This window comes from Leptosomus discolor, chromosome 3 (assembly GCF_034619465.1).
Source record: "Leptosomus discolor isolate bLepDis1 chromosome 3, bLepDis1.hap2, whole genome shotgun sequence".
In the NCBI taxonomy this organism is placed as follows: Eukaryota; Metazoa; Chordata; class Aves; order Leptosomiformes; family Leptosomidae; genus Leptosomus; species Leptosomus discolor.
Window position 1 is genome coordinate 80,555,422 of NC_141393.1, and position 144,179 is coordinate 80,699,600.

The 144,179-nt window shown below is 42.0% G+C and overlaps 1 protein-coding gene across 1 annotated transcript; it reads left to right on the top strand.

Moving 5' to 3' along the window:
* The first annotated feature begins 12,155 nt into the window (after nucleotides 1-12,155).
* TGFBR3 (transforming growth factor beta receptor 3) lies at nucleotides 12,156-117,140 on the top strand. Its single transcript, XM_086463175.1, has 16 exons — nucleotides 12,156-12,216; nucleotides 47,290-47,474; nucleotides 68,433-68,570; nucleotides 81,876-82,059; nucleotides 87,303-87,471; nucleotides 89,835-89,982; nucleotides 94,623-94,812; nucleotides 96,034-96,359; nucleotides 97,030-97,179; nucleotides 98,986-99,117; nucleotides 99,384-99,551; nucleotides 102,156-102,455; nucleotides 103,273-103,393; nucleotides 107,452-107,487; nucleotides 110,448-110,555; nucleotides 117,022-117,140. Exons 1-16 carry the CDS (start codon nucleotides 12,156-12,158, stop codon nucleotides 117,138-117,140), a joined length of 2,535 nt encoding a protein of 844 aa, XP_086319301.1.
* The last annotated feature ends 27,039 nt before the right edge of the window (nucleotides 117,141-144,179 follow it).

Below are 144,179 nucleotides of genomic sequence, written 5' to 3' on the forward strand. Positions count from 1 at the left end.
TCTGAATGCTTGTTTATTAGTTTGCTCTAGCAGGCATGTCTCCCACTCTTCTGAATGGAATTTTTGTCATGTTAGCCAGAACTGAACTTGAAAAAACACTAGAGATTTATTTAAGTGAAATTTCTCCTTGAAGATGTTTGAGGTGAATTAATTAAACCCAAGAAATGATATTTTGAGTAATCCTGTAAGGTTCTAGATAATGAGCTAGACAAAATATTTTTGCAGTAAAACCCGTATCGCATTTAAGATTCTATACAGAAATCTTGAGAGCTACAGTTGAGTTGCAAAAAAGTTGTATTCTCACAAGAAACTATTCCTACTATTTAGGGTTTCCATAAGAGAGAATATTTTTAGATATTCTCTTAGGTTTTTAAGAAGTCATTACTATTTTTGTAAAGGTCAACTGACGCTCCCAGCAGAGATCAATAATGGCTTTTCTTTTTGATTTGTGTTGGTGTAACAATTGATTACGTCTTTTGTGCCGCGAATACAGAACGTAAAGGCTGTTGCCAGAGAAGGTTCTCTGGATGACTTGCATTGACCCGTGTTGCTTTCCAGTCTGCGAAGTCTGGTGCAGCCAAGTGGCAAATACTTCAGTTTCGGGCACACAAACAGATGGCTGAACGCTAAGTGAAGAGTGGGAATTTGCAGCATGTCAGCTATTCCCCAGGAAGAGCCAGGGCACGGGCTCTTACCCCGCAGTAAGTGCGAGCTCTCTTGCTGCTTACGCTTGGGGTTGAGCTGTCTTTCACCGAGGGTGGGGTAAAAACGTGCTGGGGAGCGTTCGCCACGGAGGAGCCGATGTGCTGCTTGTGAGGGATAACAATTGTATATTCTGCCAGCACCAGGTCTTAGAGCAAGTGGAGACAAAACAGAGTTCAACTGAACTTAACGGTCCCAGGTCAGGTGTAAAGGAAGAGATGTAAACTCCTCTGGTTGGGGAATGGCACTGCCTGCGTACCGAGGTATTGAATGAATATGAATTTTCTCCCCGTTGTTTCGGTGCGCAGGTATACGTGTATTCCAGTGGCCACACGTTCATCTCCAAGAGCGTTATCTGACGTTGCCAGACACTGCAGGTACAAAAAGAAGCACGTTAAGTTCCATTGAGGATCCCTCTCTTCCATCATTTTTGTGCAATCGCGGAACTTTCTCCCCTATACAGCTCTCTGAGATGCTGAAGTACGCAGCTTGTAAAGTCAAAGTGAGATTTCTGTTTTAATGTTATTTGAAAAAAGCTTTGCCTAATTTATCTTACAATTCTTTTGTTTGATACATTCAATAATATTCTGTTAACATTTGAGACATGAATTACCAAGTCCTGGGCAATTTATGGAGATCTCAGAAGATACTCTGTGGGATAGATACAGATTGCAAATATCTTTGCAATCGTATTACTTTTGATCTAGTTCCACAAAATATTTGTGTATTATAAATAGGCATTACTTCTATAGCAGTAATATTTATGGTGATTAACAGTGGTATGCTAGTTTCTAGCCACTTCATGGGTAGAAGCATGTTTTGCCATAAAAACGTACTAGGAAAGAAGTAGTGCAGTTGGAATTGCTTTATCCATAACTGTGGATTCGCATTTTTATGTGTTGGCAGTCATCCAATAGAGCAGCATTTCTTGTGCTGTTGCAAAGACAATTAACTCTATGGTAGCCAAAATGAAACGGATTTACACATCTCTGGAAATCACTGAAAGAGGGACTGTAAAGCTGCTACTTAGTGTATATCCCATATTTTTTATTTCCACTCTGGCAAAATAAGTTATTTTTTAAAAGAACATCCTTTATGACCTTGAGTATCTAAATAGTCAGATTTGTCAAGTTCATCAGAGAACATTTTATATATTGCATTGCAAGTGTTATATTGTTGAATTGTACTGCTTACAAATAATTACATCTGGCAAAAAAAAAGTTTATTATGTATTCATAATGAAATAAATGACTTTATTGAGGAAAATGTGAAAATAATTATTTCATATTCATTCTGTGAATAGTACTTTAAGATGAGCAGTATCTGTTTATTATTAACAAATTTAATTCCATTATATTTAGCGCTTGTCTTTAGTTGTCTGTCTAATTTCAATGCACTAGTTGTCTACATTCAGATTTTTTTTTTTTTTTTTTCTGTTGTTGTTTTTGCAACATGTTGTGAGATTTTTAGGAGTCAGCTGGACAGGGCTCCTCTTTTAAATAAGTTTAGTTGTGACCTTGCAGGAGATCTGTTTCGATTGCAGGAGAGTAGCTTATCTAGAGGTCATGGGTCTGAAACAGGTTAATTATAGAGTTAACGTGTGTAGGTTGTTCTTCTGCACAGAAGGCAATAGGGGCTGTGATGTGCAAGGTGTCATTAATGGTTCTGAAAAAGGATGGCGATTCACTTATACTCTGATTTCCTTGGAAACCACAGGCATTTTCTGTGGGAAGTCAGTGTAGGCTCATTGTGTGAGTGAGGGATAATAACAAAATCCCAAAGTATCCCGTGCTCTTGCCATGTAGTATAGATCTGCCGAACACGCGTGTTGCTCTGCCAAGAAGCTGGAGGTGGATTGAAGACCCATAGGTCCTCTTTTGTCTTCGGTTCGTAGAAGTGATTTATTCGACTATAGCCACATGTGACACAACATATATGAGAACTATGGTAGCATTTTATCACCAATGCAAGACTCTGGTTTTGACAATGATTTGAGTGAAGCAAAATTCTGTTTTGATTTACAAAACAGCTGTTGTGGTGTCTGAAAAGATGGGCCTTTTCTTATATTAAGGCTATTACGTTAATAGACCAAGTCACTCCTCCAGTATGTACAGCTGGTGTTATGTGATGGATTAGTTCCTCCCTCCAGTGTTTTAAATGACCAGTGTTTCTGAATACTGGTAGATCCGGTGGTTTGGTTCACTCCAGTGATGAGGTGTAGTGATTTCCTTCTGGCATACGAGATGCACGAGTTAGTTATGTGAATACAGGAATTTATTGTGGCCTTCCGTCTCCCTCAAGTTGTGTTCAAACCTTTTTACAGTCTTCATGTGCACATTTAATATAAAATAATAAAAAGCAGGAAATTCTGTATGGCGAAAATTGTATGGGAGTGTATCTCCATTCTGGGTAGAACAGGCCAGTGATGCGTGTCCTGATTGAAATAAATCGCAGTGCTTATAAGCGATACTTTTTATGAAAAAGATTTTGCCTCGACCTGAATGTGTTTCTCTGCCCAGCAAATTAAATTACACAGGTTATTTGGCAGACAATTAGGGAGAGGGTAGATTGCTCCTACACAAAGGGAAGCTCCTTTTGACTCATTCTTTTAGCTGTGTGGCACCTGAAGGTCTTCCCTATTTGTGTGGGAGAAGTTTCCTATCTTACAGAGGCGCATCTGAAAATTTCGTGGCTAACAGCTAATTTTTGACAAGTGTGTCTATCTTGTGTTCTTGTTTAGCAACCTGAAGAAATAATCTATTAATCTACCTGCTTTCTAGAGTATGTCTGATTCCAGAGAGCAAAATTCAATACACGCTTCTCTTCTTGTTGTTGGTTTGGTTTTTTTTTTTTCCCTCCAAAATGCGGTTTTGATAATGCATGCAGTTAACTCTGAAATGCCTAGTAGTTAATATTTTAGCCTGTTAATTTACATCTTGTATTATCTTATGGCCAGTGGCAGGGGGGAGGGCTGATTTGTATCACCTTGTCCAATTCCACTGTAATGGGAAACGGTGGTTTTCGACAATCCTCAATCCTGTTCAATTTGCTGACCACCTTCCCCCCCCCCCCCCCCCAAGAGGATTGCATCCTTATATAGCAAATTTATGCTTAATGCCATAGTCTTGCTTTTCATTATTACCCCTTGTGGATTTCTCACAATTAACCCAGAGAATTTCGGGTATTTGTAGGCCGTGGTTTCAAAACCGCTTTTCTAATTATATAGAGGTTGTTCTAAGATTTTAAATCCAATAGAGATTGATCTAGCTTATCTCCTGGTAGGAAGGGTCCAGCTAGAATATTTCTAGATACAGTTCTAAGGGTTTGCAGTTTAGTCTTGGAAAAAACTAACAGCATCAAGCATTCATTGACAGAATAATTTGCTGAAATCTTTCACCCTGAGTGGAATACGCCTTGCTGAGTTGTTGGTAACTTTCCATCCTGCTGTGGCTCCTTCCCCACAGAGATGCCTTCCCTAGGGCTATATCGGTCTTGATAGGTACATTAGAGCTGTTATCTGTTTAATTTAGGTGTGCAATTAGAAACTGAGCCAAGTAAAACTTAAGATAAGTGAAATTTGTGTGAGGTTGTTGGCTGCTACTGTGTTTGTGAAAAGTAAGATAGTCCAGTGCCAGGAAACCTATTCTGTTTCCAATTAGAAACCATAAAAAAGTAAAGTAATTAGGCCAAAGAAATTTAACTATGAGGAGGAAAGATTGTAGAGATTTGTTTCGTGTGATTTACGGTCTTCTTGTTTTGCCTGAAGATTCCTGTACACTAGAAATATTTTTGTTTCAGGGTAAACTTTTCAGAAGCACCAAGTCCCATTTAAAAAACATGGTCCTGGTTCTTGTTAGTTGTGATGAGATATTACTGGTGAGTTCATTTGGAAGCTGGGTTTTATTTAGATGTTGCTTTGAGACTCGTAGGTTTTTTTGGGCTGCCATGAAAACTTTAACCCAGTCTTTCTGTGTGTACGTTTCTAGAGGTCTCTGTTTTTTTCCTCCACTTGCTTCCTGAACCTTCATCAGGAAGATGGCACATACTTGTGCCGCTGGTATTCCCTGGTAAGGCCGGTGAGTTTTCTCATCCATTTTCTAACTAGAAGACAGAAGCAGAACTGCCTCCAGTAGTGTTGTCCTCCTCGGTGGGTGTTACGGAGAGGCCGCTGTGGCCATGTCGAGGTCCTGTTACGACTTTTTTACTTTGTGAAAAAAATAGACTAACTGTGAGTTGCACAGAGAATACATGGCTGAAGCTGGTATTAGGTTGCAGATTGCTCGAGCCATTATAGCGTAAGAACCATACAGCATCCCAACAACTTGTTTTCTCCACTCCCTTTAGAGGTGCTCTGATGTAGGGTGTCCCCGAGGGCTTTATGTTAAAGTAGAAAAGTTCTGATTTGGTTCTTAAGTTACATGTAGAGTGTTGGTCTCGTTAAACTCTTGTCTTCAGTGCCGTGTGCGCTCACTTCTGTAGAGATTTGGTAACCTCTAGGAATTTCTGCTGTTGTCAGAAAGGAATCTGTTCCAGCCTCCTTCTCGTGGAAGTGTCTTGTGTACTCCTTCCACTAAAAGACTCCTGAATGCACTTCCTTCCCTTCCACCTATTGAAACCCTCCTACATCCTGATCCTGCAAGAGCTATTCTCTTGTTTACACTTGATAAGCAAAACCTTGCCCCTCAGCCCGTGAAGATTCAGCTGCGTACCTCCCTGTGTTTGGGGGAAGGGAAGTCCTGGGAACACACAACGGAATGATTTTTTTTTTTATCCTGTTTCTGTAAACTGCCTCTTACATTTTGTGCTATATTGTGCAATGATTATTCAGCTGAAACTTCCACAGTGTCTGGTGTCATGACTTTATTTTTCTAATTTAAACTCACAGCAATTCAAGTCAGGTGATTAAAAGAAAAATAAAAAATCTGGAAAGCTGAAGGATAAGTTGGTCATGAAATGATACTGAGAATAGACATCCTCATCCAAACTGGAGCTTCATGCCAGCTGTGGGTGCAATACGTACCAGGTAACAAAACCAACCTCGGTGAACCGTTACTAAGAAGGTGGAATGGTTTCACGTCTTTTATGGACTCATTTGTGTATATTTTGTGGTTTCCTGTAATTTGGCAGGCTACATTGTTATACATTAATAAGGAAATAAATAAACAAAATGTTAAAACAAAAGTCACGTGGAATAGAGGGGCACAATTGCTAAATGGCATAAAACATCTTCCCTTGGCACTTGTCCAGTTCCCATAGCCTTTAACTGTGACTTGTTGAAATGTCCCGTTACAAGCACAGCAGCATGTGAACTGCAGGACATCAGAGTTACTTTTTCCCTGGGCTTTTGATATGTCAGGATTTTTAGTTTTATTACTATTCATGTATTCCCTGAAAGCGAAACCACTTTGTTGTTTCTAAAACAGAATCCGCCTCCTCAATAGTTCATGAATAAGTTACTGTTCTGAGTTCTGAATGGTGGAACTTCGTGTATATGCCTTGGACATCGGCATTAAAAAAAAATACATACAAATTTTCAATTCCACGTTAGTCAGCTTTCCAACCTGTGCGTGTGCAGATCACGCAGAATTGACAGAGAATAAATGTCATCTAATAAAAAAGAAATCTGCGAAAATGTGTATTTAATAGGAGCAGGGTTATAAATAAACTCTTTCAAAAACTGTTCCATTCCTAGGTTTATAGAACCGCTCGCGTAGTTAACCGTTTGTGATATTTTTTTTTTTAATTGACCTTGAGTGCACTTGATTACAAATTATTGCCTTTTTTCCTTACGCGTGGAATGCATGTATTCATTGCGCTTGCAGAGGAAACCAACATGGAGAAACGGGAGAAAAACTGGTTAAATAAGTTAAATGGTTGCCATGCGTAAAACAAACAAACAAAAAGTGAAAAAGCTTTGGCTGTGAAGGCCGCCTTGGATGGCCTGAAACTTGGGTCCACGTTGCTATGGCAAAACAACACAGAGGGACAGATCCTGCTGGCTTCGCTCGAGTATCCCCATTCACTTCGGTGGGACTTGTGATGTGACTTAGAGGAGGAGGATTTTTGGCTCGCTTTGGTAGAGAAGTGTTTGTTAGCAGTGTGTAGAGAGCTCTGCAGCCTCTGGCACCATGCATGGAAAGAGGAGGGGATTACCAGAGTCCATGTCGATAAGGAGGAGAGGAAGTGGAAGTTATTCTTCAAGCAGTAAAGGAAAAGGTTAGACAACGAGGAGGATAGAGTTAAGGCAAGGGAAGAACTTGTATGGGAAAGGTAGGTGGTGATTCAAGAAACAGATGGTGACTATTGGGGAAAAGGCTTAAGGGAACAGAAAGAAAAGGGGAAAATAAAGCAATAAGAACCCAATTCGGCAATAAATGTGGCAAATTCCGATGCTATAGAAGCCTTTAATAGGAAACAGAACCTCCCCCCCCCTCAAATCTGTGGCTGTGACCACCTGCAGGCTTATGTATTGCTGGGTTGGACTGTGCAGAGAAGCTTTGAAAAAGTAGGCAAAAATGAATTTACCAGGAGAAGAAAAGTGGGTCGAAATTGAAGCTAAGGAGACCACTGATCTCAAGAAGAGTAATATGTAATAGATATTTTGCTGGAAGTCCAGAAACAGGCTAAGTAGAAAGGTGCTCAAATGTTCTGAAGGCAGAGCTTAATCCTAGGGCTTATACTTGGTCCTTTTCCTTTGTAGTTCTTCAAGCACTTTAGAGCAGGGTCCTGTTCCCTTTTTGGAGAGCAGTAAGCAGGTGTGGGGATGGATACCTTTCTGCTGGTGGCAGAACAGCACAGAATGTGATTTATTAGTAACAAGCCATCTCTGTAGACCACAGAGCCTTACACCCTCATAGCTCCTGGCAGTAAGGGCTGGGAAATCCTTAGTGGAAAGGTCTTTTTTTTTAAGAATAAGCAGTATGCTTCTGACTTCTAAATTCTTTGATCATGTTGTAGTATTAAAGGTGACTTTTTAGTTCAAAGGATAGCTTTAAAAAAATCCACAAAAGACTGGAATTCTGAGGAAGACAAGTAGCAGATTTTTACAAAGAAAGAAATATTTCAATTAATGAAAGGCAGAGAGATAACTAGTGTACTGAAGTGATTTGTGTTTTGTGCTTAACTGCTGCTGGCTCTAACAAAGGCACATTCTCTTTAATACCATTGAGTTAAGGAGCTTTTGTTGTCCTCTGGCTTAGAGTAGCAGTGAGATCTGTCCTCCTGTGGCTGGCCATGCTCACAGGCCAGTCAGCGTGTCCCAGCATCCTCCAAAAGCGTCGTATTTTTCACTGGTTTCTGGCCAAGCTTTATGCATTAAAATTCTCGTGGACATTATGGGCTCCTACATTAAACCAAATTAAAACCTCATACTTCCTCCTTTTCTTGTCCTCACGTACTTCAAAACGTGTTTCCCCTTTCCACTCCCCCAGTCTTCTCGCAAACCTGATAAAATCTAGTAGTGGTAAACTTCGTCCTGATGTTCCCAGTAGCACTCATTCCTGATTGCATCTGCAAAATGATACTTCTCAATGAAACAGGCTCTTTTGTGACTTTTAGACCCTCACTTTTATCAGGACTAGTGGCCTTTACGACAGCAAACTCCAGTGAAAATGATGCCGGCAGACTCTGCCTCTCGGTCAGAGTCTTTGGTGGCTCTGGCTGCAGATGCCCTCTCTTGCCTGCCTTTCTTGCAGCTTGTAGTAGTATAAAGCATTGGCATGAAAACAGCATGTTTAGTAAACCCAAAGCTCTCATGTCGTTTTTCTCTTCCTCTTCGGGATTTTTTGGTTATACTTTTAATATGCCCTTTTGTGACCTCAGTTACAAAAATAGCTACTCAGATATACCCCAAAGGAAAAGATTATTCTCTCGGAAATTTCTTTTGAATCTCAAATTGACAGGCAGTTGTGTTTACTTCTTGGATAAATAGTTTAGGTTCCCGATCCTTTGCACAGCTTTCTTCTCTTATTTCAAAGGAAATGTCCTCCCTGTTCTGCGGACTGCCTCAACTTTTTCTGCTTGGCAGGTTTCACATATTCTTCTAGTGACAGCAGGTTTCACACTGAAGCAAAATCTGGCATGTTTTGCACCACAGCTGAATTTCTCTCACTTGTTTTCTTATTTGTTTCTCTTTGGTACTGTCAGATGGTCACATATTAGCAGCTTCATAGCTGACTTCTGTCACAGATGAGGGTGATCACGTTTTCCAAAACACTGACAAATTGCCTGCTTAGTAAGTTTATTCTTAAATGAATTATTAGTAGCATTTTCGCTGTGCTTTTTGACTTGAATTGCTGCTGTGTAGCTGGCAGTTTGGGTATCATCCGTCCTAAATTCATGAAACTCGCTGTCAGGTTGTTGCATCTTCACATTGTCTTTCAAGGTTTGAAATTTGCCCTCCTCCTTAAGTTTGTGAATGCGTATCTTCAAGCAAGTGAGCCACTTCTTTAGAAAGCTTTTCCTAATTTTCATTTAAGTCTCCATTATTCACCCATCGTGAGCTGTCAGAGTAGAAGCCTAGGGCTTTTCAGTCACGTACTGCCTGCTCTGAGTTACACCTTGTATATGTTGATGGTCAGTGGATTGTGGTAGGAGTCAAATCACTCTTTTGTTTTCATGTACAGAAGGAAGAGTGTATGTATTCTCTCTCCCTTTTAAATCATCTTTCCCGAATCAAAGTTGAATTGAAATTTGGCCTTTTAACATAGTTAGATGGTCGGCACAGAATGAGTTTCTTGGCTGCTCTCGGAAGCATCGCTTCATCTCCAGTTCATTCCCTGTGCTTCCTATTTCTGCACAACTGTGTGCCGTATAAAAATGCTACTGAAGAATGAGAGGTTTGTGCTGATGGAGGAGTCATCTAAGCAATGTCTTGTGTTTTCCTATTTAGTATCTTAATGAGCGTATGTGCTCTAGTTGCTCTTTTTCTGGTTTCTCTTTTGTTCATTGTTGTTGATGAAATGGCTATACATCAGTAACTCAACTTTCAGAATGCTTATTTGTTGCCTGTTCGCACATGTGACTTCTTGCAGGACATTATGATGGTCTATTATAGCTAACACTGGCTAGAAACCTCACGATGTACTGAATTTGATCATTTTTCTTTATGGCAGCATTTAAAAATTGAGTTAGCAACCAGATACTCTCACTGAGTAGATTTAGGTTTCTTTTCATCTAGAGGAGTAGCAAGAAATGATTCCAGCTTATGTTTGACTTCCCAAATGATGTTCTCTCATCAATTCCTTATGGCTCGCCATTTTGGCATGAAACCTGTTCAATTTCTGAACCTGTTCAGAAAGTTCTGTGTTAAAGGATTGTCCAACACTCTTGTCGACAGTTTATTATTTCTGTTTAATAAAGGTTGGCCTTAATTTACCACAAAGTCCAGTATCCCTCATGGATTTGAGTGTTTAGCTGTATAACCTTACACTCTAGGGGAAGATGAGAGGTATCTAAGAACTCACTGAATGCTTCCAGTAGGTTCAGGATGATCAGTTTTTATAAGCCTTGTAAACTGCCCAAGGAAGCCATCACTTTCTGAGGTTTTCCTGTTTTGAGCTGTCTCTAGCATTGGTTTTGTGTGTATGTGTGTGTTCATCCTTCTCCAGAACTTTTTTTTCTTGAAGATGAACCCATCTTCTACAAAATGTCGTGGAAGAAATCTTTAGGTAAATCATGCTTGTTGGGGGTTTTAGGGTAGGCTGTTGCTGCTTTATGAGGCTCTTTTGTTTGTCTTGTTATTTATGATAGAAATTCATTGCAGTGTATTCTGTGGCAGTCTTGTAGTCTCACCTAACGTTTTTTTTTTTAAATTTATTGATCCTAGTAAGCACTGGAAGGAATAGTTTGTGCCAGAGAACCTGTAAGTGATGAAACATTCAACCTCAGTAACAATGGTGTGTGTTAAGATGGAATAAGCAAAATTATACAGAACTGATGTTGTTACATGAATGATATGTAAGAAGGTATTGGTTTACTTCTTGAAACGTTTTTTTCTCTTGGATTAATTACTGTCTGTTTCTAAGTTCAGGGCAGTTTTAAAAATGATGATGCATGGAAGACAAATAAAATGCAGTTTGGTTTTCTTTCTTTTTTTCTTTTTTCTTTTCTTTTTTTTCTTTTGAGTGAAGGATCTGTTCAAAGGCTGTAGCTCTGGCTTTGGGCACTGGCAGTCCTTTCTTGGAGGCAGCTGCAGCTCCCTCTGCACAGAGCAGTGCCTTCTCTGCCAAATAACCCCCTGGAGGAGTTTCTGGTGTTTTCCTCGTAGCCGTAGGAGTGCTGTCAGCAGGTATCTTGAAGTGCTGGTCTAGGGGTATTTTAAATGGTATTCGTGTTGTCACGGTTTGGATTTTGGTCCTGACTCAGTGTTTTGCTATCACTTAGCCCGGTGGTGGTTGTTTGTAATTGCTCGCGTTGCTTGGTGGTGAGTGTTAGTGGTTGCTGAGGCACCATCTGTCATCTGGCTGGTAGTGAAGTAAAGTAGATAAGATTTTTATTTGATTGAATACGATACCAACATTGTGCTTCCTGAGCTACTTGGTCTATAGTCTCATTCTAGACATCTAGATAACTGAGAATAGATTTTTTTTTTTTTTTTTTTTTTAAAAAAAAGTGAAAGAGAATATTGTGCATCTAGTAAGTGTTTCCCCTCAAAAATCTGCAGTGTGCATTCTGGGGTCAGAATTTTGGATGTTTTTAATGCCTGCAGGCGTCAGCTCTGTCGTCATTTATTTGCACAGCACATTTGTTTTACTGACCTGGTAGATCATGTCTTGGAATCTATTTAAAATAAAGACTCTGAACAGCTTCGTATTTACATTTAGTGTCAAGTGGCCTTGAAAAGTTTTCAGAATTGGTGATATGGACAAATGATGAGTTTAAATTTATCATGTTACCCGTAAACCAGCTAGAGCACATGTGAAACATTTCTCCGTGGTATAATAAAGGTAGCAGCAGATAAATAAACAAACAAATGTTTATATGTCCCAGAGAAAGTCTGAACACTTTAAAATAAACATGTCTGAGGCTATGAGTACCGTTGGCAGGCTTCAGCAGGACTTCAGTATTACTTGGAAATCTGGGATTTCACTTCCAAGCAGATCACAACTTGCACAATGTATAATATGAAAGAGCAACAGCTGTGAAGAGGCGCTGAAATACAGGGGGGAAGAGTGCTAAGCTATCACTGCCTCGGGTATCTGGCAATATAAAATGCACTCCTCTAGTGGTCCTTTAAGGAAGAATTGCTTCTCTTGTTACAAGAGAGACTGTTTTAAATACCTAGTAACATTTCTGTAAGTTGTATTTGTATTAAAGTATTTTTACTTCTTTCTGTAGGCAATTAAAAGTCTGGAAGATTTGATTTCAAAACATACCACAGATTTTCAAAGGAGGTGAAGCTACATGAAGAGCTACAAAGGGATTTGAGTTGAGAAGATACAGCGTTTGCAAAAATGTCTTCAAGTTGTGTGACTTCAGTGTTTGCTTTGATGATCTTGTGCTTTGCCGCTGCAGGTAGGTGGCATTATGTAAATCATGCATTCAGTATAACTTATTGTACATATTCAGAATTATTGATCAAAAATACTTTTCCATGCTCATAAAATGTAGGTCAGGTAAAGTTTGTATTTACGTCTAGGTTTTATATAAAACTGTTGTGATCATAACTGCCGGTGTGGTGATGTGAGAATCAATACTGTTCCTTTAAAACCGTTTTCTTGCCCCAATGTTCACCCTTAAAATCATTAAAGAACCGCAGTAATAATGTAAATTATTCTGGTAATTTATTTATTTTAAAAAAAGGAATTGCATGGTGCACATATATTATGAAGGGGAAAGTTGCTATGGAAGCCTTTGTGAGTGGAAGCAGGGTAGCTCTGCCAGCGTGGTGCTGAGGCCGAACTATTAGCTCTGTCAAGAGGCTGGATTTGTTACCCTGGGTGCAGGGTTGTGCTGGCGGAGCTGAGCTAGGCTCAGAGCTGGGCTGAAAGGGTGTACCAGCTCAGCTCAGTGCTGCCTTCAAGGTCTGTCATCTGGAATTAAGTTCCAGTTATTCTAGTTCATAAAAAGAAATTTCTTTAAAAAATCCCAGAAAGGTTCGTAACAGGTCACCGAGTCTGTCCGTCCTTCCTGCCCTATTGGGATAAGCCTCACCTTGGTTGTTGCTGACGGTGGTCTGATCTGTTTGAAAGTTAACTGTCAGTGGTGATGGCAAAGACCTTCTAATAACAGTTGTCAGTGTTACTGGAGGTCTTACAGATTAGGAAGATGCATTGCCGTGTATGAGGATTGTTCCTGTCCCATGTTTTGTCCTAGATAGGGATTTTTAAAACCGTGTGTTGCAATACTTGTGACAGGGAAAGGAAAGCTCTGTAGAGTTCAAGTACCTAGCCTATCCTGTAGTTTCTTCAAGTGCTGAAGTGATTCTTCTTAGCATGTTTGTTTGTCCGAGTTCTTCCTGTAGTTGCAAGGGGAAGCCTCTTATGTGTCCAGCTTGCATACAGCATGGGTCGTTGGAGAAGAGGCCAAGTGGATATACAGTCAGTCAAAATGAGGTAGTAGGAAAAGTGGACAGTGGACAGATGGCCTGCTTAAATCCGAGATGTCCTCACTGTGGAAAAGATGACCAGCTTTGGAAGAGACAGGGCTGAGCAATTAAATGTGTTACAATTTGGCTTCGTTTCATCGTCAGCATGGAAAATTATGTTGTTTCAAGCCCTCAAGCCTTGTGGGACTTTCTCTGGGGTTGACCTCCTGAAGGCATCCATCCAGCATTAGTAACTTCGATTTTTTTAATGGTACGTGATACTGAGATTTTGCAATAGCTTCATTACAGATGAACTTTCAGCAATACAGGGTGTGTCTGAGTGTGTCTGCGGCTGGAGCTGGGGATATGAATGCTGGTCTTGGCCGAGGCGAGCGATTACTTGGAGCAAATCCGAATCATTATAGATGCGTGAAAATCTACTGAAGTGCCAGTGTAGAAAATATGAACTCTGTTTTAATTAATTGCAACCACAATTCCATTTCACTGCTGAGGAGATTGCTTGCCTAAGAAGTCAGCCTACCTCTTAATGCCAGCTTTAGTTAAAAAACACTAATTTAAAAGTGTTATCAAATGTTGTTCTGCTATTAAAAAGTTATTCAGTGTTCAGAAACCTTAGCATATCTGTCCTGAAGTTTATTGTGGTTTTTTTGGTTTTACTCCCCAATTCTGTGTTTTCCTCTGGCAGCTGTTCTTGAAACAAACTTTTAAAAAGCACTGTGGCCTTGGGTTTGATCAGATGCTTATTCATAAGTAGAGTTACAGAATGATTTTGGCTGGAAGGGGCCTCTGGAAGTCTAGTCCAGCCACCTGCTCAGAGCAGGGATAGCTTCAAAGTTATTTCTTTCTTGGAGACTGATTCTTCTCACTATCTGCATAGGAAGCAGATAGCTGAAGGGTCACAGTTTGTTAAGGGGGAGATGAGGAAGCACTATCATTGTGGTTTCTAGCTGTGCCAGTCCTGTGGGTTTTGGTTTCTTCCATGCTTTTTGTTTATTGCAATAAACCCTCAATGAGAACAACTAGTTAATGTGCTTTACAGAGCATCATGAGTACAGAAAGATAAGAGCGATAAAGAACTCACGGACTCTGGTGAAGGACAGAGAGAGAGAGATCTTGGGCAGATATAATTACAACTGAGGACTAACAGCTCTCTGAAGTTATTTAGATAGAGCTTTTGCAACATTTTTCTGTTAGTGGTCATTGAGTCCTGCTAACAATTACAATTTAAATGCAGGGAGTTTGTGGCTGTAGGTGAGATAAGGGTGGGAGCCAGCAATGTGTTCTGGTTGTGTGCAGAAAAAGCTGTGGCAGATGCCCATGAGCTATTGTTGGCGTGATGGCCAGGGCACCGCAGGCTTGGCTCTTACTTGCCAGTGTACAGAACCCACACTTTTTCAGGCTTGAACCATAACATACTAGTATAAATAAAACCGAGAAGTATAAATAAAATCCCTGCATGCCTGTGGTGAAGCCAGGGGGAGGCAGGGGGCAGCATGCCACCTCCCTAGGGTGTTGTTTTTATATATGGAGCCTTTTTGCAGCTCACTCTTTGTTTCTGAAGTAGTGAGGCTGCTGCAGGAGAGCACACCTTTCTTTTGTTTGCCAGTCCTACGCTGACACTGCTATTACTGGGCTAGGTTTTGTTGCTGACTTGCCAATATCTTCAGCATCCTTATCTTTTCAGATATAGGTGATCTTCTAGACAGAATCTGTGTCTTGTTTTTCTTTCCATTCTTGCTTTTTAGGGTACTAATGTGTTAAATATATTTAAAAAAAAGCCTAAGTAAGATGACATGATGCACAGAGATGCATATTCACACCTGAGCCACAAAACTGCATGTTGTTCATCCTATTAACTTAAAGAATACACCTTACTAACTTTGTGTTGAAAATGGTCTGTATAAATATTCAAAGAATATTTGTCTTGTTTCTCTACCTGCTCTTTCTGCCCGGATGTATGTAGCTAAATGCTTATCTGAATCTGATTTACTTCTAGCTTGTACACAGATGTCTTGTAAGCCTCATATTTATACAGCTTCAATTTTGTAGAAGTAGTCTACAAAGAAAACCTTGATTACTGTGAGATTTTTCTTCCCCATGGAAAGTCCGAGGCAGGATGGAGAGGAGAACTGCTGGCAAACTACCTGCCTGCCTGAAGGAATTATGGTTTTGAAGTGGGCTTAAACTAAGGTCTGGCAACCTGCAGTAGGAACTCCACACAAACACTCAGAACTGCACACGCGACAGCCTTGGATAACCTCATAAGCAAGTCTGGCTTTGTAGTCTTGGGAGTAAAAATATTCTGTCCTAATGTGGCTTAAATCAAAGGCTGAAATATATTTATTTTAGTTGCTGGCAAATTTGTGCTGTTGGGTGCATGATGTGTGTCTTGATAAAATGTCTTGGAGGACAGCTGAAACGCCTACCTGCCCTAGACCCTGAGGGCCAAACCTTCAAGGAGATAGGTTCTTCCATGAAGAAATGGGATTTTTTTTTTTTTTTTTACTTGAAATTCTTGTTTTCTTGTTTCTTTCCTGTTCACCTGGAAAGAAGATAGAAGGGTGATATAGGCTGTGGATCTGCACTGGCCAAGGGTCTCGATTCCAGCCTGCTGGGGTAGATCCTCTGGTGGTGCAAATCTTTCCTGCTGCCAACAAAGCAGCGCAGCCGTGGCATCTGATACCAACCAGAATTTGCCAAGGCAGCTGTGTTCTCTTTCCTTCAACCCCCCCCTGGCATTTGGTGTTGCCTGTGCTTGACTTGTAGACTCCTCTCTCCTTGTGACAGTTTCATGGCTGTGGTTGGGCTGATGGAGAGACTGTGAAAACTGGATATATTGAAGAATTTACCCATTTTTGGTAATACCGAGCTTACTGCACACGTTAGGTCTGTCACTATGGTTTTCTTTCAACAGCACTTTATTCCCTGGTTCTCTACTGTGTTGCTGTCCTAGCTTTTTTTCTTCTTCCTTTCTACATACTTGTTCTTATAAGTAATCTGACATTGTTCAGAGCATGTGTGCTTCATTTACAATAAGGCTGTTTGCTTGTAAGCCTACGTATCTTTGGATCTGTGCCCCGCAGATATGGTGGTGATGGGTGCCATGTTACTAACCGTAACAACAGGAAGAAACAGGCCCTCTCATGGCATCTTTTTTTTTCCTTTTTTTTTAAAGAGGAACTTCTCCTGACCTTGAACACTGTTTCCAAAAGCAATATAGGATCTGTCAAAGTATAATAGAAAGTCCTCCCGCTGGAAGGTGAAGGATGTGATTTTAAAAAAAAAAAAAAAAAAAAAAATGCTGGGAGTCACACACATTTCCTTCCGTTTTAAACAGAGTTTGGTGGGTATTTCCCAGATGTAATTAAATTGTAAGTTTTGTTTTTCCTCAAAACATGAGTTGCCAGAGGTGTGGGATTTTTTTCCCTTTGTTTAAATTGTGGTTAGAGGATGAGAACCAAGGGACAGATCTTGGCTCTTGAATTATTAGGACTGAAGTAAAGCACAGACTGGTTGCAACTTTTGAAGGGATAGAGATTTCAGCCTCCATCTCTCTCTTTTCCTTCAGTTCTTTCTCATAATCAGCCAACTTCTGCCTTCCTTGAACAACCACCCAGTCCTATCGCTTTATGGTCTGGATAGCCAGTCTTTTAGAGGATGAGATTAATGAGTGCTCAAAGCATTTAAGGACTTGCAAGCTCAGAGAAGAGTTAGAGGAGCGGAGGGCTGGTTAATATTTAAGATAATTAGTCTTAATTTCACACAAAACGAAGTAATACCTTTCAAGTAATAAAAGATATTTTTAAGTGAGCAATTTAAAACAAAGGCTGATCAAAATGGGAAATTAGACTGAATTAGCATATCTTCAGCACTGACGTTTGGTGATCTATTCCTGTGTAAATCAGGTTTTTCATCTGGTCTTATGTCTGTCTCTCAACCAGCTCAATTGAGTCAGATCCTGTGCCGTTTCTGTGTGGTTTATGCATAAGTAGTGTTTTTATCTTCCAAAACCACACAAAAATTCTGAAGAACTTTTGAGTGTCAGGATACAGAGAAAGGTTATGTATTTTAGAAGAGGTAATTGTATCACAGATTTGGAATGGCTCGAACTCAGCAGACTGCATTTTTCCTGTATCAGCAAGGCTCTGAAGCTAAAACCGGTTGAATTTCGGCAGAGTTCTGCACCCACGTGGAGCAGTAGGATGTGGGTCTGTGGGTCCTGATTCAGCAAAACAACTGAGCGTGTGTCTAAGTGCTTTGCTGAACCAGAGCATTTATCAGTAAACATGAAGGCCTGGTTCTTTGATTAAAGCTGACTCTGGATGGTGCCAAAGGAATTCTAAGAAATATCAGTTCCATGATGCAGTACTTGAATTGTGTAGATGCAGGCAAATGGCAGCATTACTGAGTGTCTCTGGAGGGAAGCACTCCACTGATGAAAAGTAGTTTTGCGGAAAACTTTATGGCATGGAATGGTGAATGGCCTTAATCCTTGTCTTTCTAAGGAAATTTATTGAAGTTTTTTTTAAAGAGCAACTTGTCTTTAACAAGTTCTAAGCACCACATAATTATTTTATAAATACTGCACTAAAAATAATTCTTTTGTTTTCTGAAGGGAATTGGGATTTGGGATTTTGCTTGTAGATCTTTTAATATCCTTTCTTTACTCTAGGCCTTTATTAACTCTTTCTTAGCTTCTCCATTTGTCATTTATCTTAAAAATAACACAAATCCTTGATCTCTTTTTAATAAAAAAGTGAAAAGGGCATCTTTGGTTAACTAAAGATGGTATTTTTGTCTTGACTAATGTCAAGAAGAGGTACAGAAGTTTTCTGAACTCAAGAGTCTACAGAGTAAAGTGGTAGGTACTCTGGGACATACCTAAAAACTTTGTCTTCGAACTAATATGTATTTGCCCATTAATTTTTTTGTCTGTTTTAAAATTATTCTCCCATCAAAATGACCTCAGCTGTTGATATGTTGAGCCTGCTTACTTTGCCTCTACAGAATGATAACTTTATTTTCCGCTTGCTTGTTTCTTTTGCTGCAAAATATTATGAATTCTGTCATCTGGACTAAGCAGGGCATATGCAGCCCTCAAACAGCACAGTTTTATCGGTTGCCACAGGAAGAATTAGGCACCAAGGGCTGTAGCACCCTAAGCCCAGCATTCCCAAATGTTATCTTAGGGTGTCTCAACAAGAAATGGAACATCTGCTATTAGAAAAACAGTTGTTACTTTCACATGAAAAATGTATTGAGTTTCTGCTAGTCTTTTTCTTTTGTAAGCTTTTTCCACTGAAATATATTTGCATGAATCAACGCTGTTGTTTTACTACTGTTTATGTTTTTGCATAGAGAGAATATAGGGACCAGATATCTTCCTTTTCGAAGAAGGGAAATAATTTCATCCTCTGTAGCTAATGAAAATAAAAGAAACCAAGTCCCTCAGGCTGTAAGTCATAGGAGAGATGATTTTGGAGTGAAAAAAAATATATTTAGCACAAAGACTCTGTGCCATGTTTCATAACCTGAAGGCATTGAGTTGGATTCCTCTTTGGTGTAAACTTGTTTTAAGTCAATGGAATCTCACCAAGGATAAATTTTGACCCCAGGTGACAAAAGCAGAGGTTTTTAATCATTCCATAAAGTGCAGCTGCTTCAAGCGTAGTATGCTTTTCTTCATGTTTTTAAGTGTACTTTAGAAAAGATGGAGCTGTTTTCCCTTATTTGGCAGCTACTACACTGTGAGACTTACTAATAGGCAGTTAATAAAAAAGGGATTTTACCTGTCAGGGATGGAAAGAACTAAACTGAAAATGTCATTACTGTCATTATTGGAAGCAGTGAACAGAAGTGACAAATAAAGGAATTCAGGATTAGGCCACGGAAACATTTGTACGGTTTGTTGCTGTTTTACCTCTTCAGCAAAAAGTTTACATTCCTCTGGAACGTGTTTGATGCTTTCGTGTTGTTTTTTTGACGTCGTTGTGTTGTTTTTAAATTTTTAATGAATTTACTTAACACTTGGAGCCAAGCATGAGTGAAGAATTGGTTTTGTGGTTATCTTCACTTTTTTGTCCTCTTTTCTTTTTCTTCACTTTCTAGATCACCGAATTTGCCTTCTGTCTGGAAAGGATGGTTGATACAATTTGGTTTGGAATGAATAAAACTTTCCTTTATATTATTAATTTACATTTAAATGGAGCAGTAAAACATGTGTCCTACTGGAGATTCTCCTCAAGCTGTTTCCATTCAAGCTATGAAGTCAAGCTGACATTTTTTTCCTTCACAAGGCTGTGTACCTTTCATTAATGTGTAAAAATCAGTGGGGGTAAATGGCCAGTTAGCATCACAATGTCATGGCGGTTCTTTAGGCTTTAGCCATGGTATGGAAGTGAGTAAAGGTGAAAAGGTTACTTGAAAATGTAGTTATTGCTGAAGTAGCTTATCGTAGTTCAGTTTGCACGTTTGTCTGAAGGACCCTCGGGAGAAGGGGGAGTGAGTTACAGGCTGTCAAAGCGATTCTTCCCAGCCTGTCCTCGGCCATGAGCAGAGACTCCTGGAGAAGAGCGCAGCGATGGCTGGGCTGCCGGCTGGATCAGTTCTTCTTGTGGAGCCTTTGTGGCATGATGGCCATAGCTGTATTAAATGCATAGGACTAACCTATGAGCCTCAGCTTTTGAGTGAAAGATGAGTGACTTTCTCTGTGATCTGGCCACAAGTTATTTCATCTCTTGATCTTGGTCTCTTGACATGTAAAACAGATGCGTTCTGCCTGGTGGTCTTCCATGCAGGACTGTTTGATGGGCCAACATAATAGCTTTAAAGTACTTGGATCACATTGGTGCTAACTGCTGTTATCTCATTAAGTCTTCTAAAACTCCCTCCTGCCCTTTTTTGGAGGCATGAAAATGGCAAAGGTTTTATTTAAAGGTCTGTCAGACTTTTTGCCTGCCTTGCTTGTGTTTACACGAGTGGATGCTGAACTGCAGAAGTTCTTTGTGATCTCGGATAAGGAACAGGCTGGTTGAAGTTTTGGCAAGTCGTAAATTAGTTACGATATCCTGAGGAGTGTCGTAACTGATGGAGCTCCTTCTCTCTTCTCTTTCTTCTCCTGCCATGCCAACACTTATATTTTAAAAAAAAGAAATCACTATTTGTACAGGAAATAGAATCAGTCATACTCGAAGCAAGGGAGTAAGAAATATGAGAACTCTTACTCTGCTGTAGGCAAAAGGATTTGCAGGTGAAATGTGACTCTTTTCTTGCATCGTTAGAAGAAAACTTACAACAGCAGGTAGTAAGTACTACATTACATCCCATGCATAGTTTGAGCAACGTGTTAGAAGTTTAATAAGTTTCTTGCATTAGGGCAGACTTTGTCTTTGGAGATGATTTGTTAAACTATGTCATTTGTAAAAGTTGCCAGTTTTCTGTATTTTCTGCTTTGAAATGTTAGACCAGTCTGGCAAAATTTCTTTTTATAGCACTAATGAATTCAAAGCAGTAATTAATTGTTCTACGGGATATTTTCACCTTCAAGCTGAAAAAGTAATGGGTATTTGAGAAAATTGGCAAGAAAACTGTTCAGAGATTACCTTGGATATTACTTGCCTCAGTTGCTTTTTGGAGTTAGGCCAATAGTAGTTGTTTTTCTTGCTGAAATAGTGCTTGTGGCCATATTGTTCTCTGTATTCACTTTCATTCTCCCAGTGCTAATGTGTGATCTCTGTGATAACATGTATCATCAGAGATGGAAGTAAGAGAACTAAAATATGCATCACAAGAAGGACTTTTTGAGAGTTTTAAAAATATTACAATCGTCTAAACTGAAACACCTAGGCAAATGCTTCTCCAGTGTCTCTTGTTAAAAGGCCAGCTAACTTACTTATAATTATAGTTCCTATAACAAAAGAAAAAATACTCATGTAACTAAAGTGCTCAGAATAAAGAATACTTCATGCCAGTAGCAGAAAAATAAAATAAAAGTAATCCTCAAAAAGATCCTGTTCTGTTGCTTGTGAAATATCTTGAAATCTTTATTCTCTTTTATTTTTTGAAATTAGCAAAGCTAGGGGTTTTTTAAGCAATTTCATGCTCAAAGTAAAACAATGCTTAAGGGACTCTGTGGTGGTTGATTTTGAACAAAGGGATTTTAAAACTCAAGTTCTGAATTCTAGGTCTCTTTACATTTACTGGATCTCAAAAGTACATTTTCAGCAAGAAGCCTGTAAGTCAGCTCTTATGAATACCAGACTGAACTTCAACTTTATTGATATGATTCAGGAGAAAAGAATTCTAGTGAAACAGTTCTGAGTATTGAGCTGCTTAATGGTGTTGTTAAAATCTTCCTGTATGAGGAGAAAAGCTAACTAGCTAATTCTTCTGCTTGTTTCAACGTCACACAGGCACTACGCGAGTGTTCAGCAAAAAAAGTGTCCAAGATGTTTTAACTAAAGCTTGATAGCAAAGAACCTTTTTTTTTTCTATTTTTGGTTCCTCAAGGAGTCCTAGAATGTAGCTTCCCTCTTCCTCCAGAGAAGTAATAATGCATTTAACGTGATTCTATAGGTCAAGCATTCAAATATCTGTCTATGATTTGACAAGATCGCTCAAAGAAAAAGTAGAGTGAAATCAGGATTTATTAAGGAGGATTTCTGAGCAATGAATCAATGCTTTTTGGCCTAGTGGACTGGATTAATTTAATTGGAGCAATAAACATTGTTTGTTCTAGTTGACTGAACTAATTAAGTTGATTCAGTTCTGATACCTGTGTTGTCTTCTTGTTCCAGTTGGCTTCATTAAATTTTTGAAAGGGGCAATAGTCTGTTCCAGTAGAAGGGATATCATTTTTCGCTAGTGCTCCTCGGTGCCAGCCTGTATGCTGGTGTCCCTGGTGGGGTCCCTTGCTGGAATGCTGCTCTGGGGATTCAGTTTGCCACTTTGTGGGTTACAAGCCCCTGCAACTGGAAAGGGTTCATGTTTAGACCATAACTTTGTGCACAGAGTCACGACAGCTTCTGCCTTTTAATCCCATTCTAAACCAGTCCGTAGGTGTCTGATCCTGATACGGTCGTATAACGTTACATCTCTAAGTCAATTTTATGGCAGAAATGTTGGAGCAGTGTCACACAGCTCCTTCTTCCTTAATGGAATTAATCCTAGGGTTCATGTCCTGAAGTGGTAACAACACAGTTGTCCTGGTCTGAAGTCTTTTGATATTCCTCCTCCGCTTGTGATACATGGGTTTGTTTGCTTTGTCTTCCCATCCACTTCTTGTTAGGTCCTCCACACTATTTTGTTAATTGGGCCATGACTGGCACAGCTAGAGAGAGATTTAGTGGGAACCTGCTGTGTGAGGGCTGTAGGGCCAATGAAGGGACTCATGCTGTTACTGACTTGCAGTGGGACCCTGCAATCATAGAATCATAGTGTGTATTGGGTTGGAAGGGACCTCTAAAGGCCGTCTAGTCCAACCCCCCTACAATAAGCAGGGACATCTCTAACTAGGTCAGGTTGCTCAGAACCCCATCAAGCCTGACCTTGAATGTCTCCGGGATGGGGCTTCCACTACCTCTCTGGGAAACCTGTTCCAGGGATCCACCACCCTCATATTAAAGAACTTTTTCCTAATGTCCGACCTAAATCTACCCTTTTCTAGCTTAAAATGAATGTGATGCTCTCAGCTCTGCTCGTTCTCTGGGGGGAGTGTTCTTCCTCCTGTGTCTAATACCTCACTGTAACTGTCTGTATCCAAGTTGTGTATTGGTATGTTTTCTTAGTTAGGGTGATCTCATCACTAATGACTATTTGATGCCTTTGTAATGCTCCTAATGTACACACAGAGCAGCTGGCACAGACTTTTTAAACAACCATCCTTGTAATCTCCTGGATAATCTCAAAGAACATTTAAATACAACAGTGCCAGTTACATTGGAAGTTTTTAATATAAACCTTTATTTTTTATCATCCAATGGCTTAACAATGTGTTGTGGGTTATGTGTGGCGTCTGTCTTTGCATTTATGGTGACTGAAAACTGCAGTTGACTGTCCTAGGTGGTTAACTAAACTGTTAGATTAAGGGCAGTTAAAGAATTGGTGAATGAGAGTACGCTTCCATACTTCATTTCTGAATATAGTTGATTTGTTACTGTAGCCTTGTTATCCAGAGAAAAGGACATTTGTGCTCAACAAGAACTTTGTTCTTCTCCAGCCAAGCTTGTGGCAGTAGGGCTGAAAGCGGTGGGTCTGCTGAACTGATCTGCCTCGTTTCTCTCCTATGATGAGCCAGGTCTGCGTTGACTTCGGGGAGGGGGTGTGCGTCTCTGTTCAGTTGTTTGTATCCCATTAGGAAATGCTGGTACCACTCTTCAGTCCATCAGTAGGGGTGGCTTTTTTAAAGCAGGGATAGTCAGGCTTACGCTTGACTAAGTAATTTCCCTTGCAGTATAACGTTAAGACTGACACTGCATTGTACAGCCAGTAAATTATCACGGATCTCTTGAGATGTCAGTAAAATAGTGGGTGTTAACTTCATTGAAGGGAATGGAACTTTAACCACTGGTCCACTGACAGGAAGAGCAAGTTCCAGCCAGGCTCCTGTGTGCTTACATGAGAGCTCTTGAAGTCCTAGAAGAGCAGTTGTTTTTCCCTGCGCCTTCATGATTGCTAGAGCGAACACGGGGACCCTTGAAGGTGGGTGGCAGGGGTAGCAGAGCCTCCCTTTTTTTGCAGCAGCTCATGTTTGTACTAGATCAAAACTGAATTTCTTCTTGCAGAAGTAGAGTATCCAAGTATTGTTCAAGTATTTTGAGTAGCTTGGTATGTGGTTCAGCTGGTGGCACAGTTAGACAGCAACCACCAAGTAAAACATATCCCATCAGATTTGGAGCATATGGCAACAAAATAGTTTGATTTACTGGCCTAGCTACACCTCCTTACCCAAAAGTACACGAAAAGCTGACAGAGATGCTTTTTTGTTCATGTAACTGATGTAACTGTACCCATAAGAAGGGTTTGCCTACTTAGCAGAGTTTCCAACAGTGATATACCATACCTTATGGAAAGGAAATGCACCCTTGCGTAGTGCAGTGTTGAAGCTTGCATGCTTTTCCTATTAAAATCGTTAAATAAATGGGAGGCAGCAATCCTTGGCTGGACTCTTGGAACCCTTCACATTTGGTGCATTATGCTATAGTGTTAGCAAGCGAAACCCTGAAACATCTGAGCTTATCTACCAAACAATTTGAAAAAAAAACCATACAGTGGCTTAACTGGGCCCTGTATTAGGTTCTTTGTCTGCTCTGTTTTTGTTTGTATTAAAATGCCATTTGTTTAATATCCAACTTTTGTTGCCTGGAAATGTCCCTAGCTCTTGTTTTTTTCCCCCAAGTCAAAACTTGATGTTACCCCCTAAGTATGGATACATTGGAATGGGTAGTTTGAATGTTATTTTCTTCTACAAAAATAATAGTAATAATTAAAAATATATATCTCTAGGCATGTGAGATGCGTAGCACTGGCAACCTTCAGACTGTTACAAATTCCAGCAAAACAGATTTTACTGTAGGAACTGCCACCACCAAATACTGACTCAGTGAGAGCTTTTACATGTACCTCTAGTGTTTAGCAGGAAGAGATATTACTGATTTTACTTAATGCCCTTTCTGGAGGACTGTTTCAAAGCTTGCAAAGCGTGTATGAGGCCCCACAGACTGCTGACTCCAGTGCAAAGTTACTTTACATCTAGTAAGTTCCAGGATGTTGTGACTGTTTTCTAAATAACACAACCCTTTACTGACTGTACTTGAAAACAAAGTGATGCTCTTCTAAGTGTTGCCAAGTCACTTTGAAAGTCTCACTGTAAGGTTTCTCACTGCTCACCCCGTACGTAGGGCTGGGCCGTGGTTTGTCTTTTTGTTGGAAGGGGAAAGCCACCCTGCTTGCTTACTGAGTATCTGCTTCCAGTTAAGTCATGTGGCAAGAAAACTTCTGTGATCTTCGTGAACATCCTCAGGCTTTTACATTTAGTTAATATTTTGTGTTTAGTTTTTACAGAATCTACCTGCATTGTTTTTTTTCCTGAAGTCTTGTTTGTTTGATTGTTCAGGAAGGAGCATCTCTAGTTTTTGTGTGCTGGAAAAGACAAATGAATTGTGCTCCATCGCTGGCAGATGATTGCCCTGTGTGAGTCCCTGCTGTCTGTAGTGTCAAGGGGCTCTTGCCTTCTTCAGGCAAGCCCTTAAATGGGAGTTGAACCCTTGCCATACAGGGAGATGGATTTCAGCACCTGTGGGGTCTCTGCAAGGGAAGTAATTCACGTGTGTGTGAAAATTTTGTATTTTTTGAAACCTGAATTGGCTCTGAGGTTCCCTGAGACTTTTTTCCAGGCAGCAGTGATACTGAGATACGTGCCTTGTAAAGGCTGCGTTAGCATTGGGCACAAATGACTTATTTCCTGAGTTAAAACTCCTTTCCCCAACTTCCCTTTAAAAAAAAAAAGGGGTGTGTGTGTGTGCAAAAGTCAATAAAAGATAATTTGAGGAGAAGAGCTATTGTGATTTCATATGGAGGCCATCTCAATTCTCCTTTTATATCTGATGCTCGCCTGGGAGTATATGCTGTACTCGTGTCCTGGGCTTGAATTGTTTTCAACTTATTAATAGTTTTGAAAATGTGTTTAACAGTTAACTGCCAGTGTGCATGCTCTTTTTGGTTATAGCTAACAAGCAGCTGGTCAGTACATTAACAAAATTTGGACTCGATTAACTCTTGTAGAACCACATCTCTGCATTTCTTCAAATGCCCTTGTCAGGACTACATGGGGAGAAATCCAGGAGGATAAAACAAATGGGATGTGCTTAATAAGGGAAGAAGTGAGTGGTAGGAAGTCAAGGAGGAGAAATTCTTTTTGTATTTTGGAAGGGAAGAAGGATGCAATGAGCAGGGCATGAGTTGTTTCCTAGATAGAAAGAAGATGAGTGAGTGGTAGCATTTTAGTAAGAAACTCCTTAAACAGAACTTTACCTCAAAGGAAATGGAAAGAGAGTCGTTAGTTAGTAATTCATTGAAGAGCTCTGGCTGATATTACAGATAGCCTTTTGCGAGATATTTCTGAAGTGAGCAGTTTCACTTGTTCGTTGAGAATGATTTTGTTTTGGTGTTGGGGTTTGTTTAATTTCTGGTGGGGGTCTGGAGGGCAGAGAAGACCCTCAAGGGTACTAGTTAGCAAGTGTTTTATTTTACAATGGAATTTATATTCTTTTATGGTTACTTTAACAGTTTTGAAAATCTCATTACTGGACTCATTCTGTCAAAATTTACATTTTAAATAATCAAAATCGTGCCTGTCCAGTGATGAGCCTTTCTCTCTTCAATGAAGAAGAGGCGCAAGTATAGGATATATACGGCCAAATCTTTTTGCATGTGGCTGCCATCTGCGTGAGCTAAATGACTCCCTATGAATCAGGAGTACAATATGCATGCTCTCTGTTCTGTATAAAGATCTGCTCCCAAGTTGTTTAGAGTCATCCTTTCTCACTCTCCATTTAGTCCTTTCTCTGGCAAATCTCCCATGGACCTCATCTGGATTCTTGCCTGATTAAGGACTAAGAGCTTGACCCTGTGAGATAATAAAAACCCAGCATCCCCACAAGAACCTACAGATTTCAATGGGAGCTGAAGGCGGTATGTGCTGCTAAAGTGTTCAGCATGTATGCTGGATTTAAGGTAATGATTTCAGGACTTGGCTGTGTTACAGTATACATACTTGCTGGCCCTAACTTGATTAAGCTGCAAGTATATTACCATGATTTGAATCCTCTATGGAAAGGAAAACACATGGTCTCTCTGTGGATTTTGTGGCTTCCTAGAATGAATTTTCATTTTCTGAATGTGTACATTGAGATGTTCCTCACCAGAAAATTCCGGTTTATTGGTACTCGTATTCTTTTGGAGCTGTTTTCCTAAAAGCAGGGATCCAAGAACAGATTCCTTTGGGAAGCAGAGGCCATGAAATTACAAGATCTAGGAAGGGTTGTAACTTTGACTCTTTCTGCACGCAGTCTTCCAAAATGATTCACCGTTTCCTTAAAAGATTCCGGTATCTCCAAGTTTTTGTTAAAAACAAAGAACACAAAGCTAATTATCACATCCCGGAAGAAAACACATTACAGAATTAGGCCATATAATGAGATAATGTGCACAGTTGGGTAGTGACCTTCAGCTCTTTGTGTGGATAATGCCCTTTAGACTTTATTTTAACAGAGCAGGCTACCGAAACCCAAGGCTTCTTATTTAAAAGGAAAAACGGAACTCTCACAGGATCTCACAGTTTAGAACGGGGAAAGAAGTATTGAAATTCTCACACAATCCCTAAAGTAGCTTTTAATTAAAAAACAGGTAAGTGTATAATGCAGTTTAACTTGCAAATAATTCCTGACATAAGAAAAAAGAATTATCTTTAATGTTGTAATACTGCTTATAGGTTTCTCTCCGAATGCTAGTGTGGCTAGGCATAAGGAGGGGCCTGAAACAAATTTAGGGTGAAAGGATAATGCTTAAAAGACAAGAGTTTCCTGAGTTAAAGGCTACAGCATGGCTACAGGATGCCTACCAAGAAAATCACTTTGTATTGAAAAGCAAACCACAAGCATAGGTAGTATTTGATTAAAGCAACATCTGTTGAAAACATAGATATATTTGTCACCTAAAGAACTAGGTAGCTTTTTGGTGGTAAAGCTCTTTGTCTTGCAAGAGTAGCATTTCTGGTTTTTATAAAAACGTTTTTTTGGTGCATCTAACTTTTTTTTTTTTTTTTTCCTCCTGTAATTGGCTTCATATAAGGTTCATGGGGCTGGGTTACACTGTGATTGGACACGTGGTAGTATCTGGTCAAACAAGATAACACTTGTGTGCTAAAACACGTCACGCTTGTTATCTTCCTGCAGCATGGACTTCTGTTGTGATGACCTAGTGACACGCAGTGTTTAGGCAGATAGGTAATAGCAGAGCTTGGGTGCTTGTAAGTCAAGCAGAATGGATATCCTTTTGCTGAGGCCCAAGTGATGGCTCCCTCAAAAAGATTATCATGGAAAGAGCTATGAAACAAAGACTGGCAAAGGTGTTCTTGAACATGCAGCAAGGTGTAGAAGATGGTGATATCAACCAATCAATTTGTGGTCATTTAACTTTTATTGTAGAGGCATAATAAAGTAGATACGGGGTTTGACTGAAAAGTGAGAAGCTGTGAGAAGGAAGAGTAGAAGGCAAAGACTGTGAAGAAAAGAATTGGAGGAAATAAAGCATAATTTCTGTTACCAAATCTGTATCCTACAGTTCATGGGTATCACTGATACATGGAGGAGAGCAGGAAGGAAGAGACATAAGGGCTTCCCTCTCACTTGTAAAGGCCTTTGGCTGGCTTCGGCTGGGGAAGTCCTCTGTGTCCCCTGGCCCATGTGGAAAGGAGCTGGTAGGGTGCAATGCCTGGAAGAGGAGGGAGTATGTGCCTTCGTGCCCTGCTTCTCCTGGCGACTGGTACAAAATAATCTTCCAGCTCCCAACTTCCCTTAAATAAGTCTGAGATTTTTTTATTTCAGTAGAGGTTGTGAGTCTCTGTCATTTGCCTTTGATGGCTGGCATTGTGTTTCATGGCTAGGCTAGTATGTTTAGGGGGATGGAAGGCCAGGAGGGCATCGGACATACGCTGTAGTGGCACTCTGGCCACGTGTTGTATCGTTACATACTCCCACCATCAGCTTCTCTTCCACTAAGTGTGTTTAACAATTTGCCTTTTTTTTTTTTTTAAATGTTTTTCACACCTTCCTGTTTTGGTTTTTTTAAGTGGTGTTTTTCAAGTAAGACATTGAAAGAGAACTTGCTGTGTTAGGGAAATAGAGTTAATTTGAAGTCTTATTTAAAAGCCACCAAGTTATTTGCCTAAGGACAAGCTCACTTTTTCAACTGCTAAATTTCTTTTGCCCTATAAATTAGTGGTAGTAATGTTAACAGGTTATAAAAGGGGAAAATACAGCCATGGAGTCACGTTAGTGCAAACCATTTATCTTAAGTGCTAAGTTGCCCTTTAGATGATAGTTAGGTATTTATGAAACCTGCATCTGTTTGCTGAGTCCAAGCATTTCAAAAGTCTCAGATCCTCGACTCTTTGAAAATACTCTGAAAAATATTTGTCTAGGCTTATAGATGGACCTGACATTTGTGGTTTAGGTCATCTTGCTTTGAGATAACTTCACTGCGATGATGGCAACACTGAGCTGTGGTGGAATGGCCCGTGGACTAGTGGAGGGTTGGTTGGTTGTTTTTCACATTTCAGTATTAGCTTAACAGCTGAGTTTGATGTGTAACATCACACTTTAAACAGAGCCTGTTTTCAGGGTGTGGTGTAAGCACTGAGCTTGTTAATGTTTAGGTATTGTTTCTGTTGCTTCTGGTCAGCCTTTTTGCGTGGAGGTTCAAAACAGGGATTTCTTAGACCACTTGACCTCTGCACTTGTATTCCACTCATCCTGTTGAGTCAGCTTTATTAAGAGGACAAAGTTCAATTTCTTCCAGTTTTGGGAGGAAAAAACAGAGACGTTTTCAGCTTTTTGTAGCTATAATCCAAAAGCAGTCAGCTTGAAGAGCAGATCTATTTATTTAATGGCCTGAATATTGACAGATATTGAATATTCATAGAAGCAGCAGCAGAAGATGAGAAAAAACACGCACTTGATCTGGACAGATACTGTGCCCGGCAAACGTACCTCTGGGTGTTACTGATGAGAAGATGATTTTTAAAAAATTTTCTTTTTTAAAGCCTTTTTCTGGTTAAAGACCATAGATACAGCTGTTTATGATTAGATGGTTTCAGAGCTGGTCTGAATCAGTGGTGCTTTTCCTCCTATAGAAAGCTTTCTCCTCCTTTGAGGCAACAAACTGTGTATCGAATCATCCCGCACAATAATTCAAAGGGGTTTGAATTTTGCCGTTCAGTTTCTGTGCTGATGATTCAGACTTTCTGTTTCCCAGCTCCGTGTGTGGTGGGTATGACTGATCATCTGTCTGTACTGGAGAGGCTGGTGTCTTTAATACAGGTAACTGGCAGCAGATGGTCATTTTGGCATGACCTCAGCAGCTAGTTGGGTGGAATGGATGCAGACACTGAAATAGGTGCCATTCCCAGAAACAAATGTTTTAATCCTACTTTGATTTAATCCTTCATCTGTATTTAAGATTCAGTCTCTGTAATTGTAGCTGGCCTCTTGGGTTAGATGTTACCTGCCTGCAGCAGGCTGCCTAAGACTATCACAAAGTAGTCTGCTCTGCCCTTTTTCACCATGTCTTCTTTTTTCTGCTGGAAGCTTCTTCTGGACAGAATAACAGGAGTTTGGCTGTTTATTCAGGACTTTCTGGGATCTAGGAGCTTGGTTAAGTCTACTGTTACTGGTGTGGAGTTGCTTCCAGGTGTTTGGAAGTCCTGGACAAATGGCCACAGTGTGTGGACATGCTGGATGCTGGTGCTGCATTGCTGTATAGTCACCCAGGGTTTCCCCATGGGAACCCTGATTTGGAATGAAAATCCTTCTGCTTTTGAAGGAAAGGGTTGGACATTGCAGATCATGATTTTCTTTTTTGGTTGGTTGGGTGTTTTTGGCATTTTGTTTTGTGTTACTAGCTGACAAATGGTCACTCCTCTTTGTATTGGAAAAAGTTCAGTGAGTGCAGGGCAAGACAGCAGTTCACACTGATCCAACAAGAATTTATCCCAGGCTCCTTTGCTGCAGGGCATTTGTGTACAAGTAACCTCTTCTGCTACAGTCAGAAGATTTAACTTTTAATATTGACCCTTCCTGTATCATTGTAAGTGTCTCCCTGGGCATACTGTGGTGTTTTAGCAAACCACTGTGTTTCATTAGTTATGTAGGTGAAGCTGTGTGTGGTGTGATAGTTATTTTAGGCCTTCAGATACTATGGTGGTCTTGCAAGGTGGATGCATAGAGAAACTGTCTGCAAAATAAGAGTTGTGCAATAGTTTTCAAATCTGTACCACCTTGTAAACATACATTTTGTCCCATAAAAAGATGCTATAACAGTAACTTGGGATAGTTATAAGAATCCGTAAACCAAATGGGGTTTACTCAGGGTTTGTTTAATCAGAATGGTAAGTAAAACTTCCTGATCCTTACTTCCAGCTTTCTTTTTAATAGCATTTCCCCCCTGCTTTCCCCCTCACTTGAAAGCTAGAGGTAAGTCTAACTTGGACTGAGAGCTGATCTGCTGAAAGCATTTGACAGCTCCTGCAGTCTGCTTGAGAAAATGATTCGGTCTGGGTAAAAAGCATTAGGTTAATTCAACAAGAGTAAGTAACTTTATGGCATCTGAAGGACTGTGCCGTGGCGTCCCAAATATGTAAGTGAATCGAGGCTAGAGTGTTTAATAAATTGTTAAAACCATTCAAACTTCAGACTTCTCCCACATCAGGTCTAATACTGCTACAACTAAAATGATCTTCACAGCGTAGCTGTAAATGCAGTTTCCAGGAGCTTAACACAGAAAGTGAAGATGAGGAGGAGAGGGGTGTGCTGAAATGCACCACTTCAAAAGGAGATAGCCCCAGTCTTGCCTTCCATCTGAGGCACTAATAGTGGGCTTACGGGAGCACTGGTTAGGGAAGCAATTTTAAGAGACCTTGTATCATGACTGCAATGACCTGTCCTTGTAAATGGTGACTTTACTAATGCTGAGGAAAGTAAACAAAATTGCTTCAGGAAAAGCTTTTATGTTCAAAACCAACAGCGTCCTGTGTGCTCTTCAAAAGTGGAACAAATACCTTTATGTGACTTAAGTGTGATTGATGGTTCTCATTTCCACTGAATTTTTTGTCAACATACAAGTCAAATAGCTTTAGAGAATATGCGTGTGTATCTATACATCTATTTACACAGGCACATGGAACTTAGAGCGGTATTGCATGAAGTCTTTTTGGTAATCAGAGCTAAGCTGTGATTATTTGTGTTCTCCACTGTGGAAAAAATTACTTAAGGTGAAAATGCATGAGGGGCTTTTGGAAGTGGTATTTGTGTCGCTGTAGTGCTGATCATGGACTAGAAGGAAAATGGATTTGCCCAGTCAGCAAATTTTCTAAAAGCAACAATATATCTCTTTCTAGGAAGGTCTTTTCACATTCAGTGGGGACAAGGGTGTAGGTTACCCCACTGCCCTTGGTGGGAGCCAGGCTAGGTGCTCCTCAAGCCTTCCTCCCTGCCATTCAGTGCCCCAAAGACCAATGGAAACCTGCTCAGTCTCTTTATCGCTGGGTTAGTTTCCTGTCGCGTTAGTGAGTTGAATCAGCTCCTGGGGAAGGCAGGTTTGAGCATCAAAATAGGCATAAGGTAGCTGGGAAGTGTTGATGGGAAGAAGAAGAGAGGTGGAGGGAATGAGACACCCGGGTTTTGGCTGCGGTGAGATGTTGGATGATTCATCCTGTCTCGTAAACCTGCAGCATTAGGTTTCAGTGGTTTTTCATTCCTCTGCCTGTAGAACTAGCTATGTATGTATATGTCTGTCAAACCTGCCATCCCATGAGAGACTTGCTCATTCGAGTCCATCCGCATGGTCCCACGCGGATGGCACGGCACCCCCTGGACGTGAAGCGCAGGGCCGTGCCCTAGATGCCAGGCACAGCATTTGCCACCTGCCAACCAGCCATCTGGGGCTTCCTAGCCAGCTTCCCAGAACAACCAGGCACCAAGTCACGGTGCCCAGCTGCTGCCTCGGCTGGGGGCTTCACCCCAGTGTGTGGCCAAACTGCTGCACATCCCCACTCGTCTGCCCGGACCATTCCCTGGCGTAAGGGCTCCCATCTCCTGGGCGTGAAGCAGCGTTGCAGTTTCTGCAGAGGGAGTTTTATTTACTTGATTGTCTGTCTTCTGATTCTTCACCTCGCAGGCAGGTCCAGTCTAATAGACTGAGTTTATTGAATCTCGAGTGCAAATTGAGAGTAGATGTAAAGGAAGGAGATTGTAATTGTGCAGCGTGTGCAGAGACTAAATTCCCTGATTTTTCACTACTAAAACTATGCGAGGGGCATCCTTTAAGAGGATTTCTTATGTTTGGGGTTTTTTTTTGCATGCTTTTGAATACACTGAGCCAGGTCCTTGCTGGCTGATGACTTTAGGAATATTAATGGTTTTGCTGAACTACATGAGCCGTCGTGGCTACAGTCAGCCAATGCTGGTGGTGCTCAGGTGGCTTGAAAATGATGACTATGGGGATTAACTCGCATGGGTAAGGCCTATTGCCATGATAACTTAAATGCAGTTTGTGTCTCTGCTCTCATGACACTTCTATTTTAAACAGAAAATGCAGCTGCCAGTTTTGGTAGGCCTTGCTTTTTCATTTTTGTAATTATTTGCCTGTCTTGAGGGTTAAAGTGATTTTGTAGCTGACCTTGTCACACAGCAGGGAACTGAGTATTTGGTAATGAGTATTTTAAAGAACATTTTAAAGATCCTAGCGTGGGGACTTTAGAAAGCTCTTGTCTTGTTCTGCAAGATGTCATTTGACCCTGTTTATAAAACATAGGCAGATGCCTGTGGATCTGTGTTGACATTTTATATAAGCTTATTATTTAGCTTAAGATAATCAGGTCTATATGGGATTTATAGCATAATGTATATCTTTTCCAAGGAGCTTGAAAACTAACACGGATTTTTTATTATTTTAAACAAAAATGTCACCATGGGAGAGATTTTTGAGGAATAATTGGTATATTTGGAAATAGTGAAGATAAATGCTTCTAAAAGCCAAAATTAGGTCAGCTGCTCACTTTACTCCAGAATATGTCTGCATGTGTTTTCTTTGCTCCCCAAGTTTTTCCTGTATTATTGGATTTTTGGTGTACTATTTAAATGAAATTGAGGGGAAATTTTGAGCCAGAATAAAGAGTGACTTTGGGTGGTCATTTTGTGTTTAAAGAAAAAGCGGGGGGAAAGCTACTCAAGTAAAAATTTGTCAAGTTACATTATTGAAAAACTTGATGGCAGGTGGAATGTGGTGTATTTGGGCTATCCGTGGCCTGCTAGACATTGTGCCAACTTCTGTCCCTTTGCTTAACACTAAATGTGCGTAGAGCTCTCCAAATATTTTATCTTTGCTTACTTGGGGAAACTTTTTTTTAGTTGTTGGTGCTTACTGAGGGCTGTTCTGATTGACTCCTGTTCATAATGACTCAGAAATACAAGGGGTTTTTGTCTTCTGCAGCAATATCTAGGTGCACAGTCAACCCTCAGAATCTTGCAAGGACCACCACGCACTTACCCATCAGACTTTTGAATTGAATTTGGTATGAAGAAAATGTGGTTACACAGACAACTTAGGAGCAGCTGAGCCATCAGTGACCTGTGGACCAGTTCTGGGACCACGGCTCTGTTGTGTTTGTAGCCCTTGTTGGAGATATAGCTGTGGCTTGAGCTATCTCCAGCACCAGCCTGGTCCAGGAACTTGTCTGAGGTCCCTTGATGAACTTGGAAAAAACATTTGCCAGCAAGTATTTAGCTTTATGGCTTTCAAATAGGGGAGTGTGGACACTGTTCCTCTCTCCTAGGGGACGCCGTCCTTGAGTTCAGGACAGAGCAAGGACTTTGTAAGCATTCCTCAGCACCGGGGCTGACCTGGTGTTTCCTCCTCTCCATTAGGCACAGAGCCTTGAACAATTTTGAGCACAAGGTCTTCCCTAGTTAAAAACAAACCAGATCATAAAGTTCACAAGTCTGAAGAGAAAACCTGTAGCAGGGTGTGTTCTAGAATTGATTTCCTTGCTGATCCTACAGCAGAGGCTTGGTTAACTGAGTGGAGGCTGGGGAAGAGTACAGTAGTTTTTGCCTTTTTTTTTTCTTTTTTTTTTTTTTTTGTATAATTTTTTTTTTTTCATTTTTCAAGACAAGCCTGAACTTTAAGTGTTTTGAAGAGAGAATATTTATTTTCCTTAAGCTCTTGACACAGATCAGTTTTCAAGGTTTGTGCAGTGAGACATTTAGTGATAGTGAACTCATCCTTAAAGGGTCACTTACAGGAATGCAGCCTTCAATTGAACTTGTAATCTTGTTATTTTTTAATTAGGAAAGGGCCGGTACTCTTTCAGTTATGAAGCCATCTTCCCCCAAGACTGTTTCCTTCCCTTTGGCTTTTGCTGCTTCTGAGGTCCACTGCATCTGATGGGACTGAGGCAAGCAGTTGCCAACTGCCTCAGCTGGAAGCCCGAGTAACAGAGCAACACTTCTTCATTTTAGGAAGGGGCCTGTCCACTGATGAGCATCCTCAGTCCGCTTGCAGAGGTGGGAAAGGCAGCCCCAGCGCGTCCGCTCCGGCTGGCAGCGTGCGAATCGCGTGTTTTGGAGCTGCCGCTCTCATTCCAACTCCCCGTGTTTATCAGATTGTCCTGAAATTCAGCACTGAGCAGACGTTCCCTTTTTTAGTATAAAGTGATGTTCCTGACATGCTGGCTGAGATTAGGAAGGGGAAGGCTTATAAATTTTCTCGCTGGAGTGAAGCACCTATGCGTCAGCACAGAAGGGCTTCTGACAGGCAAAACCAAGGGGGGGGGGGGGGAAGGGGACCAAACCCCAAACCAAAGAGCCCTCTCCATCTGCTTCTCACTGAGCGCCTGGTGTTGCAAGCGGGGCCCATGTGCTTCAGTACTGGCCAAAGATTAGAGGCGGTGAATGCTAGCCTGTTCTTCAGATGGGTTAGGCACAAATGACAAGTCTCTCATGTGCCCCCGGGGGTAGTGGAGAAGTTAAAGCAGAAGAAGGTTGCACGCAAGTTGCTGTTGAGCTGGAAGCTGCACCGTCTGGTGCTCTGCATCTCTGCGGCTGTCAAAAAGAAGATGACTTTGAAAGAAAATCACCCCTCTCTCTCCAGATGTGCGTGCATCCCTATGCACCAACATCCAGAATTCTTTATTTCCTCTCTGAAGACCAAAAAATGACCTGCCAATAATCCAACTGACAGATAAAAGTAAGACATCTTATTGAAAGAAGAGCCCTTTGTATGCAGGTGCAGTGAATGACAAACGCTGGTGAAGCTGAGCAGACTGCGTAGGAACTGTTTAAGGGAATGATAAGGGTTGGATAGAAAAGAAAATAAATTACAGGGAAGTTTTGGAGAGCTGTGGAAATGAGTGCATAGAGGGGGAAAAAAGGCACAGACAGAACCCCTGTAAGTTCAGTGTGTCCACGTATATGAAGAAAAGGAAGCTATTTGGGCCCAAATAAAAGAAATGAAATACAAAGGAAAGCTTTGGCTATGCTTTTATTTTGGAGCTTGGATGACCTATCAAAAATGATGCTAATGTTATGAATTAAAGGAAAATCTGTTAATGGTTTGTAGAAGTCTGTAATACTGTAATTGTTTAGAAATGTTTGTTGAATGTGTAATAGTTTCAGTAACAGCAATTATAAAATTGGAAGAGTAGCTATCAACTCTGTGGTTGGTGTGCACCCTGAATCAGTTAACACCAGACACCTTTAATCTCTCCTGATCTCCTTGAGGTTGCTGTCATTAGCCATCAGAGAAGACTTTGGATATAAACGCTTTTCACCACATGGCAGCGCCCTTTGGATAACCAGTATAGCACCATGTATTTTTGGGCAGAAGGTGGCTGCGTATGTAGCTCCAAATGGAAGTCAGTGGGGATCAAGCATGTGATAGCTGCTTGTGTTCCTGAAAAACTGCCGTAGGAATTTTTTATTTTCAAATAGTTCTGAACTAACTTTAAGAAAAAAAAAACAAACAAACAAACACCAAAACCCAAAAAAACAAGCAGCAACAAAATCCACCTAAACCAAAGTCCTACCCCTGCCCCCAGTCTAGTGAATATGTTCTATAATCTCACTGTGTATTTTGGTACATTTATCTGTACCCATAGATGCTGCCCGAGCTTGGACACCAACTCTTCCTGTGTTGGTTCGAAAATGATTAGAACTTTTACTAGCGCTTTCAAGAGCACCCATGAGTACACAAAGAACTGAAGCATGCATTTGCGATTTAAATAGGTAACATTTTGCTGAGACTGACTCAGAAGACTTGTTTTCTTAGATAAGCATAGATTGCTGAGGTCTGATCGATGTTTACATGTGTGTTTTTGTGCATGCTCTTTGATGATGCATGAATTCCTGTGTGGCTGATCATGAAAGTAAGTATGGTTCTCTCTCTTCACCTCCTGAAACTGGTTTTACGAAGCCTGGATTTTCCTTCTCTGTCGTCTTTAATGTACTCATTTTCAGGTTTCAATACTGATTTATTAAAAATACAATGGTTTTGAAACTTGTTTTAGTTTTTTTTTTTTTGCTCTAAGCAGCATTTAATTTTTATAGGCTTTTTTTTTTTTTTCCCTTTGGCCCCAATACAGAGCTTTCATGTAAACCAAGCAGAATGCTTCCTGTCGTTGTCTGATAAAAAGTGCACTTCCATTCATTGTTTCCATGCAACTTCCTATCCTTTCTACGGTAAAGGGGGATAAATCTCAGACAATTTATGGGCTATCTCTGGGGAAAAGAGACTTTCACAACAAGAAGTTGGAATGTTGTTTGGAGTAACGAACAAGGAATGTTAGAAATAGTTTGTGACTGTTCATTTCTTCCTCTTTGTACAATCACGGTGCAGAAGACGACCTCATCCATTAACAGTGATGAAAACAGAATGCTACGTTTGGGTCTTCCATTAAGGCCGTTAAGGCACAAGGATTACTTGCATTTTAGGTACTGCTTGTTACCTGAAATAATTCTGGATTTTTATAGTCTTGATACAAATTTGTGATGGAAGTCAGCTATTTCTGAAATACAACCATGTCTGAGGGCGGGGGGGGAGGTCCTCAGTCTGAGTGGTGTTGGCCACTGCTTAAAAAGGGGTAGGTGCTCCATGGGACCTGAGATTTGGGCAGGAGGGTCACCTACATTTGAATTTTTAGAGCAGTTGCTGGAAACTTGTCTGTTTTCTACTACTTGAGGATAACAATGGGAAAAACTCAATAACCCTTTCTGAAACATTGGTGGACGACTTTGTTTTCAGTTCTTTGGCACAGAAAAGAGTTGTGCTTTCTGGGTGTATTTAAATGGAAGTTAACACGTTCATGCTGTTCTGTTTATACAGATTAAAAAGATGCTCTTATGTTCCTGGAGTGTTTTCCAAATGCTTGCTTGGGAGAAGGGATAGGGAGAGAAAGAGCTTGTGTGGATGAATGTGCACGTTTAGGCGTGGAAAAATACTAGAGAAGAGTTCCCGTAGGCAGTGCTTTGCTGCCAACCTCACGAGAAGGTAGGGCTCTGACAGTACTTCTGGTCAGAAAGAAGTGCAGCAGAGGTTACCTAAAATGTAGCTCTGTGGTACAGTACATCTGCTTTGAAAGACTTCTTTGTTTTCCAGGTACAGATGTTTGTTTTCTAAGATTATGCCTCGTGTGTAGCAATGGCTTAAAGTTGTGCTCACTGGATGTTAAACCAAACAGGTTTTTCATTCATTCCCTATTCTGTTTAATTAGCTCAATTGTTGTATAAACAAGGCAGCTGGAGTTTCTTTTGTTAAACAAAACACCGACTGATTGACATTGCCTGGCTTTGCCTTGCTTGCTCAGGTATCAAAATGAGTTTTGCTGTGTAATGGATGAATTGGACTTTGTCATTTACATTTTTTTTCATCAAATGAATAGTTTAGGCATAATTCATCACTTCTAAGTAGCAGTACATTGCTACAGAAGTTGAGTTTTATTTGATGGTTAGCTTTTCTGGTTGAACTTACATCAGTTTTGCGTCCTGGTAAGTACAAAATATCAGTAGAAGCTTGTTTTTAAGAAAGTGGAAGAAAGCATTTCTGCTTTCAGAATGTAATTTGATTTTTTTTTTTTTTTCCCCACATGGAAAAAACTGTGAGATCTGTGCAGGCAACACTTGAGGTTAGATCATCTCTGCTAAGATGAGATAAACCTCGTGCTTTTACCAGTGGCTAGGAGCAGTGGGAATGGATGTTTTGCAACACATCCTCCAGAGAGGCATAAAAGATTATTTTGCTTAGAAGGAGAAACCGGCATCAGGAGTTTGTACCAAACATAACAGCAACCCTAAAAAGGTATGGGACTTGTCATCTGTAGGCCTGAGTGATTCCCAGTGGGCAGGCAGAAAGTGCTAGATGGACTTTAGTATGCATAACAGAAATGTCTAGAAAGACTGCAGAAAATAGAGGCTCAAAATACATTGCAGATTAAGTGTAATCTAATATATTGAAACATCTGAATAGTTTGGCCCATATGTGGAATAAATATGGGCAGAGTTGATGATAGTGGAATTAATTGGGGGTTGATAGTTGGGGATTGAGAGCACATAGAGCAGAGTCTGACTGCACGTAGCCTTACAGTACAAATCAGTGTAAAGCCGAAGTATGTAGGTTAATGCATAATTCCAGAGGATAGTGGTTTTGGTTTTTATTTGGATTTTGTTTTTGTTCTTCCCCCCCCCCCCCCCCCCCCCAGGAGAAAGGGGGGAGCAGTAGGAATGGTGTCGTGAAGTGGAGTTGCTGAAGATTAGTGGACTTCGAGCACTGGAATGGGGAACTTCTGCTGTGTTTTTGCATGAGCACATGTTTTTAGTTAGTACAGCTTGTATGTTTTAACTCCTACAACGAAATCTTGCCTGCTGTACTGAGTATTTCTTGAGGATGTATTTTTTTTCTTCTCAGTTAAGTTTTATGGCTCACTGATTTCAGATAGGTATACGTGGAGTCTGAGATTTTGGGTTTTCTCTTTGTTTTGTTTGTTGTGGGTTTTGTTTTTGGTTTTGCTTTCTTTTCAAAATAGCCAAAATCAGTCCGTGGCCATGAATCTTTTCCCCTATAATTTTAAACCTCTCCACCTTGCCCCTATGGGGATTCGGTCAAAAGTAGTTCCACCATGAAAAATACTCTTTCTGGCTGACAAGAAGCCTGTGATTGATGTGGTGGTAAAAGAACTGCCTGAAAATTAAGGACATGAAGGGAAACTTACCCAGGCCTGTGTACAACAGTGTTTGTGTTTTCAGTGCAATACTTCTGTCACCTTTTCTTCACATGCCCCCATCTGATTTTCTGTGCATATTGATTTCTCATGGACTTTTTTGCTCCTTCTTGCCCTTTTCTGATGAAGCCCTAAAATGCATTCAAGGCCTTTTATGAATATTTACTCAACTTCAGTCCTGCTTCAGTCGCAGTTCATGAGGGGTCTGATGTTCCTTCTGCTGAGGTAGAATCTGCTCTAAATTCATTGATAACCAGCCAGTGTGTTATGGTGCAGTGATTGAACAAACTCTCATCAGAGTTATTCAACAAATGTGGAAAATGTGAGCTTTTAAGAGGTTTTAAAATACTTTTCCTGGGGAATTCCTAGTTTATGTAAATAGTTGTATTGAAGGGAGATACCCGATGCCTTTCAATGCAGTCCATGGTTGCATGAAGAAAGGCTTTTAAGAGCTAATACCTAGTAGCAATAATAAAATAAGTACATAAGTAAGTGTTGGGACACACTATAAAAATGCTAAACTAATTTTTTTTTCTGGTATCAGGTGAACACATAAAAATGACAAAGAGGAGAGAATATCCAAATTAGAATGGAATTTATTCAGTACTGTAAGCTTATTTGTTTTTTTTTTCCTCATTCTCCAGCCTTCTAAAATATCAAAGCTTTTATTGCAATATTGAGCATATCCTATTGTAACTGCTAGTTTTTTGAAACTGAAGGTTGAATTACCAGGTGCACAGTGTAAATAAAAACTAACTAAAAAAAAATCCACCCCACAGTTTAAAATTTATTTCTTAAAGTATCCAGGAATTGCTTTTTTTTTTTTTTTTTTTTTTTTTTTTGGTCATAACAGATCTACAACCTTTGTTACTCCCATGCATTTCTGACTATGTACTAAGGCCGGAAAGTGATACTGAAGCACACCAAAATTTTGTTTGTCACTGAATTTCTTTTCCTCCTCCTTTCAGAAATCATGGCAGATTAGCAGCAGTATCATTCTGCGTTACATGTGCAGTGTTTCATCAGAGCTGGAACTGCTGCCATGGGCTGCTTAGAACAAGAGAACCATAATGCTTTCCTCCTCTCCCCAGCCAAACAATCTGGAAGACACAAAAAGAGATCAGCAGTAGATTTATATAGATACAAAATGCTTTGGACAGTAATCTTCTACTTTAGTCTTCCTACTGGCCAGTATGAAGGTTCAATGTACAAATCTTCCTTTCAATATCTTCTTTCTCTCCCCTGCATCTTTCTTGTGGTGGTCACAGTTATGCAGAGGGGAAAATAGCATAATCCAGGAAGAGTCTTGGACAGTCCAGCTCCTTGTTGTTGGTGATCGTGGTGGAAACGCTTCTCCTTTTTCACGAGGAGAAATGCTGCAGTTTCCTCTGTGTTGCTGCCTCTCATCACAAAGCAGCCGTGACATTTCCTACCATCTCATCTTGTCTTTTCCATCTCTCAGGTCTTAAGGCTGCTTGCCAGAATTGACTGATCCTGAGCAGGGATGATTTACCCAGGTGCTTACTTTGGAGCGTGAAGCTGTTTCTTCATGGTCACCTGTAGTAGAAGCTGGGTTTTTTTAGTGGTGGAGGTTGTCCATTATCCTCTACACCATTTGAATCACCAGGAATTTGGCTCCCCAGGTGGTCTTCTGTGAAGGGATGTGCAGGAGGGAATTTAGTCGTTGTTATTACAGAGCCACCCACACTACATAAGTAGTAATGACTTATATTTTCTCTTTGAGTGACAGACATCATTTCTCTCTGTAGATTCTTATTTGCCTCAATCCTTGAGTATAATTTTTTGGTATAAATGCTTCCTTTAGTGCGAAACCCTTTATGAGAAGAAGATTGTGTAGGTGCTTACAATTACTCCACGTGGAACAGTGGCCCTTTGCCCATGCGCTTGTATCTTTAGAAATGAGTTGTGAAGGTTATAGGAAGAAGTTATTACTAAGTCTGCTGAAGTGCTCTGCAGTGAATCTTAAACTTTTCAGTTCAGGAGAAAATGGCTTCCCCTCCTCTTGTTTTTACAGAACCCTGTTGTCACTCAAAAGTAGGTTTGAGGATCCTGTCTCTTTTCTTCCTGCATGTTCTAGTCACCATTGTCACTAGCTGATGTTAAAAAATGCCCTTAAATTAACCTTCTCCAAAAGAACTTTTTGTGAACGTCTGTCACTGGGGCATACTGAATCTCTGCTTGGATAGTTGGCCTCCTCTAAGACTTGCTTTTCAGCTTATGAGGTGATGAATTCTAGCAGGATCTGCGGTAATTTATATTACTTTGTACCTGAGAGCACAGAGATCCCTGGTGTTCCTCAAGTCTAGATTTTGAATTTTTTGTGTTTATGTATAATGACTAGATTTGTGTCATTCCCTCATTCAAAAATCAATTAGAATAAATCTGTCCTCCTTCTAAGGAGTGTTATATCCCATTGGTGTGGCTTCTATCCTCTGGCGTGGCATATGGGAATCACGCTAACGTGCTGTGGAGCCCCCAGCACAAATTCACGCAATTTGCAGGAGCTGGTTGCATTTTTCAGCTGACAACACTGTAGAAATCTCCACGGAAATACAACAGAAATTATATTAGCCTTTACTATTTGAATAAAATCCATCAGAGTTATGAGTTGGTCTTGGGTTGTTCTATTATCCCATTTAGTGTCTTACTCCTATTTCTACTTCTTTCTTACAGCAGAACACATGTTACTCATTAGTAGCATAGATGATATGGGAAACAAGAATGTTGAAATTGTGTTGAATATGTTCCAGATGTTAGCATCGAATAAGGTTGGGTCTGCATTAAGATTTCCTTTAAAATATTCTTATTAATTGGAAGTGGAAAATAATTCAATACTAAATGGTTCTCTAGAATTCTAAATTCGCTGAACATTTGCCATCGTAAAACACATACGTAATACGCGGTTCTTATAAAACTGCCTAACCTGCTTTCCATCTTCAAAAGGCTCCGCAGGCATTAAGCGATTCAAATTTGATTGTGGTAAGATCCAGGATTTGCTAACAAGGTTAAATGGATACATGCTCCGAAGTTAAGCAAAAGCCCAACGGCGGCCGTGCGTGCACACTCACATTCTCAGCAGAGAAGGGACTAAAGGCTTGTAGCTGCACCAGGATGGATAAACTGGGAGGTACTTTTGACTCTGGAAGTGCCAGTTTGACGGGGATGAGATGCAGGAGAGTATCTTTAAGTGTTTGGAGCTAATGAGGCAGCCTTGATGATTAATTAGATGAACTGGCCCTTAGGCAGTGATGATAGTGAGTTTTGGCAGGATGTCGGTGTCGCTGGTGCAGGTGAGGTCGGCGGGAACAGGCTGTGGGGCTGCAGTGGGAAGCTGGCGGAGCCCGGTCCTGGTGTTTGTGCAGGGCAGAGCAGCAGACCAGTAAAGCCCAGGCAGGATGAGGCTGTGGTTTCATGTGGGCTTTCAAATACAAGCAAGGGGCGTGGAGGTGATAAACAATCAGATTAGTGGTGTCACAGAAGGGACTTTCAGTTTGTTTTTTCAGAGTGGTTTTACAAATACAAAAATTATGCATTTTGTAGGGCTTAAACTACCTAGAAGTAAATAGCTTTCCAGTCAGAGGAAGATGGCAGGAAGGAAGGAAGATAAGCAGGAGGGGTCTGTGAGGGAGCCAAAAGAAGAGTGAGAGCAGCTAATTTGGAAAGAGGAGAGAGCTCTTGCTGTTCCCACTGGAGTGGCGGTGCCTCAGAGTGGCACCTGCCTGTCTGCGACTGGGACAGATCTGCAGGTGCAGTAGGAAGTGCTGGAGAGAAGCGTTAATGACTGCTTAGCGAATAGCTCAGGCAGCGCTGGGGTGCGTGCAGTGTAAGAAGAGACTAAAATACAGCATAAATGGAGAGAAGGTGGCGGAAAGAGCTGTCTTGTACCATGTACAGGCTGAGCATCAGTGGACTTTGCGATCTACAACTGAGTTTTCCTTTCGCTTGGCGTGACCTCCAGGCAGGCAGGCATACGCTGGGCATGGCTCTACCCGCAGTTTAGGGGTGAGGCAAATGTACACAGGCATCTACGTGAAGCTCGGCAAAACCACAGAAGTAACCCCTCTGTTATTTACCCCTCCGCTGTTCCATGTTTGTGGGCAGTCTCGCAGCACATGTGGTCTGAGTGCAGTGGAGCCAGCCTCCAGTAGATAGTCCGGTCTTCAGTTCAGATTTCATGGGCTGTATCTTGGTCACTCATGAGGCTGGTACAAAAGCACCTCCACTGAATGACTCCCCCAAAACATGGGCTTCTTATACTGAGCGTCTTAGAGCAACTCTGTGCACCCCTTCCTTCAAAACAAAGCTGACAGAAGTGGCGTGCCCCAGGCTGGCGGGGCGCACGCTGTACTGGTGTAAGAGTGGACCTACACCAGTAAACCTGGCTTAAGAAGCCTTGCTTAAGACTGGTGTAGCCGGGTGGGCTCGCTGCCAGCAGGACGATGGGGTTTCTGCAGGAGATCTGTCCCGTGTCCAGCTGGGATGGAGCGCAGGCAGAGCAGGCGTGCCAGCGGCTGCCCTTCGCTGTGCGGACCAGCTCAGCTGTGTGTGGCTCTCCAGGAGGTGAAGTTCTGGTCCCTCCGGGAGGATTTCCCTCTTGCCCATCGAGCAGAACAGAGGGCCTTGAAAGAAGGACTTTCTTAATGTGCTCGTGAGGTGCCGGTAGCTACAGACAGCCTGAAGGTACCAGTCACTGTCTTCGTCGTGTGGATGAGTCCCTGTAGGAAGTGAGGGGAAAATGCAGACATCTTCTCCTCTGATGTGGCAAATTCGTACGGAATAAAGACCAGATGAAGGCTGGAGTGGAGGACTGATACATGTCCTGCATGGAAGTAGGTGTTCACAAGGGAATCAATTTGCTGAGAGGGACGTATTAGCTCTTTCTTCTGAACCTTTGCTAAGGAAAGTGCATGTTTTTGTCAGCAACTCCGTTTCTGCCTTGTTTCCAAGTCTCGTACCTTGTTCTTCGTGTGTGCGTGCTAGGATAGAAGCATCTTAACAAATGTCAGCTCCATTCTGGTCTGCAAGAAACAACTCCATGAACAAGCGCTCCTCAGCTCTCGGTTTGTTCCCCAGCCCGAGAAACGCTGGCGGAGTTTAGAAATGCATTTTGTGTAGATTGCGTAACACGGTCTGCTGCCGGGCTTACACATCAGTGACCGGGCTAATTGATAGTAGGTTCTCTGGTCTGCACTTGTACACCAGGAAAATGAGGCCTCTCTGCTGATTGTGTTATTGTAACAAATTCTAAATATTTCTTCAACTGTTACAAAGGGCAACTTTTTCATAGGTTTTTTTTTTTTTTTTTTTAAACCGACTGGTCCCATTTTGTATGCATATTCTTAAAAAGGGATTAAAAAAACCCAAATAAACCTCAAATCCTCCAAGTTGGTGGTCAGTGCTACTACCAAGCTCCTCATATGGAGAGCAGAAAGTTTGTTTATCCACTGTACCCCAAGCACAGGCACGCGTAATTTATGCCTTGAGCATTGCCTTTAACAAATATTCCTGTTCCGTGGGAGCTGGCAGGATATGTACTATGCACCGGTGGGTTTCAGGAACGGCCCCTTTGGCAGGACAAGGCATGCATGGCCCGAGGCACTGCGGAAATCTCGCTGTGCTCAGGGGCTTTGCTTTTTTCCAGATAAAGTCTGTTTTAAGATGGACTCTGTCTTCCGAACGGCCGGCTGCTAACTGTATCTTCAATCAACTGTCTCTTTGACCAGCGAAGTGTAGGTCAGTGCTAATATAATTAAACATATGTGCACACCAAAGTCAGATGATCCCTCGTGCTACAATAGCTGGATGTAGACCGCAAAACCAGAGAGAGCTCTGCCATTTGATCAGTTGAGGATTTTCTTTCATTTTGACCTTTTTTCAAAAGCAGCATTTTACTTGCAATTGCAGATGTACACTATCTGGAAGAAAAAAATAATCATGCTCCTAGTTTATATTTCTATGCTATGCCTTGCAGCCTCTGAACTCACTGGTTCATGTGAGTCTAATTCTTATCTGAGTGACTTCGGTGCAAATTAGGGGTTAAGTCAATTACGTTCTCCTGTGACCTTCTGAATCAAAAACATACTGTATCTGTTACTGTCAGGGGTGGGTTCGAGCCGTTTTGGAAAAGCAGGGCTGCTTTTCATAAATATTTGTCTTGCTTTAGTTTCCTGAGATATAGTTTAAATGTAAACTGCTCCGTATGTTTCAGCTTTTGGGCTATCTTGCTATATCACATCACGCTGTCTCACGTGCTATATAAGAGCATGGCACTGCATCATGCTGTGGTGATTATTTGAAAGGGCGTACACTCTGTTTTGGACTAGATATCTGTTATCAGTGTAGATAATTGCTGTCAGACACAAAATAGACTCAGTAAACAAACATTTCATTCCATCATGTGACAAATGCCTGCTGTTTTGTACAATGTATTTGAACGACGTTCACTATAAATCAGCACTGCTTCAAAAGCAACAAATCCAACTCACCCAAATCCTTCCTGATGTAATTGCCTTTGTACTAGAGATTAACTTTTCATTGTTATATATACATGATTGCATTTTTCAGTGTTTGGAGATAACAAGGTTTGACATAAACAAATAATTCACATCTAAGATGAACCAATTCCTCCTACCACTATCACTGCTTTGTTTTTCCTCCTTTGGGTTTGGTTGGGGTTTTTTTGGCTTTTTTTTCTCTTTTATACTTGATTTCCTTCCTGGAAAGACAAGACTGCCTTCAATTTTGGAATTCATACTTTAAATTTAGATTTTTCAGAGAGAAATAAGAGTTAGCCTATTCAGGAGGACTTAAAAGGGCCATGGAAATAAATATCTTAATTTTGTGGATAATGAACGTGAAGCCTCTGCTTGTGTTCCCATGGGTTTTGTGACCAAAAGGATGATCGTTGTTTGACAGGTGTCATCTATGTATTGGTTTTTTTTCTCCAAATGATCTGCATCTGTGTCTTCCTCTGCAGGTCCTGTGCCTAGCAGTGAATGTGTCTTATCGCCTGTGAACAACTCGCACCCAGTCCATGCCTTGCTGGAGAGTTTTACAGTCTTATCTGGCTGTGCGAGCCGAGGCACAACAATCCTGCCGCAAGAGGTGCACATCCTCAATCTCAGAAAACCCGATGAGGGTCTTGACCATCATGAAAGAGAGGTAAAGGGGAAGTTACTTTTCGTCCAGATCCCTGGCTACAAGTGTGTCTGCAAGTGGGATTGTTCTACATTAATTGGCTGAATAAAGTTATTTCTGAGTTGTGACCAGAAAGACTACAAAGAAGCATGGCGCAATTTGTGTGGATACTGTCCACCTATGCTTTGTGTGTCAGATGAGTAAACCTCTCCCATACCCAGCCACTCTCTCCATCACTTTTCACAACCACAAAGTATACTTTAAAAAGGTGGTGGGGTGGGCAAAGGAAATAAGAAACAGATTGAGATCTACAAGAGGCTTTTACAGAATTGGCTGTCTTCAAAGGCGGATCGTTTACCTAAATGTGTTGTAAATTAACATGAATACCTTTGGATCCCTGCCATGACCGCTATAAACAAATATTTAAGTTCACATTCTTTTACCCTTGTATACACCCTTAATGCTTCACTGAGGGGGGACTGCTGTACAGAAAGCAAGTGTTGCTGACTATGGTAGTACCCAAGTACAGTCCAGTTACTTATTTATGTACGTTGCACTCGGAGGGACTGGCAAGAGCTTTAGCTGCTCTGACAGCAACAGCAGAAGAAGAAAATTTTTGATGTTAAGCTGTGCAGTACTGTTGTTTACACTCAAAACACATCAAACCAGAATGCTGCAGTGAAAAGAAAACATTGCATGCCATGACAGCTGAGCGTCTTAGTTCATGTTCTTACAGCATTACACACACAAATCCTTAGTACTGTGTCCTGTGAGAGCAATGCATGTGTATACAATTAACAGAACTCGTAATGAGAGAACAAAGATGATGATCTACCAGGCGGAAGCGTAGAAAAAGAGGGTCTAAATCTGTGCTGAAAGAACTTTTAAGTGGAGTCTTTTATAGTGATTTAAATAAAGGCAGATACTATTGGCCATAATCAAAGTCTTTCCACTGACTTCAATAGCAGCCTTGTTGGGTTTGTGGTTGTGTTCAGCTCAATGTGTATTGTATGCATCCATGAAACTTCAGCTGTTGTGTTCATTTTCAGTACATACACTGTCTGAAATGTCTAGTGTATGGTGAAAGAGTTATTTACTATTTTCTCAGCAGGTATCTTATTGGCTGCCCTTAATAAAAGATGTCAAGTCTTCTTCAGTTCAACTGTAGGAAGAAATTCTTCCCTGTGAGGGCAGTGAGGCGCTGGCAGGGGTTGCCCAGAGAAGCTGTGGCTGCCCCCTCCCTGGCAGTGCTCAAGGCCAGGTTGGATGGGGCTGGGAGCAACCTGGTCTGGTGAAAGGTGTCCCTGCCCACGGCAGGGGGGTTGGAACCAAATCATCTTTAAGATCCCTTCCAACCCAAACCGTTGTATGATTCCATGTCACTAAATAAATAGAAAAATTGCCCTTTTCTGTGGGGCTGGGAATGAGGAGCAGAGGATTTTATATTTGGTTTGGTTTGGTTTTTTGTCTTTTAAAGCCTTTCTTAGTTTGCCAGCCACTGAGTTATCAGCCTGGTGAGTGCACTGTGAATGCCTGAAGAAAGTGTAGGTACAATCAGTTCTCTGCATGTGAAAACCAAATTGTAGTTGGAATCTCTATTATTTTTTTAAATTTTTTTTTTTTTTGGTAACATAGTTTCTTGTGAAAACTAAACAGCCTTATGTGATTCTGCTGTGTATTTGTCAGTGCCTCTCTCATCACCCAGAAACCTTTAAATCCATTGGCAATTCATGGACAGATTTGGTATGAGGGGTAGATCTCACAAGGTAATCACAAATTTAGTTGAAAACGAGCACAAGAGTGCCCTTGCTGTGGGGACATGCTACAGGGGGAACTTCTGAGTTACTAGCGGGTGCCCGGGGGTGGGATGAAGCGGGCTACAGCTGGAGTTGTACCTCCCAAGAGACCAGAATGAATCAACGGCAAAGCAGGCATTTGCATAAAACCGAATTTCCCTCTGGTTCGATGCTCCTGGCCCTGCTTGCGTAACGGCGCAGCTCCTGCAGTTGTGTCCGCACGCAACGTGCGCTACAGTCACGCATGCACCAGGCTGCAGGCTGTGCCGCTGCTGGCTAATCGTCTTGACAGGACGGCAGAAGATTTAAGTATTTGGCTTTGAATAAAAATAGTTGCCATCTAGCAGAAAGAGGCCGCTTGTGCCTCCCTTAATGTGCTTACGGTAAGAAAGCAGTTTGCCCCAAGCTGTCCTTTCTGTGTACTTCTGCGGTGTACCGAAGCGCGGGGCACAATATATTTCACAATTTGTAGCCCTTAGCCGCCTCCTCCCATCTCCCAACCGGTTTCCAGTCACAGCCCTTGGAGATGGCTGCTCTGAAACTGCACAGGAAGCTGGAGCAGGGCTTGCTGGCGACAGTGTCGAGCAAAAGAGTGTAAACAACCTGGGAAGATTGGATTTTACTTATAGGATCAGACTCAGAAAACAAAGCAGAGCAAATGTTATCTTTTCCATTATTGTGAAAATCAACTCCAAGTGGCCTTTTGTCTTAAAGTAGAATGTACCCATCACCTCAAGTTACACTGGTTTGATTTACCAGCTGAGGTATTTCCTGCTCCCTTCAAATGCTGATAGCAAAGGTAGAGATTTGTCATACAGTATTTCCAGCATACTCCAGAATAAAACCAGTATTTTTGTTTGACAGCACGCTAGTTAAATTCAGCAGCATCGAAAGCGTGTTTAAAATAAATCGCGCGTTCGTTCAGGGGTTGGCTGAAGTTCTGATAACATGGAATGCAAGATCTGCAAATCTTTAAGTGAAGGTTTGCTCTGGGGGAGGAGATCGGGTTTTGTTTTGTTTTTAACCTGCCCCGTGCTAGATGCTGCTAAATTACACATTCCTTACTTGCTGGGAGGAGTGTAAACTTCCCCTAGCAAATTCCTTGGAGGGCTCATGCATTAAACATGCTTGTGCAGTTATCCTGGTTCTCATAAATATGCAGCATACATGTATGCCTTAATTTAACTCACTTTGACGCTTGTGTAGAATATACAGACAGCATGTGTTTGCAAATTTAAGCATAGGAGGGGTGGCTGATGTGGAGAGAGGGCATGGCAGGGGCTTGTGTTCCTCCTGTAACACATGCAGGCTTTTCTGTGAAGACGAGTAAGGTTTGGGTGCTTTTTCTTCCCTGGCAAAAAAAATAGGTGGACTGGAAATGTATGGGATTATAAATTCTGAACAAACTTGGCAAAACTAAATCAGTAATTTTGTACTTTCATGTTAAGGCTGAAGTCTGGTAAGTATAAGGTCATGCCGTGAAATGCTGTAATTGTATTTGTGATCTTCAAGGAATTTGTTTGTAGTCATTAATCCCTGTTGGGGTGAAATCTCACTTGTTGAGACTCTGAAGACGCTTTCTTCAAGAAAGAACCCCAAAAGTTCTAATATTTTTCAAGTATTTCTTAGAAATGTCTTTTATCACAATTCATATTGGCCATGCTTTATCATAGGAAATAGAATACGGGTGCATGTAATAGCCACAAGTGTTTATATTGAACTTGGCATGAGAAACGCAAGCCTTTTTTGTTTGTTTTATTTGATCAAATATTCCTGGGGAAGTGAGTGCATGTGTGCATTTCTGTACTGATCTGGGTCTCAGCTGAAAGCCAGGAACTACTGAACTCTTAAAATAACTTTCTCTTCGACTTTGGGTATCTTCACTGCTTCAGTTGCTCAGTTTTTCGAAAGGAGATAGTTTCTTTCTCATGGAGCTGCTTGTTCTGTGGTGTTTGTGGGGGCAGTTCGAAGCTCTGGAGACTTGCACCAGAAAAATGTGTATAGAAAAATGTAAAAATTATTTTAAGATGAAAATCACTCCTTAGATAGGTATACTATCCAGTCCTAAAATAATGGAGGGTTCTTTTATGATACCTGTCAGTTGAATTTCCCTGAGCTGCTTCAGGCACGCCGCCACAATTGAAATAGCTAAAGGGGGAGCATGGGCATATAAAATTAATCTCATGTGAATACTTAGGATTGAATACATATGAATACATGGAATCAGAGTTCCTGGCAATGGATTCACTATTGTTTTCGTTGACATCCTCATCCTCAATAGCTTTAAGATGTTAGGCCTGATACAGATGTTTAACATGTGTTATGTGAAACGAAGGCAGGAAAATCAAGGACTCGTCTTTATTTTTGTAATTCTGAGTAATGCCACTGAGGCTGTAATAATTCGATAGGCTTTTCCCTCACTGTTTAATCAGTGTTGCTTGGCAACAATTTCATAATAAAATAATATTTTCCTTTGAGAGCAAACCTGATATTAAAATGCCTGTTAGTTCCTGTGGAGCAGGCTAATGATAATAGCCAGGTACTTACTAGGGGGTGTATGTCAGGTTCCTGAGCCGACCCGCTTAAAAGTCATAAAATGATGGGCAAAATTATTGAAGCCCAGTATTTAAGTACCTCCTGAAGAGATCCTCCAAGTTGTAAAAATGGGACAGGAAAAGACTCTGAAACAGTCACCTGGTAATGTATTTCTGCATCTGAGCTTTGCAGTGCATCCTGAATTCAGGATAATTCTTCTGTGGCACAATGTTTTTGATGAAGGACTGGACAATGAGGGTGATGAAAACCTGATTCATTTTGCCTATTTTTCTACATATTCATGGTATTTCCCAGTGTGTTAATTTTAACTGTTTTCAGAAGTTTAACACCACAACAGCCTTACCCAAGGCTATGTCAGGGAAAAATTGTTTTGTTCCGTGCTCAGGCATCCAGAGATCTGGGGACAGCCTTGAGATTCAGCTGTGATAACGGGGCCGCTTTCTGGGCATGGTTTAAACACCCTGACCTGCTGCACCAGAGCTGTGGTCGGAGGGGGCCTGGAGGTCTTGGGCTGACAGCGGGCAGGAAGGGAATTCAAGATTTATTTGACGGCTGGAGTTTGGTTTTTGTTACCCAGTCGTTTGTTTCATTCTATTTTGTGTATTTCTTCCTCTCAAAATGCATTTGTTAAAACAAGTTTTCATTTAGTACCAATCAAATTAGGCTGTTTTCTGAGACTTCAGGATCTCACATACAGTAAAAATAAGGACAGCTTCTTTTTCTACTGTGGCTTTTTAGCGCTGAGCTCCCGGTGTCAGCTTGACCAGCTGCTCTAAATCTGACAAGGCAGGCTAGTTTGACTGGAATTTTTGAAGCACCCTGCAGCTTGGGCTTAATAATCCAAATTAAAATAATTGGATCATTATCTTATGCAGTCCTAAGCTCATACTAAAATAAGAGGCTCAAGAATAAAGAGTTTGTTACTTCCGTGAGATTAAATTTTTGAGTAAGACCACAGACTTCACTAACATTAATATTGGATCTGTGCACTGCCAGATCACTTGGCTGCACTAATTTGATGTTTCTGGTGAGCTGACCAGGATATGTGGTGCAGAACTAGGCTGGGAAATGAAGGACATGTTACTTGGTTTGCCAGGCTGCATTGCATCTGCCCTCTGCTCGGTTGCTGTGGTGCGGTGGGAAGGCTTCGTGGCTGCACATGGGTATGTTTGGTACTTCTGGTAGGCCAAACGCCTTTGTTCCAAAGAAAAATAGTTGCTGCTGTAGAAGAAGCTTTGAAAGGTAAAACAAAGCACTGTGCCTCTGCAAGGATCTGAACATCCCAAGGGTATTTTGCTGTTCTTACCTCTTCACTTTCTGACCACCTTTGCTTGGCAGCAGTAGTAGATATCTAGCAGCAGACGTACAAGTGGCAATGCAAGTACATGCAGGGTTTTTGAATCAGGAGTGTCACGAACTACCTATAGTGAGATGGCTTGAGAGAAGGGTGGTGGAGGTGGCTACATTGCTGCCCTATCTGTCTGGGGATGAAGAAAAGGGGGTGGAAGTAATGGAGTTGCTTAGTCTTTCTGCGGATGGAGAAGTCTGAAGTCTCACTTTCAGATGAGGGGACTGGCAACTTGGAGGCAAAGGATCTTGTTCCAAATGTGAGAGGGTAAACCCTAAAAAGAAGACTACAATGTGGGAGAGGTTTGGTGAAAGTCTGGGCTGATCTCATCCAGCTTCATGAGTCGAGCAACAAGAGAGTGTCTTTCAGGAAAGATTATCACTTGGAATCTGACATCCTAAGTCACGTAGCCAGCAAGTTCGGTACTGGGAGCTCACGGACTCCAAAGCAGTTTGGGAAGCGACTTTTGCCATTTGGGAAGTGACTTTTGCCATTTGGGAAGTTCTTGCCCCGTGCTTCCTCTGCTCGCCTTCGCAGTTTGGCTGGGACACAAATGCTATGCTTTGCTTGCACTGGCTTCTGCAGCTGTCAGGGTTTCAGTGGGGCTGTAGGTCCTTCCTGGTCTTACATTACCAAGAAGTTTACTTTTGTACTGCGTGTTTCTGTGGGCCACTGTGGACATTTTAAGATACCATCTCTGGGTCTGAGTGGATGCGTAATAGTAAAATTTTCCACTATTCTTGGTTGGTTTCAACCTCATATATGCCTCTCCTGTTAAGCTGAGCCCGTTAAGAACAACTTGATCACTTTCACCCTGTTGCTGCTCGTTCCTTTATGATCTGTGGCTCACAAAGTCATGCAGAGGCAACGTTATCAGTCCAACCAGGACCTCCACGACAGCACTGGAAAATTAATTTGGCCACCTGCAAACCTCTCTGTCAAACCTGACGTTGACTGCTGCTTTTTATCACCAGTTTTTTTTCATGATGTTTGGCATACTGCTTGTAAGAGTGAGGGAAGGGACCCACATCAGAAGAGCGAGAACGGGAAGCCCAGATGAATTACTGCTTCCACCAGTGCTCTTTGCCAGTGAGGTCTCGGAGTCAAGTTGTGAGTGACGCTGTGGCAGATGTACACCAGGAATACCCTATATTTGTTGCTTGGAAAGCAGTAGTCCCTCATCACGTGCATCTCTTGATCCTGGGTATTTTCCAAAGCTTGCCCCCAGCCTGTGGTAGCTCCACTGGCTCACCAGGGTGGTTTCACAGGCTCCTGTTACTCCTTTTCCCCACAGCCTTGCCCAAAGAGCCCTTTCTGGGCTGCCAGAGTACTGGACTGAATGAGAAGTGAAGCACACAATAGGCCTTATAAAGCCTTAAAGGTACTGGCAGTGTGCTGCACAGAAATTGTGATTGTTCAATGTCTGTCTCAGATGATGCCATGTCTACTGAAAGCTGCAACTCCCGTGCAGCTAATACACTAGAATGACACTGATGTCTTAATTGCCTCGATTGATGGACACTACGTTGCCATGTCTGTAAAAAAAAACAAACCACAGCCACCCCAGCTTTCATTTCTTAAAGAGCCTTTACAACCCTCTTCCCTTTCTTCTCTTCGTTAGCAGTTTGAAGCAATTTATACTTGCATAAAATCCGGAGTTTTTTAATGTGGCTTTTTCATCTTGTTTGCTCTGGACTGCAGTCTTTGTGGGTTGTTTTTAGCCAGCTCAGGATTTGCTGGTCATTGGATTTGGCAATCTTTTCAAGTTCTGCCCACCAGAACTGCCAGAGGAAGTCATGTGTCGGCCAGAGGAGCCTGTTTGTGCGGAGCCTGCTGTCCTGCAGGAGCATGGCTTGATGCATGTCTAGCCTTAAAGAGGCAGCAGTGACTTCTCATGACTTGGAAAGTGTCGTGCAAACCCTCGCTGTTTTCCGGTTTTAGAAACGGGACTGTCTGCTGTGTGCAGAAAGCGAGACTTGCTCTCAGTTTCAGAGGGCTGCGTGGAACGGTGTCTGAAGCCATGCCAAGGCCCACCACAGAAGGCTAGAGGGTTCAAAAGGAAAAATGTCAGCGTGACTTTTCTGATCACTCAAATTTTTCAGTTTTGCTGACGGCTATTTAAAATGACCTGCCGGAAGCTGAAAATTGGACTCTTGTTTTCCTCGGCTGCGAGTGCCTGCAGGTACTGATGTGCTGTTGCAGAATTATAGAGAGAAATGGGGCTGCTGCTGCTGCTGTCTCTACTAGATGGACTCTTCTTCCTCCTTCTTCGTTGCTCATGTGTGTGTAAGCACACTGTGCACATGCGCTCACACGTCCTTTCAGGCAGATGCATGTGTTTTGATTTTGATCATAAACTGTGATTCACATTCTTGGTCTCCAGTTCCTTCCTCAGAGCTTCTATCTGACATGCCTTGGAATGTTTATAAATTACTGCTTTCTCTGTAGTTACTTTCCCCAAGAAAAGATAATTAAGGAAGTGATGACATTTCCAGGAGTCCGTTTGTATCACAGATTCAATGGGCAGGTTCCAGTCTAGCTTTGGGCTCGTGTGTGTGAGATGTTGGAGCAACACTTGTCATGAGTGGTCGTGTTTATGTTGTTCTCTGGAGTGTCTGTTTGAACCAAAAGCTGGAATTGATGAAGTTGTTCTCCTTCAACCCCCCAGCATCGGGGAAGATTTCCAACATAAATACTGTGCCTGACAGCCGTGCTCCTATGTCAGCTGAAAAAGTAAAACCTTGCAGTGGCAAGATAGGAGAGATGAACAAATGTTTTAATTTTTTTTCTATGTAGATTATGCTTTTGATAACACTTATATACTCAAGTTTGTGTTTCTCTAGAAGAGTCTCTTATTTTCCCTGTGAAACATAAACAGAGTACTTCTACGGTAGTAAATCTTGTTATTTAAAGGAGAAGATACGAAAATAGCACCACCGTGAGGTACAAACATCTGAAACTTAAATTGCTTGAAAAAATGTGAAGGAATTGTAGGAATTAACAATTTGTCATGGCAATTTATAATGCAGAAATATTTTCATTATGATTGGAGCTCATATCATATGCGATAAACGTGGTGGCAGCAGTTAGTGTTTCTAGATGAGAGGTAATATTTCATGATGACGCAAATCTCATCATAGAATCATAGAATGGTTTGGGTCAAAATCTCTCACCTTTCCGGAGATAACCGACATTCTCTATGCCTGAAGACTGGTTGAAGTCTGGCTCACTCTTCTGTCACCCAGGGAAGCAAAGTCTTTATTTCTTCGGCGTGGACATAGTCCAGTGGTGCATGCAAATACATAAATGAAGCTTTGAGACTTGTTGGGCAAGGTGATTTCTGTATGGCGTTAGTTTTGCAGAGGAGCACAGCGGCACTTGCTTTGTAGGTATCTTTTCAGAATAAACCATTGGAACATGCCTTCTTTCCTCCACTGATTGGGTTTCAAGGGGTACTTGCAATGAGGTAAACTGGACACTGAAAATGTACCTGAAGCTACACGGAAAAATACTGCCCACAAGGAGCAGCACTCCATTCTTACACTGTTAGCTGGAAAGCAAGCCAGTGTTTTCTTTAGTAAATCTGGTTTTGAGCAAAAATCAGCAAGATGGCGCAGATAAGAATTGCATGGAACAGCATCACTGTGCAAGAAAATACTTGCATGACAGCCTCAATAATGTCTTCTGGAGGATTTTGTCAGTTTTCATGGCTTTGATTCTGCAAGTATATACAGATCTGAGTAGTCTTACTTATATGGGTAAGCCTGATTAAATAGGAAATCTGTTTCCTTAGGGGTTTGGTGTTTTGGGTTTTTTTTTCCATGTGGTCAGTATTATAAATTCAGTCTTTGAAATATTCCCAAAATACAGTTTTGTTTGTACAGAGAGTAAAAGTTCTTACTATTTTTTGAAGTTTGAAAATACAAAAATTTGGGAAGAATGAAGACCTGCCCTGGGAGAGTAGAGAGAGTACTGGTTATAGTTATTTATAATCTTCTGAAAGCAGTTTCCTTTATATTTAATTTCTAATACTGTTTGTGGCTGTATGTATTGCAGACACCAACTCTTAGTCAGGCTGATGGGTTAGTGACAATAAAGTAAACAAAGCTGTTTCCTAAATCTGGTGCTGCTGCTTAGAATTTCAGTTTTTTATGACTCATGCACACATGCTGTTCTTTACCCTGGCTTGGAAAGCAAGAATTTGGTTCTACATGTCCAATAAAAACGTGAACTCCACATTTTACACTTCCCGATGTGACTGTGCCTCTCTAAAAGACACCTGTAGAGTGATGTTTCTTTTTTCCCAGTCATCTGGATCTATGTGTGGTCTGGCTGCAAAGCCTTTGAGGAGCAAATTGTTTTATATGTGGGGGCTTTCAAATGGCATGACCCTTTGTCCTGCAGTCTTTCCAGCATCTATTTCATGTTTGTTTGTAATCTTTTCTTGCTTTGTGTAGCCTCATTGTCTCAGCCTCTTCCCCTTCACCACCTGCAGCTTTTGAAACAGTGGAAAGCAGGGTGTTCATCTCTTCAGGATTTGCCCTGTGATTTGGAAATCCTGGATTCAGATTCCAGGTCTGCCGTGACGTTCTTACGACACAGTGTGCTATGTTACATCTGCATGATGTTTGGCAGTTGAGATGAACTATGAACTTGCTGTGTCTGCTGTCAGAGCCTGGTAGAGATGAGAGAGTGCCAGCGCTGAGTCTCTGAACCCATGGTTAGTGTCATACTGAGCTGTGACTAATGGGACCTGTTGAGAGGCAAGATATATCAATACTGTAGCAGTACATTAATGCAGCTGTGTAATTTTTGCTTGAGTGGCTAGCATCTATCTAACTTGCTGAAAACACAGACAGCAAAAACTTGTATTTACCTGGAAAAGCCTGTGTAGATTTGCTCAGAAAGCTCCAAATGCATTTAAGGGAAGTTCCTGGCGGAAGTTTGTTCATCTGTCTTTTATCTGTCGGTTCAAGAAGCATTTTCTTTGGGACAGGAGCTGCTTTTTAGTATGTGCTCTTAGGTTCTCCTACGTAATAGCGATCCCCCCATTCTGCCTTTGTTTTTTCAGTGCGTTGGACCATGGCTTACACAACTACTTGGTAATAGTTTAGGGATGGTAGAAGGGAAGAGGAGTATAAAATTGACCTTACTTTGCAGCCCAGCTGATTCACTCACGAAAAGCTTAGATCTGCAATAAATGTACACATAAGTGCAGAATAGAATATTGTCTGGGAAAAATGTTTCCTGTTCACATGAGTCTTCTACCTTGATTGTTGAAGTAAAACTTTGTCTGATGTGACGTTGTTTTGTGAATAGACCGCTTAACAACAGTAGGGGAGGTGCTGTACTTGCGGCTTACGGGAATGGATCTTGCGCCCTTAAACAGATCTAAAGCCAACAAGAAATTTTCCCACAAAATGTATAAAAGGAGGACTTTCCCCTTAGGATTCATTATATGGCATGTGAACGGTATTGACATCTACTGATTTATGCAAAGCTGGGCGAAACATCGTGTCTTTTTGCTCTCGAGTGCTGGGAAGCCGACTGCTTTGAGAAGGGCAGATGGCACAAATGGTTTCACTTAATCTTTGGGAGCCTCAGCATCTCATTCGGGTCGCAGGAGGAATGGATGAAGCGGTCCCAACCTTGCACTGGTGAGCACAGGGTTCCCATTGAACAAACTGTGGGGCTGGTCACTGCAGGCAGCCTGTGCTCTTGCAGGTGCCTAAAGCGGGGATGACATGTGAAGGTTAGTTTGGGTTGGCAGAGCTGAGCAGAGATGCTTGTGCAGAGACTCTCTGCTCTCTTTGCTGCAGCCAGATGTTTTTGAAAAATCTAATTTTTCGTGAGGACTCTGGTTCTCCAAACTATATAATGCATGAGATAACACTGAAGACATAAAAACTGCATTGAAATATATACGCACAGGGAAAGCTGGATCTTGTATTATTCAGATAAACGAAGCTGAAGTAGGCAGTTCACGTGGGTGTATGATCTCTGTGTAAAATTTATCAGTAGACTCTTTGGGTTATGCTTTTAAGATCATTGTCACAGAAGTAGCTCTGTCACTGTAAGTGTGACTTATGCTAATACAGTTACCACCCTTCGTGTTTGGAAATTGCTGTTCCATATATAAAGCTCAAGTTTTTTCACTTTTTTATTCTCTCACTGTGAAAGTAATACTGCTTTCTAGGGCAAACAGGACTTCCGTGACTGTCCTGCCTGTTTGCCAAGTTAGTTGTATCACGAATAGCTTTGGTCCTAATTTTTTTATTCCATATGTGTTTGCATAAATGATTAGCATCTAACGTAACATGATTGCATTTGGCAGCTCCAGCTTAAAATAACAACTTTGGAACACTAGAAATTAACTGGCTCCGTTTTTGCCTGAAGATAAATTATGTGACAGAGCTGTGGGCAGAAACAGTCCGACATTTTCATGATATTAGAAGCACTATTTTGTAATGTCTCCTTGTGTCAGAACTTTCTGACCTTGTGCGAGCTGTGGTGCTTTCTGCACAGGCACTTCAGTCACTGAATTTCTGGTAAGAACTTATCAGCACAGTTGCCTACTCTTCCACTTTTGAGGAGAAAATATCACTGGTGCAGTAAAACATCAGTTATGAACCAGATAAAAATGACGGTGCTGCCAGGTACTGATATGTTTAGTGCCATACAGCATACCACTGTACTATACTGTTGTTGTCTTACACATGATGTATTTGATAATGTTATGGTACTAAATTTTACTTGCAATTTGCTTTTTTAGTCTGTTGTCTGGAGCAACTGACTTATGAATCTGTATGAGGAGATGTAAACATGCTGTAATTCCATCCTGTTACACAGATCTTCAGCTTGGTCATTTAATATTTAGGGCTAGAAAGGTACCAGAACTTAGACTGGAGGGAGAACCGCAGATAATATTCGAATATGCTGCAAGCTCTTAGGCTGTTGTTCTAATGGACTCTCATCAGGTTGTTGGATACAGCTACTGTTATCAGTGGATGGGCAGGTCCTGGTTCTGACGGCAAACCTTACATCGTCGTTCGGTACGTGAGTACATCGCTTTGCTCTGAGCGTAACAGCTGCCACATGCAGGAGTGATGTGCCATCCTCACTGAGGGCGAAGGGAGCTTTGCTTAGATCTCCCCTTGAGCACACGCGTTGGAGCTGCCATTTCTCCTCTGAATCATTAATTATGCATCTTCACGTTAAAAATGGCCTTCTGGGAACATCATGCGTACTTCAGAATAATTTGTTAGTGGATGTTGGCCCGCACATGTGGTGCAGGACTTGAATGTCTTGATTTGTAGGCTTTTTGGGTAGGGAACTGACCTTTAGCCCCTGGTTGCAGGACAACAACCTCAAAAAAAAAAAAAAAAGAGACTTCAAACACCTTTCAGGCAAAGGTTTTTGACAGTCCTTCTTAATGAAGGGTGTGCAGTGAGCTGTAGATCATAGTTGGGTAGTCCTTATCAACCTTTCTGTTTTCTTGCCTTCTTTCTGATGGAGCCCAGTTTTCCAGTCTGGGCTGTAGATCATAAGGGTCAGCAGATTGTGCAATAGTGTTCTTTTTTTTTTTTGTAAGGGAACTTATGGGACATCAGTCTCTGGCTTCATGCCACTAGCTTCAGTGGAATTATGCCAGGGGTGAATCTTCCCCATGATTTTCACAATTGAGATATAACTGTTTAGTCAATCTAATTCTCTCTGTAGAGTGTGGTGAGAAGGTCCAGGCAATGCCAATCCATTGCAACCAAATATGTAGGATAAAATAAGCAGAGCATTGATTTTAGAATTAGAGTGTTACCTGAGCCTTGAAAATAAACTTCAGTCCTCCACACACGTGGTAGTTGCTATCAGGGACTCAGACCTCTGTTCCCCAGGGACTGAGTTGTGCCTCATCCTGTCAGTAATGCGTAAAGAAAAGGGCTTTCCCTCCCCACGTGTGCCTCACCCCTTAGCGCTGGCCTGGCAGAGAGAAGAAAGCACGGTGCATCTCTGGCGAGGGCTGAGGGTGGCACAGCTTCCAGTTCTGCAGGAGAAAAAGTAACTGTGTGTGGGTGTGAGTGCTTGTTTTTAATGGCATCGCAGTTTTCCTGGGCATATTTATTTCTCTGATGCTGTTCTGAAGATCTTCTGTCTCATTGCTGGGGTGAGTTTTCAAAAAAAATAGGTGCTTGCCCTGTACAAATAAAAGTGTGCGTTGGAGAACCTTCCCAGAAGGGAAGCGGTGGGGTCTCGTGCTTATAGGAACTTGCCTATACAATTGTTTGGTTTACAAGTGCAAATATGTAAGCCTTTGAGCAAAATTACTTTCAAGCAGTAACACCATGGGAACATATTTTGTGTTTCTTGGAAAAATCAGCAAACTCTTGGAAACTGTTGGCTCCCAAAAGCTGGACATTGCAATCTACTATAGCTGGCTTGGTGTCAAATCTGTAACACAAAATTCAATGAGCATAGCAAAAATACAAGGCAAGGGGGGAGTGTTCCATTTTGAGATCCTTCCTAAAGCAATTGATAAACTTTTGAAAAGTAGTGCAGTACTAGATCCCACCACTTGAGGTGGATTCATGAATTAATCCCTCACTGAATGAATTCTTTTATAGCCAATGTATCAAAATGATATTTTTTCAAGTGAGTAACAGTAGAAATTCTAAACCTCTTATATTGGTTAATATACACTAATGAGCTGTAACGATAAGTTTCTTCGTATTTGTTTCTCTGACTGTTGCAATACCAGGATAATTTATGTCCTGTAAATATTATATTAACAAAAAGATGGAAAACACTTATAGAGGGGAGTGATAGGTATAAATTTTCAAATCGCTGTTCTAAATTTTGCCTGCTTTGTACTAATTAACTTAATCTTTGCAGCTGAGTAGTGAGTTAAGATGTCATAAATCCATCACTTGTCAGTCAGAAAATGTGTTTATATGATCTGAGAGTTAAAATTCATTTTTCTCTTCTTTTAGAGAACAGCTGTCCTAGCCTGGGCAGTGTAATTCAATACAACACAGCATATTTTGTCCTGGTTTATTAGCACAAATTTGTAATGGCTGTTTTGGAAGATGTGCTATGAATTTATCTAAAGGCCTCCATACTGGAATAGTTAATTCAGCCTTACAAATCCTTGGCACTTGGCTTTCATCATCTTAGAACAAAACACAGAGTCTGCGATTTGATGCCTTGAAGTCAGCAAAACAAAATGGGACTTTAGCAGCAGTGTTTACTTTGATCAGTTTTCAGCATTTGTGCCCTTGCCTTTCACGTAGTACAAATTGCTTTACCAGAGTAACGGGGCAGGAGCCCGTAGACTGTTTTTGTAGTTGGTTTCTGTGGTGATACTCAGACTTCCATGAAACTGTGATCTCCAGGGACAGAGAAGCCTCTGCAGCCGCCTTAACCTTGCTGCTGCTGCTAGAGACCTTAAAGGAACTCTTTGCAGACTTTTCAGGCGGTAGTGACCAGCATGAATACGTGCAAATACAGCTGGCTAAGTAATACCAGCGTGAGTTTGATAGACATGGCACCTATGAAACGCGGCATCTTTTTAAAATCTTTATTTTATTTTTTTTTTTTTTTAAAGTTTTAATAACATATATTGAAAAATGCATTCTAGCAAAAATGCCAGAACTTCTCTGTGGTTCACGTCCTGCTCGCAGTTATATGCTTAGTTGTTGGTATGCTTTTTAAAAATTAATTTGTAGGTTGTGTCATAAGATTTTTAGAATAGCTCTGATCTCTAATTTTCACCTGTGACCGAGTTGTTGTATTCCTCACAAGTTAGTCACGTCTTATTTTGAGGAATGTGCCAAAGGAGGCCGTGAAGGGCAGACGTGAGTCTGGAAGAGGAGCTTGCTCTAACAAACAGCTGCTGAGGCTGAGCCTGGCTGACAGGACCATGCTGACACACATGTCCAGAACGTCTGGCCTAACTATTGATTGCACAAGGAAAATGCTGGCTGGGCTCAGTGATCAAGTGAGCCCTTCACTGGGAGCGAGGGATGTGTTGGACCACATGGACTTATTTCCGCGTACTATTGTTATGCTGCTGTCTGCTTGGTCAATGTGCTGTTCCTTAATATGTTTTAAAAATAACATGGGCAGAGCAATAGCAGCTGCTTGTTGAGTGGACTAGGTGACCTAAAAGGGCTTTAGTCCATTTAATGATTTTGGTTTAATTTTCTTTTGGTATTGATTGACCAAACTGCTTGTAGAGCTGTCTGAGATGCAGAGGACTTTGACTGAGGTAATATGTTGCTGAGAAGGACAAAATGTGGGTATTTTATAAGCTTGTTTGAACCTATAAGAGTGGATGGAGAATATATCTTTTTAGATGCCTCATTTTTTTTAAAAAAAAAGCTTATATGGGAGTTTCAGGAAAATAATGAATTTTACCACAGAGTTCGGTGAGTTCAGAATTTCACACCATGTCTTCATATCTAGCTGTACAGCACTGAACACATGTAGAACTGGTTTCTGATGGAGTTTCTGGGCAACACTTCACATAAATATTTAGTAATATGGCTTCTGCCAGTGAAAATACAAAAAGAAGGGGAAAATTTCAAGTTACCTCTTCTGCTATTAATTAGAAACGTTTTGTCTGGTGGTATGAAGTGATCCAGTACCTTTCTACTAATTTGTGGAGTGTTTAGAAAGTGCTGTGAACTGTATAGACATTTGAGAAAGGATGTACCTTGAAGAGCTCATGAGCTAAGATGAGACTAAAGGTGGCCGGGGGAAGGGGAGCACCACTTAGGATTCAGCCAATATATGGTTTAAGTGGGGCCGCAGTGCGGGCACTCCAGCAGAAATGGCGTTTTGGTGAGAGACAACACCGTAGAGAGTAGGGGTGAAGATCTCCCACTGCAGTGCTGTGGATGGAGGTGCCCAGACCAGAAGTTGCCAAAGGGACAAGAAGGTGGGAGCACGGACGTGGCAGCAGAAAGCTTAACAAGGCAGAGCTAGAGAGAGGGACGTGTCACGCTGGACGTGCCGGTAGAGCTGAAGCGTGGAACTTGTGCTTGTGTCAGTGTCATAAGCTTGTAACACCTTGAGAGTCCCGTTAAGCCTTTCAGTCTCTAAAGCAGGAGTGGAAGAGGCATGTGGGTACCTCTGGTGCATAGTTGAAGTCCAGGCTCTTACTTGGACTCCACGGTTCAAACCACTACGTTCCACACAGAAACACCTCTCACCTCTCTGGTGAGCTGTTTTGACCATGCCTACCTTCCTTGGGCTGAAATGTCTGTGTGATAGCCCGCTGACCGCTGTTACGCAAGGTAAAAGCCATACGCTCAGCAGCTAGGTTGTTGGCAAAAACCTCTTGAATGCTAGTAACTCTGCCTGAAAATCTTTCCAAGGACCATGAAGAAGTCTCCCATAATAGATACCACTGTTGTGTGTCATCAAGCACAAAGATGGGGGCAATCATACATATTAGGGGGGGAAATAGTTACGCTACGAGGAGTCTGTTAATTTTGTACGACTTCTCAGTGGGAACCGTCACATTCGGGCGAGGCTGCCCAGCTGCTCCTCGGCAGCACTAGCTCTGAAGCAAAAATGAACCGTGGAAAATAACGATGATCAAGATGGTCCCAAGCAGGTTTTGAGCAGCTCTGTGATTGTGTTTGGTTTTTTTTTAGCCTGGAAAACCACGTTGGTTCTGAGCGCTCCGTTACGCCAAGAAGTATAGTGACAGGGAATAGACATGCCAAGGAATATAGCAACAGAGACTGCCGCAGAAGCATGCTCACGTTAACTATATTCTTTCTCAAGGTTAGGACTAGGAGTATGAATTCCACCTTATGTGGGTTTTTTGCTGTCTTAGGGGCAAACTGAAGAGTGCAGTAATGCAAAAATACATTTATTCTGAAAATTTTCACAGGAACACTTAATTTACTTATGAAAAATGAATTGATTTTGGTTAAAAGTCCTGTAGCATTTCTTAAGGATCAGTCTGCACTTTTCAGGCAGAAATGTAGGAAAATTCCATTATGTGATATAACTTACCCTACAGTTCCAGCCAAAGGCATGGCTAGATATATCACCACTTCTGAATACGGTGCAAACTTTGTTGATTATTTCCATACATGCATGAATGGAAATAATCATATATGTGTATATTATATACATATTTAATTTCCAAAGCCTAAAGGAATAGCAACTACAGAATCTGATAGCAGATCCAGTTGCAAAGAGTCTCTGATTTTCTCACTAAGGTAGTATGATTGCTCTGTGTGTATTCTCATGTGACCAAACCAACGGGCAGAAATCTTCATGAAGTCTAAAACATCTGTCTTGTCTGATAGATGCTGGCTTTGAATAAACTTGTCTGAGATCAGTTGAAACAGAGATACTTCTCCATTTCCTTATTACCCCAAGGACTTGGCCTAACTGTTTCTGAGATGAAGCAGAGTGTGTTATATTTCTTGTATAATTTCTGGTTTTAATAAATACCAGAGATTTTAAATAGCAAAAAAAAAAAAAAATTAGATTTCTGATAGAAGCTTCTTCTTTGCATTGACTTGGTGTTCTAATAAAAACACAACCAGGGTGCAAACCCAAGCTGGGTGCCCCTGTTGGCCAGTGAGAGAAGATTGTTAGTTTTTTCTATTCCTGGTTATTTAAGTACATAAACCTGTGTTACAGCTTATTTTCTCAATATTTACATTAGTCTTTACTTTCTTTAGTATCGGAAGAAACAAGTTATCATTGGGTGTGAAAATGTGGCTATGGACGCACGTGATAAGAGTGGACGTGTTTAATATTTAATCCATTTAGTGTAGTAGTAGATTTTCTCTTTGACACTTTGAAGTTTAGGGAGTTTAAAATTGAATGCACTTTATGCCATTTGGAGCTGAAAAAATACCAGAATAAAATTTGAACTCATATTGCCTTATCAGGACTGCAAAAGATATAACTGGGTACTTCGGTAGACTTAGATTACAGTGCTTTTATGGCTTTGTAAGAAAACGTAATCCCAGAATGAGGTAATTATATTTAATAGTTTAAACAGCTTATTACTAATTAGCTGTGATTACAGCTGAAAACCCACAAGAATTAATGAAAGCGTTTTAATAGCCATGAATTTAATAGCAGTTCTAAACACCTTTTTCTTTCTTCTTTCACCTCTCCATTTCTAGACAGAACAACAAAGTGGGAGCCTTGTAAAACAAATACTTTTATCTTCTCTCTTATTTTCAGCTAACAGAATTATTCTGGCTCTATAGCCTGATACTGTAAAGCAGTTTTTACAGCTAAGATCGTGACTGTTTGGCATTTGATGTCTCTGTCATCCCCTTCGCATTCGGTGCGCTAACATCTTACAGTTTCCTAAAACGAGGTATTTTATTCTTTTGAGTCAGAAAATGGAGATAAATGCGGTCCCCAGAAGCCATGGTAATCTGTGGTACTTAATGTTTTCTTCTGGAAATGCATAAATACAACTAGGCTTCCTGCCAGCAGGGGCCAAGTGGTGAGAAAGGTGGCTGCCTTTGGGTGGAAGGTGGCAGTGCCTAGCCTGCCTCTGGGCAGAGCTACCGCCGCCCCTGGCAGCTGAAGAGAAGAGATGCTCCCTTTTTAAAGCAGTTTGGGTTTAGTAAAAATACGGGATTTTTCTTTAATATCAGTTTTCCAAGTTTTAATCAAGCGTAACAAAGGTGAAGATAGGGATGCCCTCAGTGCCCCCAGGGGTGTGCTCATGGGCTTAGACATCTGTTTCACTCTGAGGACTTGAGACACGTTCATTCAGTGGCTTTTAAGAATCTAGTAAATTCTGCATGTAAGCATCTGCTTACTGATTGACATTAGCCAGTTGTTTGCTAGCTTTTTTCCAAGTTCTTAAGTAGCCGAAAAAGGTCTTTCTGCTGTCCTCCAGGTGTCTGTCAGACCTGAGACCTAGGTTTGACTTCCACTTTGCAGTGATGGTCACTTCGGGCAGGAAACTAAAAAAAAGAAAAGAAAAAAAAAGAAAAAAGCAAGCTAACTTTTTCTTTTGGAGAGATTTTCAACACTAATGGGTACCTAATGTTCAGTTTGGTCTCTAGCTTTCATCTAGTTTGCGGGATGAATCTGCGTTTACTTTAACGGTAAACTAACTGATGCTTGCTCCCACATGAGAATAATGCAATGAACTAAATGTAGTGGCTTCCGTGTCTCAGATTTCCTTTCAGATTCTCTAGCAGGAGACAAAATTCATTCTGCATGCTCATTTCTGTGTGCCACCACTCAAATGGGTGGTTGTGTTCGGGTTTGCTCCCTTTATACCTTTTCTAGAAAGAGCCATGATTGTCAGGGAACCCACTGCCACCCACTGTTGTGAGACATCAGCTTGCCTGCTTCGTCTGTGTGATATGTCATCTCTCCATTGCATGCTAAAGCTTTTTTCCTATAAAGCAGGATGAACTACCATGCCAAATGCTGACTGCTTAAAAAGCTTATGAGGTGCTGCAAAACCAGTATGATTTCGGTTGCAAGTTGTTAACGGGCTAAAAACTGACAGGCTGTTCTCTGTCAGGTGTTTGGTTAGGGTTTTGTCCCACGTCAGCCCCTTTCTAGAAGGGCAGCACTGGGATACGAGAAGCTGGGCAGGAGGGGCTTCCAGACACCACAAACTGGTTGCTTAAAAGTCACTTCTAGCAGGTTTCCTCGCTTTTGTGATGTCCACTTTCCTGGCATCGTTTTCCCCATGTATCCTTTTAGTCCCTGAAGACAGGCATTTTCTTTCCCTAGTGTATGTTAAAATTCCTGTTGGAATTCTTTCCATAATCTAGTGTAGGGCTCGCTTGTGTTTCTGGATTTGTTCTTCCTGGGTTTTGTTTGTTTAGTTTTATTTGTTTTGCAGGTTAGATTTATGCCCTAATAGCGTCAGCAGATGAGGTTTGTGCTCTAAGCCAGGTTTGTAGGCTACCATCTAGAAACCAGAAATCGGTTTGCTTTGCAATTCTTTTTATCTCCTTGTTCTCCAACTCTCAGCTTAGCGGTTTGACCTTTTGCATAAGCTATTTTTCATCAGCATTTGCCAAGGTTTTCTTAAACACTTCAGCAGTGCTTTGCAAGCACAGAGCACAAATGTTAACTGTTTCATTCTTTTATTATCTGTGCTCTGTTGACTGACTTTTTTGGAAGTAGATTAGTCTATAATCTTCAGTCAAGAGGTCTGAATGCTGGAAGCTGTAATGTATGTAAAAATGACCTTTGATTCATGGGATCAAATTCCACTTTGGTTTTGAAACTTAGAAGGAAGTATTCATGTATTTCTGTGTTTCTCTGTAGGTCACATTACATTTGAATCCAATTTCATCCGTGCATATTCACCAGAAGCCTCTGGTGTTTCTTCTCAACTCTCCTTTGACTCTGGTCTGGAAGCTAAAAACAGAAAGACTGGCACCTGGGATCCGAAGAGTTTTCCTTGTAAGTATACATAGTTCTTTGGCCTACTCTATATCAGCAGCTTGTTACATGAGACATAGAGTGAATGGCACTCACTTGGAAAGTTTTCAAACATACATTGAAAAAACCCAAGTTAAGAGGAGGTCAAGTTTCAGCGTGGGGCTCTAGGGAACAGTTAGGTGGTAGGGCAAAGCAGTTTGGAAAAAGTACCCAATTACTTGTTATGTGAATTCAAGGAAAAGAAAGCAAACCTGCTTTTTCAGAACCTGCACATCGGGTAGTTATTAACACTAGCAGCCATTCCAGTTCAAAAAGCTGTGAGGTTACAACAGATTGCCAGTCCTGATTAGAAGTTTCATGGTACCATAATGCAAAAAGCCTCAAAGCAATGGGAAATATGGGTGGACTCTAGTTGTGTGGTCTGTGACCAAAACACAAATCTGTATGTATTGAGCTCAATATGTACAATTACCGTTTGTGTGTCTGATGAAGCTTGGTCTATTGAAATGACCAAGCTAAGCCCAGAATGAAGTCATTTTTATTTCTCAGAAAGACTGGAGCACTGCTTATAATGTGGGATCCAAATATTACCTAGTATTTGTAAATCATGTCCTTAGAGTTTGCCAGGACATTTGAGTTTGCTATTTGTAGTGAAACAGACAAGTTGTTTGGATTAAATTTTTAATGCGTGACATCATGTCTAATCATGATTCATCTTTATTAAAGTTGCAGCTTTTACTATATTCAACTCTAATTGCAGAACTAAACTTGATTATTTTTAGCTGTATCCTTATAGGGATTAATTTTGCTCCTTCAGCACAGCCGATAGTGGAAGGCAAGACCGTTTCTGCAGTACCCGATGGGAACTTAATGGTGTCACTGTGGGAGGGGAAGGCGGACAGTGCTGCAGCATTGGCACACCGGGAAGGGACACTGCTCTCTCAGTTGACCTGTTACGGTGGTGGCACCGTTAGATGCACCAAGAGTCCTATCACTTGCTGGACACCAAAGGCTTTCTGGGATTGTTTTTCCTGTCATCAGGGCACAAGAGTAGGAATGCCCTTGATATTTTGAACTTTGAAGGACTCCATCCTGTTTCCAGTACAGTGCGTTACTGATTGGTGCAAAGAACATGGGCTTGTTTGTTTTCTAAGGTATTCACAGTCTTCAGTTTTCTCATTGCTGTGTTAGAGACTCTTGACTGTTATCTTCTTGTTGACCATTCCTGGTATATGTCCTTAGTGCAACCAGTACAGTTCAGGCCTGCTCAGAAAAAGACTGAGGAACAAGATGATGAACAACGGTATGATAAGAGTCCTTGCTCCTCTCCTGGCCAAAAGAAACAGCACCTTTCATCAGTTAGTGAAGTCTTGGATGTACTTTTAGTTTAGTTTCGATCTCCTCCTACAATTACTACATCGTCACTCCCATTTCATATCAGCTAGTTTATGTTCAGCTATCTCTTCCTCCTCCTCCTCCTCCAGGATTTTCCTTCTCCCTTCACCTTGCCTCTGGGAGCGAAGAGGTGCTCTGCTGAGAGCCATCCGTTTCCGCTCAGCAGACCGTGCCAGTGTTCAGACTGGGATCATGCTGGGCTTGCTTGGTTTGGCTCAGCGGGGCTTCAGCAGGCTGCGTTAAGGCATAGAGACAATAGGAATGTGCCTAAGGCCTCAGCTGCCAAAACTGTACCGTTAGCTAAGTGTTCGCTTCAGGAACCTGTTTCAAGCTGTCCTGCTTACAACAACAGGCTTGAAAATGTGAGCAGCAGCACTCACGATTCGTGGCAAACAAGAAGTTGTCTGACCTCAGGCACTGCTGCGGTAAACCTGGCCACTGATGCTGCAGGAAGGGGTGGGCTGTCTCTCAGGTGGGGCAGGAGTTTGGTTCTCTGATGGTGGGACTCAAACACCCTCAGTACTCCAGCCTCCTAGGTTCTGCTGGTCATGGTAAGGGCTGAAAGTTGAGGTGCCTCACGCCATCCCCCCCCAGCAGGCTGGGAGCGCACCGGTGCTGTGGCACTGGGATGACACTGCTCCCCATAACTGCAGATACAGGAGCTCAGCTTTCCGTTGCAAGGAGTGAGCTGACTCTCAATGTTGACTCACCCCTAATCCATGTTTAAACATCTGAATAGCTTTCTGTTGGATCTCTTCAAGTGCCATAGAATTTATGTATTCTTCCTTCCACCGCGTTGAGGTTTCTGTTTCTATAAAGAGCTTGAAGAATGAGATTGCAGAACAAAAAACGCCGGCATACCAACCCACCATTACCTCTCCAGTTCAGTCCCTGCAGTCCTTCTCACTCCAGAGCTTCATTCTCTGTGTTCTCTAAGGCAATATTTTTGCTGCAAACATAAGCTAACTTCAGTCTCTTCTCAGGGGCTTATCAGCCTTCCCCCTTTCCACGTACCAATTTCTCAGTAGCTAGTGCAGCTTGGGATGATAGGCCGTGAGGTTACAGGCTGGACAACTTCAACTGTGGTGATCATCCATTGCTTTTCCACAGTTCCACTCCGCTCACAAATGCATTGTTTTCCCAAAAGGTTTCTGCACAAAGAGCAGAATCACACAGCACAGAAAACATGGGAAATACTGAGGAAGCCCTAGCAGCACCTGTGGGCAAGTGCAATATGCCAAAAAGAAGTCAAGGGGCTCTGGTTTTGCAGCAGAGCTGTTTGCCTGCGTTGGGACGCGCTGGTTTGCGATCCCCAAGAGTGCCTTTGGCCTGTCCCTTTGCAGAATCAAGGGTTCTTGGTTCAGGTGGGTTGTGGGGCAGATGGACACATTGCTTCTACTCTAGTAGTGGAGAGGCTTCCTGCCTCCTTGCCAGAGCCTTCAATAAGTTTCAGAGAATTGAGCCTAGGAGTGGCAATAGCAGCTCCAAGGGCTGTTGAGCGCAGAGCTCGCTTCCTTGGCCCTTGTGTGAAAATACTTGGCTTATCCGTGTACCTCTGGAGCTCTGTCTTGTTCATTCTCCTTAAATGTGTAGCCAAGCCAGAAAACAGAGTATTTTGAATCGTAAAAGATTTCAAATTTAAAAAACCTCTTTTAATGCCCATGAATTCTATGCTCAAAACAGAAATCTGTGTCACGCATACCATAGGAGTGTCATAACTATTGTGTCTGTCTCTATGGAAGCCTCGGGCAGGATAATCACTGGCTTTCCAGCTTCTCCTTCAGATTTTTCATACAATGTGTTCATTCACAATTTTATTGGTACACTGTATGTAAAGTATGAATTGCACCGTTTCATTGATTGATCCCTAGTTAGAAAAGTAACTAGTGTAAAGAAGTTTGAATGGCAACTTCTGGGACTTACTGCTGATAAAGACAACATCCCTAGAGCCAGGGTCAATGTTTGTAGTTAAAGGATCATGTAACCATTAGTGAAGTCCTAACTGTTTGTTTATTTTTATTACTAGCTATTATTTTTTCACTGTAAAGCATCATAATAAAGTTCTTAAACTGTTACAGGGAGGTATGTTTTGAATAAATAAATAAATAAAACTTACAAAGGAATTGTATTAGAAGATGCAAGGATATTTCAAACAAAGAAGATAACTCCAGGGTATGAGTGGATAATGAATCAAAGTGCTCTGTAAAGTGCTGTTAGTACCATTGTACAGGTGGAGAAACTAAGGCACGCTGAGCTTAAATGATGTTTATATTGGAGCAGAGAGCAGAGTTAAGACTGTCTTCTCAGTGCCCTCATTAGGAAGATGGTCTGCTACCTTCAGTCTGTGAATTCGTTGTTTGAGTTTCCACTAAATCTAAGATGCCCCAGATTACTTTTATTTAAAGGAAAGAGTGAGAAGATTTAAAGCTTGAGTCAGCACATATCCAAAAGACCAGGAAAATACAGTACTACTGAGTTGGGCTGGAGTTTAACTTCTTATCATATAGTTCAAGCTTGGATTTTTGCCTTAGGCCTGGTCCTCCGTTAGGCAGAAGTTTAAAATGAATGGTGGAGAAAATCTGGCCTTTAGGTGTATAGTTATAGTATAGAGGGAAGCACAAAATACCTTCTCGGTAAACATTTTTTCAGTATAAAAATGTAAATTTCTTGTATGCGTGTGGTTTTGCACTTATGATGTGATGCTTCACTCAGCACAGTGACTTGTCACATGCTCGATCTTCATGGAGGCAGCTCACAGTTTCGTTTTCACAAAATGTCTCCTGGTGGCTAAACCTCACAGTGGAATAAATTATCATTAAAATGGAAGAGCGTGCCCCAACCAAACCAAAGGTTGTGTTCTGGTAGCATCAGGATTTTCTTACTGTCATGTTTTGAAGACTTTTTTTCCAAACCCATGACACTGAATGGGAGCACGGTGATGCTTACGGACAGTGCTTTGGTGGAAGCCATCCAAGACGGGGTACGGGTGCTAAAGGGAGTTATTCTTTACTAGTCTGTTGCCTTATTGCATTGTCATTTTGTTTCTTGGGGCATCTTTCCCTGTCTATAAACCAGAAAGAACATTAATGAATAGTCTTAGGAAAAGATTTTGGCATCTTGATAAAAACCTGACATAAATTTCTGTGTATGTTAGAGAAAAGTGAATGTATGGTGACGACGTAGTGTGGTGCTAACAATACATTTGGCTTACACAGGGTTATTTTTAAACTCTGCATGAGTTATATATATCTTGATGGGTTAAGTAGGTGGTGCTGGGAAAATTATTGTGATTTTAGTAAAGTAAGTCTTGAGTTTATTCTCATTGTGTTAAACATAAATATACCTAAGTATCATGGCATTTCAGTCCAAAAATAGCTGAAAAGGGTTAGTGCATGAACTCTGCCTGACCTAAGTAATTGAAAATCACCACTTTGATTACTGGTGTACCTAGTCATATTAGTCTGATTGGATATTTTTACATGTCACAAAAATACAACAGTTTGGGAATAGGCATTTTCTGTTCAGGTGTTCCTGGGCTGGATCATCAGCCCCCTCATCACTCAGAAGAGTCACGCATGGGTGGGAAGGTCTGCTCAGTTCAGCAAGGGAAATACTTAGCATCTGTGCTAAAAGTTTTGGGGTTTTGGGTTTTTTTTGCTCAGCAGGAAATAAATGCCAAAATTATATTGTAAAGGGGGAGTGGGAGAGGAAGCTGAAAGACATCTTCATTGGTGATTAGGAGGGTTAGATTAGGACAGATGGCAATGTTACATAAGCTAGGCAACACCTGTAAAAAATGCTTTTACCCGTGATCTTATTGCGGGTCAGTCTTGCAGAAAAACCTTAGCAGACCTCTCCCACCACCCCACTTCTAAGTTTTCATATAATAAAATAATTTCCTCCCTTTCCATCAGGTCATTATTTCTCTCCTTCCCTAAAAGTGGTTTATTGCGAACATGTCTTGGCAGAAAACCAGAAGTTTTATGAAACTGCCCAGAAAGAGGGTTTTATAGGTGCTACTCAGCAAGTGAGTTTTTTTCTTTAGATTTGGTAGCTTTCTCAATTGCTTTTATAGCCTAGGAATGTCTTTACTGGACATGTGAAAGTAGTAAGAATTAAATCAGTGAAAGAAGTGACCCAATCCTTTGTGATTTCCTGGCAGAAATCACTATTAGAATAGATCCAAAAAACCCCTAAATATCTACATATGTGATTTTGTATAATATTTGATTTAAGATGTGATGCTTCAGCTCTTTCTCCGAGTTAGTTATTCAGGAGATTGGATGAGAAAACACTTAGCAAGCAAATAACCTTACTCACAAGAACTCCTTTAATAGGACTGAATGTGTGTGTTAAGTTAGTAAAATGGAGGAAGCCGCAGCAGTAATGATAAATACAAAAACAGATCACATGCTTTTGGCTTGCAATTTGAAAAGAAAAAAAGAAAAACTTTAAAGAAGAATACATGATAGAACGAAGCGTTTAATTATTAGTCATTTCTGTATTTCTAAGAAGAAAAAAAGCCATGTTCTTCTTACTTCGGCCAATAGCTGGTTTATTCCTTTCACTTCATGAAAATATGGTTCACATATTTTGGGTCTCTGCCACCAAACCACAGGCTGTTCTATGGTTTGCACTAGATTTTGGATGACTGACAAAACTCACTGAAAAACAAGTGCTATTTGTTTTCCTGTGCCTAGTATTTAACGGGAAATCAGGAGGCTAAATTTCCAATCACTGGTTAAACAGACCCAGATGTGAACAGAGTGCTCTGCTAGGAGAAGAGTGAGGAAGGATAGGAAATGCATGACTAGTGATAAATTAGGTATAAATAGTGACCTTTCACTATTCAAAGTAAAAGCAGTAGATTTTCAGTGTTGTGCAACAGTGTGAAGAGGAATTTAAAAGGACGTTTACATTTCTATAGAATCCTGGGTTTGGTTTTCTTCTTCATTGCTTTTCTACTCAGGAGCTGGAAATAATCCTGTAGTTGCCCTTTTCCACTTGGCAGAGTTCATATTCCCCCTTCCCCTCCCCACACCATTTCCTTGCCTTTTGAAAGAATGTGAAAATAACGTTAAGTGTCTAATTAAAAGCAGTGTTTAGTAAACAGTAACTCTTATTATGCTTTTCACAATAGTAGATTTCCCTGGAGACTTTGTCTTGTGGCCTGATTCAACCCCCTGCAAAATCCTGCATTTCTAAAGTCAATATAACTGGTTTACTCCCAAAAGTATCAGGGGGACCTCAGGCTACCTGTGGTGGTTGTTCTTATGTTCTTGGCAGCAGACTGGAAAGATTTTGTCAGAAGTGTAGGGATGGCAGAAAATGACAGGGTGGTAAATACATGTTGGAAAGCGATGCGTTGCCTGCATTCAGTAAAAGGAGTTTGAGAGTACAATAACCCTAGTAAGGCATCTTTAAATATCTAGGGTTTGTTTTGGGGTTGGTTTTTTTTTTTTTCATTCAAAGCTTGCTTCGGGAAGGCGTTACAGAAAAGAAGTGATATTTCTGGCTAAGGAAGCAAGATATAGTACACGAAGCAAACGCGCAGTGTATGGTAAAAAATGTCTGTATGTGGTAGTGTGATGTCCCAAAATAGGGAAGTTTTACAATGCATAGGTGTCCCCTGCTTTCACTGTAAGCACTTCAGCTTGGCCAGACATATTTCAAAAATACCAACTTGCCAGTAAATTTCAGAGGAAGCAAGGCAGGTCCGTGTGCCTTAGTTTCTCCATTCATGGGGCTTTCAAGTCCTGCACTTTTTTGGAGCCTGGTTTGCTAAGAGTATCACATAGTTCATACTAGATCTTCTCCTGTCCCAGGTGGTTTAAGACATCTTTCAAAACTCAGGCTTTGTTGCTTGGTGTTTCTTTCAACTTTGAGAGCAGGCTGTCTTCGTGAGTCGCCGCTCCAACCAAAACTTTGTGTTAGGAGCATGGATGGGCCAGATCTGGATGATGCTGCCTCTTGCATCTCATGCTGGTCTTTCTCGTTGCTGCCACTGATGACCCTGAGTGCTCCTTCTCGCAGTCCCTCTAGGAGCCCAGACCCATCGCTTCCAGAGCAAAGGAGGCTGATAGCTAGAAAGACTTGCGCTTTCTGTTAAACCGGGCCACAAGAGTGAAAAAAGAAACAACATTCTGGCATTTACTGGTTGAGGTGTGTTCCCAGACCTGTCTTGCAGGAGGCTGAAGGGCCTGGAGTGAGTGTCTGTGGTGGACTTTTCTCTTCTGTATGGTCATGGCTCCTTCCCTTCTTTGTTTGCTTCGCTAAACAGGGGGTTTAGCTAGTGCAAGTTTACTGAAGCAGGCAGTGGGTTTTGGCAGACGACTGGTGTTAGTGACGTGGAGATAATAAATCACAACAGGTTGTGTTACTGAGTCATTGATTCCAGTGGAAACTATAGCTGTAGTCGCATAGATACGCTTTAGTTCTCCCCGTCTCTTCTTACACTAAACTGAATCTAACTTGAAACAGAATCCCTGGAAAAGCTTCTGCTACCTTATTTTGTTCAGATGAAATGAGTGTTGAGTCTATTAAGGTTTTGTTAGATTAATGTGAGATGAGTGGACAATTACTTGTGTGCGATTAATAAACCCCTGCTGAGCCCTAAAGTTTGGGAATAGATTTCCCCTTTACACGGATATTTTTTGTTTCCTGTTTATCATTCAAGTAACTGTTCCGTATGGGTTTTGAAAGTTGCGCTTGCTTTGACACAGTTTCAGTGTTAATGAAAAAATCCCAGGATCTTCTTTCTAGATATGTGAAGATGTGCAAGATTCTGATCCCACGTGGTTCTGCTTTCATCCCAAGAAAGTGTTGGGCAGCTTTAATTCCTATCAAGATCTTTGGTAGCTGACGAACTGAGCATCTCCTAGGAAGCAGAATTAAAATCTAAAAAATGTAATTAAGATAATACTGCTTCTTTTACGTGTTTGTTTTCAAAAATGTGAAAACTGGCAGTGGAATTTTGTGGTGACTGTAAGTGGTCTTGAGAACACTAAACTGAAAATGAAAAAGTTTACTACTGCCCGAAAGCATTGCACCTCTGTGGCTGGTAAGGACTATGCAGAGCTGATAGATGATTCACAAATGTTGCATGTCATTTCAAAAGCAGCGTGTTTCTTAGCCACCTACCAAAGAGAATTGTTCTCTTGGTGATTACTGTATGTTGTATGTGGATTTATGAACAACAAAGGATCTATTTTTGAGTTTCCAAATACCTGACATTTCTTCATCCATGGCTTTACTTTTCCTCCGTGAAGGGACCAAAGCACATTATCAGAAAACACCGGCTGAGTCTGAAGCCTGTGTGGGCTGCTGTGAAAGTTGGTTCAAGTTTTTGAATTTTATTCTGAGCAGATTTACTCCTCTCCTACGTGTTCTGCCACAGGTCTGACACTGTATAGCTTGGATAAAAATATGAAGGATGCTGCTTTTCTTCTGCTGGTATATATGCCTCAGTTGTGACTTTATGGGTGGCTTTGTTGGTCACTTGTGCTGGCGTGGCCTTGGTGGATAGTAGTGTAGCTGTTGCTGTGAGGGGAGGGGTTGGGTCATGCTGTGTGGCTGTGGACACTTAACTTTGTGTTTGAGTCATCTCCCAAAGGTGCCTGCCTCTCTCTCAAGGCTAAATTATGAACTTGCTTCCTAGTTGGGAGTTCTGAATTATAACTATGTTAAATACTTAAAATATCATGAAGCAAACAAAGTAAATATCCCTCCTGGATCAGGTTCAAAGAAAAAAAAAATAAACATTTAAAAGGAGAGAAGGAAATAGGTTAAAAAAAACCCAGAAGATGCTATTTTGAGTGTGTGCAGTGTTCACACTCACTAGTGTATATATTTGAGATGACTCGGAGTGGATTCTGGGAGTTGTTTCTTCTGGGGAATAGTAACTTACACCATTTGGCACTTCTGCTAGGTAGCCGATGTCCTGAGCTACCATGGCAGCCTTGCAAGGGCAGTTTTAGTAAGACTGGAAGGTTTTCTTAAGGAACATATAAAGGCTTTTTTTCTCTAGCATGAGGGGTATATGTTTCCTTGCCTCTGTACAGTGCAAAGAAAATGACAATCCCTATTTTCCCCAATGGTCAGCAGGGTAGTAGTGTATGTAATCAAAATATATTCCTAATTCTTTGATAGAATAATCAGGTTTTGGTAGAGAATTTTCAAAATACTGTGCTTGATTCTAGTTGCCTGGCTGCAGAAGAGCCTTTTAAACTGCAGTCCTTGCTGTGGTTAGTGGCCATGGCCAGTATCTTTTGGTCTCGCAAACCGATTTTCCACATCAGGCTTGGAAGTTTCCTCGCTTAGCCTCAGAAATGTGACAGGGCATGTAGGTGAAGTCAGCAGCAGAGGATGTTTCTCGTGCAGTCACTTTTAATGTCCTCACAATAACAGGAAGAAATAGAGCTGGGGCACTTTTTCCACTCTGCAACCTCTGAAAGTCACCACTGAAGGAGATGAAGTGAGGAGATAAAAGTGTATGTGGCAGCAGTTTCTTAATCACCCAGTCGGCTGTGTAATGAGTGCTCAGATAAAAAATTGTTGATATGTTCCCAAATATTTAAAATATTCTTTGGTTTTAATGCTCTGGCTTATCCTAAGTATGTTAGAGAGAGCTGCTTTTGGTTTGTTCTGAAGAGTAAGTAGTTAATGTTCAAGGCAGGTGTTGAAACAGTGATGCTTGCCTTTTTTGGAAGAGTCTGTTGAATTCTTTCCAGAAAAAATAACGTGCTTGGCTCACTTAACCTTGCCTTAGGTCCGTGTAGTAAAAATCCCAACATTGGCAGGCACAGCAGAACTCTGCGCTCCTTTCTAAAACTTGGTAGTGGAACCAGCATTTCAAATAGACTTTAGTATGTGATTAAAAAAATAAATTATGATAAGCTTCATGTTTATTTAAAGATGTTTACTGTATGATCATTTAGTGAGGATGCTTGTGCCAGGCTTTTCAGTTGCTCTGCTTTCTGTCTGTCGGTTCCTCCTTAGTAGGACTCGGTATCTTTGGGGTTCATTGATAGGATCTGTCTCGCAGGAAGACATTTGTCATGCTGCAGGATGATGCAGAAAGTTTTCGAGTTTTAATTAGTAATAAATGGAAAACTAAGTGTATTCTGAGGAGTAAAACTGTTGTGTTAGCAGATGTTTAAATATTTCAAATGAAAAATACAGTGAAAATGCGTTGTTGCAAGATAATGCATTTCTTTTGTCACTATTGAGAAGGAATACTGTTTTCTCTCACGCTTTGCTCAAATGTCTTAAAAGGTTGCACTGATACTTCTTTGCTCTGATACTGACCATAAAAAATACCAGAAACATTGTGAAATAGTATAAAGGAAAAGCAACTACTGTACTTACTGGATAAACAGTAGTATTTTTGAGGTAGTTAAGAAGGATTGTTCCTGAGAGTGGAATGCCAGCATCTATTCAATATCTCTGCAAAATAATAACTGGTTAAGTCCTTAAATCCTGCTATTTTTATGCATGGGAGATTTTTCTAGTTAGGCCAGAGCTCTACAAAGACGTCCCACGTGTCTCAGGCTTAAAAGACAGCATTGCTAAGAGGTGCTCTGTGTGCGATCCCTGCATGACCTGGCTGGTGCTGTGTCAGTGCCATCCTCCGAGACTATGTACGCTATAAAATTTAATGTGTTTGGGGCATCTCTACAGTGCTCCTTAAAATCAGCCCATGGTGTAGCTGCGTCAAAGTGGTGAAAGTACAGAGTGAATGCTATTTGCTAAATATGTTTTAAAGATAAATGTGTTGCTGTCTTTTCCTAGTACTGTAGATTTTGGGCCAGTGGATTTACTCTGAAGGCGGAGTTTGCTTTCTTATTTGAGAAGTACGAGAATACTGAGAGAGTGTGGTGTATTCTGTGTTACACTGAATAAAGACTTTTCACATTTAAAGGAAATGTTTTATGGTGGTCATGTGAAAAACAACAAATAAGAAAGATCGTTCAGAATTGAAACAGATGTTAGTTTAAACTTTGAAAACTATTCTGTCAAAAGGATTCCTAAGCTGATTCTTGAGACATGTCTGGTCAAATGGAACTCTGAATTGCATGGGCCTTCTCTTAGAGAAGAGTATGTGATATGTGTATAGTAAATGCTAATATAATAGCTGGAAGAACAGGGAAGAACTTTTAAAATCTTTCCATGTGCCAAGGGGTGTAATTTGTGTCTACTTTTGTCAAATATTTGTAAGTGCTAAACAAACTGATAAATAACATCCATCCTGAAACAGCGCCGGGAACAATATCTCCAGGGAAGGTAATAGTTCGTTGCTATTAGTTAATTTTTGTACTTGGAACCTGACTTCAGATAATCTCTGTTAAATAATTGCTGCTATAATATGTAAAAAATACTCAGGACAGGTTAGAAATTGGTATCATGTGTTCTTCACTTTTCCAATCATCATCAGTAGTAGTTTTGGATTTTCAGTTGGAGAAAAAAAAAAAATGCTTTTGTTACACCAAAGAAATGTGGATTAGTAGAAGGACAGGGAAAGGGAAGGGGGAGGAGAGCGGCAGAGTGACTCAGAGTTCTTCCTGGGCTGCTCTGAGGACAGCACAAGAAAAGGGCACGTCTTTCCTGAAGCCCTGTCTGCTGCAGCAGTCTGGAAGTAGGGGCTGTGTGTTTTATCTGGGCAAGCACTGCTTACACACTACTACAAGGAATACATCCAACAAAAATCTTTGCTGATGCGTTCAAACCCAAAAGCTTACTCATCTTTCTGTGCTTTCTCACTCGAGCACATGTTATTGTTGACTTGATGTTTTAGATTTGAGTGAAAGTGTTCATGGAAGGACCAGCCTGGGTAGGGCATGCAGGCCCCACTCCTCAACCACCTTGAAGGAAGAGACAGTGAAGAGTATGGATGGGTGATGGCTCCTGAGGTTGGGCAGGTGAAGGAATGCTCTTCTTTCACCACTTGCTACAGGGACCTCTTGAGAGCTGACAAATATTCTGGAAGTGTTGGCTACATCCCTCTGCAGGGACAGGAGAGCCAAAAGGTTGCTATTGGGATGATCTTGCTTTGCAGCGAATCTGGAATGACTTGTTTATCTCCCAAGATCAACACAAGTTGAAGCAGGTCCCAATCTGAAAGAGAGTCTGACCCTGTGCTGCCTTCTTTTTTCTTGAGTGATGCTATTCCCACTCCAGTGAAGCTGTATTTGAAAATCGTAGGCTTTCCTGCAGAACCCGTTACACTTCTACTTACTGTTTTCCCCTTTTGACTGTTTTAAATAACATTTTAGTTTTTCCTGTCAAGAACGGAGTTAATGTAACCTATTTATAAGGATTTTTCTAAAGATGTATAACTCCTCTGCTTTATGTGTAAGATTAAAGCATTTCCTTGCTTCCTGTAAATAAAGCAACAGTAAATATCTTGCCTTTTGCTTTACTTACCCGGTGTTTCTCTGTTGGCCTTTGTCTGTCACTGAGCTTGGACTCATGTTCTTTCTGATTTGGGAGTTACTTCATCGGTTCCCAGTTTTATTCAGCTTCACATCCTTCTCTCCCTTCAGTTTCTCAGGCCATCTTCTTCTTACTCACTCCTGTCTTAGTTTCCCTCTTGTCTTCTAGCCCTCCCCTCACTCCCACAGCTCAGCTCCCCTTGCAGCACTGTCCTACCACTTCTGCAGCAGTACGACTTCAGAGAGTGGCTCGGAGCCCTCCGTTAGTCAGCTGCCGCCTGCACCCCAGCCGGGCTGATGGGTGCTTCATTTTTAAAAACATCTCTGAAAAAGGAATCATTATGCAGATGTTAAAACACGTGAGGTTTAGGCATTGTTGGAAATAAGCCGAAATCACCTTCAGTGAATGTATTTGGGTGTGACAGATTACATTGCTTAAACATGCTGCCTGTCTTGTGTGGATAAATGTACCACATTAAAAATATGTTTTTATTCCCATCAGGTGTCTGTAGGTTCCGTTGTTCACTTTGAGAAGGGAAATTTCTCCTTGTCAGCAGAAACGGAAGTAAAGCTTTTTCCTGAGAAAAATGAACATCTGCTACAGTGGGCCCAGAAGGAATATGGAGCAGTAACATCTTTCACTGAACTCAAAATATCAAGAAACATCTATATTAAAGTAGGAGAAGGTAAGCCAAAGCAAAACCAACAGAACCGATAGGCACTTCTAGATGTTGAGAATAACTCTTGCTGTAGTATTATTTCACATTTTTTATTTTCATCTGTGAACATACCTCTCATTTTCCAAGAGATGTGATGTGAAAGGGGAAGGCAGAGAAATAAGAGCATGTCTAAAGGCCAGACCTTGGATTTAGGCAGCTTTTAATAGATTCTAGTGCCATAATTTTCTGCTCATAAATGTGGATGCAGTTGGCCAGAATCTTACAGGAGTCAAAGTTTCACCTTTTAAAAAGAATAAACTACTCGTGGTGATTGTTTGGGTGTCTTCATCTAAAGGACTGAAGTGGAGAACCTGAGGTAGCAAGTAATTTCTAGGAAGACCTGAGTTATTTAATGTTTTTTTTTGTTGTTATTTTCTTGAATAAAGATCCAGACTACTTTGGGCAGATAATTACTGCTTTCCTCACCAGGATAACTCGCCTCAGTCTGACATCCTTGTGTATTTGCATCCCAAGGAGGAAGATTCCCTGTCCCTGTGAGCTGTATGCCAAATTTGTCAGGTGGCCTAGGGCAGGTAGGAGAGGACTCCAGCTCCTCAAGGATTTTGCAGGCCCTTATTAGGGTAGGATTTGGGCTGTAGCTCTGTAGCTGAGCCGTGTTGGAACAACTTAATATGAGCCTCTGCAGCACCTTCTGGCTCATGCTTTCCCTCAGCTGGCTGCCGGTCACATAGCATGTCTTCTGCAGGGGAGTCCCACCTGAGCTGGTCATAAACCGTGGATAACACAAGAGCCACACCTGAACCACCTTGCTCCAAGAGCGTTTAGCACTACTTGTCTCTATTCGTTTTCTGGAAAAATATATAGTTAGTAAAAGGAACTTTGGAGGGAGAGCAGATTTTCCTCTATTGTGCAGGATCATTGGGGGTGAAATTTTCTTTTTTGTAGGTATGGGATGTTTTAAAATGTCAGTGTTCTTTACCTGATGGCCTGAAATTCACTGGGTTTTTTTTGTTTTCTGAAGATGTCATCCAAATTCAGGCTAAAGCAAACATCCAGGTTTAGGATAAACCAATAGCAGCAAGAATAAAGGCTGGTAAAAAAGAACTGGAACTTATTTTCATTGCAGCTAGTGGTCCAGATATTTTGAAACTAATTGTTGTCTCTCAAGAAGTTCAGTGATGGGAAAAGTAGAAATCAATAAAACATTTTATCAACATCCAACGAGTACTGGTGGGCTCAGTATTTACTAGCACCAGCAGCATAATTTAGTAGTACTTCAGCAATATTTCTAGAGAAACTCCTTCATAGCTGAACTACTTGGCTAAAAAAAACCGAAACCAAACAAAACAAACAAAACCACACCTCCAAAACCTTCTGTGGAGAAAACATTCTTTCCTAACCACCTGTATCTGATCATTTGATTTCCTGAAGCATGAGGCTTGCCCCCCAAAATCGGAACATGCCTGTGTTGGTTTTATCCAAATCCTGCTAAATTTGTACAGGATTCCCCTGCGCGATTTTTGTTCTACTTGGCACCAGTCTTGGATTTTAGTGCCAGAAAATCATTCAGAAATATATTTATTAGCTTATTAAAGTGCTCTTGGAACATATACATGGGAGTAGTGGTCTCTGCATTGCAGAGATGAACATTTAATTAGATATGTCAAAAAACAGATAAAATTTTGTTTGTTGATTTGCATGTCTCCAGTCAAACTAGGTAGCTAAATAGGAGAGCTTTGCATCACCTTTAGAATGTGTTAAAACACAATTTTATTAGGAGTAAGTACACAAAATGGAACTTGGCAGGCAACCAAAATAGACAGTTTCTGAGAAGGCTCCTACAAACTAGCTCAGCTGTAACCATATTTGATTTTGATTTAAATTCTTGGCAGAAGAAGGAATATGCGTGTATGTGTGGGGGTTATGCATGTGTTGAGGGGTGGGGAGAGGGTCAGTTTTTGAACCACAGCAGTCGTGCGAGGAGTTCTATGGAAACCACATGGGACGTGGACCTGGTCTGTGTGTCTGCAGAGTGAACAATAGAATCACTGGATTCCCCAAACCACAGCTTATCCTGATGGGACGTTTAAGGCTTTTCATACAAAACTCACACTCCTCCAGTGCTTTAGTCAGGTACCCTCAGCTGCCAGTCTGTGAGTCACAGCTAGCGTCACTCATAATCTACAGGTGGTCACATGAAGTAGTTCCTTGCTACGTGACCGACACAGAATTTAATGGCAGTATTCATGTAATTGTCTGCATTTCAGCTTCACTCAAGTTAGAAAAATCTGAAACTGGAAGATGGAACGTTTTGGAAGTGGAAGCTGTAGCTGAATACAGCGAACAGAAAATGCAAGCCAGGGGACACAAAGATCTGAAGAAGGGTGGTCTTTTCATAGAACAAATCTGCTTCTGATGCCATGGGTTTCTGAAGTCACTTTTGAAGCTGCAAATGAAAGGCGGCTGAGCGGGCTAGGAATCTGGGTCAGGGCCAAGTGCATCTGAATCCTGTCAATTCAAAAGAGTGGCCGATCGAATACTGCAGGGATGGCGGCACAGTGAGATCTTAAAGGGACCAGAATGTGGGTTTGGAGGAAGGGAACACAAGCTGTGGGGTTCTTGTTCGTTCTTTTGTGTAGTGAAGGAGATGGCAATGTTTCCAACCTCCCTCCAGAGACCGCTGCAACCCCTTCCCTACTCAAATTTGTACCCTGCCATTGAATGCCTCGGCCTGTCAGTTGAGGTTCTGATCTCTGTCATGCTAAGGGTAGCAAAGTGGAAAATACACACGAAAAAGCCCCGCCATCAGAGCGGCTGAGGAAGATCCCAAACGCCTCGCTTATCCCCAGCTCAGACTTCGAAAGGCAGCCTCTGCTTGGATGGGATTTTTATTGCTGAATTGAGCCCCAGGGTGCCTGTCAAGGAGAGTGACACCTGATGATTTAACGGCGCTCATTTTCACAAAAACCTCCTTGTGATTTGGAGCTGAAATGCTCAATTTTTATCCAATTTAGCCAAGGACCTGCGGGTGACACCTGCTTTGTGCAGAATAGAGCAGATGGTGTCTGTCCTCATCTGTTTAATGGAGGTGCTGCCCGCAGAAACTACAGGTCCCAGTGTGCAATCCTCTGTCTTCATCCGAGCAGCCTGGCGCACGCCGAAGGGGAAGGCTCCACCACGTGCCTTCTGGCGAGTGGGGCCCCACGACACCTGGCCGTGCTGGCCAGAGACCCTCCACTGAGGCTATTACAGGCAAACCTCATGTCTGATCCTCCTGTGGAGATTAGAGAGGCACAGGGTCCATAAACTGACTGCATGCTGGCTGGTTAAGTAAGGTTTTTAATTGACTGCAGACACCTGCAGGCCCTTTCCAAAATAAGTAGACAGCCCTGAAACTAAAAAAGAAAAGTAGTGTGGTGAGCAAAGAAAGATTAAATGGATCCCCTCTTCTTTTCTGTTCCGCTCTGGATCTTGGTAACTGATATGGTCCAGAGTAAATATGTTTTGGTGAAGGGGGGAAGTAAATATGTACGTCAAGCAGCCAGTGACAGAGCTAAAGTTTGCCACAGAGGAGAAGCGTGCTGTCGAGTGGAGGCCCAGGGTGGGGAGCCTCCGTGCTGGTGGCAGCAAGAGCAGCGGTTCTTGAGAGCTCCAGGGACGTTTGATGGAAGTGCCAGGAGCAGGAACCAAGTTCTTTGCAATAGCAAACGATAGCACGTGTGGTAATTATCCACAAACTACTCAGAGGCTGTTATTTTATGGCTTGAATTGTGTTGTATGGCAGCTGAGAAGCAAATACCTTGTGTCTCCGTGTGTATGTATATATATAAATTCAAGCTCAGTGTAGACCATTTGGGATCGTTTTCCATTCTGTGCCGTTGTGGGAGGACCTGGCAGAGCTGCAGCTGCGTTCAAGGCTAATCTGGCAGGGCACGTACCAGATGTTAGAGGAGTGCTTTGGTTGGGCGGTATGAATAGTTAGAGCCTCATACAGCTTTCGTAGATTCTGTAGGGAAGAGAGCAAGGTTAATATTCAAATATGACTTTGCGTAAGATCAGAAGAAACTCCCCGAATTGTTTCTGCAGTGGCCGGGGTCACAGGACTCTCTGGTCTCCCTGCAAAGTTGTGTCGTCCCCCCACAAGTGCGCTTCAGGGGCGACATTTCAGATCTCATTTAGGGAGCAAGCGCTAACAGCAGTCTCAGCTCAGCTTTTAAGAGTTTGTCCACAGTTTTGCATGCATAATACATTATATTTGATTTTCTTTTTTCTATCTTGCTACTGACCTTAATAGGAAAGCCTTCTTTGTAAAGTGAAGGTCAAAGAGCCAGCCATTTGGAATTATGTTCTTACAGGACTTTGTGTCTTTGAACATGATACTCCTTCTGTGTATTATGACAATTCACGTGTAACGCTATCTCAGAAATACAAAGTGTTCCTGGTTTTCAATGGAAATACTGCTTCTTGGAGTACAGCAATGTAGGCTGTGCATGAGAAGTTCGTACTAAGTGACTATTTTTTGTGGTTTGCATTGTACACTAGTTAATGCTCATGATGAGCCAGGCAGTTAAGACCAAAAGAGAGACTGATTATCTACTCTAGAATTTCTTAATTTCGGTTATGGATGTTATGGTCAGACTCCCTTAACGTCAACAACTGATTTAATCCTTTTCTTACTATATTCAGTTTTCCGTGCACAAGAGAATTGCAGTGTTTTTAGACAACACTGACTCTGACTACACAATATATAGGAAAATATATTGAGTAAGGAAATGGAAAATACTCTCTGTGATCCTTTAGGTATGGTGAGTTTATAATTACAAGAATAAAACATTTTCTAAAGGGAGAAGGAGTTGATTGCAAAGGTTTTCTATGAGTTAATTTCAAAAGAAAAATCTTTTTTTGAAGGTGCAAGGAAAAACTTAAATGTATTTTATTAATTTTGAAAAATGCTCACATATTTCGCTTTAGTATTTTTTTCAGATTTCTCTGTGGGGATTTTCTTTCATTAAATTTCAAAATCTGTAAATAGAAGCTGTTCAGTTTAGAAGTATATAATTTTACATCAGAGGTTTGTTGTGTTGTTGCAACAGTGATCTCCCTTTCGATACTATACTGATTTGCCCTAAGTGCTTATGACCTACGTCATAAAATATAGCGCTGCACTGAAGCAGACGTGGCACATACATACCCGTGAGCTGATACCGACATGTAAAGGTGCATATGCTTTCTTCTTTTCCCCCCTGCAGATCAAGTTTTTCCTCCCTCATGCAACATAGAAAGGAATTTTCTCTCTTTAAATTACCTGGCGGGGTACCTACAACCGAAAACAGCAGAGGGGTGCCTTATGTCGAACTTAGTCCAAGAAAGAGAAGTTCATATCATTGAACTAATCACTCCAAATTCCAATCCGTACAGGTAAAGTATCATTTAAATAGACTAAATCTGTTTGAAGTCACAGCTAAAGATTTTGCTTGTCTGTTGAAAATCAATTGAAAGCAGCCATTTCATCCTTACAAGAAGAGCTTGGACATTAGTACTTTGCCTTAAATAGGAATTAGTTCTTTAGTTTGTAAAGATTTTGGATTCTGCTTCATGATCCCAGGATTTTTCTGGACAAGACTGCAAAGTGTAGTTTTTATGGGCTGTATCCTGCCCCACTTCTTGCTCAATCAATCATTTTTTTCCAAGAATAAGGTGAATAAGGGAATATGAATAACGGCAGCATCTGACAGACAGGGTTTAAGGTGGGACCACCGTGTGAGGAGGTGAGAGACAGATTAAAAGTAATCTTGACCTGTCACAGGTAGCGATGGCTGGCAGGAAAGCTTAGGGCAGTGGCTCCCCAACAGTGATCCGGAGGTTGCAAGTGATCCCTGGTCCGTGGTAATTGTTCCACAGCTGTTCTGCAGAATCATAACAGTATTTTCTGTCGTTTCCAGTTGAGTTTAAGGGATAGTTTGATAATTGCAAGAAATGTTAAGGGTTGACAGCGGTCCACTGACCAAAAAAGTTTCTAAGTAGTGGTTAGGGAAAATTACTTAACTCTCTGTATGTGTGATGAGGATTAGCTGAATTGTCAAAGGTACCTTGGGGAGGTAAGACGTTTAAAACATTCACCCTTTGCTGGTCTCTCATAGGTCTTAGTGGGAGCACATGAATGGGGTTTGCTTCAGATAGTCATACCTGGAAAAGCTGTTCACAAGTGCTGAGTATGGTTGCTAGAACAGAAATTTCCTATGAAACTTAGATGGTTTTCTCTTTTGCAAGAAGAAAAGTACAATTTCATCAGAGATAAGGTAGAATTAAAATCCTGTCTGCCACCTGCAGACACTGAATATCCAGCATTGGCCAGTTGCGCTCCTCAGTCACATTTGAGCACATCCCATTCCTAACGTGGAAATCACACGGGGAGATAGAGGTGGGAGGAGGGCTCTTTGCAAGTAGGGTCATTATCTTATTGCAAGATGGTAAAGCCAGAGCCTGAGAATATTCTTGCCTAAAACAACCTTGGTAGAGTAAGAAAGTGCTGAGGTGTAGTGGAAGTGGAGTAGGTAAGCCCAAATGATCTGCCTCTGTGTGGCCTGAATTGCAGCCCCATCCTGGGCAGAGCTGTTCTTTAGCATCACCATCATTGTAAGTCCCTTGCAGCGTTACGCAATGACAGCCCTGTCTCCAAGCCCTCTGGGCTTTTGCCTTTGGCTGATAGTATAGGAATTTGTTTTTCAGATGATAATATCACAAAATGTTTAAATGTTTTGTAATGAAAAGTAAAAAAAAAAAAAAAGTAGTAAGTTAAATTCCTCTTGCTTCATTCTTAGCTTCATGTATTGTCCACAGCTATCTTTACAAAGTTTTTGTCCACAAAGAAGCATACAGAAGCTGAGCTGAGCATGTGTAAAACTGCAGGAGGTGAAACAAAGGTCCCAAGATACACTAAGTCTCAGTGCAGAATATTAGCTAAAACCTGTTACTTGGGAACGAGCACGTTCTTGTGACATATGGCCTCATAAGATGATCTGGAAGTAAAGGTTTTCTGTTGAATTAATATTTTGCATGACAAGATGTTATTGATGGGTACAAACCCATTTGCTCTGCTTATTTTACCAAGGTCTTGAAAATCTGGATAGTGTTCATCTATTTTCCAGCAAGCAGTAGGCTGGACATCTGTTTTCTTTTCTTTTCTGTTTTAAAGTAAGTATATATCCAGAAGTATTGGAAACTGAATACATGGCTTAATTCCTCAACACACGCAAGATCCTAAGCAGAGTAATTTCCACAATTTAACTGCCTGGGCAGAAACACTCCCCAATATAGTATTTGTGCATTTTTTTGGTATTAACCTGCTTAATTTGCCTTTTTGCTTTTTTTAAGGTATTATTTTGAGCTTTAATACAGTTATAGACAGAGGAAGCTGAAACAGCTATATTTAGGCGCTGTTGCAATGAAATAAGAAAACAATATTTACTTTCTGAAGCAAACTGCTGGTCATATAACCAACCAGCTCTAAATAATAGCTGAAATGAGTAGCACACTTCTTGTAAACAAGAGACAAAAATATTATTTGTCTAAAAAGCATTTTTAATGTTTCTATTGTTATGCAAAATCATTTAAGCGTACGTGGAGTAACAATCTGTTTTGCACATGTTGTGTTGCCTGGGATAATCTCCAGCATTTTAATCAGCTGGCCAGACAGTGGAAACATGATGGATTGGAAGAAGGTTGATAGCTGAAAATTTCTGGCATTCTGGTCTAACTTTCTCTCTATTTTCCACATACAGTGCTTTCCAGGTGGATATAATCGTTGACATTAAACCATCTCAACCAGGCGCCAAACTTGTCAGAGACGTCGTACTTATCCTCAAGTGTAAAAAGTCTGTCAATTGGGTTATCAAGTCGCATGATGTCCAGGGAAAGCTGGAAGTGATTGTAAGTTAAGGCACCTTTATCTTCTGAGAGATATCATACTGCGACAGTATAGAATCTATTTAAATGTGATACAGGGCTAGACCATATTGATTTCAGAAGGTTTTCTCTCTTAGCTGCTTTTTTTAATTATTACTGCATTTCAAGGGGCAAATACAGAAATGGAATATTTTTTTCTCATTAACTTTTAATATTTGGGTTATTAAACTGACCAGCACATCACAGGAGCCGGGTGATTAGTGTAAGGATTTAAGGTCTATGTCTTTTCAACTTAAAGTACCCTAAACACCAAGCTGGGGTGTTCATCTCCCTTTTTTGCTGTTACCTTTGTGAGTGGATCTACAGGTTCATCTCAGAAGCTGGAAAGATGCCTGTGAATGCAGAATGGATAATCCTAGATATGTGGCACACACCCACGTCCCTTTATAAGTGGAAACTTTTTTACTCCTTCTCCTTGTGGTTGTAGTAGTCTCTAGGCCTCTTCCCTGCCAGTACTTCTGTCCCCAGCAAGTGTTTGGTCAAATTGACCTCACCTCTCCTCAGACCGCAAATAGTTAAGTTTAAAAAAAATAAACCCCAGAATCTCTAAAGCTAAACTTCTGAAACTATACTTATGCATAATTGGAGGTTCTGATTCAGAATGATTTCTGGTACAGGCTTTGTGGCTCGACACCATTTCTACTAAGAAAATGTGTTTTCCCTTGCTCTGAAATGAATAAAATTGGACTGATCGTGCAGCCTGTAAGTGTGTGGCCTATTTCTGTCTTAAGTGATCAGTTAGGAGCACATTGTACAGTTGAGCTGGATGTTTGCTGAGGAGCACCCAGTGGCCTCCTAATTAACAGTTTTGCAGTAACTCAGATAAATTTTCAAACTCCAGCTCTCTGTATTTATAAGAATTTTACAGTGCTTAGTAGCTTTCTCCTTTTAATGTGTGCAAGGGCAATTCTGACAGGATCCAAAGGCTGCTTGATCCAAATCTTGTAAAGAGAACAGATTGGTAGGCAGGATTTCGTGCTAGATTTTGAGATTGAGGGAACTAAAAGGAAATAAATAATGGTGTTGCCCAGAAAATTGAATGGAAAGATTATCTAGGGTGGGTGATGAAATTCCCTTTTGGTCCCTGACATGTCTTTATCTTATGGACAGGAAGGGATGTACTGGTCATTTTGTAGGTCCTAAATAATCAGCCCTTAAAGAGAAGGATCAAGGTTAATTGCCCAGGATTACCACACGTGTAAGCAGAAGGGCAAAAAACGATGCTTAGCCTGAAATTTTCATTCTGGGTTGTATAAAATTCACCACTGTGTATTCAGGCCTATGTGGGTCTACTTTCACAAGATAGAGAATTGTGCATGAGTTTACTTCAGGCTTGGAGAAAGCCAAAGTACCGTATTTCATATCTATGAAGCTGCCTCTTTGTGGATGATGAATTTTCAGGGAGAGGAATTCTAGAGGGTTTTAAAATCTAAAGTGCTGCAAGGCTGCTGTTCTTTTTAAAGTTCTTTATTCATTATTGAAAGTATTAAGTAAAAAGTATAAGTGAAAATTCTTTCTGTAACAAGTGGCAGAAGGTAACTTTTTGTTTAGATTAACAAAAAGAGAAAGTAATACTATATATGGAAATGTCAGTATATAAAAGACTTTGTATATTTATCTTGGGATTTGTGAGTAACTGTTTGCCATACTGCTTCATTTATATAGATGCTTCATTTTCTGAATGCATGTTTATTCTCCTTTATTTGGAGGGGGCTGTGGGAGGGAACTAAACACCCCCATGTCGTTAAAAAGCCTGTCCATCCAGCATTTAGGATCTGTTCGTATCTCTGTTAAGCTGAAGGCCTTTCCAAGCCCAAATTTAGACAATGCATAAAAGCATGACTTAACAATTAGGTAATGTTTCACAATGTTCTTTTTATTAGTTGAAGCAGTTCCATGCACTGCAATTTTCCTAACTTCTTGCCCTCAGTACGAATCAGGATAGTCTTGAGGGGATTGGCAAACCAAGAGGGAAAGGTTAGTGCTAAGTGGCCTCAAACCCAGGACTGAGGGTTGTTAAGGTCTAAGTTCATAGACAAAAAATGAAAAATACTTTTTTAGATCATCTAGCTCATCTCCCAGCTTGCTGTGTTTCTTGAAACTCTGAAAGAGGATGGACACAACACCAAGTAAAACTGGAATAGTTTAGGTAAAGTAATTGCACATAATATACGTGCTGTGCTTTCCTCCCAGGCTGTGTCTGACTCCAGTCTGTCCTTACATCAACCCCCCGTGCAGTGCTTGTGTGTTTCTGTGCTCGTGGGACTATCTGCTGTTCACGTTGCTTCCTTTGGATTCGGTGCCCTTTCACAGAGCTGTGGGTTGCACAGTGGACAAAGAAGTGAAATTGCAGAAGGAAACTGAAGTGTGTTGAGGGGTGAAGAGTGAGAGAGGTGAAATGTGCAGAACAAACCTGCGAGGGTTTCAAAAGCTTGCAGGGACTATTCTTTACATGAAAGCTGTCCACCAGTTTCTGAAATGATCTGTCTCTATTCCGAGTAGGTTAGTAGATGGCTTTGATTGCCTGCTTTCTTACACTGTTGGTAAGGTGTTGGCAGGGCAGGCAAGTGGAGGAAGGTATGTCCATTCCTGCAAGCATTGACGCGATACAGGACTGAACATTTACAAGCTCAGCAGGGAGCGGAGGGGTATAAACAAGCCCTGGAAATGGTCAGTTGCCAGCTAGGACAGTAAAATTCTGAGAGAGTATTTGTTCAGCTGCCTCCTTGTGACTAAAAAGAAAAGGAAAGCAGAGAGCGAGATCCAGCAAGGTTGGGGTAGCGTAATAATTTCAACCAGTCAAAGCTATGTGGTAATATGAAAATGTGGATAAATCATGTCCAGATTTGTATCTGTTGAAGAGTAAAAGTTTATTTGATCCAAAACAGTAGTGAGGCACTAGAATTACGATACCTATTGCTTCCTTTTTGTTTATCTTCAGTGGCTTACTGGTTGTTAATAACTGTACTGGTAACAGTATCCTCAAAGCAGACACTCTGCACCTAAAATTCCTGTTAACTTCAGTTGTTAAGCTGTGAGCGTTTAAAGGATGCAGAACTGGGTCATTAGGAAGAATTGAGGGAGGGAGCTAAAGCTAAACTATGCCTTTCCATCAGGACTCTCTACGAGCTTTGTTCACTGCTTTGTTCAAAAGCTCCATTTCTGAGGTCAGGTGGAGAAGTGCAACCAAGATCTGTGAGGCTGGGTAGCAGGTCCATATGGCCACTGTCTGTAAGCGGTGTGGGCAAAAGATGTCAGTGCCATCAATCTTTTGATGTTCTAGAGAAAAAGAGAATTAGTATTTGTTCGCATTGAGGGAAACCAATGGGGATTTAAAAAAAAAAATGGAGCCTATATAATGGAAAAGGTAATCAGGCATGGAACTGAAAGTGTGTGTCTGTTGTAGAGCATTCAGTGGTATCATCTGCTTATAGAAAGTGCAATTAACATATTGCAGAAATCATCGAAAAGTGGGTCATCGTGCCTTTCGTGTTGTGTGTATGGTCAGCTTGTTTGGTAGACATTGATGTGATCGTTATACTGTAACGTAGAGTAATATTGTGAATGTAAAAATAAATACATATGTATTTAGCTTTGTGTGAATACATGTTTAAGTTTAAGATGCCAAGCATTAAAAGCGAGTTAAAGTGTAATACCAGTGAATATTTTCTAACTGCCCCTCCAACAGCTAGAAGTGCTTGTTATATTCCTTTGATTTGCCCATTTGGACAAGATAATTTGAAATTTTGCAAAACATGTACAGTAAAACAAAAGCTAACTATGTGACTCATCTGTATTCCATGGCCAACTTTGAAGAGTAGTTATTTAATAGTAAAGCTAAGAGGTCGGCAAGTACATTTATGTGTTTGCTGTATCGATGTACTTGTGTAAAACTTATGTTGTTAATTAAATTTTAATTAATTTTTTTTAAGTGCAGAAAGTATATGTTGTTTTTTAAGTAGTTTGGCCTTGCATAGATGTGCATGCACTTACTTATCGCTCTATTAAGCATTAAATTCAGTCTTGTTTAACATACTCAGCGTTTTGCAGGAGGCACACAACATTTTTAGCATGAAGCTCATTCAGAGAGGCACAGACTGCCCTCAGTGCCAGTTGACTTTAAAGCATTAGCTGGTATCAGCTCTACTGCACGAGCGTGCTGTGTTTTGCCTTTTTCAGTAATGGTCCTTTGAACAAAGGTTTTCCCGTATGTAGCTTGAGTGGTGCTCTCATCAAAGAAACGAAGGGGACATTTGAAAAACCGGTTGTCATCTTGTGTTCACCTCAGAAGTCACTTCAGCTCAGTTTTGAAGAAAATATGGCATTGTACAAATGGCTGTAAATACCTCTCTGTCTCATTTAGTTTCTGACTACCTTGATTTATTGTACTTCAGGTAGCGACTGGAGGAGGAGGGCACTTTCCTCCATGTGTGCAGCAGTTCTGTGCCTAAGGTGGCAGAGTCTGGTCTGTTTCCCGGGTGTTCTCATTTTGCTGTTATTCAATAGACTAAAATAGAGGAAAACCCATGTTCAATCAGTGTCACTGATGCATTTCAAATATCCTTAACTGGTAAATCATTGAACGAGTTTCTCTTTGTTTGCAGACATCAAATAGTATTGGTTTTGGAAAGGAAACAGAACGATCCATGACTGTGAGTAAATTAGTAGTACCTGATATTCCCTCATCGCATGAGAGTTTGATCAAGTGGGCTTATGACCATAACTATAGTCCAGTTACTTCCTACACGAAAGCCCCTGTTGCTAACAGATTTCACCTGCAACTTGAAGATACAGGTAAGCTTGAAGATGGACTCTTAGCATGTAGAAAAAAAGATACCTTGTATTTCCAGAAATATGATGATTTGAAAGGTGCTTGCTCAGTTTTGAAGGTTTGTTGTTGGGGGTGGCGCTACTTTCACTGCTCATCATCAAGAATGTTGGGGTAATATCTATGAATGCTGGTTAAGGAAAAAAAACAAACTGTGGCTTTTTGATTAGAAAAGTCCAGGCAAATTGTGTTATTTCCTGAAATGTCAGTGGAATTAAATGGTTATAGTTTATCCGACTCACAAGCCCTTACAGCTGACTGGAATGGGCTTCAGCAACTGGATATTTTGTTAGTTAATAAATCCAGCTTTGATTTTTTAAATTTTTTTTCCAAAATTATGAACATAGTGTTTCCTTGAGACATAAGCTTTTAAATTGTTTACAGACAAAATTGGCTTACCAAAAAAGTCTGAGCAAATGGAATGAAAACAACTGTTAAAAAAAATTTACTTATTTGGCTGAAGTCATTGCTGATGTAAAGATATCCGGGTCCATTGAAGCTAGTGGTGTTGCATCTGCTTTGTCACTCATTCAGAATTTCAACCACTAAAAATATTGTTTAGCTGTTTTGATAAAGCTTATATTCACATCCATTTTATCAACTGCACTCTCATGAGTTACATATAATTCTGCTTGGGCCAGATGTTGAGGTTTCTGCCCTGAGTAGTCACATGTATAAGCCAGGAGGTGGTTAATGTTCTCATTTCCTCAGTATAAAGTTAACTCTCGTTTACCTTCACTCTGGTTATGGAAGTAGTTCCACAACAGCGAGTGACTGATTTGTGATGGGGCAGGTAATAGAAGAATTTCACCCAATGGTTTGCGCTTAGGCTGTTTCAGCAGCACTAAAATAGTGTATTTGCTGAATGTGGTGTTTCTTTTACCTCTGTGGTTGCCTTTTGCATATAATAGGCCCGTTCCTCAAAGTGTATTTTCAGCTCTTAGTGAGGCAGATTTCTAGCAGGGACTAATTATACTAAGATTAGATGCCTCAGTAACAACCAAACCCTTAGTGGAGGAATTGTGGCTAGTTACCTGAAAAGTACAAGGATGCAGCTTTGGATGTCCTTCAAGACCTTTCTTTCTGGATAATATTTTGTTTATATGAAAATGATTAGTTCTGGATGCTTTTAGGGAAAAAAATCTAATAACCTAATGTTCCCTTTTTCGTTCTTTTTTTTTTTTTAGAAGAGATGAATGATGAAGAAGACCATTCCCTTCCTCCAGAGCTGACAGAACTGCTGGCTGCTAACCCACTGCCTGCCCCAAAGAATCCTGCATTAAGTGATGGCCTGACTTTCCCATTTCACATTAACAGAGGAAGACATGACACAGTGGGAGAAGGAATCTTCCCATCCAGGGATTCCGTGGATACACTAATAAATCATGACTTTGAGCATTCCCTATCGAAACATAAAGAACCTGAAGAGGTTCAAGGCAGTGCTGATGTGGCCCTGTCAATAAAGTGTGATGACAAAGTCATGACAGTAGCTGTAGAAAAAGACTCTCTGCAGGTTGGTGTGATCTTTTATTCTCAAATTTGGGCAGGCTCTTTTGGGCAGACCATTTTATTTGTGTTTTGATTGAAAAAAATAAACATTCTAAGATCTACAGCCATCACCACCCAACCCCCCAGAAATAGTTTGGTGAGGAAACTATACTATAGGTACTGTCTGCCATAACTCAGGGTCATGTTTCCTCTTCCCAACAATCCGGTAATTTGTAAAGGGATTTCTGGTTAAAGCTTTGCAGGGTTGGTTCTGTCAAAAGATTACTGTACTCGACCATCAGTCTGAGTTTTTAATCTCCAGAGTACAAAGAAGCTGCTTTTGATTGCTGTGTGAGACCTGAATAGATCTGTCTTTACCATCTACCAGCTGATGTCCATTTGCATTCTGGAAAAGGGCCTGATACAGACAGCATTTTTAGCTCGTTTCAGACCAAACAGAGTCAGCATTATTAATCAACAGATTAATAATGAACCTGTTGTTTGCTTTGTTCCATGTTACATTTCGTCCCTGTCTGTCATGTATAACAGCATTTTGAGAGTGACCTTCCCTGGATGTCGGTACAATGAACTCCACTTCCTCCTATCAGCAGTCATGAACAGTATTCCGAGCTGCACTTTAAGCCAGAGCCTAACACAATTGTGTTTCAGCCACTTACAAAGCGCCTTTGTTTCAGGCTAGCGGCTACACAAGGACAGAACTCTCGCTGCTGGATCACTCTTGCAAAGCCAGGATGAATGGTACCCATTTCATTTTGGAGTCTTTGCTAAGCAAATGCGGGACTCGGACAGCATATATCTTGAACAAGATTGTTTATTTTAACTCGGTGAGTATTTTACAAAGAGGAGCCGCCTTCTGCGCTGCACATCGTAGTAGTACAAGGAAGCCATTGTAGTTAGCTTTAGTCTTAACAAAAAGGAGGCATCCTGATCTTTTCCTGTCTAGCTCAAACCTAGTTGCAGCTACAGTCCCTGTATTCAAGGAGGTATGAAAGCTGCACATTCAGTGTGGTCCTGTGGTCAGAGAGTATCCCAAAGGAAAAAGGAGGAGTTGGAGTTAAATACTTTTACAAAACTGCATGGCTGCACTTTGGGGACCATCTGTATCAGTCTCAGAGAAGCACCAGCTTTCCCTATGCAGCTTCGTTGTGCCCATACGTAAGCAGTACTGCAGAGCTGTAAGGAGGAATAGGAATGAAGTTCTGTGATTGCACAGGGCAATACCATTTAATTCATCTGCTGAATTATTTTCAGTGAAGTTTTTTCTTCCAAAATTGTGTGTGGAAAAGGCTTTCAGAATGGGAGGAGAAGACATTATCTGCGCATGCTTCTCTCTTACAGTTTGTGTTCATATTTGCTATCAGTTGATGTATGTGATGAAGGGACTCTTGAGTCCTTGTACATGAGTGACGATCCTAAGGTTAGGTTCTAAGCAACTGCTTCCAGACTGGCTCAGCTTATGAGCTTGAGTACAGTGCAGCAAATCTGGGTTGGAAAGTAATGACCCATTTCTCTTGCTAAGCTTTCCAGTACATAGAAGTAACCTTGGCAAATGATGGAATGGCTGTGCTCCAACCCAAACACAGCTAAGGCAATCTGATCTGACCTTGCCTGGTTAAAGCCATTCTATACTGGCAAACCTGTGGCACCTAACTGCAGAAACAATCCCAAACCAAGACTGTGGATAGAAACCATCTCCAAACTACACAACAGCACATGTCTGGAGCTAAATACTGTCATTGTCCTTATAGTCTATTATAGCCCAAACTAAAATGAATATTTGCCTCCTCTCCTTTCTCCATCGTGTCTTATAATAATCTTGGCTACTCACACTCTGAATCGTGTATGGTATCTTTCAGAATCTGGGAGCATTTCTCCTAAAAAGTAAACCCTGTGCAGTGAAGTCTCAAAGAGTGTATATGTCCCTTCTTAGCAGTTGCTCTGTGTCCAAGAAAAAAAAAAAGGATGAAATCCTGGAAGGGAGTGGGCTAGCTGGGGAGCTGCAGGGCATACAGAAGCAGAGGGCAAACATTGGAAAACAAAAATGGGAATTTTCAGGTGAAGAAATGGAGAAGTGTGCAAAGGAGCGGAAAAAAAGGTGGAGGGGGAAATTCAGTAGAAAATCAGAGAAAAACAAAGAAAGGAAAAATGAAGAAAGGCACATCATGTTTTTGGGTGTACATCTCTGAAAAAAAAAAAATGCAAATGACAGAAGAGAAAAAATCCTTTAATGACCCTAACACTTTCAGTGATTTTTTCCATGAGTGCATTAAGGAAAACTCCAAGTTGCCAAAAATCACTTTAGAAAGCCCTTTCTTTTTTCAGTGTTGGTTATAGAAAGACCAGAAATAGAATGGAACTGCTAGGCTGCTCATTCAGACACCAGCACCCAGACTGGTGTCTTTGCTGGCTCTCAATTCTGGAAAAAAAAATAAGGGGCGTTCTCTAAATAGAACCTACATATCTTACATGCTCAGCACAAGGCTGATTTAAGACATGCTTTCACCATCTCCTTAGCTGGTGCGCTTCTTTTGGCCTTTGCATTGTTCTGAAGAGGGAAGAAAATAATAACCATGAAGAGAGAGTGCTCAGTTATCACCTAATTTTATGCGTTTGCAATACCTTTTGTGCAGATTGTCATTCAGCTGTCATCACCAGCTGAAAGCAGCGGCTTTGATGATGATGACATGGAATCAGGTGATAATGGATTTCCAGGGGATGCTGATGAGGGAGATGTTGCTTTCTCAAGCTGGCCTGAAATAGCGGTATGTTACTCTCGAGTTTGCACATGACAATAGAGAAATGCCTATTTTAGTAGGCACTTCACGTAAATTGCCTTAATTGTATAGCAATTAAGTTGTCTTCTAACACGTTTCTTCACACTTCTTTTTCTTATGACACTGTAGAAGATTTGCACCGGGTAGATGGAGCATGGGTGGGCCTGCATTGTACACTCCAAATTTGTCCTTATCCAGCTACCGCTCCTGACGCAGGATGTTATGGTATTGGTTTTTTTTTTTTTTCATTTCAGTTTAATTGTACACTGCACCAGCCAGAGGATGACAGAGGAATGTTCTGGCCTCCTGAACCACACATCACCAATGTGACCTTCAATATGGAGCTGTACAAAACAGATCTGTTCCTTGCTCCCTCCCAAGGACTCTTCTCTGTGGCTGAGAATGGGCCAATATACGTAGAGGTAATAAACTGAAAAAGGCTTTCAGTCTAACAGAAACAGTTTGCAAGGCCATGCAACTGAGCCAAATCTGTTCTGTCACTTGAAAGGTCTTGTTGTGCAGCTGCTTTAGGCAGACAGGTAGGTACTTTGGTGGCTGCAGAGAACAGAAACTGGGGGGTAAGAAGCAGGACAATGTTTCGGGTCGAAACCAAAGGATTCCTGCAAAATGGATGAGTTTAGCTACAAGGTAAATTGGTCATTCTTGCATTCAGTCTGCTTTTCTGTGCAAAACTTACAGGTGGTCTCTGAGGTCGTGCTCTGAACGGGCGTTTCCTGATGAAGTCTTCAGGGTTCATTTTATTGGGTAGTATGGCTGAACCTCACGTGAAAGATGCAGACATGCAAAAAATGATTACGAGTGTCTGTCTTCCATATGCCAGTGCTCTCGGGTTACAAAGTTAATACAGATTCTGATGTCTCTCTGATCCACTTTTAAACACCGGTTACAATCCCTTTGAATGCTATCACACGAGAGATCTAACAGCTTTAGATAAGTAAGACCAGCAAAGTCAACAGCCAGGTACCCTTGACTTCAGGTGCGTTTTGGACCTGGTAGTATTTCCATGGGTTGCCAAGCTGGTAGTATCACCAGTTTATAGCTGAGTAAATCACCAGTGGTCAGCCATGGGCTTATAAAACCAGGAGATGAGTGTATGGACTGAAGCAGTGCTGTGCCATGTTTCTCTTGCCCAAGTTGGTTCCTCTCTGTGAGCCCACGTTGCACGCGATAAGCAGAGCGGCCCGTTTGACACTGCAGTTTTCTTCATTGTTGCAGTGTGTTGTGTCTCTTCTTCGTTCGAGAGAATGAAAAGTACTTAAGACAGTTGAAGCAAAAAGAAAGTACGTCACGCTCCATTAAGAATATGTTTATAAAAGATGCATTATTTTTTTTCATTTGGATAAAACTGGCTGCTTCCTTCAGTGATCTGGGATGAATCCCTCTGGCTCCGAGCCCTCTGGATTTGTCTGGTTCTGGAGCTGTTTATTCAGACAGATGTTCTGATTTCTTCATCACCTGTCCTGGCAGAAGCCTTTTTTTTTCTGTTTGTCCTTCTTGCTCAGTGGAAAATCTGTATCAGTTTTGAACTTCTGTGACTCCATTTTTAGCTGACACAGTTTTGTTTGTTTGTTTGTTTTCATTTTTGTTCCGGTTTTGCTTTTGTTATTAAATGTATTTTGCGATTTTGGTCAATAAATTGCTTAGTTCATAATCTGCAAGAGCTCTGTATTCCACTTCTCTGCTAAATACGGTTTTTGTATTTGAATCTTTTGGCTTTTTTTCCTTTGTTTTCTACTGTCATTTTCTTATCATATTTTGATCTCTTCCTCTTCTAGTTCTCTTCTTTCCATGAGATAGCATTCGTCCTGTTATTTACCTGATGGTGTTTCATGATACTGTAGTATGCCTGTCCTCCTTGCCATAATCTTTTTTAACTAGTTCACACAATCAGCTTGTTTACCTGTCGATATCTGTGGCTTGGCTTTCGTTCATCATTCTTTACTTCTTTTTAGAAGATGGTCTGTTTAGCTTAGATGCTTCAGCACATCCCTTCATCTCTAATTTGATTGCGGCTGACATAAGGGAGAGAAAAAATGAGAAATGCCTTTATTCACTGCAAAACTCATAGCATCTAAAAATTTCTGTATAGACCCCTGGAAAATTTGGCAGACTGTTCCTTAAGTATACACGCAGCACGTATGGATTAAGTACACATTGAAGGCACATTTCCTCAAGGAAGGAAATGATTTCTTGTGAAACTGTTTTCATCAGGTAGTGTTAATGGGTAGGCACAACACTTCTGTTGTTTATTAACAGCAACATGCTTAATTTGTTACAAATTCCATTTATTTTTTTTTCCTAATTGTTCTGTAGCATTTGTTGTCTGCATTCCAGTCCAGCTGGACAACATCAGTGCCCTGGAAGTTTGCAGTCTTAATTATTTTTCATAAAAGAATATGAATTTCAGACTTACAGTAAACTCAAAGAATCATTTCACAAGACACTATGGCTTTTTAGGAGGTTCCCCCCCCCCGGCCCAGTCGAGCAATGCCACCCACACGTCAGACCATGACCTCCTCTCTGCCTGTGCATTCCTCTCCTGGCTGGGGGTGGGTTCGCTGTTGTGTCTGTTGCTTTTTTTTGTTGTTGTGTTTTTTTTTTTCTTTTTCATTAAAGTTTCAAACAGATACAAAGACATGGAATTAATAATTGACTTCCATACAGCTCTGTTGTAGTCTGTGTGCCCAGGGGAAGCAGTGCTGTCTCAGGTGGCAGTCGCAGTCATTAACTGCGTGTCTGATCTGGACTGGGTTTTTCATCTGCTTTCGGAAAGATAAGGGATTGCTGTATTTATGCACAGCTATGCTATTAAACAGCTGCTGGTTTTGAAACGATGGATTTTCTGTCTCTCGATTTGACAGTCTACCCTTAACATTTAGCCTTCAAAATAGTTCAGATTGGAAGTGGCACTGGAAAACTGCTTAAAAAATTGTTGAAAATGTTAATGAAATGTGAACTAAAAATGTCATTTCTGAGATCTTACCGTCTCTTTCTTTTTAATGCAGGTGTCTGTGACTAAAGCTGACAGATCCTTGGGCTTTGCCATTCAAACATGCTTTGTTTCCCCGTTTTCAAATCCAGATAGAATGTCTGACTACACCATTATAGAAAACATTTGTCCTAAAGATGAATCTGTTAAATTCTACAGCATTGAGAAGGTGAACTTTCCGATACCACATGCACAGAAGGACAAAAAAAGATTTAGCTTTGTGTTTAAACCAATGTTCAACATCTCGCTCCTCTTTCTTCACTGTGAGTTGACTTTGTGTACAAATAAAGACAAAGATACTCAAGGACTGCCAAAGGTCAGTAATTTATTAAAGTCTAAACTTCTGATTTAGCTGAAAATAAGATATTTTTTCATCTGAACTATGAAGTGAATAAACAGTTTTCTATGCAATTGAGATATGATATGATTTGAACATGGTATCTCTAGGCTCAAGATTTTAATAGATAAGAATTACGGTGCTATGCATTTTGACTGCATAATTTACAGTTCCTGTTTAAATTTCATTAGGTGGTTACGTGGGATAAATAGAAATTGCTTTTTATTATGCAGGTGTTTCAGGCTTATCTTTGCTATCCATATCCAAAGCACAAACAATGTTCAACTTTAATTTCCAGAGACATGCATAATATCAGATATTGCAAAAGAGAATTGCCAAATTTTGCTTTATAACTAATGGAAATGGCTGTAAATTAGTTGTTAAATAATGTGTTACAAGAACTTGGAATTTATTTTTACTTTGGGGTTTATGCACATCCCCCTTAATTTTTTTTTTTTTTTTTAAGATGATTTGTCATTATTGATCAATACATGTTGGTGGCTACAATTTTGGCTACCAGATTTTTAAAAAACATCCTAAATAAAATAATTACTACCATTTAAGTTCAATAGTAGCGCTCATAAAGGTTAGGGGATCCTTAGTGAAGGCAAAGGTTGCGCCCTGAAGCACAGCTAAGAATTACCTCTGCTAGTGCTAGGGGTTGTTTGGAGGTTCTCCTCTTTTTGTGGTAAATAATATAGGGGAAAACTGATAATGAGGGAACTGCGCAGCTGGCACAGCTGTCCTGGCAGACGGGCGACTCTCTGACCTCGCACGCCGTGTTTTCCACTCGCAGTGCATTCCTCCTGATGAAGCTTGCACCTCTCTCAATGTGGATATGATCTTGGCCATGATGCACAACAAGAAAACCTTCACCAAGCCCCTTGTTGTAATAACGCATGAAGGAAAACCAGAAGGTACGAAAAATGACCTCGAACTGTTTAATAAAGCTACATGTATTATATTGTATAACATACAGCTGCTTGGCGTGGGGGAGTACTCTAAGTGTGTGGCACTGCATAATCTTGCAGTGATACTGTGTTTGGAAGACGTTAGTTGTTTAGACATTTCCCTGGCAGCAGTGACCGTGGCAGTTCACTGCTGGTTTTTAACTGTCTTTATTGATCTCTGAACATATGGTTTCGCCAGGCATTGAGAAAGGAAAACCGTACTGCACAACAATATGTGGGTTTCAGAAGTATGAATATAGCAGTGGTGCTTCTAGCAGCTGCTGGTTGCCCAGAGATCAAAGGCAGTGCTCTGCTCCTTGCTGTGTCATTTTTTTTGTGGCGCTTGTAAATATATCTTTAGGAATAACAGCGGTGGAATTGCAGAGTATTGAAGACGCTGAAGCCTAGTAAGTTTGTAAAGCAAAGGGGTGGCTACCAGAAAGAGACTCATTAGACTGTTAAGCTATTAAGAGCAAAAGATGGGATGCACAAAAGTATTTTAATTCCGCTTCGGTGGGGCTTGTTTGATTATGTCATCTCCATGGAAGAAACCCACGAGTGTGGCTAGTAACTGGTCAGAGGAGTTGGAAAGGCTGAAAAGCCTTTTGAGAGTATGCCAGACAGCATGATGAGGCTGAACTGTAGCTGAAGAATATGCCCTGTGAGTGATGAGAAATAAGAACAGTTTTCACAGTTTCATTTAATTTGGAAGTTTTTTATAGCGAATACCTCTGACAACAGCATCAGTCATGCTTTGATGCAACCATAGAAGAAAATATATGTGCGTTTTCTTTTTGTGTTAGCATGGGAGTTTAATCAGAAGCTTCAGTGGCTTCACGTGCCCATCAAAATCTTCCAATCGTGTCCAAAGGCCGTTTGGCCTTTGGGTTGCTTTTTGAGGGGTGTCAAAACGATGGGGATCAGAAGTCCTTTAACCTCTGTTGTACAGTGGGTGCTTTTTAGCCTTCGAACAAGTACCATTTAAGGTGCCATACAGCATTGCTAGGGGATGTAAGCAACAACTGTTTCTGTTGAACTGTGCAAGTCAGCTCGTGTTTAGTTTTGGGGTTTTTTTTACAAATTTGTTAATACAGATAAAATCCCCTGTGAATTAAAGGCAAGTATTTGAGCTGCCAGTGTGGTACAATTAAAACTGCTTTGGGCCTGATTCGGCGCTCTTTTCTTTTTGCAAAGCTCTAGGGTTTTTTTTCAGTGGTTATTCTATTGAGAATGAGTAAATCCTGCAACTGAAGTTCAGCTTTCAATAAACAGACTCGTACTCTGAGCTCTCTTGCCCTTCCGATGTGTGGAGCATTGTGCACAGCTCCCATCTCTGTCTCCGCTCAGAATGTTGTCTTTGTCAGAGGCACAAGGTCTTAGTGTGCAAAGATGAGCTAAATTTATAAAGATTAGTTACAAGACAACAGTGTGATAGAGTGTTTTGTTGCATTGTGGGTGATTTAGTCTAATTGTGGGATGTTTGGTGGAAATCTCCCCAGCATATCACAGCTTTCAGGCTTAATACAAAGTGGCACATTAACAACGTAGCTTTGTCGGGATGCAGTTGTTCTGCGGTGAATCAAGCAACCCCTTTCTAAAAGCCCAGTGCCATTGCTGGCCAACAGGTGAACCTAAGATTCAGAGAAGAAATTATATCGTGTTACTGAACAGGAGAATTTACATCTCAGAGGTGGTGTTCTTAATTTTCTTTCACATCAACAGGCCAGCTTTCATTGTTGTAAACCATATGATGTGAGTTACTGCCATTGGATCTGCTCTCCAAGCCAAATGTAGCAGTCGTGTGCTTGACATTTCGAAAATCAGAACACACTGGTCATGGAAAAGGTGTCATCTTTTTTTCTTCAGGCCTGAGTCTGTCTGTCTTATGACTGTCGTTGACCGCAATAGAAATCAGAGCTGTATATCTAAATGAGAATAACTCTTCCTCCCCTCCTAATTTCGTTAGTTCTTTACAAGCTCAATTGCTTCCATTATTGCAGTAGATCCCAATGGAAGTGTCTAAAACCTAACTCCACGCCACGTTCTTTTCCTTTGCATTCCTTCATTTCACACACACGCTCTCCCTGACTTCAGTGAAAGGCACATGGATGGCCACTTAAGTGCTAGGAAATACGTGTTCTTCTGTGGAAATAATCTACCAATGTCATTGTTCAGATTTTTGCTGAGTGTGGAAACTTCAGATTATTGCTTGTATACAGCAAAAGGAGACAGGTCATAGAAAGGAGGTCAAGTGAGAAGCTAACAAGTGCCTCTATCCTACAAGAATATAGAAAATCATGATAATTTCTAAAGGCTGTCTGCTGATGTTTTTAAATTAGATGCTTTTCCTGGACCTCAAGGATTCCCACTGCTTCTGTGTTACTCTGAGCAAACCACATTAAAATACATGTAAGAATTGGATGACTGGGGAGAATTGATAATGGGATACACAGCCTGTCATTAATTAGCAGACTTTATATTCTCTGTAGAGAGGCCAATGACAGAATGAGCATGGAAAATTCATTCTCTCCTCAGCTCAGAAGGCGTTTTCTTGGCGCTTGGGATATGCTAGTGGAGTGTTTGGACAATCTGATAGTGTCCTTACCCGTGTTTGTACTGTTCAGTGCTCCTTGGTGTCAGTCCAGCCCTCCTCACAAATCTTGCATTCAGTTATGCTTTTGTGTCATGTGCCCTTGACGCCTTTTCAGCTTATTTGTGCAGGCGCACACACCCCCCACACCCCTCTGTGTTCTCACCTGTTTCCTGCCGTCCTGCAGAGAGTGATCTGGAAGAGATACTCGTGTGTTAGAACAAGTGACAATAACGCAGTTTAAGAATAAAATGATTTTTCAGATATTGTAGGCACATGTGTCTCAGAACCTAACAATCATAGGATGTTTCTGGCAGCTTAGTGCTGCCATTTGGGTTTTAGAAGTCAGAAGCATAGTCTTGGTTTAAGAATACTTTAAATAAATAAATATATTTGTTTTCAGTATTTTTTGAGTTTATAGCAATAAATTTTTTTTTTTTTCAATTGCTGCAGATACAAACCCAAGTATTGGGACCCTGTCTTATCAAATCCTTTTACAGCTGTTGCACTGGACACACTCAGATATGCCAGAATTCAAATGAGATCCCTAGGTTACTGGGCAATCCAGAAGCAAACTGCAGCTAACCAAACAGGTCCTTGGGTCTGAAGCCAGAATCTCTGGCTCTTCTGCTTGAGGTGGCATTCTTGGAGAAAGATAAGAGAAGCCAGTTGAGCAAAAGAAGGGAAAATTCTTCATTTTTTAACATATGTTTACTTGTCTCTTTCTGTTACATGCTGATAATGATGATGATATTTTATATTCTTGCCAAGAATAATAGCTTTGATATAATAGCTATGATCTTTCCTTTCCTATATATAATTAAAACCAAAACAAAACAAACACCCAGTTTCCAAGACAGAATACCAAGTAGGACTCAGGAAAATGTGTGAATCAACACATATTCATGCAATTTGGACAAAGCAGTGTACATCATGCCGTAATACTGACTTTTCTTTAGAGGTGATAGCCAGTGTTATGATTTTAATTTTTTTTGGTGTGATTTAGCATGCTGGTAATCTCATGTTTGTGATTAGTGAGTAGTCAGATGAATGTGATCACCTTAAAACAGCCTTTTCAATCTGTGCTCTTTAAGAGCTCCACATAGGGATAACCAGAGTTACTGCAGGTCAGATCTGATGACATCTGGGTGGGAAAGGTTGTGGGGTACTTGCCAGCAAAATATACGATGCATGAACTATATTGTAGATATGTTCCCCCGAGGAATGATCAATATATGGATAGAATTTTTCTGAGCTGAGCAAGATGATTGAATTTGGGCTGGTTTTCCTGAAGTTCCTGGTTTGTGAAAATTACAATTAATGCCTTTCCATCATATCACATCCTGAAGGTTGCTTGCATAGTTTGTGGGCTGGATGTGGAACTCTGTCTGATTAATGTTTTGTGGTTTTTGTTGGTTTTTTTTTTCTAAATTAGATCCTTCCCTTCCAAAGCCAAATGTGAGACAACCACGTAAGTAACTCAAACCAATCTATTTTAAGCCTTAAACTTTTTTCTCAAGAGATCAATGCAGAAAATTATCTTCAAGCTTTCTGAGTGTGTGTGTGTGTTAAATTCTGGGACAGAACATAGTTCTGACTGTATTGCTGATTGAAAGGTTCCTGTCAGTATTTAGAGAGAAGGGCTGTGACCTGAAAATCAAATTTGGGAAAACACGATTGAGAGTCTCAGCCATAGCAAGTTCATTTGCTGATGTGTGTGGGTGATTTCCCCCTTCTCCGCTGCGGCCACTGCTTCGCAATGCCAGGGTTCCAGCAGCAATGCCATCTTACAGAGCTCCTGTGACCTACTGCACGCATCGCTCCTGCCCTGCACCGCAGCTGGCCACGTCCCCAGTTACTCTGGCACCAGCACTTACAGGTCATGCTGTAGATGAGATCACTGACTCGATGTGGATTAATTTGTTTGGTTTTTTCTGTTGTCCTGGCGTAGTGAGTTAACCAGGGTCAATTACTGACCCAGGAAGGGAAGGGGAGAAGCAGCACTAGAAGACAATAATAAACAGGAAGGTGAAGATGATTTGTTGCCAAAACCAAGAGTGAATGGAGAAAAGGGAAGATTAGAAGAGGAAGTGGAAAGAAATTTTTTACCCCTGCTCCTGTCCTTACATCTTTGGGACTAAATTTGCTTGAAATACGAAGGGGAATGACAAATTCTGGTTCTGCCACTTCAGCCTGCATGTGACTTTCTCCTCTCTGTTAAGTTTCCCTCTAGAGGAGAGGACATTGGCTGGTGCCTTGTGGAAAAACCAGTTGAGTTTAGAAGAGTCTTATCTGTTTGCATTTAAAATGACCAGATGTGGCCAAAGCAATCAGAAATAGACTCATAGAATCATAGAATGCATTGGGCTGGAAGAGACCCCCAAAGGTCATCGAGTCCAATGCCCCTGCAGTGAGCAGGGACATCTTTAGCTAGATCAGGTTGCCCAGAGCCCCACCAAGCCTGACCTTGAATGACTCCAGGGATGGGGCCTCCACCACCTCTCTGGGCAAACTGTTCCAATGCTTTAGCACCCTTATGGTAAAGAACTTCTTCCTAATATCCAATCTAAATCTACCCATTTCTAGTTCAAAAACCATTGCCCCTCGTCCTATCGCTATGTGCCCTTGTAAACAGTCCCTCCCCACCTTTCCTGTAGCCCGCCCTCAGGTACTGGCAGGTGCTATAAGGTCTCCCCAGAGTCTTCACTTCTCCAGGCTGAACAACCCCAACTCTCCCAGCCTGTCTTCATAGATGAGCTGCTCCAGCCCCCTGAGCATTTTCGTGGCCTCTTCTGGACCTTCTCCAGCAGGTCCGCGTCCTTCTTGTATTGAGGGCCCCAGAGCTGGACGCAGCACTGCAGATGGGGTCTCACCAGAGCAGAGTAGAGGGGAAGAATCACCTCTCTTGATCTGCTGGCAACGCTTCTCCTGATACAGCCCAGGATGCGATTGGCCTTCTGGGCTGCAAGCGTGCATTGTTGACTCGCGTCCAGCTTTTCATCCACCAGTACCCCCAAGTCCTTCTTGGCAGGGCTGCTCTCTATGGCATCATCCCCCAGCTTGTATTGATTACGAGGGTTACCCCAGCCCAGGTGCAGGACTTTGCACTTGTCCTTGTGGAACTTCATGAGATTCACACGGGCCCACCTCTCCAGAACCCTTTGGATGGCATCTGACTGCACCACTCAGCTTGGTGTCATCTGCAAACTTGCTGAGGGTGCACTCAATCCCACTGTCTGTATCATTGATGAAGATACTAAACAGCACTTCTAAGCCACTGTCAGGTGCTGCATATGCAAACTTGGTTGCAGGCACCGAGAAATGGGTCCTGAAGGCCCTTGCCAACAGGAACTGCTGGAGAAGATGTTTGTCAAAAGGGGAAAAAGGGAATGGCCCTGAGGATCTCAGGAGCTGTTGGGCTGGGGGATGTCCCTAGGGACATCTGCTGGATGCAGGAACGTGTAAAGTGAGGGTGTTGGTTGTGTTTTGGGAACTGAAGTTCCACTGGAGGATACTACTGAGAAGATCCAGTCACCTCATTTCCTTGCCAGCTTAGTCAGTAAAATGTTATTCACTGGCCTAAGCCGTTTTGTGAACTGGGAGACATTAAAAATACTGAAACTAGGAATCAATTTTTTAAGAAGAGGTTTCCCCGAATGATTGCTAAAAGAGTGATTATTGTTATTTTGAAATATTTCTAATCAGCAAAAAGAAAAACACAAAAGCCAAAAGTTTCCCTGTTTGGATGGTTAACATGAGCGGGCAATACATTCAGGAACCAGATGCTGTTACCCTTGAACTGGTACTGCGAAAGGGCCTCTCCTGTAGAAAGTGATTTGCATGTGTGTGTGTGTGTGGTTCTATTTTTGTGTTCTGGAATTCATTTCAGTTATTGAAAGCATTGCCAAATGTGAAAAACAATTGTTTCTATTTATGTTTTTGCTGACTTTTTGCTGGCATCCTTTCCCTCTTAACAGCAGTTCCGTTCCCCACCTAGATTTCAGACTGAATTTGCAGGAGTTGTGGGGGGAAGTTTGCTTGAATGTTAGGGCATTTAAATGAAGAGTGTCTTTTTGCCAAAAATCTCAGCCTTTTAAAAACACATTCATAAGATAAATGGATATTTAATGGAAAGCAAGTTATTGACAGCCAACTGAAAATGCTTAATTTCTGCAACGTTTTCCAGATTTGGGTGTGCTGAGCTGGGGTTTTGCTTTGTGATGTGGAACAGTTGGTTGGACTGAAGCCAGTCTCTGAAAGCATCACTTTTATTTCCTTGATGCAAATCTGCTGGTCTGCTCCTTAAGATGGTGCTTAATTAACTATGAATCTTTAAAAAACTTTTCCATGAAAGTGTCAGGGTGAATTTTTGTAAAACAGTATTTGCCACTGAAAAGAAAAAGTCCTCATTACGTGTGTTTCCCTTTGTAGCTGTCTTCTACGGTCTGGACACGCTGACTGTCGTGGGCATTGCCTTTGCAGCATTTGTGATTGGAGCCCTGCTGACGGGAGCACTCTGGTTTATCTACTCGCACACAGGTCAGTAGGTGGGCTCGTGCAGAGCTCAGTGCAGGCCATGCCACAGGAGATGCGGTGTGGTCTGAACTCTTGCAAGGTGGGAGGAAAGGGGAGGGGGGTCAGCAATGGCTATCCTGCTGTCCTGGACTTTTTTTTCCCCTGCTGTCTGTTCTTACTAGGGTGTTTTCCAGCAACTCCTCCCGTGAGGCTGTTGGTGTGTATCAGCAGACTTGATACCCGCCCTTCCCTAAAGGGAGGTGTTACACATTATGAACATGATTTAAAATTTGCTAAAATAATTTTAAATGCAGATCTTGAAAACTCACCTGGGACATGAGTAAAACTGAGTATTCCTGGCTCGTGCATTATCATTAGTAGCATCTCTGTATTTCAAATTTAGTTAACAATTCACTTAATGAATCCCTTCTGGTTCCCATACTCCTTTTTTAAAATTTTTTGCAGTGACTAAATAAGGCTGATGTGACTGGGAATGTGATGTGATCAGTACAAGGAGTGGGCCAAATGGCTAAGAGAATGCTTTATTTACATAGACGTATGCTGAATATAACTAGACCTGAAGTGTTTCTTGGGCCTTGATTACACAGTTTTTGCCCCAATTATTTATTCCTCCATTCTTCAACTGTTACATTAAATTGATGGAAATCGTGTGTCATTGATGGAAATTGTGTCCTGCCAAATAACCCGGAATGTGCCTGAGTTGGTGCAGCCTATAATTTTTCAGTATCTCCTCAGAATTTTTTTCCATATTACACTAAGTTAGCAGAAATACAATACTGCCATGTATCGGAAGAAGAGGGAGTTTTGGGAGCTTTCTGTTGCATGTAATCTGCGAGGTGGTATAGACAAAGACTGGATGGGGCCTTGGTTTGCAGCATCTGACCTTGGCTGCTTGTGGATTGCGGGGTATCTCAGGATCCCTGCAGCATGCTGGGCTCCCAACTGCTTCCATTTTTGGCCTTGCAAGACCCTACAGAGATCTCTGGGAGGTGAGGAGAAAGTGAGGTCAATAACTCCAAACCTAGGTGGCTCTGGAGCGCTGGAATTCTCCCATAGCCCACTGCAGGGTCTCTTCGGCATCTAAAACCTCATGGAAGCTATTTAGGAGTGAGAGTCTGGCCCTGTCGGGTCAGAGCTTCTGTAAATATTGTGATCCAGGAGCTTATGTTAATTTGGAAAAAAAAAAACACAAAACCAAAACCCACCTGTGGGTTTGTTCCAGTTGGCAATACAACAGCTTTGTATAAGCAGTTTAATACTTCTCAGTGTATCAGTTGTGTATGAAGCTTGTTTGGGATTGAGGCAAATGAGGAAAATTTAAAGGTTGTGATAGCATATATAAATAGTATAATTCTGCCTCATATACTGCTGAAACATTGTGGAAGAATAAGTGCAATTTCAATGAGTGAGTGTGTCAGTTAAGAATGTAATTTCCAAATAGGTAGCCTTTATTAACAAAAAATTGGAACAATTGTTAAATCAATATTGTTGGTCCTGCATTTGTGGAAGTTCAATCTCCGTTCATATGCCAAACCATCTATGGACACATGTTGTGTGTCAGTAGTCGAGGAACACTGGGAAGCCAACATGATAAATCCTTCAGCAACAATAGGACTTGGACCAATCCCACTAAAAGAATTACACTAACAAAGTACATCAGTCATAGTGACCATGTGTAAGTAGTGGAGAAGGCAGCTGCTCTGGCTTCGTGTTTGAGGGGTGAAAATAAGTGGAGAAGGAGGCCAGGCAAAAAGTAATAAATGAGAAGAAAAGAAAGGAAGGGGACGTTGTAACTTATCAGATCAGAGAATTACAGAAAGGGTAAAAAAGCATCTAGGAAGTTACCTGGTTCAGGTTTTCAAAGGATTGTGAAAGTGAACCTACGTTCCTGTGCACATCATTTTCTGTGCATAATACCTTGTATCCACAAAGCACGACTTGCAGCAGAGTGCAGTGAATGCTCTGGCAGGGACAGACTCTTAGAGGACGACTGCTGTGGCAGACAAGATAATCCAGCTGCAGTGGAAACATTTTAGAGCTGGCTGCAGACTTTTATTTTAATAAGAAGGGGGGAGGGGCAGGGGGAAGAAAATCTAAATTTCATCTACAGAGTGGCCTTCTTTTGCCACTAGAGAGTTCACGCATTGCTGAACTGTGTTCTGAAATCTCATCTTTTGTTGCAAGTAGCACTGGGTTTGTAGCACATGATTTAGTCCAAAGGTTGGAAAACACCTTTGGACTAAACACAGAAAAGCTCATTCTAGAACCGTGTTTTGGTGATACTCAGAGCATGGACAAAAGCTACTGCTGGAGGAGAATGGCAACTTGAGATGTGTGAGGTAAGGTATTTTTGTTGCTGTAGAGCTGTATGCAATACAGCAAAAGGCCTCCTTTTTGCCAGTAGTAAGAAGGTTTGTCGATACCCTTTTATCAGTGTGTCTCTGCTGGCAGACTCATTCTAGCACGGAGAAAGCTTTACATGAATGGGCTCTTGTGTTCAACTTGATGGGCTGTTAACATTAAAACTTCAAACAATTGATAGTAGAACAGAACTACAAAGTAAGTAGGACTTCAGCTCCAAATACTGAACAAGGGTTGTTGTGGTTTGAGGTTTTTTTCATGTAGGGTTTTTGCTGATTTCAGTCATGAAAAATCTCTCCCAAAGCATCAAAATTGTGCTTTAGAGTACTGTGGATTCTCTGAAACAATTCAGCATGGAGTACAGATGTCCTAAGGTACACAGGTAGCAGGGGAAGAGAGAGGGGAATCTAGGGTGACAGCAACAGAGGAGGAATTTTAGCTGACTTCTGCAAAAGGACTGCGTACTTTTGATCCTTTCTCCAGTCAGTTAAAGGATGTGAAAGGTGTCTGAAAACTTTCCACAGGGTGTTGGTCCTGCCCAGAGAGGACTTGAGAAAAAAAGGAAAGGAGCAGAGATTTGCCACAATTAACCCAATTTACCTGGGTCTCTGATGAAGAAGCAAAAATTTTGCAGTGTGCATGGATGCAGAAAACCCTTCAAAATTTAACCATATAAATATCTATCAATGTAATATCTGTCTTAATAGGGCTAATTGACTATGTTTGGGAAGGGACATGCACAAGTCTGATTAGTTAACGAGACTACTGAATGAAGTAAACTGTGTTACAGAGAACATCAGTCGCTCCATTCTCTTAGAAAGCAGGCTTTCCTTCTCCAGGCAGTCCTGCAAGTTAAGAGGATAAAACGTTCCAAAATCTGAGAAGTTAAAAGCGTCCCTCCTCCCCCACTTCTCCCTTTTTTTTTTTTTTTTTTTTTTTTTATGGGATCTGATTTAAAATAAACTGACATAGCAACCAATTATATTTGGCAAATGGAGATAGAAAAGCAAACATTCAGACTTCCTGGACAGGGAGTACAACTGGCAGCTTTCCTAAGTGTGAATAATAAAGTGCATGTTGTCGCATTCAGATGGGTAAAAGCTTGTTTACTGTCAATAGATGAGACATGTCCATTTCGAGCAGTTCTGGTTCAGTAACATGAGATACATGAAGCTGTTTGCACAAAAAAGACAGATGGGGAATGCCTCTTCAGTGATAGTTTACATTTCTTTACATCCTTTTCATGAATATTCTTTAAAAAAAACTTCGCTACAGATTAGGTAGGTGGTGAGGAAATAAAATGCAGGAAAAATCAGCCAGTCCAGCTGTAGTTGCCCGACTGTGTTCATAACGTCGCTGTGATTTGGATTTTTTTTTTTTTTTAACTTGAGGACATTGAGAATTTGTTATTGTTCAACAAGTGACCATGGTATATCGGAGCTGCTGATCGTGCTCTAGAAATGAGGTGCTGCAGGGGCAATTGAATTACAGCGGAGGGAAGGGGGCTCCCATCCCAAACCGAAGGGAAGGAGCCTCCTAAGACGCTTTCCAGAGGAGCCAGGAGGAGCGGAGCGAGCTGTTGGGCTCGCGCGGCGACTCCGCCACGGCGCTTGTCCCCCTGCCATAAAATAAAAACGACATGTGTTTCGCTTATAAACGAATTCACGGTGAAATGCAGACGGGTCGTACTGACGTGCCGAGGCTGACGCAAAGCGGCGGGTAATCATGTGGTTTGTAAAATGGGTGCCAGCGGAGCTGCACGGAGAGCCGGCGGGAGGCCGCGGGGGCCGGGGGCCCCGCCGGGGGAGCGGAGCGGCCATAGCGGCCTCTCCTCCTGCTGCCGGGGTCGGGGTTCGCCGCCTTGCTGGTTTCTGATGTCTGCGTGCGCTTGTTTTGGTGCGATGAAAGGGAGTTCGCTTGTCGCCGCCTTTATAAATATATCCCGTGGTACAAAAGGGAGGAACTTGTACACAAACGGGAGGAGGGGGAAGGGAAAGACGTCTGTAAGAGTCGGTCACCGTGACACCATCCCACCAAGGCTTACGAAAGCTTTTGCAGCACGATGACACAGACATTGATTTGACACGGTTTATTCTGACGGGTTGTAAAGCCGTTGCCAGTGCAAGTTTGAGCTGAAACTCGGTTTATTTGCAGATGGCTGGGGGTAGACTCTGACCTGCCGCGTGCGAGCAGACATCCACTGCTCATGGACGAGCTACGGAGTTATTTCTTCCGCTGGGAAAAACAGAATCGAAATCTGCTCACAAGCGTAAATGCTGAATTCAAGAGGGAGATCCTCACCCTGTTTTTTAAACGCTTTATTGGCCTCCTGGGCGATGTGGTTTAGTTTTTTCTGTCCTGTCCCGTGCCTTCTTTCCTCCCCATTCCTAAACCAGTGGGGTGTCAGGCAGGAGCTGTGCCTTGTGGGGCCTGAGCTAGCAGCCAACCCACCAGTTTCCATTACAAAGAGCACTTGCAGCCTCTGCTGTGAGAAACCCTCAGACCTCTCGGGTTTGTAGCAGACCCCTGAACACCGAGCAGCCCGCAGAAGGACGTTTTCTGGCCCGAGACGCAAAGCGTTAAAGGCACGTTTCCTCCGCCGCAGCATTCCCCAGGAGCTTGGGGCTCTGGCAGCTGGGCAGCAGCACACAGGGCACGGGGATGTGCCAGAGCAACTCCTGCGGGAGGAAGCTGGCTCGTCCCTGCTCTGTAACCCTCTGGATGCAGGCTGTGCCTCCGGCCTTCAACCTGTTACTGGAGCAATCGCTGGGGAACGAGGGCTCTTAGCAAATCCTGAGCAGGGAAGAAAAATTGGGCGCTGCCGACCTGGCCCCATGGCGTCAGGTTTTGGATAACCGAGGGCAACGTGAAGCAGATCTGCATCACTATCAATTCGTGAGGCAGGAGATGTACCAGCCTTTGATTTTTGGTTTTTTTTTTCCCAGTCATTCCTGCCCATGATCCAGCCAAACGTTTCCATCTTACTCCTTTGCTGGGAAAGCGGCCGTGCCGGTGCTGGCTGCCACGGTCGGTCGGCAGCTCGAGCGGCAGCGGTCTGTCCGTGTTACTGTGCTGAGATCATGGGTTCACATCCCGAGAGATGAACTAACTCAAGGGAGGGGGCAGCTACAGTGCACATGACCTAAACTGAGCCTCGCCATCCGCTTTGAAGAGGCTGGTTTGCAATATTGCTAAGGTTTTAATATTTTAATATTTGAGCACTGTAACTTAAAAAATGCCGGAGGTATGATTTCCTACATGGCCTCGTTGTGATCTTTTGGGCATTCACATAACGGCGCAATTTTTACTTGCATGCTAGTAGAGAGGTGGGTTTTTTTCCATAGGATCACAGCCACAGGTGCAGAAGGGGTGTGAGGAGAGCAGACAAAAATCTAGGTTTTATCAGGAGCCATAAATCTGGTTTTAACTCCCAGTGCTCGATTTGGCGATCCAAATAACAAAGGGCTTTTAATTTATCGTCAGTAAACGATTAACAAGAAATGGTGAGACTTGTTCTCGCTACAGGTTGTAAGTGGTGCACATACTGTTGTAGCTATAGGGGAACTTCCTGCATGTTGTGTTTGGAGTAAATCAAGTCAAGCTTGCAGGGTAGCCTGTTGTTTTTCCACATGAAGAAAACTGGCCATGTCTCAAGGATATGTGGTATCCAGCTGATTGAAGAACATTGTCTTCAGCTCCACTTTTAGTAAATATTCTGCTCTGTAAACCGGCGTTGAAACTAAACCCTACATTTCATTGGCCTTTTTCCCTAAAACAGCAAAGCTATAAAGTGGTCTGAGTCACGTAACGGGCCCCATCTGAGTGACAGCTGACAACAGAGGGTGGACAGTGTCTGTTACCGTCAGCTGCTTTTCAAATGCTTAAGAAAACAGCAGGACTGTTTTCCCCACGTGCATAGCAATGCCGAGGGGCCAAAGCCTAGTACCATTTTCAACAGCATTCTGAGGTCTGTCACCCAAGATACTCGTTGCATGGAAATACAAACCACCAGAAGAGGAGGAGTGGGAAGGAATGGATTATTGGTTTTGATGACAAAACTGACATTTTCGATTTCCCTTCTCCCAACGCCACTTTTTCTCTCCCTCAGGGGAAACAGCAGGAAGACAGCAGGTGCCTACGTCCCCGCCAGCCTCGGAGAACAGCAGCGCAGCGCACAGCATCGGCAGCACGCAGAGCACCCCCTGTTCTAGCAGCAGTGCCACCTAACTCCGGGGGAGCAGAGCTGAGGAGCGACGTAGGAGTGCGCAGGTTCAAAGGACTGTGTGTGGACATCAGCTTTTTACAGTTAAAAGGATTTGGTTGCTTTCGGAAAAAAAAAAAATGAGGAGGGTTTTTTTCTACAGAAAACAAAAAAAAAAAAGACTTTTTTCTTTTGGGAAAGCCACTGTGTGTGTGTGAGTGTGTATATGTGCACACAATGCGTGGGTAAACACAGCCTGTTGGATCTTCTATAGCATGTTGTGCTACATGTGACAAAGCTACTAATTTTACAGTACTGCAACCTGTTCTAGGGGTCCGTGGGCCCTCAATGTGAAATCTATGCCAGTTTGGAAAAATGCTGCTTTGTCTATATGACTTATTTCTTTCCCTAAACCTTCTCATTGACACAAGGTATTCATTAAGGGAATTCAACAAGATAAGCAGAACAAAGATGATCTTAGGTCAAAGGATTTCTATTTGTCTAAGCAAGGTCAGATCTCTTTGGTTAATAACGTTTTATTACTTCAGCTGTGTTTAGCCACTTTTGAGTAACCTTTGTTTTGTTAAGCTTACAGCTACAGCATCTCATTTGCTTTCCTTTTGGGTTTGCAGCTTCAGGTTTGTTCCAACTATTTTGGTTTTAATATGCATTGACTTGCTAATTGGACAAGAGCACACTCTAACATTCCCTTTCTTGTTCTCTGGGCCAAAGCTCTTTAATAAGAGATTGTTTTTTTTAAATCTACTATACCAAATACAGGCACACACAAACATTAAGACTAATAATGGTCTTGTGCACTAACATAGGTGTGTGTGTACCTTTCATGGCAATGTCTTTATACAAATAGGTCTATACCTAAGTATGCAGAGTCTAACTTACCACTTTAACAATTGGGAAATTAGCTCAATGTGCCTTCCATACATAAAGTATATAACTCATATATATATATATATATATAAAAAATAAAAACCAACTGTCTCTTTAGTTTATAATAGGTAGATAGAGGAGACAAAGGTGATTTGGTTCTAATCCTTCAGCTAGCCCAAATTCCCTTTGAAATAAGAGAACGTTTTGAGAGCACAAAGAATGTACAGTAGAGCCTGTTGTTTGTGCAGAATAGTGCCTACCAAAATGAAGATATTCTCTTAAGATAACTTGTGCGGTTGTTTGTCGCAAACTGTTGTATGAACATTGCAATTGGATAGTCCCAAAGTAGTGTCGGAATATGGAAATGGCAGAAAGGTACTAATTGTCACAGTATGTTTTTTGTGTCGTTGCCATATCTTGACCTTCAAATCGATGCCAAATGAAAAGAAAAAAAGACACTTTTAATGTGTAATTGTTTGACTGTTATGTTGCCACTTTGTAATTGTAATGTGTTCTACTGATCCTTCTCCTCTGAGGAAAAACGAGCACTGTTTTCCTCTAAAAATGAGATGAGTAACTTTCGTTAATTCTAGTGCAGGTTACCTGTGTTCTGCAGGGGGAGAAGGGAATTCATTACACTAGAGTGATAGTCTGCTCTGAAGTCTGAGCTGCAGATTTCTGTTGCTGATTCGACACTTGTGCCTCGCTGATGCCAGGATGGTCAAAGTGCAAGATACGCAGTAGGTCTAAGTGCCCAGGATCAGGTGGAATATTACTCACTTTTAAGTCAAACCTGTTAGTAATCCTGCAAACGTTTATGCATGCGGGTAACCACGCGCCTCGTCCTTGCTCGTCCGAGCGCGTGCTCGGCAGTGCGCGTAATGGCCGTTCTCCGGGTCCGTGCAGATGGTCGGGGCGTGTCCTTACACGGGCGGAAAGTGGTTTGTGTTACCAGGCCAGTGAAACGGTCCTGGTGGCGTCAGCGGGATTGTCACATCAGCGTAGTTATCCCCGTGCGTAAGGGTGTGCAGGATTGGCTCTGTTACGAGGTGACAGGAGGATGAATGTGCTACCTGTGTGGTTGAAAAGAAAGCGCTTTGCCTAACCTTCAGCAGAATGTATTGTATAAGCATATTCTATGTGTAAAGTCTTTAAAGATGTCTTCAAAGAAGACTAGAGTCTTTAAGTTCAATCATAGCTATATTTTACTACATTAAATTTCTGTATAAAGATATATTTAAATGTTTTAGATAAATGTAACTTACTCTATATGAAATGTTTAATTTCAATTACTGTGAAATTTACATATTTTGTAAATTCTTTTCCCTATTTTAACCCTTTCCTTCCTCAGATATTCTATTAATAGTTTCTCATAGGAAGTATTAGATTCGGTTGTTGGGATGGACAGGTTGAAAACTTTTATGTAAAGTAGGTAATTGTATATTTTTGAGAGAAACATGCTGCATTATCAATGTTTTTTATCAAAAATTTACTCTAACTTTAAAATAATTTACAGATTTATATTTACCGTTGGATAAACCAAAAATATATAAAGATCAAAGATTCAATTTGTTGACTTGTATTTGAAATACAGTTTCAATTAACTGAACTCGGTGCATTCAGCTATTTAATTCAGAAATTTTAATCGATCTGAATTAATTGTCTATTGGAGGTTACCAAAACCACATGTAACTACTTGGCAGATGGAACAGCCATTTCTGCTTCAACGAAGAGAAGGAGAGAACCAAACCCGGGCGTTCCCAGTTAATAGCTTTATTACAAAAATATATAGTACTTCCCAGCAGCTGGGGAGCTGCCCTGCAGTTCAGAGTACTGATACGCCTATAAGCTCTGCTTTTATAGCAGCCATTTGTCTCTGCTGCAAGTTTCTGTGTGGTGTGGCAGGCTCCTGAACGCGTAACCGCAAAGCCACGGGTTCCCACCTCCGTCAAACCTGGACCGTACCCTGTGGCAGGTACCCGTGGGGTGTGGAAGGCCAGCGAGACGCTCCCATCCCAGCGGAGGGCTTTAAAGCAAGGCTTCGGAGGGGCGGACTCGGCGGTGAATTTCGGCGTGGTGGAACCGACTGCGGAGGAACTTCTTATACAAGAACGGGAGGATTGGGCTTAAAAGGGACACCTTCTGTCTGTAAAAGCTATTAGTGATGTACTTAAACTCCAAAGCAGACTGCTCGTTGTGTCATGCGTCGTCTAATCACTAACTCTTAACCTTTTGCAGCTTTTGGTTTTGGGCATCACTATATTCACGTTTCAAGAAGTCAGATCTTTCTGTGTTAGGCTATTTTTGTGGCATTTTCCACGTGGAAATGTTTTTTTGCAAAATGTCTGTAGATGCTGATGATTGTAACCTTCCCCCTGCCCTTTTCTAACCATTTCTCTCCTGTATGTACCGTTCTTTCTGTTGTGTATATCTACCTCATGCTTCACAAGAAGACTGTACTGTTGGTTGTGCTGACAGCCCTTCATGTGAGGTGACTGTTCTGCCCTGTTGTTGTTTGTCATTTGTGGGGATGTTCATAGCGTTGTCAGATCTTCGCTGCCGTGTTCCTACCAGTTCCAAACACAGTATTCTCACTTTTGAATAAATAAGAACAGTTCTTCAAGATCCAAATGCCAGATGTTTTTTTTTTAAATCAAAGAATGGGAGAAATTTACTTGCTAGTACCTGTGGCCAGTCTGAACACCCCATTTGTATTTCATGTTACGTTCAGTATTTCAGAGACTTGTGGAAATGCATAGTTGTACAGTTTTGATAACCACAGTGTCATGTCATCTTAGTCTCTTGTGCATAATAAAATATATATCAATTTATTAATAATTGATGTCATGATTCCTTTGTTTGAAGAGCCAACAGCAGTAGATCAAGTTCTGTCTCATGGCCATGTTCTCATGTCCCATAAGCTTCAGTGGGAATTGTGTGTGTTAAGGCAGGATTTGATTTTTGTGAGACCACCTCCATTTCCTCCTTTCTGTGTTCTTTTATCCATTGGCTTTGGTTGGCTTCTCAGTATCAGCCTGACCTCCCCTGTGAGCACAGGCTGAGAGAGTTGAGATTGTTCAGCCTGGAGAAGAGAAGGCTCCGGGGAGGCCTTAGAGCGGCCTTCCAGTGCTGAAAGGGGGCTGCAGGAGAGGTGGGGAGGGACTCTGGATCAGGGGGTGTGGTGATGGGCTGAGGGGTAATGGTTTCAAATTAAAAGGGGGGAGATTTAGGTGAGATATTAGGAAATTCTTCCCTGTGAGGGCGGTGAGGCGCTGGCAGGGGTTGCCCAGAGCAGCCGTGGCTGCCCCCTCCCTGGCAGTGCTCAAGGCCAGGCTGGATGGGGCTGGGAGCAACCTGGTCTGGTGGAAGGTGTCCCTGCCCATGGCAGGGGGGTTGGAACCAAATGACCTTTAAGGTCCCTTCCGACCCAAACCATTCTATGAGTCTATGATGATTCTATGGCTTCTTGCAGAAACCAGTAGATACATTTAGTTAAATGCTGCTGTCCTTCACTCTAATTTGAAGTCCAAAGCTCTGATCCTGCAGGCGTTTAGTTGTTGCAGGTCAAGACACAGCCTCAGTCCCATCCTGCACCAAGCTTGGCTTGAGCACAGTCAAGCCTCAGGGTCTGCTGTTGGTCCTCTGGCTGAAGCAGGAGAGCTCCCTTGGGCCGTCGTACCCTTGACTGCAAGGCGCGTGAGCAAGGCTGAGATGTGTTTTCATTACTGAAGGGTCTTCCTGTGCTAGAGCAGATAGTTTGGCCCTGTACCAGCAGGGCAAGGACTTGGGTGTTTACTGTCCTGCTTATTGCTTTGTTTCCTGTACTTATGTGCAAAATACTCTTTATGGGCACTCTGGGGGAGCCAGCCTCAGCAGTATTTCCCTGGGTTATTCAAAGGTTGTGGTTATTAACTCACAAAAGAGAGTTCCCTAAGAAAAGAGTCTAAAATGTTTAATGATTACTTTTAAATTTCAAGATTCCTTCAGTACAGAAAAGCCTGTTAATTAGAAGCAATCACAAGCTTACATGTTGCCTATGACTTACAACTCACAGAGGTGCAATAGATTTGTTGCTTCATAACAACCATATTTCAGTTTCTGCACTAAGCCTTTTTTTTTTTTCCCTTTGGAAAGAGCTCCATGAAGCTGACTCTTGGCGTAAAGGTGCTGGAGCTGTTCTTCACTTTTAAGATTTGTATTTTGACTGAGGCGCAGTGTGAAAGCATGATCAGGGTCTCATACAAGAAATGAATTTTAAAATGTGATTATTAGGCAACAAATTGTGATATATTTGCATTAAGAAGTAGGAGTCTTACCATATTACAGGGTGAGCATCATGTTTGTTTCTGTCAAGCATTTGGGAGTGAAGCAAATGTTTTGGAGAGTCAAAAAATACCGAGTGCCAGTTTCAGGAAAAAACACAGTCCGGAGCTCTTCTAATTTAAACAGAATTAAATTTATCACAGCGTTCCCTCCGAGACAATATAAAAGGAAAAGGAGCCAATATTTTGATAAATTTTCACAGCTGTCAGTGTGTGATTGTAAAGCAGATATTTATGAAGCTGGAAGTCTGTTTGTGGCGTGGGGTTTGTACTGTATTCCCAGATCTCCAGCCCTAGACCTGGCCTCGCGAACCTGTGCGCATTCACACTGTTTGAATTCTTTGCATAAGAAAGATCCAATGACATCACTTCACCTACCCAAGGAAGGTTACGGCTTAAATTACATTTTTATAGTCTCTCATTTGCTAGAAGCCTTCAGGGACACGCTGCAGCATGGCCAGAGGATGATGTGCACGGAGGTGGCTCCAGGCCTGCTGTGCAGCCGGTCTCGCCTGCCTGGCATTTACTTCTGTGCTGAGCTGCAGTTTTACTGTGTTCAGGGAAAGTATAACAAGGAGCTGGTTTAGAGATAGTTGAGGAAGAAAAACAGCACAAAAGTGTTACTCTTGCACTTTTTTAAAATGACAGATTTTTTTCCACCCAATTATTTTGGCATGTGTATCTGAAGAATTGGTTAAAAAGTATTTGGGTGGAGTCTCTTTTTCGCTCTGCTCTTACTTACTGCTGCTTGTAAACTGCCAGCTCTAGTAAAGAACAAACTGTACTGACAAAAAATTAAATAAGTATTTTAAAAATCAGAATCTTGAGTGTTAAGCAGAGAAAGCTGGTGGCATTTAAAGACGCTTTAAGTGGCTCAGCAAACTCACGCTTTTTTGTCAGCCATGTAAATTTTTTATGGTTTGCCTGCTAAAATCAAAGTGCGATCCTTGCGAGTCACTGTGGCGTTCCCAGTTCTCTCAGCATTTGACTTCCAGATTTGCTTTGTAAATAGGGTCAGAAAGTTCTCAGTCTGCCCTGCAGGGCAAGCAGGCATATCCCGTGGGGTTGTAAGAGCCTGGGGTGTAGGGAAAGTCTTTGCTCTATGCAATATTTTTGTTAGTCCGTGATCCTAAAAGTGATTAGTAACATTAACTGTTAAGGATGGAAAATAAAATAAACAAGAAGATTTAAGAGGATCATACATGCAGGGCATTTGCAGCGGGACTATTTAGGTTTTCACTAAATTTTTGCATGCCAAAACGTGTCATAGAAAATTCAAGTCACTGAAAGGAAGCTATAAAGTAACATGAAGGAAGCAGTTAGAAAGTGTCTGGAAATGGGAGGCTGAAGACTCATGCCACACTTCAGCCTGAAAGGAGCTGGGGCTGGCGAGCCTCCAGGGCTGCGGCAGCGACCTGCCCCAGCGCGTGGAGGGCGTTTGGGGTGGGACGTCAGCTGGCACCAGGAGCTCAGGCTTGCAGCGTGGTGGGCATCAGCAAACGGGCAGGATTAGCATTGACTTGTGAGATTAACGTCTGTCCCTGTGATATGCCCGTTATTAACAGATATTTTTAGACAAACAAGGGGTTTTTTTTTGTAAGCTAAGCAGCTCTCTGGGTTTTACTTCAGGAAGAAGGGCTGTGAAATACAAAAGGCTCCGGTGAGGAGTAGCTCAACCGAATGGCGAACCGCAGCGCTGACGCTGGGGATGGTCCAGTGGTGCTGGGAAGAGGAGAAGGGGGAAAGCGCTAGTACTGCTTTCTGGGGAACTCCCCCCCTGCTAAAACCCGTGCTCAGGAGTTCAAAATAAAAACCTCCGTCGTGAATGAGAGCAGACTTCTGCCTTTCCCTGTCTGGCTCACGCAGGAGCAGGGGGGCAGACGGGCAGAGGGGTGTCCCCACCGCAGGTCAGGTGAGAGCTGTGGCTCCAACTGGCAGCGTGGGGCTCAGCAATGTCCCCACAGGGGTTCAGAGCTCAGAAAAAGTGAGAGGGGAGGCGGCTGCCAGCGTGGGGGTGCCAGGGGGGAGAGCTGAGGGGTGCACAGCAGCGTTCGGCAGTGGCTTCTCAGGGGAAGCGGGCGTTCAGGCGTAGATTTGGAAGAGGATGGTCGTGACAGTCCGTGTGTGCCCAGTGTGAAAGGCTGAGATGTTGGGAGCCCTTTTTCACAAAAATATCGCTGTTGGTGAAAGATGCAGGTGGGTTTCGATGGGGAGGGAGGGTGGCTCACATTTTTAGCCCGATAAGTAAATTGCCATCTAACCGAACCACCATGTGGGGAGCGACAAGGGCCCCTGTGACCCCCGGGATGGCAGATGGCTCTGGACAGTGTCTCTGCATGCAGGTGGCACCTGGGTGGCCTGGGGCTCTGGTCACAGAACAGACCTTGCCCTCGCTCTTGTTTTACGTGGAAAGAGACCCAAAGGTGGGGTTTGGATCCCAGTCCTCTGACGAAACGTTTCAGCCTCTCTCTTAGAGCCACAAAATGTGCTTGGCAGGCAGCTCCAGTGCACAGGGCAGCACGGAGAAAGCAGACTACTGCAAGTGCAAGATGCTGAAGGGTGCTGAAGATGTGGAAGGCGGTCCGTAGAGAGAGACAGGAGCAGGCATAGGACGACAAACCCCTGCATAAAGAAGAGGGTGAGGCTGTATTTTTATTTTACGTAGACTAAGCTGGCAGTGCCCTCAGCATGATGGTGTTGGGAGGCAATGTTGGTAATTAAGCATGGAAAAAAGGAAGGAATCCACGATGAGGTTATTGTCAAGTTGTTTGACAGAGAAAGTTGGATCAATGCTGTGATTATGAGTGTTGTAGCATGAGAAGCAGAGCGTGCTGGTTTTGTCCGGGGAGGGTTGAGAGATGATTACACTGGAAAGTGTGTACCCCGCTGACATGCTTTGTACCATTACAAAGCCAGAGTAAGTACACCCATGTTTTTACTGGCAGGGCTTAGTTAATTTTTCTGTGACTTCCCTCAAATGTGTGTCCCTGAAGTGAGTCATATTTTACTAGATGTTGGACAACAAGGGTCTGTCATAAACCAAGACGCTTTTGCCAGGCCGGCTGCCTGGCCCTTCTCCTGTCCCCGTGGGCCGTGGAATGCACAGGATGATCTGCTCTGCAGACAAGGAGCGATTTCTCCTGCTTGGGTTGTGCCCAACCCCCGCACCAGGGGATAATCTACCGAGGAGGGCATAGTTATATCGGGAACTTCAGAAATCTGGCTTTGGCAAGGCATTGTGTACAGTTAATTTTGTTTTCTGGTTTAGTGGTAGGAGAAGAGTCGTGCCAAGCTAATTCCAGAAGATTTCTCCATTGTTTGCTTTTGTAAACTGTTCTTTATGGCACTGCTTTTTTTCATTCAAAGGTGAAAAAGAAAAAGCTTAAATAAAAATTTACATCATAGGCTAAGAATACAGGTGTTGAAAGTCAGACCTCATACTTCTAGAGTGCATCCTTCTTAGTCAACATCTGGTTAAACAACTGTGAACCAAGAACAAATTTGCCGTTCTCTCTTTTAGAAGCTGTAAGAAATCTCAATGTTTATTTGAGTAATGATAAATAGTATTGTTACATGGGCCCCAGCTACATTTTTACAGCTTTTATTGAGCAAAGACAAAACTGTGATACCAAAAAGCTAGGTAGTCATGCGTTTATGTTTTTAAATATAAATGCCCACATACATACAAACACACATCATCCCATCTAGTAGTGGGAGAGAGAACTCAAGGGAAAGCGCCAGTGTGTATGTTAGAGGACAAGTGCACGTGGACATGAATAGTGCGAAGAGCATCCAGAGTATGCAAGCCAGTGCTCCTGCGAACAAGTGTTTTACATCTGGAAGATATGACTCAGTCGTGCTCTCTTTCAAAATCTCAAAGGTTTGGATTCTCTTTGCTTCGTACAGGCACTTAGAGGAGCCATCAGCCCGTGCTTCCGATACAGTCGCTGGAGGCAGGCAGTCCCTGAGGGTAACTCTGCACACCTCGTCTGTCTCCAAAGCTCTGGGGAGATCCTAGAGCAATTCCTAACTGAGCACCGGCAGTTGGCGGGGATGAACCTGGATGTCCATCTTCTCTAGACAGCACTGCTCAGGCTGGGTAGCAGTTCTTACAAAAATCGTCTAGCTGAATGGGAGTGAACCATAAATTCTCAGAGCTCATGTGTGCTGGCGGTGCCAGCGTAGAAATACGATGATGTAAATTTGTTTTAATGCAGTCAATGAAGTTAACAGTTACATGGAAGGAGGCTAGAGGAGATGAGGGCCACTGCCATGCGGGTATGCAGCTTCTGTCTCTAGGTGGGATAACTCAAGTGTTGCCTCTTGCTTACAAACATTTAAGAAGATTTTTCATGGCATTGAAAGAAACCAACGTGTGTAAAACTGGAGGCACTTGCCAGCATCCAGGCCGAGTGCCACATTTGAAGAAAGTTTGTTGTTATTCAGAGTCCATATTTCATTTTTAGAGCAAACTAAGGGCCAGATTCTCAGCTGGTATAAACCTGCTCCTTTGACTTCAGTCGAATTCTGTCCGTTTACACCAGCAGAGCACCTCTCAAGTGTATAAGCTGTTCTTTAGCACTGAATAACAGAAATACAACCTGGCAAGCCGCCCATTTGAACAGCTGCCAGCATACTTCAGATCCAAAGATAACTCCTTGAACCCCAGCTCTTCCCTCCTTCTTTAGACTTTCATTGAAAACAGGACCTATTCCCTAGTCTCTCAAGTCATACTTCTCGCAACTTTAGTCCAGCACAGTACCCACTTTCTGCAAACATCTGAATTTCACTCCACAGCTGCAAAGCCTTTTTCCTCAACTCTAATCAGCATTAAAAGCTCTTATTTCCAACTGAAGTTCTGACAACTGCGGTGCTGGCCCTTCTGTTTTCATTAGTCAAGAAGGCTCGCATTTCAGATCAGCCAGTGCAAAATGCCGTGCTCATTCTTAAAAAATGTATGTGTTCTGAGCAGGGGATGCAAGGTAGCGATGCACTAGAGCTGCTCTGGCTTCAATGAATTCTGTAGGTCTTACTATAAAAATCCACGCAGAAGGTTGAAGCAGGTGTTGTGGGACACACGTATGCAAAAACATAGGAATAACGTGTTAATTAGTCACAGAGACACTCCACAGCAAAGCCCACAGGCTCTATCTGACACTGCAAAGCCCTTGGTCCTTCTGCACCTGACCACAGCACGCAGAGGAGGACACGTGAGATCTCTTCACTCATGGAGCCGTGGTGGGCTTGCCCAGACAAGCACACCGTGACCGATTTGACATGTTGTCTTCCTGGGGCGATGCCACTCTCGTAAATGGAGAGAAATGCTGCTGACGTGCAGAGCACTGTGCTGTGTTTCCCAGCTGCTGTCACTTCCGAACTCGCAAAGACAAACGGCTTCCAGGCTGCTGATGGGCTCGCTCCTGACAGGGGTGAGAGCCGTCAGGGGGCCGCTGCTGCTCTTGTGTCTCTTCTAAGCAACACTTGGTCAGGCTTCCAGGGAAAATGCTGGCATTAGTCATACGTGAATCAGCTGAGACTATCCCACCCGTTATAAACCTTATTCACATGGCCTGTTTCCAGATGCTTTTAACTGACAACTACTTTAAAGTGTGTCCATGCCCTGGCCAGGACTGGGCTAGTTAGCACTGCCTGTGATGAAGCCCTTTTACCAGCGAGGCTTAAAACCTGTTTCATCGATCCAAGTTTTCAGGAGGGTTTCTTTCTCTTTTTCCCTTGAGCTCATTGCCATTCCTGCATCGAGGGCTGTCCGTTCACACTTCTGAGCATGCTTTTTGGACAAAGCAAGCACATCTCTAGCTTGACACTTTTGCCCTTGTCTTCTGGAAGTGAGTGTGTAAGTTTGGTGACCTCGCTGGAGTCAAAGAAGTAGCCTGTGGCCTTGGAGCTCTTCAATATCAAAGAAATATTTCCAGAAAACAGTCTGCAAACAACATATAGACTGCAGCTTGCATTCAAGGCTCATCCAATGCCTTGGAATAGCAGCCAAAATAGTAAAATCACACGCTGCTCTTAGACAAGTAGTCAGTAGGAAAAAAAAAATCTATATTGTTGGTGGTATGTTGGTTGTGCTGAACTCTTTGGGGAAGATTTTAAGTTTGTGGAAAGAATTTACTGTCCAATTGTGAAACTACAGACACATGAAGCGGTTGCACAGTGCTAAAATAATTTTTTAAGGAATTAGAGTAGTTCTTTTATCAGTCATTAAATTTGAGGAAACTACTCTTCATGTATCACGGGCTATGCTTTCAACATCCTCGGTGATTCATCATCCAGGACTAAGACATTGCAGGGATGTTCTGTGAACTTCTCATCTTTCCTAGGACAGGCTGCTATAGAAACCCACACTACGTGACCCCTGACAAAAGGCTTATACAACGTGTGATTCAAACTGAGACTTGACCAAGTCTTTCATGGGAAACCTTGCATTTTCCCTGACACTTTGCTTTATTTTCCTGAAGACTTCTAGTGCTAAAATTAAGCCTATTTTAAACTGTTTTCCCTGAATTACGTCACACAGTCTCTGGCTGTGAACTCCAACACGTACTGGCAGCCAGTTGAGGAAATTTCACACCTTTGTTTTATTCTTCTAAAGCACTTGATAACTTCATGTGGATGTCATTGGATAGTAAAAACACACTCGTGGAAGGGTTGCCCATTTCTTTTTTCTTGAGGAAGACTGGTTGATCAAAGCTAGCGTATAAATCTTGCAAAAACATCAGGTTTTACTTTCCATAACACAGTAATAAGAACCTTTCACTGGTGATGCTAATTAAGAAAAACGTTCCTCCATGGCAGTGTTTTTTCTCTGGTGTTCCTATCAGGCCAATGCAAACAGGCGAACACCAGAGAGCTGAAACTGTATTGCCAACTAGTTTGTCAGGAGTACCTGATACTGCAGATCTGTTTTCCAATCAGTGTGTATAAACTGTTGGAGCCCTAGTGGGAATTTCCCGTGTAAATCCCTCTCCTGCAGATCAGTTGAACAATTGGCCCTTTACTGTTGGTCTTTGTTTATGTATCTTCCCCTGCTCACAGTTTGAGCTCATTTTGCAGTAAGAGGAGCTCGTGCTTATTTCCTTTCTTCTTAAATCCTGATAGTGACAAACAGGTCTTAGCAGCCTGTTGCTTGTTATTTTTTGTTATTTCTGCATACTCCAGGTACTGCAATACAGTGGAATTACCTTTAGAATAAAAGGTTCACACATTGTAAATCAGACACAGAAAATACCTAGGCCACCGAGCCCACATGTCTGAGACATCTGGAGGCTTGATGCAGATTTTATAGCAGAGAATTAGTGCTGATCTCTGTGACACAACTCCTGATTATTAGCTCAGTCAGCCAGGTTCTGGTAGCCAGACACAGGAAACTTGGAGCAGATCTTGATAGGTCTAAATCCAGGGGATTGGGACATATGATATTGTTTGAGATTTATACGATCTACTTTGAGCCCTTGGGGGGCAGCTTTTATCTGCTCTGTTTCATTTAGGCATCGGTTCTGAAGAACAACGTTCCCTGGCCAAAATGTCATTCAAGAAGGATAACGTTGTGCTTCCTATGGAAACCACTCTGGGGGTTTCAGTGGAGCACCCAGCTCTGCTAGTAACCCTGCCAAGGCATTTAACATTTCTCTGCCGCACTGTTCTTCCACATGGGGCTTTCACATCCACTTTAGCACATTAAAGATGATGCACATCTGAGACCTGGCATTTGGGGGGGGGGGGGGGGGGGGGTGGGTGTCTCTGTTCTACTTTAACTATTTCAGCAATCTGCAGTAATGTGTGAAATATTAAAGCACTTTGCTGTAAGTGTTTTCTAACTTTTCTTGCTGAAAGGCACATTTTGTCAGGTGCAAAAAAAAAAAAAAAAAAGTAGTCCTTCACTATATTTTTAAAGCATTACATCAAGAAAATTTCCCTAAAATTTTAAAGTGTGGATTTCTTGTTCCTGTTGATAATTTGTTTTCCCCATGCTATCTGCAAAGGTAAATCAGTGAAACACTCAGTACTGTTTCCTACTGCAAATAGTAAGAAGTAAATGAGGCAATTTTGTCACTGACAACAGGTATGTCCACGAAGAAGTGGAACTCTGGAGCTGCTATTTTATAGGCACAGTCTCTTTATTGACAAAGCTGACAAAATACCGTTCCCTTGTAGATACATAAGCTACGTTAAAGTATGGTATGTAGGTTGTTAGAGGCTGTTCTTCCTCTTTCCTGCTCCCAGTTATCATCTGGCATGTTTACAGCACTGTGCATCTGTCACAACACGCAGAATTTGTGGAAGAGCGAATCTGCACGAGTGTTAAATGTCAGGCTGTAATCTAAACACTCCCAAGAATGGGAGGCATCAGGAAGGGATTCATGTGGTGAGGAAACATCGTTGTCCAGGGTAAACTTGAAACAACCGTGTTTTGTTGACTCCATATTTCAAAACTAATTGCATGTTCTGAGATTATGTTGGCTCTGAGCGATGAATACCATGCCCTATATTATTTAGTAAGCTTTTCACTCTTGTGTAGAAGAATGTTCTCTAGATGATGGATGTAGAAAATATCCCAGCTTAATAAAGTTGATTTGTAGGTCAAGAGAGTTAGTCTAATAATCATCATAGATGATTAAAGGATGTTGAAATACACTAGATCCCGCACTTCCACCAAGGCTCGTTTATTTTAAAACTCCGCTTGCTAAATGTTGTATCACAGCCGGGTGAATCACACCATCCAACGAGACATTCAGTACGAAGTACCCTCCTATTCAGAGACCTGTGTGACCACAGCCGGCGCCTCTGGTGCGGTTGAGGGTCAGAACCGCTTCTCCCAGTTCCCCGGCTGAGGCTGACCACCAGGTTGGGAGCTGGGATACCTCGGTCTGATCCTAACCTCTGTCTGCTCTGTAATTTGGATAAACAGTTTTCCTTTTTTTGTACCACTGTTTTCTTTGCCCAGCCTTTGTCTGCAGGAAGTCTGAACGTTTGGCAGTAAAATCTGCCTTTCCCTTCATGGGCCTTTGCACTGTGGTGCTCTTGTCCTGCTTGGAACAGAGGGTATCCTGACCCCTTGGGATTTGTTGGACTCCTGCCCACCATCCCCTGTTGCCGTAACAGGCTGGAGCGTCCTGCAGCAACCGTGTTGCTCCTGCTCTGGGACATCTTCCTCTACCTCTAGCCAGACATATCCAGAAAGGGCTCCTTCCATAGGCTGTCCTCTCCATTTTGAGTTCTTCCTACTGTGCACTCCACTCAGACTGGAAAGCAAGCACACTCAAATAAACAAGAATACTTAATAGTGAAAAAAAGCCATGGGCAGTAGTTTTACTCGGAGGGTGTGCTTTATCCATGATGACTTCTCTGAAATTAAGAAGAGAAAATTAGAAGAAATGTTTTGGAGATTCCTTGGAAACACTGATTGCTTTTTGAGACTTTTTTTGTGTGATCTGATTCATGTGTGCTGGGTCCATCGTGGAGGTGACTCACTGGTTCCTTGGGTGCAGGGGCGAGGGTGGTGATGGTGGTGGTGTGAAAGAGAAACAAGAAAAGTTGGTCGTATCCTTGCAGAAAGCTTTCAGTAACCTCTCTGAGGGATTCCCATTTCAGAGAAATCCTCTCATCCTAATCTCAGCCTAATGAAGATTTTACTCACAGAGGAAAACATTTTCCCGTCTGTGCAGCCAGCTTGGAAGAAGGGCTACAAGGGAGATGGGCAAATAGCAAAGGAAGGAGAGGTGGAGGGCAAAAGAAAGATTAATTAAAAATCAGAACGTCCAATATATTGCAATTTATGGTTGTTTGGGTTTGTAGAAATACTTTCCTACAATGTAGTCATCCAGATATTATCCTAACAGAAATCCATTTAGTCATTTATATCAATAGACACAAGAGTATGGTTCATGGATTTTTTGCTCCAGTTAGCTCTCCCATACTGAGTATGCACTAACATTCATGTTTCCACTAGAGTATCTGTTTACACAGAATATTATGTTCATAAATCTTACTTTACTTTTTGACCACGACAGTTGGAACCTATTGCCCACAAAAATTCCTCCTCCAGAGGGGAGACCACTTCATTTGAATGGTGACTTTGGTGGAATAGGATGACATGAAATCATTCTAGTGCTTCTCCTTCCTCATCAGGTCTGCTCATTGAAACGACTTGAGGTTTTGGTGCCAAAAGTAGTGTTTTAGTTTTAGATTACTTAAAAGGGATTTCTCCTGTGTGCCTTCTGTTGCTGTTACAGCTAGCCCAACTGAGCACAGCTTATTTCTCCAGCTTAGGGGGAGGGTTTGCTAAATGACCATCAGTGGGTCAAGTGCCTACAGCTGCCACCAGTTCCCTGTGGGTGGGTTGGGTGTCCCAGGTGGGGCTCTTGCCTGGGGACTGTTTCCTGGTACAGGATGCAGGGGGAAGGAATCAACCACCTTCAGTGTTAGAGCCCGCTCTGAGCTTGGCAGACAAAGGTAAGGCAGCTTAAAAAAAATTAATGTGCTGGATTTTTACTTTTGAAACAAGGCCTTTGAACCTGAAATTGCAGAGGTACAGTGAATATGAACTCTGCAGTGACTTTGGATGTAAGAGTGAAGCTATATCCAATAGTTGGGGGCGGGGGGAAGAGCCCTTGAACTGTCTTTATTTGACTTTTGTCAGAAATAATGTATTAAGGGTAATTTGAAAGGCTGTGTGGACAGATCTCGCAGATGCTGAAATGGAGGGATTGCTTTAGCTAACATATGGAAAATGTTTACAGATCTTACACAATGGTGATATATAAGAGCAAACAGAGTGTCAGATAAGCACTGCATTCCTTTATTTTCACTGAGACTCAGGAAAAAATATATGCCTCTGCTAGCAGGGAAAGAGGAATGGCTCAATGTTGGAGGGCAAACTGATCCGGGGAAAAATGTGCCTGTTAAGCAAAGTGAAATATCAGCTTTAAAATCCTTGATGAATTCACATGTCAGAATATCTCTGAACTCTGTGCAATAACTGATTTTTGTGGAGTGGTAGATTGGGTTATGGCTGAATTTTCTGTCCTCTTCCATTTAACTTGCAATTAAAAATGAAAACGTCACAGTGACTTTCATCCTGCTGGCGGTGGCAGGGGAGTGCGTGTCTGTGCAGGCTGGGGAGGGGGGCAAGCCAGCCCCTGGGGCGAGTTGAGGCTACTCGTCCTTTCCTCGGCCACCGAGGTAATACCAAAGGACTTCTCATGGGAGCAAAAGTCTGGGAGACTGAAAGCAGCAGGGTCTCACTGTGTGGCAGCTCAGACGGAGGGAGCGGACCGCGGTGTGCAGCACCGAGCAGCGCCTCCAGCTCCTGCCCCTCGTAGCTGTGAGCTGGAGGCAAGAACGGGATACTGAGCTCGTCTTCCCAGAGCTGAGCCCAGCTGCGCTTAGGTGTGGTTCCGTTTTCCTGTGGTTTTATACTATTTCAGTGTTTGTATTAATGCCTGAATCTGTATTTTCCTGCTCCCAACGCTCCTAGGGATTCCCTGGGAGCATCGCAGAGGAACAGCGCTGTGCCCTTGCGTCTGAGCAGTGACCGAGGCCCGAGCATCCCGGGGTCATTGCTCAGGAGGAGAAAGGCAGGAGCGTGCTGACAGCCCGAATGGGATGCAGCACAGCCGGTGCTGACTGTGCTCTGCCTTCCAGCAGCCAAAGAGGTTCCAACAGGCTAAAAAAGCAGGCTTGAGTTGTCAGAGTTTTGCTGTACATTTATTATTACAGAGCAGGGTCCTGTGCAAATGGTTTCTCATCCACCTCAGATGGTGGAAGGCTGGATTGGTGGTGTCTTCTTTTATTTTAAGGCATAAAAGATAGCTGGCTTTCTAACAGAGGCAATGTTGCTAATATATAGGAAATTCAATACATGGCTAACTCGGTGAGGAAAAAGAAATGCAACTCTGAACAAGTGTGTTACTAAAGCTGAGTATTGTTGGCTTCTGTAAAATATTGGTGGTTTGAAACAACAATATTTTAAAATGTTGCTGACCTAAGAATTTTCTTTGACTTTTACTGTTGTTTCTTTTGGATATGCTTAGTTGTTTATCTAAACAACTCTGGTCGCTGAATGAGGTTTCAAGAGAAAAGGTAAATAGAGGAAAGAAGTTAATAAAGGCAAATAGCTTCTGCTATGACAACTACACTCCTTTCATTTTGCGGCCCTGAAACTACGTTAAAATGTATTGAGTCAGTAACTTTTCCGTATTTCTAAAAAGGGCACTGATCCATACTGAAAGGCTCAGGAAGTACCTAAGGTTTGTTAGTTTTGGCACAGGCCTGCAAAGGAAGTCCTACGTCATCGTGTTTGAAAAAGGAGGACAGTGGCAAAGGGTGATTCAAGTGCAGCATGAACTTGGTTAATATACAAAATTATCTTTAATAAAAACAAGCGGAATTGGTACACAGCGCTGGCTCAAAGTCTGAGGTGAAACCAGATTTAGCTGTAGATACCCGTAAGGAGCCATGGCCAATGATTGCCATTGCTACACGTATTTCTTGTTGCTTAAGCTTTTTAAGATGACTAAATCTGTACGTTGGGGTTTCTTTTGGTTTGCTTGTTTTGTCTTTTTTTTTTTTTTTTTTTTTTTTTTTTTGGTTTAAAGGCCATCCTGTAACTGTGTCTGAGGTACTTTTCCTGTGACCGTGGTGTCCTGGTCTGCTCTAAGGTCCACTGGCAAACACACACCAGATCACTTGCTGCTCGGTGCTCACTCACGTCAGTGCTGGGTCCAGAAAGAACCAGCTGTGAATGTATCTGAGCTGTCTCTGATATAGCTCCAAGTCTGGAAAAACTAATTCCTCCCTCTCTAAGCAGACGGTGTTGTGCAATGGCCTGAGCTCACTAAATACTTCTGTTGGACAATGGAAAGTAACCTAGGTACAGCATCTGCTTTAAGGGCAACTGGCTTGTTGAGGCAATAGGTGGGGTTTTTGTTACAACCTATGCTCTGTTTCTACCAACTAAATTTTTTATGTTGATGGGGTTACAAGAGATTGGTACAACCATGCCGTTTTGGCCACTATTTCCATACAATTTTGCCTGCTAAGCAGACCTGAGAGATACTGTTTTATGGCAGAGCTCCAGGACTCAGGTTAATTCTATCCCTGCTGTGCCCGCAAAACCAGTGTTGGAGTTTCTGTTACCTGCTTACCAACTGCTTTGAGGAAACATTTCATAAGACAGATTTCCTAAAGATGTTAAATGGTACCATGAACTAAGGTGCCTAATTATTAAACCACATGGAAAATCAAATGATAAAGCAAGAAAAACAACCCAGGCACTTTGGTATGTTGTATTGTAATGTTTCCTGAGAGTGGTGAGCTTGGCTAGCAATATTTCTATGGCCATCCCTTTCCTGTTCTACCCCTGATATCCCTTGGCTCTATAGTGCTCTTGCAGGTGTTGTTTGTTGCATCTAACCCCCAAGGAACCTTGACAACTGCTTCTCAACATACAATATGCTATTTGTGCCAACTGATCTCTATTTCTGCTTTTAGAGTAAGAAAAGTTTGCAGTAGTTTTTCTTCAAGAGGTTTTTGCCGGCTGTCTTAATTATTTTACAGATTATTTAACAGTATTGTTTGTTCCTTTTCCCTCTGCAAGTACTCTGATGTTACACGGAAACATCATCTCACCCTCTTTCCTATTTTAGGACTCCAGCAAGCAGTGTAGTATTCCTGGGCCGTTTATTCTCTGGAGCCCTACTCCAGCATCAAAGACAAGGGTCCAGAATGAGGGCTGATGGATAGAAGCAGTTAATGCATTCAAGTAGTAGAGTAGTGATGTTTGTGCTTTAACTTCATAAAATACTGATGCTAAGACAAGAAAATGGCCACAAATATAGTTTTCAACAGCGCTGTGCTTACAGCTTGCAACGTGAGTGGGCAGCAAGCTGGTCTGTCTTTGTCAGTAAATGGTTATTCTAATTCCTCATCTCCTCTCCAGGAAATATAGCCTATATTCAGGGCCGGAATAATCAGCTCCCAGAGTTGGTGGAACTGCCCTAAGATTAGCAAGGACTACATGCTCACAGCTGGGGACTAGCTTGGGTTTGACCAGACTAAAGTGAAAAGGAGCAGTAAGAATCAGGTCTTGAAAAAGCTCCAGTGATCTTAGGGGATGTGGCTGGGACCAAGCCCAGAGTTACAGTTAGGGTAAGAAGTGGAAAAAGCCAAGGGCTCCGGGTGGTGTAGAGGCAGAAGGTGGTTACCAAAGGAAGGGGTGGGCTGCATGAGAGCTTTGTCCTTGGCGATTTAGGGAATGACTGACGGATGTGGAAAAAGGTTCGGCTCATGCCTAGTATTGTACTTGGGTTTAGGGTAAACGGAGAGACGAAGCCCAGGTAAACAGTAATCCAAATCTGAACCTTAATCCTAGTCATGGGCTGAGCCTTAAGCCACAAGTCCTGGTTTTGGTCTGGAGGAATAAGCTGCCAGGGATCGAATGCTGGCACAGCCTACCCTTCCCTCCGGCAGCCCTTAGGTGCCCAACTCCACCTGGTGCTCCTAACCCTAGGAGTGCATGTTTACCCAAACGCTAACCCCAGATGTTGGCTGGTCAGTATGTAATAATGCCCAGTTATGGCCCAGAAAAATATGCCAGGAGTTAATTTTTTGTGTGGCTGCCATATTCTTTTGGCTGCCCCTTTGCATTCTGGCCTTGCTCTGAGCTGTGTCTCTCTCCTAACCCTGGGTGTGGGCTGAACCTTAACCCATGACCACCAGTCATGGCCTAGAGGCCATGGCTGAAATCCTTGTGCAGCCCACCACTTGATTTGGCAGCCCTTTTCAATCCCACAGCAGCTGGAGCTGTTCTTTCAAGGTAATGAGCAGATTAGGTGGTGATTAGCCAGCCCCGATTAGGTCATGTACCTAACAACAAGTACCTTACCAAGAAAACATAAGATAAGACAAGAAATTCCTCTTCTCCAGACCTAGCCTACTTGGCAGCCAGACAGCTTCTATATTGGTCTGTACGGAGGCTCGTTGTAGTTAACGTACTACAGCCTCTACCAAAAACCTTCCTGTCATGGTCATCGTTCACGTTGTTCTCGGACACAGGGCAAATGGCCTTCCTGTCGGGCACTTCGTTCAGTATGTCCTTTCTCCAAGGCCACGGTTCCAGAAGGCTGGGCAACTGTAATATTTCAGGACCATGATTCAGTGTTCAACAGCACCATTTTACACGTAGCCTTGCATAAATGATTACCAACCCAAGCCATTCGGCTAAGGACAGAGTCGCTGTCAAGCCCGTGGAAATACACTAATGAACATAACGCAGACCAAATGTCTAATGCATCACATCACATTTTTGAGAACAATCACAAGGTAGAATACTCATTCTTTGGCAAGGGGAGATCTCAATTAGGAGGCGCCAAAGGAATTCACAAAGCTTTGGAAAGCTCTACGTATCCCTTCCTCTAGGGAAAAGGGAACTCGAACATCATTTCCTTGACTGTTTACAGCTGAAAATGAAAGCTGGAGACCCAACAGAGACGCAAGAATTTCAACACAGTTTTGTTGCCACAATTAGCGCTCTACGGAATATCGGTTCTGAAGCTGTTGAGCTTGTTGTCAGGAGTCTGTTTTGTAATTTATATTGGAGGGTTTGCGTTCTGTAAGTTAGTTGGAACTTGCAAGGTTCTTGTGCATGCTGATTTATAAAAATCAAGGATATATACTGAGATTTTTAGATCTCTACTGTGCTAACTGTGGTAAGGGTGTATTCAACAGTCCAGTCACCGTTAACTCAAGGTCCATGCTACCCGGCCTTGGACAAGGCAGCTAAGATCAATTAAGACATAGAAGGTCATTTACAGTAACTTCTCCTTGTAGTGTCCTTGAGATAACAACTGCTAGATATAGGTGCTGATGTGAAAGAATATGGTTTTTCCAGCAATTTTCCCTATCGCTGGACTGATTGTACTATTAGTATTATTGTTTGATAGTTTAAGAATCTTCCCCTGTATCTGATGGGGTGTTTGGGGTAAGCGCAGGTGCGTTGCAGAATGGTAGTGTCTAAAACTAAATCTTTCATCCCTGTTGGCAATGAAATTTACTCTGTATTTACAATTAAAGTGGATCACAGGTCTGAGGATCCTTAAGTATGTTGTACGGTACTCTGCTCATCTCCTTTGGTGTGGGCACTTGTGCACGTGAAGGGTTGCCACAGTCTGTGCGCCTCCCAGCCTCTGTCTCCTCCTCTGCCTGCGTTTGGGCGGAAGGCTGAAAGGTTGTTATTGTAACAAGAAAGGAAAGTCTGATGGTTTGGGGAGATTCAAAATACACGCTCTGCTGCAGCTCCTGTCATTTTCTGTATTGGTGAAACAGTGGAAACACCACCAAGAACTGATGGAAACAAATTAGCCTGGGAAACTGGGGAAGGCAAGTTCTTTTGTTTGAATTTGCCGTGAGCGTTTGTCATGTCATTAGTAGGACAGCACCAGTTCCCTTTCGCTTGTTCATCCCTAGACGCTTCCCCCAGGTATTCCTGCTCTTAATTAGGCTTATTTACCCACGCTTCCAGACATATTTTCTGCTGACCTATCTGTCTGATTTTTTCTTTCTTTCTTTCTTTCTTCCTTCCCACGACACCCCCTTGCTTTCTACCCTCATGCCCTGTTGGATACGGCATGCAGTTAATGTACATTTCAGGCTTTCCAATCACTTCTATTAAAAGTCCTGTGATTAAGTTGGAGATCATGCACTGAAGGTTGCTGAAGCTTTGTGGTGCAGGGTTCGCAGCATGAAACTCGGACAGAGCAAGCTCCTGTAGATGCTTACCCTACTTCTCTAGCAGGTTTTGAAGCCCATACCAAAGTATATGCTAGGAAAGAGAAGTTACTGTTATCCATGTCAGCTGGCTTAAACTTGGCATGGATTTCTGGCCTCTTACCTGCATAGCAGTTACTACAGAATTAACCAAGGCTTCTCTGCAAGGACAGCTACGAACTGAAGTTACTCTTTTTAATGAAATCTGAGGGGTTTATTAAATAGGTCCCCAGGACAAAATTGAAGAGCGGTGATAAAATCACGATAGTTGCCTACATGGACTTAAAACAATCAGTCTCTTCCCTCCCCATCCCTGCCCCTCTGTACAGCAGAAAGTAAAGCTGGCTGACGTTTTGGGGGGGGGTCTGTCCCTCAAAAATCTTTCTGGAGAGGAAGTCTTCCCTGCTTTCTCTTTTAAAGCAATTCTAGATGCAAACAGTGCACGATACTCTCTTTCCAAAGTCAAATCTCCAGGATGGTACACAATCTAGTATGTAAACTCTGTTTATGACAGTCACTAATTTGCTTCTTTGCTGATTTATGTCCTACTTGAGTGAGTAATGTCTTGTAAAAAATTGATTGGTGGGCTGTCAGTTGTCCTTAACCTCTCGTGTTACTGAGGATGCTGAACTGTTAGCGACACTGGGAAGCAGTAGAAGTGAGGCAGGAACTGGTATTTCATCATGTTGCTGTGGTGGTATGAGCTTGCTGACACAGTCTGCCACGATGGATCCAGACAGTTGGCCTTGGAGAAAGTCTTGCCTGTTTAAGGGCTAACATAATGAGAGGAAAGATAGCTGTCACGCCTCCAGACCGTTTCTGTATAAGAGAAACAGACCACTGGACTGTTTTGCTAGTTAGGGTGGAAAGTGTGTTTGGTTTATGTCTCGTATAAATAATAAAAGTAATAAAAAGACACAAATACCTCACCGCAAACGAAGAGGTCAGGAACAAATTGAAGAGAAAAACAAATAGCTGACCAAAGCACATTAACCACTCAGACTGAAATCTGACTTCAGTCTGCAATAAAAGGCTTTATTAGCCTCTACACTTGATGCACTCGATTTAAGCACCCGGGGTTTTTTCTTGCTTCTGGCAAAACAAGAACCGGTGAGGATAATCGTGTTCACGAATGTCACTAGCTGGGGATGAGGAGAAGGGTGCTGGGACTCCTTCCCTTGCTCGCTCTTGTCTCTGCCCAGAAGACCAGTCGGTGCTTGCTCTCTCAGGAGACACTGGCAGGAGCGTGTGTTTGCTTGGCAGAAATGCAACTTGCTCTATTCACAAAAAGAAAAATAAAAGACAGTACACGATGTCCTTTTTCCTCTAACCCTGGGGATGAGCATAATGCCCTTTCCTTGCTCAGAGATCCAAGCCTGCCTTCCAGCCAGTGCCATGCCTGGGTCCCAGCCCCCAGCTCCTTATGCCGCTGTCTGGGCAGGAGCTCTGGCTCCCTCTTGGGCGGGGGGTCCCACAGCCGCAACCCCCCACTGCCCCGGCCTCGGGGTTGCGCCCCGTCTCCGAGGCAACTGCATAAGCCAAAGAGTTGAGATTCAAGTAGTCCATCCTTGCCATCTGTCAGCCTATATCCTGGACGTTGGCCTCTGGTGTCTGTTTCTCTGAAATGCAGAGCTACTAAATTGCTGCTTTATTTAGCCCGAATGCAGTTTTCTGGTGTCTCGTAGGTACGTGAAGGCTGTTTTCATCTTCACACAAAGTCTTTTGTGGAAGGTTTTTGTTGGCAATGGCCAACTTTGTCTTTATGGGGATCAATTCAGATTTAGGTGATGCTTTTTTTATGAGGTACTTGATCTTCAGATGTTTTTTTTTCTGCCCGTGCATCGTTCATGAAGGTCTGCCTTATTCAATGCTGAGGAAAACACTGTAGACACCTTCTGCTGACATAAGCTGCCATTAGCAGAATCCTATCAAATACATCAGCAGACAACAGGGGTTCTTAAGTGCTTAGGCAAGATAATAATAGTTATTGTACATATTTTAGTCATTACTACATTTCTGACCTTTATTAGATGATTACTTCACACGAGAAAACTTGCAGATCAGCTGTGCTGCGCCAGCGTGGCACGCAGGGACCATTTGAACACTGCCACCATGTTTAGAGGGACGGGAAGGGAGAGAGGAGTACAGTGGAGCTGTCTGTTTGCTCTTCGATTAAAACTTATTAAAACCAAAATCCCACCATGTATAAGCATTTTGTTGTGAAAGAAGCTACCTGAGTTATTCCTGGGAAGGAGTGAATTTTTGATCTGCAAAAAGAAAAAAACAATTTTCAAATCCCTTGGCCTTATGCATCATGTGCCAGTTGGGTGACGCTGCAGGATGCCCCCCTGGCTATCGATGCTGATGGAGAGAACACTGAGACTGAGCAGACTACCAGGGTTTGTCTGAAGACATTTTTTCCAGATACCAGGAACTATAATCTTTCCTGGCTTCCTTGAAACGCTGAGTGCTAAAATAAGTGAAGTAGATGGAAAAACTGAAGGAGAACATACAAACAACAGATCAAATAGAGTGAAGGCATAAACTTTCACATTTCAGGATTCCTTCAGTAATACAGGATTAGATTAAGAAAGATGTAGATGATGATACATTAGCAAAAACAAGATACAAAATTCTGCGTGATATATGTTACCTCCAAAGAAAACACACAGCCCTTTTAAGTCTCAAGAGCAAAATCGTTTTTTCTGGATATGGTAAATCAGGCTTTCAGGGCAGAAGGAGAAATTTTCAAAGTCTGAGGGAAGCAACAGTTCTGTGATGTGGAAGACAGGGCTAGCGCAGGATGGCACAGCCTGCTGCCAGGACAGAGCTTCCCGGGACGTGTGGCTTAAGCCACTGCTCAGTCAGCCATTGCAGTCTTCCCAGGAATTTCTATGTGGAATTTTTATAATATATACATTTTGCAGTTTGTACTGTAGTTGAATAGGCAATATAATAACTTGCAATTACACAACTTATTACATAGTTTTATTCAGTTTTATGTTATACAACTTTAAATGGCTTGGGACACCATTTGACATCTCCCGGGAGGTCAGCGGAGGTATTTGAGCTGGAGTTCCCCCAGATAAGCGGGAGGGAGCTGCTGGTGGGGCCCTCTCATACTCAGTGCGAGGTGTCTCGTTGTGAACATGCTGCTCCAAGAGCCTGCTGGATGCTGGACACGTTAGCTCCCCAGGTGCCCTGCGAAGGCCATCTTCTCCCTTCTCCGCAGAGCCTCTTGGAGGGCGTGTGCCGAGGTGGATACGTTCGTGCTGTAATACTTAAGGCTGTGGGATACATGCCCAGAGAACTGCAGGGGCGCCTCCAGTTGCGAGGTGCTAGAATTCTGAAAAACAACTAAAATAACAAACGTGGAAAATCTTAAACTCTACAATATCTCAGAGGAGCCTGTTTAAGCAAAAACGTTCTAACTGAAGTGAGGCCTGGGAATGCACAAGCTGTTGAGTCACCTTCCACCCTGACATTCCTTCTCTGTCGCTCTTACCACAGCATGTTTCCCTCATATGTGGAGGCACTCTGTCAGCGCTTCGTTGTAATTAGCTCGCTTGCCCTGGGAACGGCTCTTGACGAGCCAGCTTGATGCTGCCTGGGTCTCAGGAGTGTGACTGACGGCGAGGAGTTGTGCACAACCACCGCAAAGATGTGGAGTTTGCAGGAAAGTGTGAACTTTGTGTAAATAATCATGTGGAGCTGATGCATATGTTCTGGGTAATTATTCACGCTGGAAGCTTAATTTGAAGTGAACAGGAAAAGAAGGAATTATCAATGGCTTGAAACTGCTAGTTGCTGAATGCTCCCAGTTCCCTATGGATGTTGCATAGAGCTTGAAAAGTTGGTTCCTGTTGCATATTACTGTTCCCATCTTTATTCAGTATTCTCCTGTGTAGTTTTATTGTATCTTTATTTATAGGCCTGTTTTTTGCCTGGGATGTTAATTGAAACCTCTTTATAAGCCAGGCATGCAGGCGTGCATGTTAAGTACGCAGGCTGTGCACTCAGAAGGGCTACAGTGAGTTTCAAAGAGAGCAGACAAGAGTGCCACCGTTGCCCCTGACTGTAGAGCTCTGCGTGCAAGGCAGCTCTCCTGGGGAATTTGATGTTTGCTTAAATTGATTTTTTTTGAATGATTCTTGGGAAAGAGTGTGTTTGACAAGATGAGACCAGCAGGCTGCATTGAGGGCAAACTAAAAAATAAGGGACGCTTTCGCCCTTCATTTTAAGGGGAAGCAAATTTAACTTCAAAAGCAGAATCAAGCTCTGAATGCAGCGTTATGCCCCATGGGACTGCATATTCTCTGCTCCCCTTGGCTGTTCTGAGATGTCCAAGATGTCAACAGGTTCGTAGTTTAACGTTGCTAATGAGAACTGACAGGGTGCAACGTTTCTCTCATTGAAAGCCTCTTTTAATAGCCTTGTGCAAAGCTCTCCAAAGTCACTGGGAATGTTCCAGCTGACCTCGGCAGGCACTGAGTCAGGTAAGACATCACGTCTGTCCTAGTCACCTGTGGATGTACATAAATAACACGCTGTAGAAGGTGCTAAAACTGTGCAGAGCAGTTCAAGAGTTTTGTAGAATCTATAAAATCTTCCTTGTCAGAACCAGAATTCAATGCAGTCCTTTAAAAAATGTAAAAATAAAACAAAACCCAAACCCACAACCACCCAAGAAAACCCCCAAAAAACTCCCCAAAACAACCAAAAAGCCCAAATCCCCCCCAAACCCCAAAACAAATTTAAAAAAAAAAAAAAAAAAACAAACAAAAAAAAAACAACCAAACAAGAACAAAAACAAAAACCCCCACCTGGAGGACTGAACTATTGAAGGCAAATCCTGAAGGTCTGCTTTGAAGAAACAGTCTCTCTTACTGTGTGAAAACAGGAGTCCAAAAACAGTCCGAAGGAGTTCTGTGACACTAAAACAGAATTTTCTGTTGTAGTACAGCATACTCAAGGAGCCTGTGGACCACCCTATTTGGAAAGAGCAGGTATATTAGCAAATGGATTACAATTGCTTTATGGACGTGCTCTCTTTAGTGTTCTGAAGCTGAA

Bases quoted from the DNA above. Each gene is read 5' to 3' on its own strand.
- TGFBR3 (XM_086463175.1), top strand. From the start codon at position 12,156: ATGTCTTCAAGTTGTGTGACTTCAGTGTTTGCTTTGATGATCTTGTGC. The intron at 47,475-68,432 runs GTAAAGGGGAAG...GTTTCTCTGTAG, and splicing joins TTGACCATCATGAAAGAGAG to GTCACATTACATTTGAATCC. The intron at 89,983-94,622 runs GTAAGTTAAGGC...CTTTGTTTGCAG, and splicing joins AGGGAAAGCTGGAAGTGATT to ACATCAAATAGTATTGGTTT.